Consider the following 121,896-nt stretch of genomic DNA (forward strand, 5'->3'; position numbering starts at 1 on the left):
ATAAATATTTTTGTTTGTTTAAAACGAATGCGTGCCCAATTACATTAATTAATTTTTATTAGGAAAATAACTTAGTTTATCCTAAAAAGATAATGTGTATGACAACAAATAATAAATTTTAATAAATAAATCTCTATTTTCAAGGCTACGCTACTTACAAAACATTGTCTTATTTCATCCTTACGGTATACAACCTGTCCTTCAAACCATTTAAGGAGTCAACAAAACATGAAAAAAAAACTGAAGAAAAAAAAATGTTATCTTTCTATTCTCCTTTGCTATGGTTGCCTATATGACGGTACTCCAATCATATATGTTGGCATTTCAGTTCATTAATTAATATTCTGTATTTACTTTAGTTGACGTTTAGTTTTGTAATTTAATCTACATGTTAAACTTAAGGCAAACCAAACAACTTAAGCTTATTCTATAAACAACGAGTAATGAAATATCCTATTCGCCAATAATTTAAGATCTGTAGGGACCCTTTAGTGCGGGTATATACGATCCGGTTTCAACGGATGCGGTAGGAACGGATGCGTTTCTATTGCATGGGATTTAGGCAATACACACTGCGTTGAAAACGGACATGCAATAAGAAAAATTCCAAAGTTTAATTGCTTCGAGACTTTTATAGAGAGATAATGTCTTCATTCCTAATAATTATTTGTGGTCTTGACGCAGAAGATCTTTTGCAAGAGTATGTATAACGTCAACATTTAAGGCATCCATATTTTGAAAGTGGTATAGAAAAAATAATCGACAAATTTTATATAAATATTTGGCAGAGTAATAATAAGTTTTTCAATTATTACAGAATGTTTAAAAAATCATTTGACCAATTGTTAACTGTGTTAAAAGATATTTAATATAATAATTTAGGTGAAAATGACTAAAGACGCGCGTTACAACAGGAACGTGTGTCGCGATACATTTAAGTACATGTGTTGGATAGGACCATCCCGTCGTTCGTCGTCCGTTGCTACCGCAGCAAACTGCGTTTCTCTTCCGTCGATGCGGTGCTAACGCATCGTGTATCGCCACCTATTTAAACCTATGTGTTGTCGTACCAATGCGGTACTGCTGCGTTTCTACCGCATCTGTTAAAGAGTTCTCGATGCAATGATGCTAACAACGAGCAAGCTTGAGCCCCAAGAAAAAAAGGGCTTTCAAGTGGCATCGTTCGTCGTTGCTCTGGAGAGAACAACGTCCGAATTATTATATAATGATCGAATTTGTCTTTTTGTCACAGGGACCATAATCTTGTGATTTACGAAAATAGAATTTGGATTTAATATCATTAGTTGTTAATTATTATGTTTTCATCAGAAGTGGGATAATATTCGCGAGTTTATTTGTGATATTATGATATGATAATAAAATATTTAAATGTTTGGATCTCAAGAAGAAAAGAGCATGCTTCCAAGAGATTATTATATAAGAGAGACTTAACTATTTCACGAATCTTTGGCGCTAGCAAAACTTTCTATCGGGGCAAGCTGATGCAGCTTTTTATTCCAAACCATTATGTATTTTGCATTAAACATTTATTTTTCGTATTTATCTGGTTTGAAATAACTAAATCAGTTGGATATTAATTATTATGATTAATAAATAAAATTATTGGAGGTGGGAATAAAGAGGCCTTAAAAATTGTATCAATATTCTGTAATACCTATATAAAAGAAGATAGTTTTTGTATTACGTTTTTGTTTTTAAGAATATAGATTTTGTATTTACATATACAAAATAACACCTAAAATAGAGTATTCATAATTTATAATAATTACAAAATATCCTTCCAAACCTTAAATATTTCAATGAACTGATTATAGATCCATTTTTAGAATCTTTTATAAAAATCAAGCCATATATAAATTATTGCAACCAAGCTCGAGGGATTTTAAAAGTATGTATTTCCTAACAAAAATAAAATCCTTAAATTAAGTTCTTAAAAATTAAGTTCAGATAGAAGATACATTTTATTTTTTAATGTAGCTGAGATGGTTTCAAATAAAATAGCTTAACCTACAAGTTTCTCTGGAGGTGATTGTGATGCAATTCATAATATTTCCTTAAAATTGTTAAGTAAAACACTTGTACACTTTGATCTCATCAGAGATGCGTACTTTGGTAGAAAATGCAAAGTTTTTGACAAGAATTAAAAATGGAAGTATATTGTTTCTTAAAAACGTAGAAAAGTGTATTGACGGTAACATCCAGAAATACCATAACAATTTATTTATGAGTATGCCAAACAGTTGTCAAGTTGTTATTTACAACAGGGGTGGTCATACACTTTATTAACATGAACTTTTTCTTTTCTTTTTTTTTCTTAAATTTTGTTTTACCTCAGTTTTACTTCAGTCGGTCATCTTCGGAGGATCCACTTGTTCAGCAGACTTTTAATTTCGCAGATTCTAGTCTAGCAAAGGAAGCCGCTTCCTCGTTTCCATCATGGCTTAAACGCCCAGGCACCCAATCAAACTAAATTCTACAGCCCACCTGCTTCTCCAGGATCTGTATCCACTCCTGTATAGGCTTGGAGCTCGCCTTTTTGGCTGTCATAGCCCTAATGGCAGCTATGCTATGCGAGAAGATTAATACGCCTATGTTGTGGTGTCAATAGTTTAGGATTTCCTAAAAGTGTAGCCTAAAAGACATTAGCATACTCCCAGAGCCAAATATGCTTTGTTGGTGTATGGGACATCAGCTCTGTTGCTTATTCTGAAGCCATCTCTGTACTAAATGGTCCCTTTATTCAGCAGTGTAGGCCCATTGGAGTGCTGTCACTACTCTACCTATGATGTGGGTTACAAAATTCTTGTAATCCTCGGTCTCAGGTGCCAAGGTATCATACCATCAGAAGGAAAGGACACTTCTGTAGGAAGGAAAGGGTTGCAGGAAAACAATACACAAGGGAGGAGAAGATAAAAATATGGAAAGTGAGGGTTAATAGGGGTGACTGCTTCGGGAGTTCTGTAATGCTGCACCTTCGTAGAGTGGCGTGGGTTCAATAAGAGTTAATTAAAATATAAGCGCCATACGTTTATTCGGGATGGATAAGAAGATCCCGATGATCAACAAAATAGAAAATAAAAGCGCGTCTTACCTGAAAGAAAAATATATCTAACAAGGAAGGGCATACGTCATCCTAAGACTTTCATCATAAAAGTTGGAAATTATTGATATTAAAAATAACATTAATACTGAACCTGAATTTATTTTATTAAATTTAAAACTGAAATAACGTTTTAACACCCTCTCATTATTGAACCTGACAGATACTTAACTATGCCATGCAATTTTTGATTTTTTTTACAACGAAATTTTCAGATTTTTATTTAATCAGGTGTGTGTCGATATGTGTGTCGATATGAAGTAATAATTATTAAATGACTAAAAAAAGCTAGAAATTTACAATTTTGTATTTTAAGTATTGTATGTATAAGTTTTAGGATTTCATAATGAAAATAAATATCGAATGGTGTGAAGTATAATACATTTAATTACTTCCAAAACTCGACCTTAAAGTTCTTTTCGTTTTGCCTTCCTCTTTTTTCTTTCTTTTAAACGCAAATAGATCCTCTTAGTATAAAACCTGAATTAATTTATTTCACCCGTAAAATTTTAATAAAATAAAATTGTCAAGAAGAGTTTGGATCAAATTTTTCACCAATTAAATCCTCCAACGTTTGAACACGCCTAAAAAACATTAAATTGACTGAGTTATAGACGTTCAGATATTTCATAATTTTTACAGCTAAAATAGGCAGCGATTTATTTTAATTTCGAATCAATATCTGAGGCTTCTAAAGTAGAAACTCCTGCCATAGACTCATTGATTAATCGACTTAACGATGTCAAACAACACACGAATTTCAAGTAAATTTTATTGAAATTTCAACAACAGATCGCTTTTGAGTACTCCGTGAGGGTATGAAAACATTTAGAAATTTTGTATGCAGTTGAGATTAAAAAAGTAGAAAGGCATACAATAAAGTATATAAGCAGGAATACTCGAGGAAAAAGTGAAAGAACCCAATAATATGGACATGTATATTAGGTAAACAGGTTGAAATATAAATTTGATAAAATAATGTAATAAAATAACATTTATAAATTCCTGCCCTTGACTTTGACTTGATGCATTTATAAAGAAATAAAAAGTCATTTAACTATTAACTTATAAATACATAAATAAATTATCTTAAGTTAACCACAGCCTCGCTGGTTTATTATTCAATTTTTAAAACTTATAAATATTCAGTTATGATTAAATATTTCATTTAGTATTGATTTTACATGTAATGACAAAATTTAAGCTTTATCACAATAACTATATTGGGTTAACCAAATTTCTACTAATGTTTTAATGTTCATTAGAATCCTGAGGGAAATAAAATGTTTCTTTTACGATTTTTTTGGTATTGTAACGGTCTTAATCGCCACGAATATTGCGTCATTCGGGAATCTTCTCGGTAGCATGATCGATGCAGCGCAGACCGCAGGATATCTCTGACGATACTTAGAAGGTTAGCGATCCTGTATATCATGTAATAAATCATCTAAAGCAAGTTTGTACGTAAATCCCTTTGTCATTCAAATCCCGTACGTCAACTTCCGGCAAATCGACTATCCGCTGCTATGAGGAGTAGGCTAGTTCAGCAGCCTGGTAGAAGACGCAAGCCATTACAACCCGGAACCAATCCATCTACGATAGGAACTTTCGTTAATACCTGACGAAACAGCGATAACTAGGGAAGCATCGCAGAGAGGAGCGGGTGGAAGAGACCTCTGGCCTCACTCAGGTAAGAGACCTTAATAATGCGTTTGAAGAATGCAAACAAAATTTTGAACAAGCTAGGGGAGTTTGTACAGTATATAAGCTCACGCAGGGTCGACGTTTTGATGGTGGTAGAAACCAACCTCTATAACACCGATAAGCTGAGAATCAAAAACTATTCGGTGGAGCGTAATGATAGGTTTCTTAGGAGTGGCGGCGTGGCTATCCTAATTAAGAACGGCATAGAGTACAAAAGACTGCGAAATATATTCTCCTACATTGAACATGTATGCATCACAATAAATAGTGTCTTAATCAGTGGGGGCTACGCGCCGACCCGGAGGTCACTGCACAAGATTTCTGCCCTTTCTTACCAGCTGCATATGGCAGAGCTCTTCTCCTGGGGGGGTCTAAACGCACCACACACAGCATGGAACAACACCACAAACAACACCAGTGGTAAACAACTATACAAATACATACAGAACAAGACTTCTGTTTACACAAGAACCCACCCACTATCCCTTTATAGGTAGAAACACACCCTCTTTTATAGACTGCCTTAACAAAAGACTAAAGAATCTCTCCGAGCTCAGAACAAAGAACGCATTAAATTAACTACATCAACTTCGACTGGCGAAAATGCCGACAAATACTCAACAACGCCACTAATTTTTCTGGACATATTGAGACAAGTTAAAAATCTGACCAAAAATATACAATGCACACGAAATACTTTAGCCACTAAGGTAATATATAAACCCAAGGAGGTGTGGGAGAGTACTACGCAATGAAACGACTCACTATACAGACAAAAGATTGGTTTATTCTATTAAGTGGAGAGAAAAAAACTTATAATTTTACAACAAAACAAATCTTATATCCTCCCTATGAATAACACGTTTTTTAGGTACAAAAAGAGTAGCGCAATTTTGCCAAGTTGAATTGTTGCTACATGACTCTCATTAAAGGAGGAACCAATTAACAATCTGCCTACTATAATTTCCGAAAGAACCACACATTTAACACTAATTTTAAGTGCGCGGTATGTTTGAGCGAAATTCAAATTTGGCACCATAATCAAATTTTAAATTACCCGCGATTATGACGTCACAAACCTATTTTCACTTCCGGTTAGTACTACTCCTCGACATTCAGATGGCGCAACAGTCAATAGCGTTCAGTGTTCTATTCGCTCTTATGGGAGTTTTCTATCTAAGAAGTATTAATCTATGTAGGCGGCCGGTTCAATTCGTAATATTAGCCTGACTTTTAACCTTCCGGAGCTCGCGCTAAGTATTTTGGAAAGGACACTCGCATGCGGACGCAGAGTCCGCAGCCTTCAAATGTGCATATTTCTAAAAATTATTGGCAATAAAAGTTAATTTTTATTTATTTTAAGATTTTATTCATCGAATACATTGATTTTGGCATTTTAACAAAACTTATTGCTACAAAAAAATTAAAATAAACATTTAACAACACATAAAAATTTTCTAGAAATTAAAAATAAAAATGTGTTTCATTCTGAGCAGCATTCATGACAAATAACAAGTGAATGCTCTAAACAAACACATTTGTGGCATTCAACACGAAAAAAACGAGAAGGTCTATTTTTTTTTCTATGGCAGTATGAGCAACGTCCACGTTGTCCTGCTGTTAGGGGCTCAGGTGTAGGTGTTTCCAGTCCGAAAAGTTCTTTTATTCTCAACTGCGTAGCCTTGAGTAACACAGTCACACAGTCAACACCTTCTGTGGATGCCCGTTTACCCTTTTGAATAAAACCAAGCTGATTTCCACTTAAATTTTGATTTATTGTGAGATACGTACAAAAAATGACGCTTATCGTTACGCCCAAATTTTGCCTGTATGAAACTGGCTGGGAAGCGCGGTTGCCGCGTTTAACCCAAAAGAGTTAGATTTTGGTATTTAAAGGTTTACAAGTACAAATTTCATAAAGAGTCCGTGACATACCGCCGGCCCTTGAAAACTAAAGTCTTTCAAGGATTAAATGTCTAATGGTAACAAGCACAACTTCTGCACAACACGTGTAATGTCACCACCAGCAGTTCGAACCGTTACAACCCGTAAAAGTCCGTCTTCTCCTGTATGAGTCTGCGTCACTCGTCCCAAGCGCCAATGTAGGGGAGGAAGGTTGTCATCCATAACCACAACCATGGAACCAATCTTCAGTGTGTTTTCGGGGTCTTCCTGCCATTTAGATCTTTGCTGGAGACCAAGTAAGTAGTCCTTGGACCATTTCTTCCAAAAAATTTGAAACATTTTCTGGAGTTCTTGAAACTGGTTCAGGCGATTGGACGGTAAGTTGGTAAGGTCGTTTTCGGGAATAGATAGTAGAGGACTACCAATCAGAAAATGACCGGGGGTAAGACAGGAATAGTCTAAGGGATCCTCGGACAAGGGAGTGATTGGTGAAGAATTCATTGTAGCCTCTACCTGAGCAAAAAGTGTGGTAAGTCCTTCAAAGGTCAAACTACTTTTTCCGATCACACGGATAACATGATATTTAGCACGCTTAACAGCGGACTCCCAGAGGCCACCATGGTGAGGAGCTCGTGCTGGAATGAAATTCCATTTAATTGAATTTTTTAACAAAAAGTCGGATATATCGGGAGATTGGACAAATTTAGGAATTGATTCAATTATTGATTTTAATGCGTTATTAGCGCCCGTGAAATTCGTTCCGTTGTCACTATGTATTGCCCGACATAAACCTCGGCGTGCCACAAATCTTTTCAGAGCATTAAGAAATGCATCAGTACTAAGATCTCCCACGGCCTCTAAGTGTACAGCCTTAGTTGTGAAGCAAATAAATATGCAGAGATAAGCTTTAATAATTGAACGATTGCGCAGCTTACCATCTTTAATGAAAAATGGGCCTGCAAAGTCTATACCACTTACATAAAATGGACGATACTGAGTAACGCGATCAAAAGGTAAGTTACCCATTTTCTGAATCATTCGTTTGGGGTTCACTCGGAAGCAAGTTATGCAATTTTTTAAAATACTACGAATTGTTCTACGGCCCTGAATAATCCAATATCTTTCCCTTAAAGAAGATAATATGGATAAACTTCCTGCATGTAAATTTTTGTGGTGTTCATTTTCAATAATGAGTTTGGTAAGGGGATGTTTAGGTGCTAGAATTATTTGATGTTTTGATTCATAAGAGAGACTTGCTTTGCATATACGCCCACCAACCCTTAATAATCCATCTGGTCCTATAATAGGACTAAGCGATAATATTTTAGATTTTTTATCGATATGGGTGGAATTCTTAAAACATTTTAATTCTCTTGGAAACATTTCCTCTTGCCCTAATTTTAAAAGTATAGTCATTGAATTCTTAACTTCATCAACCGTCAATGCCTCTATGTTTTTATGACTTTTATCTTTACAGTTTCGATAAAATCTATAACAGTATGCTATTACCCGCTGAAGACGATATAATTTTGAAATTCTATTAAAAATTTTAAATTTATCTTTCTCAATTACAATAAATGTTTTAGCAGATTTAATTTCTGGAATAATTTCAGGAATTTCACGATTATTTGGCCAACACGACGCATCAACATCTCTTAGCCATTCGGGGCCAAACCACCATAAATTACAATTCTTTAAATTAATAACTGTGGTACCGCGAGATATCAGATCCGCAGGATTTTCATTTGTCGGAACGTGTTTCCACTGCGATATTTTAGTTCGATTTTGAATATCAGAAACTCGGTTCGCGACGAAAATTTTAAGACTACTGGGACATAACGATAACCAACCCAAAACAATCATACTATCAGTCCAAAAATACATGTTGTCGATCTTAATTCTTAATGATCTTTGAACCTTTTCGACAAGTTTTGCTGCTAAAACAGCGCTGCAAAGCTCGAGTCTGGGGATTGAGATTGTTTTTAAGGGTGCTACGCGCGATTTACTACATAATAATTGGGTGGAACACTGATTATTTTTATCAATCGACCTTAAATAAATACATGCGCCGTACGCAGATTGTGAGGCGTCACAAAATGAATGCAATTCGATTAACCTCGCATTTGGAATTAAGGCATGTCGATTTATGTTTAGGTCATTTATTGAAGGAAGTTCTTTTACTAATGTTAACCACGTATTACTAATGTCTTTAGAAAGCGGTGAGTCCCAACCGTCCTTATTTTGCCAAATTTGTTGCATTAGGATTTTAGATCTAATAACAATTGGTGCGATTAAGCCCAATGGATCGAAAATACTTGAAATACTTGAAAGTATTGATCTTTTTGTTATTTTGATTTGACGCGTATCGATATTTTTTACACAATAACTCAAAGTATCCGATTTTGACTGCCATACAAGGCCTAAAGTTCGCGTGATTTCACTTTCATGTACATAATATTTATCGTCATAATTGATGTCATTTTCAATGGGTTTCTGTCCCAAGACCATTGGATTATTTGAAACCCATTTACGTAGTTCGAAACCGTATTTTTCTAATATTTGACTAATTTCCGATTTTAATTTGATCGCCCCTGGTACATCGTTTTCTCCCGTTAATAGGTCGTCCACATAAAAATCACTAAGTACCACCTTGCACGATTTCGGAAAAATCTCTTGATTTTCGATCGCGGCTTGCTGAAGAGCCCGGGTAGCGAGAAAAGACGCGGACGCTGTGCCATAAGTCACAGTAGCTAGCTGGAAATGTGAAATTTCATCATTGGGGTTGTCGCGCCAAACTATTCGCTGCAAATCCAATTGCTCTTCCGATACCTTAACCTGGCGATACATCTTCGCGACGTCCGCGGTGATTACAATTGTGTGTTGCCTAAACCTGACTAAAATCGAAAATAATTCATCTTGAATTGTCGGGCCTATCATGAGAATGTTATTTAATGATATACCAGTTGTTGTTGGGCAGGAACCATCGAACACTACGCGCAACTTGGTCGTTGTACTCGATTCATTAACTACTCCATGATGAGGTAAATAAAACAAATTTTTTCCGTTGTTTTCAATATTTATTTTATTTTTGTCTATTCTTTTCATATGACCAAGTTGTTCGTACTCGTTCATGAATTCGCAATAACGTTGCTCAAATTCAGGATATTTTTTAAATTTTCTTTCAATAGAATACAATCGTTTCACTGCCGAATGGAGAGAACTACCTAATTTTTCAGAATTTGGAAAAATTGGCAAAGTCACTATAAAATGGCCATCGGTGTCCCGTTTTAACGTTTTTGTGAATATCGCATCACACTCGCGTTCTGCGTCTGTTAAAAAGGTTTGAATGGGGTATTCCTCAACTTCCCAAAATTTCTGTATTTGCTCTTGAAGAGAGGATTGCATTACCGTAGTAAGATTGGACACGATACTAGGATTTTTTTTATAAAGCGATATAGGTCCCGATAATATCCAACCGAAAGATGTTTGATATAAAATCGGTAATTGTGGACCAAGTTCTTTTTTGACTGTACCTAACACCTGATAGAAAATACTTACACCTAGCAACAAATCTACTGTTTTAGAAACATTAAATGTTTGATCAGCGAGCACAACGTTGTCTGGCAAATTTACAATCGATTTGTTAAATGTCTGTGAAGGTAGTTTATCTGTTATTCGATCTAAAACCAAAAAATCTGCGTCCGTGATATAACTATTATCCAACGATTTAATTTTACTTAAAACATGATGTGAAATATTTTTTGAGGACTCCCCAATACCTGTTATAGGGATATTTGTTTTACAAAATGGAAGTTTTAAGCTTTCAGCTAGTTCCCGTGTTATAAAATTGGACTGCGAGCCACTATCAAGTAGAGCTCTGCAGTGCTGCCAATTTCCATCATTATCTTTAATTAAAATAAGTGCTGTTGATAATAAAACCTCTTCAACATTTTTTGCGCTGTGATTCACCGACAACGTAGACTTTCTGCTTATTTGCCCAGGCTCCCCGGTAGGATTTGTATTTTCGATATTTTGAGGTATTGCGTCCTCATGCAATAACGTGTTGTGACGCTTGTTACATACCTTACAACCCTGGGAAATACAATCGCCGTAAGAATGATTTGAGCGCAAGCAGTTAAAACATAATTTTAATTTTTTAATTTCTTCGATTCGCGACGCAATTGATAAATTTGTGAATTTCTCACAGTGATATATATAATGCTTCCCTTGGCAAAAAATGCATTCTATGTTATATTTTGCATTTTGTGCCGTTTTTTGTTGAACGGTATATACCTGGTGCTTTCGTTTATCGTTATTTAAATCCCGATCACGCAGGAAAGGTTTAATATTAATATCTTTTTTCTCCTTTTTGAATTGAATATCAGATGTTTCAAACAATTTACACCTATCAGAGAGGAAATTTAAAAGATCTTTGAGCTCTTGATTCGATATTTTATTATTAATAACAAATTCTTCCCACTGCGTTACTGTTTTAAAGTCTAACTTACTTGTTAGTAAATGAATTAAGAGTGTTGACCACGAATCAACTGGCTCACCTAACAATTTAAGCGCTCTAAATCGTTTTTGGAAATCATCTACTAGATTTCTAAGGCTATACTTATCTTTTGAGACCGTGGGCAAATCAAAAAGGGCCTTAACATGATTTTTTATAGTTAGTGTTTTGTTTTCATAACGCTCCGTTAGTAGGTTCCACGCAAGATCATAGTTTTGATCCGTTATTTCGATAGACTCCAAGATTTTAGCAGCATCACCCTTGATAGAACTGAGTAAATAGTAAAACTTCCTTACTTTATCAATTGATTCATCATTATGTACAAGGGTTTTATATAAATCTCTAAATTGGCTCCATTTTTCGTATTCGCCATAAAATTTGATAAGCTCGATTGACGGAAAACCCTTGGAATGAGACATTGACGCCGATGCACTTTGATGAGCGATCTGAGGTTGATTCGTCATGCTCTGCGTCTCACTGGCATTTACAGTATTTTTTTTCTCGTAATATTCACGAATTAATTTTATCGCTTTTCCCACGGACGCAAAATATAACTCCTCAAAATCATCACGCTCAGTCAATTGCATCTCATCAGGATCTCTTAGTTCCAAATTGCTTTGAATTTCATTAAATTCTCTCAAGAGTGAGCCCTCTACGCTCTTTAAACGAACTTCTAAGTTTTCGATTTTGTCGATACTAAACTTGTCCAAAAACACGATAAATCTTTTAAGAGAAACTTTAATTTGCTCTCTTTCTATACGTAATTTTTTAATAATTGCATTTTCCATGCATTCCACATTATCCGATTTGCTCTCATCAGGAGCCCCATGTGTCTCGCTATTAGACATGTTTTTCTAATGCTAATCGATATAAATTAACAGTGAATTACGATTTTACGATAGCTTACCACACTATCAGCACAAGCAAAGCAACAATCAAAGAGTTAGGAAGCGGTAAAAAGGAAAAGACTTACAGTTTCGCTGATCGTAAGTTTGTTCAGGCCACGACTATACTAAATAGCGGCCGAACTGCTGCTGCATCTTAACATGGCTGCCTGTTTCCCTCTCGACTGTCGCTGCTGAACCGGCTTTGACGATTTAATTTTCGATTTTTTACCTCCAAAGAGTACGTTTCCATAGGTTATTATAACCATACGGCCGAAGGACCATTAAATGTGGATGCCCGTTTACCCTTTTGAATAAAACCAAGCTGATTTCCACTTAAATTTTGATTTATTGTGAGATACGTACAAAAAATGACGCTTATCGTTACGCCCAAATTTTGCCTGTATGAAACTGGCTGGGAAGCGCGGTTGCCGCGTTTAACCCAAAAGAGTTAGATTTTGGTATTTAAAGGTTTACAAGTACAAATTTCATAAAGAGTCCGTGACACCTTCTTTAGATGAGTTGTAGTCCAATATATCTGGTTTTCCATTAGAAGCATCTATTTTATCGTCAAAATGCATACTTGATAAAAGCAGCACGTTTTTTTTTTCTTTTTTGGTGTATATGATACTAAAGTATAGTTATGACGAAAGGCGAACATGGACGATAAAAGTAGACGACCCAAAGGATTCGAAAATTCAGGTGGCAATTCCCTTTTGTTTTTTCTAACTGTACCTAATAAAGTTAGCTTGAAATCGGACTGAAGGGAATTGAGTAGCTCCATACTGGTAAACCACTTGTCAACTGTAATATTACGACAGGTTCCTTTTATTGATTGGCACAATCTCTGCACCACTGCAGTGGGAGAATTACTCGCTTGGAATAGACCCTCAGGCTGCTTTCCTACGTAAACCTCCATGTTGCAGGTATAGAAAGTCTTGGCGTCTACCATAGCAAATACTTTTAGCCCATATTTATTGGGTTTGCTAGGTACATACTGCCTAAAGTTGCAACGCCCCCGAAATGCTTCTAACTTCTCGTCTATTGTTAACCATTCAAAAGGTGTATAGGCTGAATCAAAGTTACGAACAACTGTATCAAACACTATCAGGATGGCGGCTAGCTTGTCAGTCTGTTTTCGTTCGTCTCTAGTTGCCAAATCATCAAAACGTAAATGATCTAGCAGAAATCGAAATCGACATTGGGACATCGTTAGTCGAAAAAGCCCGACGCCAGTACCATTCTGTGTCCATATTTCCTCAATATTAAGTCGATTAGATTTCAATACCCCAGATAAATAAAGCAATCCAATCAGTGCTTATATTTCTAATATGTCCGTGTCTTTTGCATCTCTTTCACGTTGGTAATTGCCTCTACTCATGGCAATATGTCTGTTTGTATTTTCGACTATCGAATTCAGTACTTCGTCTGTAAAAAAAAGCTTCCAAATGTCAATTTCTCTTTTTAGGTCTTTCGCAGGTCTTTTTACCCCTGGAAGATGCTTTATCAAGTTCTCCGCCCTGGTTTTCACATTTCTTTTCGTCATATGTTTGGCCCACTCAGTTCCATCTTTGACAATAAACACAGAGTAATTTCCTCTAGCGACTTCATCAGTGGCTTCCGTCTCCGAAGTTTCTTGTTCGGTATCACTATCCAAATCTTGCCTTTCTAAATTGTCTTCTTCTCCATCATCTTCTTGGTCCTCAAAATCACTCTTTGGCTCCTCATCATCTTCTTCCAAACATTCTTGCATGAGCTTTTGCAAACGAGCCTCCTCTCGACTCCAGGAGCACGCCATCTATAAAAGTGTACAAATAATAATAATCTATCTTAAATTTTTGTAATAAAAGCTAACACTCACCATTGCACAACAAGTTTAACAAAAAAAACGTATAAAATATTTAAATTGAACGCTCGCGCGCGGACTCACAGTCCGCAGTGGCTATAATTTGGCAATAAACGCACACACCAACGCACAAATGAGCACTGACTGTAGGAGAATCCGGGATAGAAAGATACTTAATATTACAGCGCTGCGGGTTGTCGATTGTCGAAATTAACGACAAAATAAAATAGTTGCGGAGTGAGAGTCCGCGCGCGAGGAAAGTTAAATTGAAATATGTAGTAGTAAATAAATTCACTGTGAGTAAATGTTTTCACTATTCTTAAGTGTTTTCTGTGTAGGTGTATTGTAAATGGTTTGTTGTATAATATTTTACTATTTTTATACATCAATACCTATACGATGATTTGTGAGCACATTTATGGGTTGAATATTCATCAATTAAAAATTTACAAAAGAACACTGAGAATTGAAAGAAATTAATGTTCCGGAAGTATTCCAATAGATAATAATTGATTGAATAAAATTCTTTGAAGATTCCTGGAATGTTTTTAAAATTTGTTAAATCTTTAATATTTCAATGAAATATATTTTAACATTTTATAGCACGATTAAAATACTATTTTAACTAATCTTTTCTCAGCTTAATTACAGAAACTAAGAGAATAACACTTTAAGAAAATATATTTTTTTTTTGATATTAATGAGATAGCGCTCTTATTTTATTTATTTAGAAAAAAACACGACAATTTAGTTTAGGTAAACATATAACTTGACAATGTTTTATCATTCTGTCTATTTGACAATGTTCTATCATTCTGTCAATCACCTCTTCACCTCCATCTAACCTCACTTTGAAATGTCAAATGGGAACCCCATCATGTGACACATCATTGCAGGCAGCATTCACGAACTTATTAATATACCTGGACTGCTAATGCATATGACCACGATACCCAAAAATGACCACTGCATGGTGGCTGCCATTTTTAAAGTGGTTGTGTCCTTTTGATGTTGGTCACTCTGAAAATTTTTAGTGTTGCCAACAAAAAAATATTGAATAACGGTAATGAAGTTGACGACACTGACGTTTGACGTGTGAGTATAGCGGATTGCCTAGTTTTTGGCAATTTGTAAACGACCCTTGAGTATATCGTCTGGAAGAGGCGATGTATCTTTCTCCTTATTTAATACGTGAATAATGTATCACCATCTTTATTTAAAGGTATTTGGTTCAGTTTCTCAAAACCGAATTATTGTGAATTGTCCGTCTGTGTTGTTTATAATAGATTAATATATTGAGTTGTTGACAGAATAATATATTTTTGCTATATAAACCCTTTATAATTACAAACCCTCATAAAATCATCTATATTTTGATTCTTATAGATGGTTGTACCTATTAATGTGGAAACACTGTACATGGAAGGAAAGTAAAACTCGTAATAGTAAAAATAGAAAGAAAATAAGTCATATCATGGAATATCATGAATGGAATATATATCCTAATATCATGATTTTCATGGTATTAGGATAAAACAAATATTTTAAAGTTCATGCATCTATTCCAAGTTGATTGAAACTGTGTCTCATTTTAGGTAAGGATTACTTTTTTTCATACATTTTAACGAAATTCTTAAGGAAGTACAAGAAAAATCACAGATCTAACACAACTCTCTCAAATTCTTACCTCTATATTACTTTCTATTTTTTTTTGTAAACATAACCTCTCAAGAACTTTAATTGTTTTGTTTCCCTACAGTTGGCACAACTAAAATTTGTCAGAGTGACCAACATCGAAAGGACACAATCACGCAAAATGGCGGCCCCCTAGTAGTGGTCAATTACTTTTCATTGAATTGGCAGTCCAGGTATATTTATAAGTTCGTGGCAGCATTAAAATGTCTATTCAACAGCCTTCAATAAAAGAGATTAAATCGGTTGATGTAACAGCGAATAGTGATCAAAAATGTCTGGGAATAATGGATATTTTATCGACCTCAAAAATTTTTATTTGAAATGGCGACTTCCTTAACCTTATTAGTGTAATTTTTTCTCTTTTATCTACTTAAGGTATTTCGGACAATATGAAACTTAGCGAAGAGGTCAAATCTATTAATCCAAGTTAAAGTGACCCACCTGCCACCTGTAACACAAAAAAGTGCCGAGAGTTAAATAATTTAGTTTTTACTGCCTGGGTTTTAAAAATTCTGATTTTTAATTGTTGATATTTCAAAAACTGTTTAAGATTGGTATAGGGAGTTATACATGAAACGTGTTTAAAATTTATCATAAAATCCAAAAATGCATTAATAAATGGGACGTTCTATTTAAAATAATAATGTTGACTGCTGCCGTATTTTTGACCCACCCTGTATATTTTCTAGAAATTTGAAAATATGCAAAAAAGTAAAAGAGAATTGACGTATCCGAGCGTTTTTCAACCAGGTGAATCCTTTATCTGTAAAAAATATTTTTCCAGTCTTGGGCACACTGTATGTATATATACAATATACCCAACATATTGGGTGGAATGCATAAAAAGTAGTATATGCTAATGCTTCAAGTATATACTATATTTCTAAAGTTTATACTACACTAATGAAGCATTTACTACTCTCTGTAGCATATACTACTATGTACGTTATATATAGAAGAAGGTGCTATGCTTTGATTTAACAGAGAAAATGTAGAGTGGCTTGGACATTATTAACTCCAAGATGATAATAAACCGGTGGAAACAAGGGGTGGAACCCCGTCACCGACTCGGAAAATGGAGGTTTTTTTGAGAAGTTTGGGTGTTTCTAGCAAATTAACTTTGTAATTTGAAAAATGTAAACAGCTTTTCTTACAGGAGATCCTGGATTTCAGCAAGGAGTTGGTGTTGATCTAGACGTCAATCAAAGCACTGGTTCCAGAACCTTAGCCACGGTATCTAAAGCAATTTATTCAAAAAGAAACAATTGGATAAAGTTCCCCAACACTAACGAATTGCTTAGAGTTGCTATTAATGAGGGAGCACGTGGTGAGCGAATGCCCAGGGTTATAGGTGTTATTGACTGTACCCATGTAAAGATAACAAAACCATCTATTTACGGTGATGAATACGTGAACAGAAAAGGGGTATGCTCAATAAATGTTCAAGCTACTTGTAATGCCCGAGAAATGTTTACAAGTGTGGATGCATCTTGGCCAGGCTCCGTACACGATAGTCGAATTTGGCGAAACTCCATAGTGCATGGAATTATGTATAATAATGTGCATGAAGCAGCTTTATTAGGTGATGAAGGATATGGTGTTGCCCCGTGATTATTGACCCCATATAAAAATCCAACTACACCAATGCAAGAAAATTATAATTTAATCCATGCAAAGGAACGATGTGTCCTAGAGCGCTGTTTTGGTCAGTTAAAATGGCGTTTTCCAATGCTCCAGTATACTTTTCGCCTAAAAACTGAAAACATTCCGGAACATATTGTGAGTGCATTTGTACTTCACAATATCGCTAAATATCTACAAGATCCATACCATGATTTTGATGGAATTGAGATGGAAGTTCAGCATCCCAATGAACTAATGCCAGAGGGTAATCAAGCACAAATTCGAAATCCAGGTACACAGCGCAGAAATGAAGTTGCTGAGTTTTTATTTCGTAATGATAACTAACATACCTAATAATTTAAGTCATTATTATTATGATAATTATATACTAAAAAGGTAACTTATGAAATGTTTAATAATAAACTAAGTATAAAAAAGTAACAACTAAATAAACTAATTATTTCAATTTTAAGTTTGTGACAAAATATCAAACTATAAAAGAAATAAATGGATACTACACCTCATATGATATTTAAATTATGGGTTCATACGTAGACTTTATATTCCTGTTAATAATCCAACATGTCCCGCCTAATTAAATGGTCAACTAACTGCCCACCAGCTTTGGCAAAATTTACCAATGCAATCGCGGCCCGTTCCTGAGCTTCGGCTGAAGACTCTGAACTCGAGAAGCAGAAATTTGGGCTTCGGCTGCTTCAATTTGTTTTCGTAGACAGGCCTTTTGTAGTTGAATAAGTGTCTCCTCCTTATCAGCTGCTTTACAACCGTTAGGTGTCATGACTTTAACTTATTTGGAGCCAGATTTAAAACTGAGGAAGTCATCTTCACTGTTTTGGAAGGAAACATCAATCTCATTGCTTACACCGGCCTGACATGCACCTGGTACTCTGTATAGAACTAGGTTTTCTCCTACATTCCATAAGTCGTAGAATTTTTTTTGCCATTCCGTTAGTACAATTCTTTTATTTCCAGTTTTTTTCAAGTCAACTATTTTCTTAACTATTGTTTTCATGTTATTAAACTTTTTCAAAATTTGTTTTGTGTCTAGGTTTTTTCCCATTATTTTATTAAAACCAGTTTTTAATTTTTTTAGTGCATCTTCTTTTTCGTTTTTAATTTTTGGTGTCATCTTTTTATCAAATAAAATTTGATACCTTTCAAGTAGAGTAACAAATAATACTTGTTCGTTTTTATCTTGTCCTAGCTCAATCACTAATAGTTAAACCAGTATTATGATCACTGAACTATTAAAAAGTTTGAATCCGAACCGAATTACACGAACACACTTAATACTAATAGACGCACTGATAGAAAAACGAGTTTTGACGAGTGTCTTGTCAATTTTGAGAACTTTGACACGCGCTTACTGCGACACTAGTAGATACTTTTCTCTTAAGTAGTAAAGTCTGCCCAACCAATCTGTAGCTAAGCGGTATCGGTGCGGGGAACGTGGTTGTAGACTAGACCCGCCTCATTTTATTCATGAAATGGCCAGTGACGTGCGAAATTTTATAAACCGATTACACAGATTTGAATGTATTAAATATTAAAAAATATGGTTTGGTTTTAATTTTAAAATAGGTATTTGTAGGTAAGATATTAATTTGGAAATTAAGGTCTTCTAAAATATTTTATTTGTAAATATGTAATAAAAAAATGACAGACAAGATTAGGGAAGTTTGAGATAAAAGTAAAGTAAAGAAAACACAAAATTTGTGATACACCTACTTAGTTTATTCACTTAAAATAAGAGTGCCGTACTCGATGCCTGGATATCGCGAGGGAAAGAGCACGGCAGATATTCCGAATTATGCTGTTTAAACATTGAATTTGCTACATAATATGTATAATTTAAATTATTATTTAAATAAGTATAATCAATTTGTACCTGTTGAAGATATATTGCTAACCACTCCAGTAACAGTCTCACTCTGCCAGCATTTTTTAAACGTTAGGTCATTGTCTATCCAAGTTTCATCTAAATAGACAATATTGCGACCTTCGGCTCGGTGTTTTTTTATTTCTCTTAGGTATGTATACCTTAAAGATGTTATTTTTGGAAAATTTTCTTCTTCTGGCAATTTTTGCAACAGCTTTCTGCTAGTAGGCACAACTTTAAACCCATATAAATTCGATTTATTAGGTGTTTAACTATTTGAAAATGAAAGTTGTCGTCTTGTTCTACCTTCGTCATTCGCGGTCTTTTTTTGCTTGCCGGGACTAGAAAGCATTTTGTTGGGGTCCGTCCGCATTCTTTCTTCATCTTCTTTGTAAATTTTTTTCACCATTGAAATGCTTACGCCAGTATATTGCGCTTTACTGGTAGATTAACGAAGTTATTAGTAGCTTCTTCATTGCAAACCCTAAGAATTTGTACAAGAAGTATATAATCCTGATATTCGATTTTTTTTAGTCGTCGTTCCAATTCATATTACTTATATTTATAGACATTTTATATTCAAAATAACCAACATTAACTTTAAATCTTTTTTGTTTGTAAAGCAATCGAGCTTGGTTTTATTTCATTGAATATGATTTTTATTTATTACAACATTAGGTACATAATTTTTGAAATTTAGTGTCGCATAAATTATGATTCTATTTTAATGTTTTTTTTTTCATAACTGTGCTTAGGCTTTAAAATTCTCTTATTATCATTTTACTTACCTATAAACATTCGCAATCACTTCCCTTGCCTGGCTATGAATAAAGTTATTCATTTTAACGTAAATAACACAAAAACTGTTAAAAATTATGAACTTTAACAACAAAGAAACAAATAACACAAAACAGCAACAACAATAATAGCAAATAAACTAAACTATGCTACACAACTCAAAAGTCATAGATTAGAAATTAAGTAGGTACCTAAAAATACAACAATAAAAACAGTTTAATAGCTCAAAAGTATTAACATACGCCGCCGCCACTGAATCGGCAAGAAATCGATATTATTCGGAAAATTACACAAAACCTGGTAGGATGCGATCCAATAAGATAGAGAAAGACAGAGAACTGCATAAAAATAATAAATTAATGGCCGCGATGTCATCAACCAATCACCTGTCCCCAAACAGCGAGATGCTTCCGCGAAAGCACGACGTTGCCGGCTTTGTAAGTTTTATTAGGAATTTCGGATAAATGTTAGTCAATATTGGATTTTATAATATGCAAAACATTAGCAAATAGAACTAAAAAATATGGTTTAAACTGCATTGCATTATTTATTATCCTTTTTATGATTAAATAACTTAATTTTACCATTATATTTACTTTTTATTCAATACTATTTCATTTTTGCAGTAAGACGTGACAACGCTTCAAAATTTCGCCCGCATTCTTTTCGTAGACACAGATCCAATGGTCAAACTGTAGGTACTTCTGTTGGGTTGTACAGTGTAGTATTTACTTCATAGGCGAAGTAGATACTTTTATGTAAAAGCAAATGCTACAAAGTAAATACTTTTTAGCGAAGCATTAGCACCTACTACTTTTTACGCATTCCACCCATTATGTTTATGAAAAAGCTTCAAAAAATGTTTGTTTTTTATTAAAAATTTTCTGAATTACTTTACTATTATATACTGATATATAAAATTATTATTCCTCTCGCCTTTAATATAAAAGGCGTTTCTAGTTGCAATGTTTTTTTCTTACAAATTTGCACCTCTTAACATATTAAAAAAAACAAATTTTTGAAACCAATCTATCTATACTTTTAAAGGTAGGCTTACAAATGTCCCAGTAATTTAACAAATTTCTCGCACCAAACTCTTAAAATAAACGAAACATCACCAAGGCTTTTAGCGTAATGTATCATGGCTTGAAGTTTGAGAATTATCGAGTGGAAACAGTTAATTTACCAAGTGTCGCGCGTTTGTTTTAAAATTAGAAAAGCGCGACACCGAAAACCAAGAATTTTCAAATATTTTGCATTTCTGTCGACAGGCAAGCTTAAAAAAAATGTACTAAGCTATTCTGGGAGATTTATATAATTAGTGTTTATATCAAAAAACTCCGAATAAATATAATAAGATCAATATTGATTTTAAAAAGTAAATAGTGTTATATTCTAGATGTTATGATACTTTTCAAGAAATTAAAGATGAAAGAGCCATTCGATTTATTTTAGGTCGTAGGATTTGAAAATCCTAATAAAAAAATAATTGAATAAAAACCAAAAGACTTACGCCAGAGATGTTCAACTTTATTTTTTAATAAAGTTAATATATATCTTCAAATATTTTTGAGTTACCTCTGCTTAAAAAGGCACATTTTCGTCTTACATTATTTAGTTTAATACTATAGTTCTAGAAATTTTGTTCAGTTATACAAAACTATGTACAAACATATACCGGACAAAATCTATGTCGAGACAGAACCATTTTAAATTATTATAAAAAAATGATTTCGGATGTAGTTCGAGACATTTATTACGGCCTTGTTGCTTTATATCGAACGCTTAGCCTAGGAACTTCCACAGAAATTTAAAATTTTATAAATTTAGACCTTTTCGCATAGTTTTAGTTTACGACGTGGGCGCACGAGTATACATTTACCACCACAGAACATTGAGAATTTAAAGAAATTGTTCCGGAAATATCCCAATAGATAATAATTGATTGAATAAAATTCTTTGAAGGATAATAATTCAATGATCAAATTTCGTTCTTAAACTTCTACCAAATAGCATTTTTGCCGGTTTTTTCCCTGTAGTGGAGTATTCCTGTGGCAAAACAAAAAAACGATTAAGCACTAAATGAAGATCACAATGTGGATTTTCGTGCCTTGATTTTAAAATAGCCCTCTTTATTTTCTTAACCCTACTTTCAGCTAAACCATTGGTTGCAGGATGATAAGGTACCGCAGTTAAGTGTTTGATACCATTAGACTTTAAACATTTATGAAAGTCTTCTGACATAAATGTAGCTGCATTATCAGCAGTTCAGAAAGCCCAAAATGTGCAAAAAGTTCGCGAAATATTTTAATGGTATTTGAAGTTGTCAAATTATTAACATTAACGAATTCCAGCCATTTAGAAGTAGCATCTTGAATTACAAGAAAATTTTTACTAAAAAGATAAAAAAAATCAGTAGTCTCAAGCATGTAGTCTGGTCCAGACATCCTTTGGCCAATCCCACAATTCTAAAGAAGCTTTCGATAAATTGCTTGCATAAATCGCACATGACTCGCACCTCCTAGTAAGATTTTCAATTTCCATGTCTAATTTAGGCCACCACACATATGAACCTGTAAATTTTTTTGTTTAACTACGCTCATGTATCTTCTGCAATTCTTTTAAAATTTAATTTCGATATTTTTCAGGAATTATTAATCTATAGCCCCATAGCAAAGAACTATGTTCGTTGCTTATTTCATATTTTCCTAAAAAAAATGGTTTAAATTTCCTCTGCTGGACATTTATCAAGCCATCCATTCTTTATATAAAAAAATATTTTTCTCAAAAGACGATCTTTTCCCATTTCTTTTTTTATTTGGTTGAAATTAAAGGGAAATTAGATTCTTGTATAATATTAATATTTGAAACGGAAGAATTTATATTAAAATAGAGAAAATGTTCACTATCGTTTGAATTATTAATAAGTAGTCTTGACAAAAAATCTGCAGTATTATTTTTAGATATCTTATAATTGAATGCTGATTAAATATGTGCCCATCTTTGTAATCGATTTGCCACAAAAACTGCTAATCATAATATTTACTCAAAATATACAACTTTCTACCTTCCTTTTCAATTTGCGAATAGGAAACTTCAGCTTTATTTAACAATCTTCATGCAAATGCAATTAGCTTCTCCGTACCGTCTTCAAAAATATGACTTAGTGTCGCACCTTAAGCATATTGTCTTGCATCCACAGAAAGTTTTTTTTTCTCAGGATCAAAATGTGATTACACTGATGATAACATATTATTGGATTTTTAAAAATTTTATTTACATTTAGTGTCCCAATTTCATTTACTACCTTTTTTTTAACAATTTATATAATGGCCTTAAGACTTCCAAAACATTTTTTAAAAATTAAAAAAAAAATTTAATGCTCCTAAAAAAGATTTTAATTGAATAATGTTTTCAGTTTTTCAACTGGTAGACCCAGAAGTGTTCGGACACCTGAAAATATTACAGCTGTAAGAGAAGCAGTTGAACGATCTCCTAGACGTTCAGCTGTTAAATATGCCTCTGCTTTGCGTATGTCAGATCGTTCTGTGAGAAGAATTTTGCACACCGATCTGAAGTTCCACCCATACAAAATGATGATCGTGCAAGAACTTAGTGAACGGGACTGGGAAAATCGCCGAGAATGGTCCAATGATATTCTTCAAAACGTCCCACAAAATGCGCTTTTAATAGCGAGTGACGAGGCTCATTTCCATTTGTCTGGCTGTGTGAACAAGCAGAATTTTCGCTACTGGGCACCAAAAAATCCGCGGCAGCTCCATGAAAGGCCACTTCACAGCCAACGTGTTACCAATTGGTGTACTCTTGGTTCTTTTGGTGTTTGAGGTCCCTATTTTTTTGAAGAAGAAGGGGTAACGCTTACCGTAACTGCTGATCGATATGTCGACATGCTACGTAATTTTTTGGAACCAAAACTTAGGGAACTTGAACATCCGGATGTGTGGTTTCAACAGGATGGGGCTACAGCTCATACGGCAAGAAGGACAATGGACCTGTTAAGGGAAATGTTTCCTGAAAGTGTACTAAAGTGTACCTGAAAGAAAAGGTTTCTTAACATCATCCCCGAATCATTGACGAATTGAAAGCACCAATACGCCAAGAAATTACAGGAACATCGCCTCAAATTACTGCTCGAGTAATGGAAATATTCAGAAATCAGCTTCAAATGTGTGTTGAAAGAAATGGTCGCCACTTGGACTATGTAATTTTCAAAACTTAATAAAAACAAAATGGCATACCATATAATTTTAGTTAATAAAAATAAAATATAAATAGCATTTACGTTGGCGTTTTAATTAAAAATGAAAATGTGGGAGATCATTTTGCCGGACCCTGTATATGTTTATATACGGCGTATGAGCGGTCGAACTATTCCTCTCATATCAAAGAAAATATGTTATTGTTGTGGCAGCTATGCCAATCAGTTATTAATTTAGATCTGCTTACATTTTATTACATTTGTAGACAATTTAAATTATTAGTTTTAGAATTTAATTTAAATTTTAATCTGAAGATGACACTGTTATCGAAACACGTGTAAACGATGAAATAAAATTGAAAACTAGGAAATTGATAAAACTATTTTAATTAAAAGTGATTTGTGTTGTTTAATAGGAATACGATTAAAACCAAATTTTTAAATTCGATTTTGTTATCATGACGATGACTAAATAAATAGCAGCATAGCATTCCAAAGAAATTTCGAATATTTTCTTAACCCATTAGTGCGTAGAGTCCCTTAAAAGGGACGCCACTGGTTTCAAGCACATGCGCACTTCTAATGTTTTCATAACCTCGTGCATTTGTCTAGACGTTCGATATTTGTTGTAAAATCAGTTCATGTGCAGAAATCGGAGATAGGGTTTTGATTTTGTATTTTTATGTGACCATGGATCCGGAACTTTACTCTACTCGAAATGGAGGGTAAGTTCTAATTTTTTATATCGAAAGGTTTTGAAACCAGCGTAAAGAAATTCAGTAAATATGTTGTGTTTGAGGTTAGAATCATCATACAATTTGGTCTGCAAAACAAAAATGTGTTATTGTTTTCTTAGACATAAATATTTGTTTTGTCCCTTATAAGGGACTCTTTGCAAAATAGACAATCCTCAGTATAATTCGTAATTCGTATTTTTCAGATTATCTTTGCATGAATTGCAGACATTATTTGAAGAAAATGACGGTGAAGTTCAACAAAATCTTGATGTTAACATTGGAATTCCTGATGACCTAGGCGAAGACACAGAAGAAGACAGCGACAGCTCTGATGATGAGCATATCGGAGATGTAAATCGCTTATGCCGTGGAATACTTCAGCAGAATTGTAAACTAAGAGCCAGAAAACAAAATGATTTTGACGAAAAAGATCTAGTTCCTCTAGCCCAACTATTTCTAAAGTCTAAGGGTTTATCTCGTCAAACCTATGAAGCCCCACCTAATGAACAAGATGATTTTGATGAAGAAGATCTAATACCTTTAGCAGATCTGCTTTCTAAACCTGGGCAAGTATAAGTCAAGACAATTTTTCAACCCCTAAACGTAGAAAGCTATACGAATGGAACGCAGATCCCCCCATTTTTTTTATGAATACAAACTGTGTGCCACGAGAGCCATCTCAAGAAGCAAAAGAAGCCCAAAATCCGTTAGATTTTTTAAAACTGTTTTTCGATGAAGATCACACATCGAAAATTGTTAAGGAATCCAATAAATACGGCCAACAAAAAAATAAAGAGCTAAATTTCACAAAAGAAGAGTTATATGTACTACTTGGAGGAATGCTTCTTTCAGGTTATGCAAAATATCCGAACAAGAGGATGTTTTGGAATCCAACAGAAGATATACCAAACATTTTAAAAAATAGCATGCGACTAAATAGATTTGAAGTGTTACTTCGCCACATCCATTTCAACGATAATGCTAATATTGATTGCAGTGACCGGCCTTACAAAATTCGCCCTCTTCTGAATTCACTGAATGAGAATTTCAAAAAACACAAGAGGTTTGGATGAACATCTTTCAATTGATGAAAGCATGATACCCTACTATGGCAAACACTATGCCAAACAGTACATCAAGGGCAAGCCGATAAGATTCGGCTTCAAAAACTGGGCTCTATGCAGTAGTAATGGGTACATAATTTCTTTTGAGATTTACACTGGCAAATCAGATGCAGAAAAAGTTTTTGGTCTTGGTGGAGACGTGGTTATGTCCTTACTACATAAATCGGAAGTGACTTCTAACCAGGGATATAAAATTTTTTTTGATAATTATTTTACAACCCTGAGTTTACTGAACCATCTCTCGGAAAATAAAATTTGTGCAACGACAACAGTAAGAGAGATTCGAACGGAAAAGTGTCCATTTCCTAAAAGTACTTCATGAAAATAAAAACCAAGGGGAAGCCACAGTTTTGTTTCTTGTGATAACGTTACTTTTGTACAATGGAAGGACAACAAGGTTGTGACATTGGGTACCAACTTCGAAAGTAATGACATTGTTACCACATCTAGATGGTGTAAGGAAACTAAAACTAAAAAACAAATTCCACAACTAAAAATTATAGCTGGATACAATAAACACATGGGATGAGTTGATAAAATTAATGAGCTGATTGCTTTGTGTAGGACAAGAATACGACAGCGAAAATGATATTGGCCAATAGTTTCATGCTTATTAGATGCAAGCATCTCAAATGGCTGGGGACTTATGAAAAAGCTAAGACCAAATGATGCAAATTGTGCCTCCTTACTAGAATTTCGGAGGTATATCGCCCTAAGTTTTTTACAGTCCTGTGGTAAAAAACCAAGTAGAGGAAAAACTACGCCTCCAGTTCATAAAGCCTCTAGATTTGATAATATAGGACATTTAATTCGGTACAATGAATCTGATCGAAGGTGCCAAGTATGCAAGAAGAAAAGTAACTTTATATGTGTAAAATATGACTGTGGACTTCATCCAAAAAATTGTTTGGAAAATTACCATATAAACTAAATAATATTAATTTTATGTATTTTATGCATGGAGTCCTTTTTGAGGGAGGGATCATAACACACTAATAAATACTAATATTTGATTTTTGTATTTTTTTTATATCTTATTTAAGTCATTTAACTAATTCATAAAGAAAAACCTCATTTCCTTCATTTGCATAACTATGTGATTTCAATTTTGACCTCAAGTCATTTAAAGTAAGAAATATCCATATATGCTAACTTAAAAAGTACTTTATTATTAACTAATTATATTATTTACTAATTTACCAATAAACCTACCATATCATAACATCCCGGATACTCTTCTTATTTTAATTAAAATATAAAGATAATTCTTAAATTCAAACTAATAATCTTGACCCAGTCCCAGAATGAGAGAATAATCGCCACAAATGGTGTCGGTGGCATGGAAAGTTCAACGACCTCTGCCTCCCGAAACCTTTTTAAATGTACGGCACATCCATAATATATCCCGAGAGGGTAAATAAAGGAAAACAGACAAGTCACCTTAAGCATTACTTAAGATAAATGAAAATTGAAAGAATAGGAACGAAAAACAAGTGTCTAATGTTAAAAAAGCTGACCCCTAATACATAACAATACAGTAATACGTCAAGTACGGGCATCGCGCAACAGTTTTTATGTAATTCGGGGTTCGAAGATAGGAATTGAATTGGGTGTTATTTTGTCAAGGATACAAAATATTATTTAGTTGTGATACATACACAAAATCCTTAAGTTTACTTAAGAAATCTGTGTGTCATCTAAAGGATACAAAATCAATAACCCTATCGTTTATAAATTTCAAACTAACCAAAACTTCTTTAAAGCTCTTGACAAGATTTCCTTTATTTCAAACGCACTCATAGAATGTTTCTATAAATTGTTAAAATTAGCATTTTATATAAAATATCCTGGCTTCTAAATATGACTAAGAAGAAAATATGAAAACAAATTAACAACTCGTTCAGCTCGTTGACCAATAATTAAACGAATTTAAATTAGGTCAAACGTGATTAAATGTGAGTATTTTAACTAATTGTGAGTATTCTAACCATCTGACCTGAAAATTTGAAAATCAGAAAATCATTTCAAAACTTTTTTAGGACTTTTCTAGGAAATTTTTAGTAATATGCCATGACTCAAATCTGCAAAACCAAAAAGCGTTGTTAAGTTAATTGTATATAAAGAATACTGGCATAATACAAAATTATTGTTTTGGATTGGAATTGCATATTCGTGGAAAACTTTTGAAACAATCCTATTAATTACGAATTTATATGCGCTTTGTACATCCTGTGGCTGAAAATAGATCATAAATATATATATTTCACATTTATTAAACATTGAAATTGTTTCTGAGTTGCCACAATTCATTTTCAAGAATATTCATATTATTAAAAATTAAAAAATATTCAGAAAGTGGTACATTTTTACTACAAATTTAGTGGTACATCACAAAATCCTCGATGCATTAAAATTAGATATGAAATACCCGGTGGGTACATTTTATAGGAATACTAAATTAAAGAAAAATCCTCTGAGTTTATTTTTTAAGATTTTCTTTTCTTAAAAAAATAACTTTTCTTACAGCGAATAGCTAGCTTAGTTTTCTTCCAACCAATTGACTTTTCACTATGCACAAAAGAATTTTCAGATATTCACATTTCATTACAAATATTCATTTTTTATCAAATACTTCGGTTATGAAATAAATTATACCACATTTCCAAATTGTGACTCTGTGGTCTGTGTTAATAAAAAACTTATCTTTAATACTCATATAGATAACATCCTAAGATCTTCTTTAAGGACCCCTAGGCCTTCATTATAATTATTTTCTAATACTTCAAGCAGGACAGTTTTGTTTAACTCCCTATTATAATTACGCCTTATGCAGTGTATATTCACAGGCTCGAGTCAGTTCAACGAAAATTCTACAAATATATTAGTTTTAGGTTGGATGGTATATACCCTGACAGGAGCTTTAGTCAGCAGTTACGGCTTTCAAGATTTTATGTACTTTCTTCAGCAATCTGCTGTTTGTCGGAGTTTGGTTTTTTTTTAAGTATGCAACAATAAAATTGATGCTTCAGGTCTCTTAGCAGCTTTGAATGTTGGTGTTTTCTACATTCACACAAGCAAATGCAGTGTGTTCATCTATTTCCTAATATTAGTTTTATATTACACCAGTTAGTGAGTTTCATATTGTTACACAAAATTAAGGATAGCACGGAGAGTTAAATAACAAAAGAATAGGTTTATCGGGATACTCCGTAAGACGGAAAGCAGAACAAGTAAGGGTGATATCTATCTTCACGTGTTTCCACTTTTTGGCTTCTTTAGGGCAGGGTAACTAGAGAACCAAAGGAAGAAATCAGGGAAAAAAAAGGAGTTAATAGAGCTAATTATACAAATAGGTTGTTTGCTCCTCTTTATTATCCCTTATGTTCTTTTCCTTTACTTTTTCCTTTGGTTGCTCTGCCCTGAAGCGAAAAAGCAGAAAAACATATCCGCAGGTAGCATCTTTACTTGTTCTCCTTCCATCTTACGCAGATTCCCGATAAACCTTTTGCTTTTTAACTATCCTTGCTATCTTTAATTTTTTTAAACTATATCGACTTGGGTTAAGGTTGTACCATACAAGTAGCTTATGCCTCCTTAATGTAGATGCTTTATTTTTACTTCAACACCGGAGTTAATAGAGGTGATTGCACAAATTGGTTGTTTGCTCCTGCTCATGATCGCTTATGTTTTTTTCCTTTACTTTTCCCTTTGGTTCTCTGGTTGCCTTGCCCTGAAGAAATCAAAAAGCAGAAACACGTATGGGCAGGTACCATCTTTACCTGTTCTGCTTCCCCTTTTACGGAGTATCCCGATAAACCTATTCTTTTGATATTGTTATTTCTTACATTACTGAATTTATTATATTATCTGTCGATATTTCAAGAGGTGTCTTATTATTAGAATTTATTTCTTTGTTGAAAAATAAAACCTTGAATTTAAGTTAATAGTATTTAGCATGCATAGCAGTTGAATGTGGAGAAGCCTGTTGTTGTTGAGTCTTAATATTTTCCATCGAGAAATATGACACTTCCACTACGAATTTCGTTATGGACCACAATATCCTCGAATGTTGTTCTTAACTAGAAATGCATGTTACTAAAATGCATATGATCAGATCCCAGCCTAGGGACATCAATGAAATCTTTTGATATAAAGACATGACTTTCCATAAAACCCAAAACATATTTTCGAATATTCATAATTTCTCGTCAAAGTCATGTGTACCACATAATCCTTATTGTTCTGATTTAAAAATTGATGTTTCTCAAATACTTAGGATTATTCCATAGTAATGTACTTTCTCAGGTTACTCAAGTCATTCCATTAAGTACTGTATCATTAATATTTATATTTCATTTAAACATATTCATATTTTGTAACACCTATGTATGTCACCGAATATTCTTGCATAGAACTAGAATTACAAGGCAAATACGTAACAAATATGATATATGCCGGGTATATCTTGTGTCAGTCCTTAGTCAATATTTTAAAATAGAGCACACTTTTTTTAAAGATTAATAGTGAATGAATAGTGAAAATATCAATATGCATTTGCCCCACAGTTTTCATCGGACTATTTTTCATGATGAACGACGGTTATGCCTGTTCACTTCTTACAATATATGATTTTAATTTTGGTTTAAGGTCTTGTTACATTAAGTCTACAGTAAGGTTTCAAATCGGTATCTTATTACACAAATACATCATCAGAATTGTAAAATCTATTTTATAATGTCTTTTAGCGTTTACCCCTGTATTATCACCCTTAAACCGGCGACGACGACGGCGGCGACGGTTTATTGATTTCCCTCTCTGCCCCTACAGCTCGTGGTGGCGGCGGCAGCACCACACTCGGAAAAGTGCATAGAATCTCCTCGTCCAATCGGTCCGTGGTCGTCTCACCGTTCAGAAACAGTCGCGGATCAACTGTTGGTCTAATCGGGAAAACTGTCGTAAACGATCGCTATAGTAACGCGGCGTTTCATGCGGCATTTCCGTGCCCGCTTTCCGTGTTGCCGGTATCTTAATTTTTTTTAATTAGTGAAATGATACCCGTCAGCGGTTGCGATGATAGGTTTGGTGTTTGTTTGTTGGATGGTTATATAAATGTAATACTTTAGATCGGTTGTTAGATGACTAAAGAGAAATAGAAGTCTCTAATTAAAAAAAAGAGAATTTTTTTTGCTGATGATTATTTTAGACATGCTAGGTGATTGAATACAGTGGGAAATTGTAAATAGTATATAAATCTAGAATTATGTAGTTATATTGCAGTTGACTAATTATTGCAAGTGACAAGTTCATTTATTCATTACCGTCACCCTTTTTGTCGAAAACGTATGTAATTAAGTATGTATCTTGACGATAAGCTTATTATACTATTCTATAAACGTGCATATGTGCCATATTGGCTGCATCCTTTTTTCGATTGCAATCTTTTTTTGATTTTTATTCGAAACCTTAATATTCCTAAAGAGTGAAAATTTTCTTCAGTGATTTGATTAATAGAAGATCTTGGCATTTATAAATTAGATGTGTCACCGTTAATTTTCTCACTAAACATAATTTTTCACTATGTTTTGTTCGTAATCGTCAATTCATTTTGGAAAAGAAGTATCTTCATCAGTGACGCCACATAAGCTTGTAAACAGGAGAGGCTTGTTATAAATATTTAAATTATAAAAAGTACGATAAAAATGTACGATCCCCGACTTTGGCGACTATTAGGTATAAAAGGCTAAAGAATTTAAATATTTATTAAGCAGCCAGATGATTCTGTCTTCAGAAATTTTAGTTTAATTTTTAATTTATCTGTTACGACACATTTATAATTGAATAAATATTCGCAATACACACATTAGAAAAAAAACCTACAAAAGAATGATGCACAAAATTCAAAAATTATATAAATCAAAAGGATACTGTAGGCATTTGTGATAAATATTGCTCTTTTAGCATCTAAGCATAATTTTTATCCTATTCTTAAAAAAATCCAATTTTCCAGATTTTCAACTCATTTCTTATTTTTTCCACGCATTAAAAAAAAAACAGATAAATATTCTTCTATTTTTACATCTTTAGACATATAGATATTATAGATATAGTTTACTGACTTTCAGAGTAGATTCGTTAATCCGATTCTACTCAAAGCATTTAACTCTAAATATTTTTTTATCTCATTCAGGTATTTAATATAATTTTTTTATTTTTGTTTTCGAGGTGATAATGATTTTTCTACTGTTTTTTAAATATTATTTATAGAAATTTTATGAGAAGGCTTTGAACACCTTTGCAATCTCTTAGCTGCCACTGGTTTGAATCAAGTTTTCATAAATTTAAATTGTTATACGTCACTTCATAATGCAGATTGATATTACGTTGCAATATTAATTAGAGATATGAGCGAAGGATAAGAAATTACCTTATATAAGCCCTTTTATGAAGAAAGTTATCGAAGCCTGAGAATTGTAGCTTGATGAATTTCAATATGCATATACAAAATTGACTTTGTGCCATATTGACTGCATGTCTTACTTATTAATTTGCTTTAACATATTTGCACTTCTTTGCTATTCATTTTGGATAATACCAAACCTTTTTAATCTCTGTGTAATATGTATCTTATTGATACACTTATTATACTACTATATAGTATTTAGATTATTATTTGATAAATGCCCGTGTCGTCACAGAATTAATTGATTATCTTGTGTTAAATAGTTTTAAGGTAAAAAGTTCTTATACATAATGGTCTAAATACTTGGTTTTTGAAGATTCAGGGTACAAAGATTTATTTTTATTTTTGGTTTCTCTGCGTAATTTTCGAAATATTGTCGATTTCTGAACGGAAATTGGTATAGTTCAATTCAGAGATCTATTAGAATCTTTGATGTGCCGCGAATAGTCCGTATGCCGGTGTTGCTTGTATTGTCACCCGACATGCATGTTTAAATCGCAAAATTTTATGTGGAAAGAGTCATAAAGTAATATTCTAAGCGATATTTAATCATTCCATTAAATAAATAAATGTTTTAAGCTTTTTTTTAAGAATTTATACATTTGATTCGTAAAATTTGACTACATGCGCCCACGTACTATTTTGTTAGACGTCTGACCTCAGTCACAGCCTTTCAAGCGTGAAAAGTTGCGCAGGTCCGACCTTAAAATTTATTTGTATTTCAAACTTTATTATTCGGGATTTTTGGGTTTAGTTTTAATAAGTTAGAAATTCAGGATAGCTGATAGAAAGATAATATTTAATTTAAATATAAGATTTAAGTACGTAAAATGAGCTTAACCAAAAATTTTAATTTATTAAGTTTAGTTTTTAGCGCCATCAGTGGGATGTTTATAACAAGTGATGAGAGAATAGGTGGTACAAATTACTTACGCCCATTTATTCTGTGGATTAAGGCATTAAATATTTACTTTTTGACACAAAAGGGTAAAATGTTTTGGTGTGTCTTCAAATTTTATATATTTCCTTTTTTACTTGGTGGTGGTTATTAATGGGGATTTTGGCTGCCATATTCAATGTCCTTTATTATTTTTTTTAATTAATACATATTATGATATATTATTATAATAATATGCTCATAAAAACCCCCATCTCTATATTTAGTACCAACTTCTTTTGATAAAAAGTAATTATGTTGTCAGAAAAGTGGAAGTATATTTTTTAAAATAAACTTTTACATTAAAAATCATCTAGCTGTCTATATCTTATGCGTGTAAAAGACAAGTTTTACTTATAAAAAAAAACATACATTACATCCTGAATGCAATATTTATTAATTTGTTTGCCTCATATTTAGTTATTGTGCATATTAGTAGAGATTAGATGAAAATTAACAAAAATAAATGCTTATACTAAAAACTAAAAATCTTAAACAAAACACTACATTTTAAGTATACTGGATCCTTAAACTACAGTGAGGATACTAAATACTTTTATAAATTTAACCACTCTTTTGAATCTGGCCCAAAAAGTTAAAACAATTTTCTATTCTGTTTTTTTGCCTTTGTTCTTTAGCAGTTTCTTTCATTAAGGAAGGAAACAGTTTCTCTGTTGCCGCTATGGATTCCAACTTCATCTCGCACATCAGTATATGGATACTAAAGCATTACAGTATATATACTTTATTGTGTAGCTGAAGGACAAACAGGGGCAGTAAGCTGAAAAAAACAAAATTTTAAACTTGTTTAATTTATAAAAATAGGGTTTGTCTTACTATGGCAAAAAAGGGACTTTTTTCCAGAGAATGGAGGAAGAAGCAGTCTTTATTGTGCCGCTGAAGGACAACAGGGGCAGTCAGCTATAAAAAACAAAATTTTAGACTTGTTTTCTTAATAAAGACATTGTTTTTCTTACCATAGCAAAAAAGGGTTTTTCCCAATCATAAATGTATCATACCATGTTTTGGCTAAATAATATATGGATCTTTCTTCCTCACAAATTTTTTAAATTTTCTTCAAATATTCTATACACCACCTGACAATTCCATTACAGCAGCTCTTTTGTTAACCATCTTAAGCTTAAATCCAAGTTTTATCAGATATCTCCGCAAGGTTGAGACTGAGAAATGTTTGTCCCTTGCCGATAAGGTGTCCTTAACCATCTCTATGGTCAGAACCTCATTGTTTTTGTATTTAGAATACACACCTTTCCTTAGCAATTTGGCAATATCCATGTCAAGTCCCTTTGATTGTCCTGCATCTTTCCTTTTTAGTATGTCTTTAATCCCTTTTTTTACAGGCATATTGTACTACGAGCCCTAACAACTATATGTTGGAACAAGCAGTTATTTTGAAATAAAATGCCCATTTCGCGAAAATATTTTATATAATTTTTTAATCATAAATATGAAATGAACAAGCTTTTTTATAATGTTTAATATTGCTTTTATAATTTATTTATATATTTTAAGTTATTTAGTATTTAATTACTTGGTAAATAATTGAAAAATGCTGACAACTAAATATTGGAACAAGTGAGTTTTAAAAAAGGAAAATACAAATTAGTAAGGCGTAACGTCCAATTAATAATTAACCAATTAATGGATGAATTTAATAAGTTATTTATCTGTAAAGGAGTGTGATACGACTATAGTTGTTACATGACCTTCTATTTCTCTTTTTATGTATTGGTATAATAACTCCTTCTTTCCAGTTATCTGGATCGTTTCCTACTACCATATTTTTTGTATCATCTGATGTATGAGGTATCTGTTTCTGTCGACCCTTATTTAGGCATTCCGGATGGATGCCATCTCATTCTGCTGCTTTATTATTTTTTAGCTTTTTAATAGCTTGACCTGGGCTGGGATTCTAAAATTTTTACTCATATAACTGATTACTCGATATAACTGATTCTAAATAAAATTCAGTCGTGAGTGTCTTGCAGATTGCCTATTTTTTAACGATTTCGACGACACGCTTGGGTATATCGTATACACTATCAGACGATATAGCTTCTTCCTTTTTTAATACGTGCATAATATGACAGCATCCTTTTTTAAATGTATTTGTTTCATTTATTATTTACCAATAGTCATACCACGTTTTCATGAGATATCAAGAAGCTTTCTTAAACACAACAACAGGCAGAGGAAGTAGAGTTATCATTGAATGGGCAGTTTTAGTATGTCAAGATTTTATGCCACAGATTATTACCAAAGAAGCATTGGACAAGATTTTAAATTTGAAATTAACGAAACTACTGCAAGTCTTTGAATCCATAAAATTACTGAAATTATTGACAATCACCTTGCTGACCGATTAATTTTTCAAATATAAGAGATGAGAGAAATTAATAAATTAACATTTATAGAGAGATCCAATTTCCCTGGTGTTATAGGTCCCATTGATTGCACCCATGTTGCCATATTAAAACCAAAATTGGATGAACACAACAAGTTTTTGTGATTTTCAATGAATTGAATTATTATTTTCCAATGGATAGTGGTGGTTTTAAACGAAATTTTTTTATTTTAAAGAAATAATATAGTTATAGGCATATATTTAAATAAAAAACACGAAGGCGAAAAAAAGTAACAAAATAAATGAAAATTCTTAGTGTTTACTGTTTATTAATAGAAAAGACAATTGACGTTTCCATCTGTCAAATATTAGGGAAAAAACAAATATATACCAAGAAACTCAAATTAAATCGAATAAAACGAGTTTAGCTGACGATTGAAATTTAGAATCACCCTTGTCGTCACGACTGAGTCGCGATCGAATTCTTTAGCTTGAATAACAGCCTGAACTCTATAAGGCATTGTACCAACTAGACCTTCACAAAATTCAGGGGTGAAACTATCCCATATTTCCTGTAGTTTAGCACGTAGTTGAGGCAAAGTACGCTGCGGACTATTTCTTAGGCGTTGCTTCATTTTGTGCCAAAGTGTTTCAATTGGATTGAGATCCGGGCTGCTAGAGGGGTGTGACAAAACTTTCATATTATGTTCCCCCATCCATTTTTTGGTAGATTTAGCAGTATGACATGAGGCACCGTCCTGTTGAAAGATAAAATTTCCAGATGGATATAAATTTGCTGCACTTGATAAACGCGAATGTTCGAGAATTTCTTGATATTTTTCTGCATTTATTATGCCATCAATAAAGTGTAACGTTCCCAACTCTTTAGCTGACATACAACCCCACACCATGATGGCCTGTGGAAACTTTACAGTCCTTTTAAGACAATCCTTATGGAATGCTTCTGTTTTGTCCCGAATCACACGCGCTTTCGATGATCTCCGACACAGACATCAAATTTGCTTTCGTCGCTATAAATAACTTTGCTTCAATTTTCTTTGGTCCACGAGAGTTTTGATTTGGCCCATATGTAACGATTCCTTTTTTGAGTCTCCGTTAACAATGGTTTTTCCTTGGCCTAGGCGAAAAAATGAGAAAAATGAAAATAATATAGCACAGAACAGCCTATTAAACATACCTTATAAAAACTAAGACCGCTCTTGTGGATATATTTGCGGCAGCATTCTCTGGAAACATTTATCCCACTTTCACTATTCCACCTTGCAGTTACTTCTCGTAAAGTATTTCTTCTTCCCGACTTACACATTTTAATCAAGTTCCTTACATTTCTTTGAGAAACAACTTTTGGACGTCCTGAACTTTTGCCGCGAACACCAATACTGGCAGTTTCACCATATTTTTTAATTATATTAAATATAGTAGTTGATGCAACATTTAATTCACGCATTGTTTTCACTTTACGGTACTGCCGGATAATAATTTCTCGCACTTTGAGATCAGTAGGTTTTCCACGAGCCATTATTGTATTTTACTCGTAATAAAAATGACAGTAATTGATTATTAATGGTCAAGTGAGGCATCAAAATTTTTATTGTTGACAACGCACTACTTACTTTTGTTTATTCAAAGCCATCTTCGCGTCAAGCTAATAAAACTGGAAGAATTTGAGCAAAAGCAACCCATCTTCCAACATTTAGTTGTCAACATTTTTTGATTATCAAACAATTAAATAAATATTAATTAACATCAAAATTTTATTAAACCTTAAAAATAATTCTCTAAAACATAAAAAATGTTATTAATTTATTATTTTTAAATAAAAAAAAGAAATTAAAAGAATTACGGTAAACTGGAATTTTATTCGTAAAATGACTACTTGTTCCAATATATAGTTCTCGTATAGGGAACCCCTATTAAATACGCTGTTTTTTGCAAAGCACTAGAATCATTTGTGAACTGAGGATCATTCCTTAGATTGTTAGAGACATTTAGATAAATTTGTTTGGCGTCTGTACTTAAACAATTATGTTTTAAAACTGCTTGATTTTCCCCTGTAGCTTCTACTTGCCTTGCTTCTTTTTGCTTCCTCAACACTAGAAAATGAACTATCAGAACTATGTAAGTCTAAATCATCACAAATGTTATTGTCTTTCTTGTGCACCTACGATCTCCATAAGCCCGCACAAACACTTTCCTCTTCATTTCTCAAAATCAGTGGGATAGAGAGATACACAATCACTTGCACAGCCTAAAGTAGGAATTGCCAGAACGCAGGTGTTCTATCTTTGTTTAATAGACTGGCTAAAAAGAGGTGACAAGTCTGTGAGTGCTGGAAGTGTTTAAAATATTTTGTAAGATGCTTGGATTTTAGTCTGCGGTCAATTTTTTTATATTATTTTCTTGTGATATTATTTTCTTTCTAAAAATGGAGATTTTCGAAAGAAAAGTAAAAAATAGTTTAAAACATGGGGTTTTACGTATATTTAAAATGATTTCATAGAAAAACAATATAAAATTTTGCCATTTAAACATGTATAGCATGCGACAATAAATATGACATAGGTGCACGGACTAGTAAGTGCGGCATCTGCGACACATCAAAGATTCTAATAGATCTCTGAACTGGACTTTACCTAGGGTTTTTTAACATGAAAAATAAGAATTTGTCCTCAATTTAGCTCTTACTACTTACTTCTTGTAGAGGGCGCTATCTACGTGTCAAAAGGTACAATTTTTTGCATGAATTCCTTAAAAATTTGTATGCGAATAATGTAATCTATTATGTGTGACCAGGAGCAACGGTTTTCGATATATTTGAGTTTAAAATAGTCGATCTATGTGATTTCAAGAAGTCAAAGAATATTAATAAGAAAAAAAGATCAAGTGGCTGCTCAAGGCGTTTTGTTTATGTTGTCATGCAAATATTTAAAGACAAGAAAATTTTTACGTACACCAATGCTGAGTGTGCTAATATGTCTTTTACATACTTACAAAGTTTTTAGGAATTGACGTTCGCTAGGAGGAAAATTTGAGAAAACTAGTCACCTATCGTGGAGCTGGAACGATAAGAACGCCAGAAGAGTAAGTCCTTAAGATAATAGAAGACCATCCGGAAACGAGTACCAGGACAGTAACGTTTGGGTTAAATATTTCTTATTTTCTGCTATAGAAAATCTAAGTTGATAATTTGTTATATCCCTAATATGTTCAAAAAATTCCGGCGCTGCTGTCTCGTAACTTTCTTTTACACATAAATTTCTGCCGTTGTTTTCTCCAATGTCTTATTCAAAATCCTTTGTTTGAAAATCCACTTTGTTCTAGTCTGTTTACCGACGACGCAAATTTCTCACGCAACTCTAAATGTAGTTTTCATAACAATTATATGTAGTCAAATAAAAACTCATTTGCAATACAGCAATCACATTTTCAAGAACAGTTTTCTGTTAACGTGCGAGCACTCGAGCAGGTTCATTTTCCGTTCGGGAAGATTTAATGAAGAGATATATCGGCGTTTTCTTGAAGAGGATTTACCTATTTACTGGAAAATGTGTCTCTTAGACTACGAAATGAGATGTAGCTTATGTATCACGGTAGCACGGCACATTTTAGCATCCAAGCGTGAGAGTTTTTGAATCCAAATTTCAATAGTCATAAGATAGACAGGAGAGGGTCTTAATCATCGCCAAACCTAAATAATTTGGATTATTTTTTTTAGGGACATCTAAAAACCTTAGTTTACCAAACAGCTATTTATAATGAGAAAGAACTGAGGCATCGAATAATAATAAACTCTTATAGAAGGATTTAAAATACTGTAGGAATTTTCCAAAAGTACGCGAATCAATTAGAAAAAGATGCCTTGATGCATGGATGCGTGCATACAGACAGAAGGCGGACATTTCCAACATTTATTGTGATTTTGATCTGCTTTTTTCACCCCGTTTTTACTCTATTGTTGTGTTTATCTGTTCAATTTTATTTAAAAATATTTCGATTAAAAAAAGTTATTTTACAGATTTGTTTCACGTTTTTAAAACACATGCACCGATTATTTTTAATTCAAAAATTTGGAAAACGGTTGCTCCTAGCAACATCTAATAAAGTACCCTTTCCGTGTAAAAATAGTTAGGGAATTAATTTCCTTAATCTAAGATATAATAGAAGGTTGTACAAAAGTCATGAGTCTTTAAAAGTTATAAAAGATACCTATGTAGATAGCGTCCTGTACAAGTAAGAGCTAAATTAAGTAAAAATTAAGCTAAAAAACGAAAATTCCAATTTTTGGATTCCAATTTTCGAACTTTTTACTTTAAAAAAACTTAAAAAACCAGCCTGTGAAATATTATACCCTTGTTAAATAGCACCTTGCATAGAAGCGCATTTCTGGAATATAAACATGATCCCTTATACACTGTGTACCAAAATTAACGCATAATCTTAGAAATTGCATTTTTTTTTCGAATGTTTTTTTTGTCAACCAATATTAAATAAAGGTCATTCAAATTGTTTTGGGGTTTTGGCAACTGTCGCAGTCATCTCCCCATGATATTCCACATATGCTGTATTGGATTCATATCCTGGCTTCTGGGTGGCCAATCCATGGTAGCGTCTTAGACGTCTTCAAGGTACTCATGTGGCACAAGCTACGTGTGGTCTCGCATTATGGTGCATAACCTGCAAATTATCTCCAACATAGGGGGCGAGTGGAACCACCTGATCTTCTGAAATGTCTTTAATGTACCTAATGTGCAGTAAGACGTCCTCTATCTACAAGTACTAATTCTGTGCAACCCACCATATTAATCCCGCCCCAAGCCATTACTGACCCTCTCCCATAACCAGCGGTTGCCACTATATTGAATTACGCATATCGTTCTCCTGATCTTTGGTACATTCTATGTATATCGTCAGAAAAAAACAGAGTATCTATTTATCGCTAAACATAGTCTGTGCCCAATCTTCATTCTCCCAACCAGCGTGTTCACGACCGACTTTTAGTGTTCGTCTAGGCTCTAGCAGGCCTTATATTTGTCTTCGCTAGTTTTCTCCTGATTGTGTTTTGACTTATTCTAAAATTGTAATACTCCAGAAACTCATTTTGTAAACAAGTGCTATAGTCGAATTACCAAACAGATGGAGTAAATAATGCGCGCGAAATATAGGCCCGCCCATCGATGCAACCTTGGCAGATTTAGACGAGGAGAATTATGCCTACTTATTTTAAATTATTTGACCGTACAGCTTTGCTTTGTAAGCAGCTTTTTTTTGAAAAAAATGAAATTTAGCATATTTTTATTTTTTAAAAATCAAGCCTTGGTACGAGCATTTTTAAAATTTTGTGAGTAGGTAAAGTAGTATTTCTAGGCATGATGTAAAAAAAGTTTATAAGAAAAGGTTGTTTAGAATGCAAAATTATGCCCGAATACCGAATTTCATAACCATAGGCCTACTTTGATTTTTACAAATTTCAATCTCTAATAATTAAATATGAATAAAAAAATTCATTGGTACACAAAACGTAAAAATCAAAGTAGGTCTATGGTTATGAAATGCGGTATTTGGGCATAATTTTGCATTCTAAACAACCATTTCTTATAAACTTTTTTTATATCTTGCCTAGAATTACTACTTTACCCCCCACTTTACCTACTTATAAAATTTAAAAAATGTTCGAATCAAGGCAAGCTTGACTTTTAAAAAATAATAATATGCTAAATTTTATTTTTTAATCAAGCAGGGCTGGATGCCAAACGGTCAAATTTAAACCACGACATTTTTTGTCATTTTCACGTATAAATTCGCTCATCCTGGGACACACTGTATATTAAAAATATTTATTACCTGCTGCTTCTGCTGTAAACTGGACTTTTTGCACTTTGTTGTATGCTAGATGCTCGTTCCTTAATTTGAGAGACCCAACTTGATTACGGTATTTTTTGTAAATCCAAAAATATAGGGGTAACATTATATGTTTATTTAAATGACTCGTTCCGTGAATAAAAAGGTATATTTACAAATTCTGATAGCTCTAAAAATAAACAAAAAGCATCTTATAATATGTTTATATTACCTATTCAAGTTAAAATAACTTTTGTGCAAAAAATAAATTTCTTTAAGTTAGTACAACCTAGCCATGAAAATGATTTTCAAATATTAACATAAAGAATTTCTCTATTCTAGTTTTATTTTTTTTTATAATATACCAATCTATATTTTAAATATTTTCACCTTCATCCATTGCGAAGCCACGAAAATATTACAAAATTATCTTGAACGCACAATCGTTTTGTTGTCGAGATTTCAATTTAAAAAAAATTGTTTGTAAAACCTAAATAAATGTAAATCCGCTAAAAACGTTACTTGGATTCCAAATTAGTTCTGGAAATCTGCTTGGCAATTCGGAATGTAGTCCAAACACTCCGAGCTAGTTCAGGATGTCTCCCGCGAAAAAGGCTATTCGTGTCAAGGCCATAACATAAAATAACATTATATTTTTTTTAACCTTTTTTACGCGAAAACGGTGCGTCGGAGCGCAAAAATTCAAGAATCTTAAAATATAAATTAAAAAAATATCTATTTTTCTTAAAAACTTTTTTTTGCTGCAAGTGCGTCCCTGGAGAAGTCAAATCACCTATGACAATTCCTTAAAAAGTAGCCTCACTATTTATTATTTAAAACCTTCAGATTTCTTTAAAATTGCCAAAAACGTTTTTAATATAGAGGAAAAAATTCGACTAAAAAAAAAAAATTAACATGCTGTATTTTGGAAATAATGCCTTTTTGACCAGTTGAACGAGGACATCCTGTATGTCACTCAATAAGAACCGAGTTAACGAGTCTCCTTTCTTTGAATTGTTTATTTATGAACATAGTCATCTTCAAAAATGATAAATATCCTGTAACATTTCGGTACTTTTTCTATAGATATACTTTCAAAATAAACCTTAAGCGTCAATCATCGGTAGTTCATTAGAACAAATCTTCTTTCCAGTCAGAATTTAGTCACTGTGAGCCAGATCAGGAGAGTATGTTGGGTGGACAAGTAATTGGAAGCGCAATTCACTTGCCTTGACAATCAAACAAACATTGGTTGGTAAAACATTTTATTAATGTTTACCAACGAATGTATTTTATACTTTTCAAGGATTTCTTTATTTTGTAAGTTTGCAGTAAGGTCATTGCTTTGTGTATATCTAGGTGAGAAAAACTGAATTTCCCAATTGTTGAAAAATTCGAGATTAAGTATTAGTTTTAACAAGTGTATATGACTGACTTTAACAAAATCAAATGTTTCTAATTTTTTTAAACTTTTCTTTTTACTTTTTTTTTTCACATTATTACTAAAAACTAAAGTTTTTCAGTCTATTAAGCTTTTCACTTGTTCTTGTTTTGTGAGGGTGGAGAAAGTAAAGAAATAGTATGTTTATATTTCTACGAGATTAAAAAATGCTCAGATATATTATTCGATGTAATTAATATTATTTAAAATATATGCAATAGTTATTTACTTTCCGGTATAATTTCACATGCAAACTTTGCCCAGCGCAATTTATCAATTTCGAAAAAAAAAATTGAATATATATCTAATGTTACAATATAAAGTCACAATATATTATGGTATATACTTGTTTATATTAGGCAAATAAACCCTAATAGCATCTTAGATCTTGCTTTAACTTTTAGGATATAGGGCTTATAGGAAAACAGAATAAATATGTATAATTGATATTATCTTTCAAAATTAATAAACCATAAATGCAATTATATTAAAGTTATTATCTGAACATTATATATAGAGGTATTTTAACATGAGATATTCTGCATAATTTTCTTCTGTTATTTGATACGTTGAAAATTTCATGTGGAATGGAAAATCACCTATATAGCCACAAAGGACATTTTTTCCACGAATCGCTTTCCATATCCATCAGCTTGACATGCTAAAATTCTGGTTTATTTGAAGTCAATATTTCATTCAAGCTTTTCAAATGGTTTTTGTTAATACCTTAAAATATAAATAAAAAATATGGATTCTATTTAAAGATTAAATTAATTAGTATATATAATTATATTATGAATATTAAATATTTTATTTGATTAAAAATTATTTAAGTTTTAAATATATTTATTAGAGCTTATCTTCATAATACAAAAATGGAGAATGGATATTCTGTTGAATATTAAATGGATATTTTTACTACTTTAAGAAAGCTAACTATGATATTTATTTGATATTAAATATTCAGTTCTGTATATAAAAGCACAAATCCTACATTCAGATCTTAATTTTTTACTTCCTGTAGGCGATTACTATATTCGTTCTTCGTTATAACAGTAATAAAAATGTATGAAGGAAAAAAACCTAATTTATTATACATCCAGCGGTCAGTTTTCAATTCAAAATTCTCGTGTAAAAAACAGAGGCCATTAACATTAGACCTGAACCATTCTAAAACCATTTTATACGGCGCGTAATGCATGACTGATCTTCATTATTCATTCCTAAAAAAAGTAATGATCGTCGCTTAATTTATAGAATAGATCTTTTTTTAATATAGTAAAAACTAAAAATATCCAACAATCAAGTATCAAGCCTAAAAGAAATTAGGAGAATAAGGATTAAGGACTTACTAAATAAAATAATCAAATTATGCCTCCAAAACTTTTCGGCAGTGATATGAATCAGGGAGTGAGGGCTGTGCTATTAACATCAAAAGCTTTAGGAATAGAAGTTGTAGTTAAGGATTTTAACATTTATTGCAAAGAAAACATCGATGAAGAATTGTCACAGGTAAGACATGATTGTGTTATAAAAGTTAAAGTCGCTACTTCAGGTGCGAAATATACACGTTATTTCAAGGCAAAAGTTAAAGAACGTTCATTTAAAGATGGTGCTAGTAAGGTGATTTTTACAGTGATTTTTTTTAGCCACAATATACGTAGGATCGCACTGGAGGGACAAAAGGTGCTCCACTCACAACAAACCTAAAGTGATTTTTTGCTCATCTTTCTTGAATTAACCGTCACAAGATCATGAAGTTTCATAAACGGCATAAGAATTACATTAGACATAATTTTCCAAAAAAAAATTAATTTTAAATTGTCAGTGGCGTAAACTATACAGGGATAAGTACATACATGTGCTTATATCTTGCTACTTTAAGCTTCTTGTTTAAAAATTTGATACGGAAAGGCTTAATTCAGAGAAAGCAATAATTTGACCTTTAAAAGGGTATTCTTTCAAAAAGTTGCTCAAACTTTCGTTTTCGAGCAAAGGGCGTTTGAAGAAAACCTGTCATGAAGTTCTAATTATTGATCAGAAAATATAAATTGGCCATGGAAACTTTTAAAACCGCTGTGTTATTTCATCAAAATGTATTTACTCTAAATTGTAAAGTTACTTTATTAAAATATTTAATTTACACTTGCTTTATTTTACAAATCTGTTTCGTGAAAAAAAATACAGGACGCTAAATGGCCTCAGATGCTGATGCGCCTTTACAAAGCGGCTTGAGCGCGCACATCAAAGAAATTTTTTAAAGTGGGTGCCACCTGCGTCATATCCTTACCCGCTCGTCTTCTATAAAAAATCATAAGGGACCTTCTTACTTTTTTAAATACCTAGTATGTTGCGAATCTGATTGAAGATCTTTCATATTGTTAACGGGCGTGGTATAAACAACCTATTTTAAATGACCCCACAAATAAAAGTCCAAAGGCTTAAAGTATGGAGATCTAGCAGTGTACCGAATCTCCTAAATCTATCCATCGCCGGTAATAGATTTTATTCAAAAATTGCTTAAAATCAATTGCACTATCGTGTATTATCCACACTAGCTGCCTCGTCAATCGTGGAACATTTTGATAAGTTGGATGTTAACATGGATAAGTTCATTTCTAACAAATGTCTGTATGCTTCTCTTGTCAATCTCTGAGGTAAAAAAAAATAAACCGATTGTAAAATATTATCCCTCTAATTATAAACACCTTAATTATCACTCCCTAAACTTGGAGAGAAAAATATTGCTGATGCCTCAATTGAATATTGAGGCATAATCCGCAGGAGCACACCTTTGGTAAAATAGGGATAAAATTAATATTATATCATACCTTTAAAATTCGCCGAATTTTAATGTGATTAGTTTTATTCGCTAAAGCAATTTGTCTTATGTCTCATTCTAAGACTAGCGTCTTTTTCAACACGCTGAAATACCTTTCCTTTTTAATCCTTTAAATCATCCTCATCATCCACGGTTGATGCACACGCTTTTTTGAATTAAAACATCCTTTTGTACACAATCGAGAATAAATTTCTCTGCTCTCTCGGTAGATATCTGTTGGAAAAATGATTAGCATAAAGGCGTCTTGCTTCGGCGCGATTGCAGCTTACGAGCCATTTTTTGAGTAGGATTTGAGTAATTCATGTTTATAAAGTATTTAAATTTTATGTATTAATACGTAATTAAAGTATCGATATAATTCACTCATAACTCATAACTCGCGTGACACTGTCAAATAATAAATCCCGCTTATACATTTAAATTCAGTTTCGATAGCAACACTTATTTTTTCTGATCAATTTTTGAAATTCCATAGGCATGACAATATTTTTTCGAACGCTCAAAAACTGTAAGTTTAAGCGACTTTTTAAAAAAGTTTATTTTTTAGAAAAAGCATGTGGTTCGAATTAGGCTCTTCCACGCACAATTTTTCAACCACAAAAAAGTTGTAGCAAAAAAAAATTAGCAGTTGTGCTCCTCTACACTCTACGCCACTGACAATTTTAAAATTGTTGTTTAACAGGATTATGTCTAATGCTATTATTTTGCAGTTTGTCAAATTTTTTACGAATTTGTGACGTTAGTTCAAGAATTATGAGCAAAAAAGTCAATTAAATGCTTTATTTAAATGATCGGCTCTTTTTTAGGAGGCGGTTTAGGAAAAATTTAAATATAAATTAAAAAAAAGTGTATGTTAATACCCTGAAGTAGTAGCCTGGAGTTTTATAAGATCCTATATAAATAAGACCCTATATATATATAATAAAATTATTTTATATTATTAATCATCAATTCGATGTTATTGGTCGCTTCTTCAGCACCTGTCAGAATGACAGAATGTTATTTGTACACTTTGATGCGTGCATTGATCCTTTGCGTATAGAAATTGCATTAATTAATTAACGGCCGCATAAAAAATTATCCTAATGAATTAAGAAACGTCCCAAACAAAGTACAATAATTAGTATATGACATCAAGAAAAATAAATTTAAGTAAGACTATTTGTCATTTCAGGGTTTCAGTAAGTAGCTTGATATATTGGATATTTGGATAGTTTATCATCTAAATATTATAAATAATAATAATAATAATAAAATGTCTTTATTCAGCAAATGTTACAATAATGCCTATTTGCTTATAAAGGCGAAGATTAGCTACAAGCTACTCTTAAACTCTTAACCTTCATTAAAAAAAACTAAATTAATTAATTAAATAAATAATAATTGCAACTATACTTATATAATGTAGTTCACTACAAGTACAACAACTAACTTCCATACCACCAGACCCTCAATAAGCAATAAACAAGATACTTCATCCCATTGATTCTTCCAAAAATAATTTTTTTTTAATTTAAAATTGCTTTTAAATTTATACAAACTGTCATTAAACATAGGATTTTAACTATTATAAAAAACAACAATGTTGTACGTAAAAGAACGTGTAAACAGAGCAGTTGAATGGTGTGGCATAGTAAGGGTATTATGTCTAATATGTCGACCATGTACTCGATTTCTAGGTAAAAGTTTTTCACACATATATTAGGGGCTTCGGGTATTGTATAAACGGTATAGAAATATAGACAATAAAAACTTAAATAAATACAGAATTTTGAGCCATTGTAATTTATAAATACCTTGAGAGGCATGATCAAACCTTTCTAAATTAAAAATAAATCGGCAACAGGTGTTGTGAAAACGTTTTAACGGTACTGCGCCTGTTGATCTAAACAGGGAAAATAAACTATCGAAGATTATTGGATAATGGATAAAAAAAAACCTTCAATAAGTTTTTTCTAGTCTTATTATTTAAAATTAATTTGTTAGCATGAAGCATATGCATTCTCAAATAACACCTTTTTAGCAGAATACTGATATAAAAATTAAATAAATAAATAAATAAATCTGGCCTTTATTTGAAAAACTATACAAGTTTATGGCGAAGTCTAGCAACACTGCTATTCTACTTAACCACAAAAATTGAGAAGAATAGAAACAATCTTATAAAAAACTTATTATTAGATAAAACACGCACATTCAAAAAAAAACAGCAAAATACAGGTACCCTTACACTAGCTAACCTAATAACATTTTAAAACACATTTCACCATTGTAAAAAAGAAAAAATAATAATCATCACAATTTTTAAATTTTTATTTTCATTGTTTCCCTTTTTTTTCTCCTTCCTTTTTCTTTTTCACTTTTATCCTTATTTTGATGGCAACAGAAACATAATTATCGAATCATATTATCCAAATAATGTCAACAGTCAGTTAAAGCTTTGATAAATTAAAGAAAAAAAAACTTTTATTTTAGCCAAGTTGTTCAGCAAATAAAATTTCTCTAAGTTTATATTTAAATTTTAAAATGTTGAAAGACTTCATGTTTTCAGGTAATAAGTTAAGCAAAGTAATTGAATTATACGCAAACGATTTTCTAAAAACGGAAGTACGGAATTGGGAATTGTGTATTTATGTTTGCGCCTAATGTTAATATTGTGAACCGCAGACCTAGTAAGAAAAAGACAATCTAACTGAGTACTATTTATTGATAAATTCATGGTCTTATGTAAAAAACTACCCAAATGAAGTCTCCAACGATTTTCCATTCTGAGCCATTTAAGCTGGTTAACCTTATGTGATATATGATCACGTCTACTCAAGCCAAATATCAGTCTGCAACAGGCATTTTGCATGACTTGTATCTTATTTTTTTCAAGATAAGTAAGACATGGAAAGTAAATAAAATCACAATAGTTGAATCTTGATAGTACTAGTGATTCAGACAGCATTTTTGCAAGATTTTTATTGAGATATTTACGATTTGCGTAAAGCAGTTTTAAGTTGTAAAATGCTTTTTTTCTCATTTCTGCAACGTGATGTTCAAATCTTAGCTGAGAGTCCATTATCAAGCCCAAGTTACGAGTCACCTCAACAAAGTTAAGTGGCACTTGATTAATAGAAATATTAATATTATTCTTTAGAAATACTGATTTTTTTTTATTTGCAAATAACATTACGTTAGATTTAGAAGAGTTTAATGTTTGATTATGCTCAGTTGACAAATGCTGAATAATGTCTAATTCTTGATTTACTAAGTCATTAACAATTCTATATTCATCAGGTTTGAATGAAATGTTCAGTTTTGTGTCATCAGCATAGGTAACCTTTTTACAATGTTTTAAGGAAGCGAGTAAGTCAGACGTATAAATTATAAATGACAGTGGGCCCAAAATAGATCCTTGTGGGACTCCAGTTAAAATATCAATCCTATCGGAAAAGTTGCCTTTATAAAATATGCTCTGGGTTCTTTCTGATAGATAAGACTTTACTAATTGTAATGCTGACGATTCGAAACCATAATATTTAAGTTTAGCAATAAGTAGCTGATGATTTATTGTATCAAATGCCTTCGAATAGTCTAACAAAGTAAGCAGAGTTGCAAATCCCTTATCATAAGCCTCGAAGATATCATTAGTTACTTTTGCCAAAGCAGTTGAGGTGCTGAAACCTTGTCGGAACCCACATTGGCTAACTGGTATAATTTCGTTGTTATTGCAGAATTTTAGGATTTGCTGGTATAGAACCTTTTCAAATATTTTTGATAAGGCAGGTAAAATACTTATTATACGTAAGTCGAAAAAGTTTTTTGGATTGTTAGACTTAGGTAAAGGTATGCCCTTTGCATTTTTCCAAATAGGAGGAAAATATTTCTTTTCAAAACAGCAATTAATAATATGCACTATACAGATTTCAATGTGAGGGATACAATATTTAAGCATAAGCAGAGAAATGTAGTCAGAGCCGACAGAATTTTTTTTTAAATTAAGTAGTATTTCGTGGACTTCTCGTTTTGTACACATCGTAAAAGAAAAATTAAGTAAATCATTCTTAAATTTATTGGAACTATAAAAATTTATTCCACTTTGACAGTCATTACTTGAGTTTTGAAAAATCTGGGCAAAATAGTTATTAATAAGGTTAGGATCCGATAAATTTTGCGGTAAGTCTTGGCTATTTTTATTACTGACATGAATATTGAGGTTACTTAATGCATTCCAAGTTCTTCGTGGGTTGTTTTGTGCCGATATAAAATTTAGATATTGTTGTTTTTCCCTCCTAATGGCCGTCAAGTTGCGTAATTGCTTATATGCTTGCCAGTCTACATTGTTTTTCGACAACTTATATGTTTGTAGTGCTTTATCCCTATCTCGCATAAGCATTTTAATATTTGCTGTTAACCAATCTGCTTTGGGCTTTGTGATCTTTCTAGTTTTTGTTGGTGCATGTTTATCAAATAATTGAAGAATAAATGAGTTTAAGGTATTAATTTTTGCATCAATATCTTTCGTGCGTATAATTGAAAACCAGTCCAAAGAAAGTAGGTCATATGTTCTCTGAACCGCAAAGAACTGTCTGAAGTCAATCCAAGAACCTTCATATTATCAGAAAAAGGGATTGTTGTGTTATTCAGTTGAATTTTAACGGATGAAACAATATTTTTACGAGCATTTTTATTTGAAAATCATTTTAGTGAGTATCATTTTAGTTTTGGCTGGATTAGTAACTAAGTTATGCTCCTTTGAGTTGAATTAAGTTCAGCATTTAAATTATATTCAACTAAATTATCGTTGGGATCGAAGTAGTGGAGAACCTGCGTATCGTCGGCATACTGGTGAATTTCTGATAAATTTAAAACCTTTGGTAGGTCTGACGTGTAAACAAGGAATCAAAGAGGATCAAAGGATAGATCCTTGAGGTACCCCTGATACTATATGTTTTGACTCAGAACAGTTGGCATGTATGCGTACTCTTTGTCTACGATTTCACAGATATGTTTTAAAAAAATTTAAAACTATGTCGTTTCACCCATAATACTTCAGTTTGGCAATAAGTAAGTCGTGGTCTATTACATCAAAAGCCTTTGAGTAATCAAGAGACACCATAAGAAACAGAAAGTTTCTTGTCAAGCACTTGAATTATATTATCAGTAATATTCAAGGGTGCACTATTTCTGCTATGTCCAGTCCTAAATCCCGACTGCTGAGGAGGAAGTATATTGTTGGATATTAGCTAAGTAGCAAACTGTATATAGACCACTCTTTCTAGGACTTTAGAAATTACACTCAATAAACTGACTGGACGTAAATCTTGTGGACTCTTAGGATTGGAAACTTTAGGAATAGAAATGATAGTCGTCTCCCTCCATGCTTTAGGGAAATAACCTGTTAACAAACAACTATTTATTATTTTAGTAATAGGGTTAATAATTAAGGTAAGCACATTTTTACCATTGAAAGAGTAATATTGTCCGGTTCTGCAGCATTAGATTTAATGGCGTTAATTATATTTTTCCCTGAATATTGATCAACAAGGGAAAAGTCAAAACTAATATTATTAAACTTGTTATGCAAATAAAAATTTATTAAATAATCATGAAATACATGGTGTACGGTTTCTTAAAGTTTGCGGAAAATGTTTTCATTACTGCTAGCGCTATATCACCGTTTGCAGCAAAATTTCAAGCTGTGGTTGAAGAGATGGGGTCAGATTTTCAACAGTGCCAAAAAAATTAAATCGGTAAGCCAATAGTGATCAAAAATATCTGGAAATAATGGATATTTTTTCGGCCTTAATTTTTTGTATTTCCAGTGCCTTCTAACTCTGATAAATCATTTTAAAGGGCATATAATCTACCATCCAAGGGTGTATAATATAAGCTTATAGACTTATAAACAAAAAGAGTATGAAAGGGTGTTTAAAAAATAAACAATTTAATCAGTTTACAGAATTTATAAGTGTTCAAAATGTGCTGCCTTATTCGCGAGACAATAATAAAGTCTGTTTTGAAATTTCTCAACATCTCTTCATTTGTGAGTAAATCGATCCTTTAAATCATTAATATATTTGCAGGTGGAGTTTTATAAACTTTGATTTTTAAATACCCCCCAGAGGAAAAAATCTAGTAATGTTAAGTCTGGCGACCGTGCGGGTCATTTAATTGCACCTCGCCTGCCAATCCACATCCCTGGAAACTGTTTATTAAACCACTCTCGAACGGTCAAAGCATAGCGTAGTGCGGCAGAGCTCCATCTTATTAAAAAAACAAATTATTTTCGTTTAGTACCGCAACACCATTTTCATCTTGGATTTCCATAGATTGGACGATTGAAGAATCTATTGTATTTTTGAGGAGGTCTAAATAGATTTATCCAGTGAAATTTTTATCCAAAAAAAAACTGTCCCAATGATTACGTTTAATTTCTGCCCATACAATAATTTTTCAGGATACTGAGTATGATGCTCTCCAAGATTAAGAAGTAGAGATTCTTTACTTAATGAGGGTCCTCTGCAATTCACTGGCACATTAGTTCGCGAAATTTAATTCTCCTATCCAAATCGTCTTCTCCATTTATTGAAGAATTTGAATTTTGTAGGGAATTTTTTTTTCAAAATTTCAAAATAGTATTAGATATTTTTTACGAAAAATAGATGCATATTTAAAAAAAATATATTTGGACTCAATAAACTAAAGGTAAATTGCTTCAATTTTTTTGGCGAAAGTAATGCCAAATGTTTACCATTTAAAATAATGTGTGACACTATGAGGCAACCATTTGACCTACCAAAGTTTAAGTTGATGAAATGTCTTTTATTATCACACATTTTTGCTTATTATTCGCTTATACATCAACTGATTTTGTACTTTAAAATGATATATCCCACTATAGGATAGTCATCTGACATACCAAAGTATAAAGTCAATAAAATATTTATTATTCCCAGATATTTCACTATTCGCTGGTACGTTAACTGATTTAATTTTTTTTGCTGTTGTATTTTTAACGAGTAAAATGGTCTGTACATCATATTAATAGAAAAATTTAAAACGGTATACAGAGTGTTTAACTAAGCGTTGATTGCGGCTATATCTCGGCAATTGGCAATCTGACATCATTGTAATTTTTCTTTACACTATAAAAGCCGCCAAGAGGAAATGCTGGAAAATATTTTTAAGTTCGAAATTTGGCCACTAGGGGGACATAATTAAAAGGTTAATAATTCAATTTTCATTTTCTTCGGATTTTGTCAGCTTAAGGTATATTTTTTTAAAATAATTCGAAACCTTGGAATATTTTCCATTATTCTGGTTACAGGCTTACTGGCGTATCGATCTTCATAAAGGACGAAAAGGTAGTAAACGTGTAATAATTGTGGAAATGGCTATAACTTTTAAAAGACTTATCCGATTTTGTACAACTTGGTTTCAAAGTACTTTAAAAATTTAAGTACTTTATCTAGAAAATATTTTATCTAGTAGTACGCTATAGTTTTAGTAAAATTGGTAGAAGGCGTCATCAAAATTAAAAACTCTTTGATTTTCCAGAATCGAAAAGTAGATTAAATTTACAAGAAAAAACCTCGAAATCCCAGTCGGCTATCTTTTTTACTATTCGAGTTATTACCGAAACAAGAATATCTTACGCTTAATGGGGCTTTGTCGGTGCGGTTCTTTTGTTTATTTGGCACCTTCCTGCGCAGTTTACCTAAGTATAAGACTAATTTAAATTATGTAAAAATAACAGCATTTCTAATAATTTTGTTATTATTTTAAAAATTAATTTAATTTAAACATAGTAATCCTAAAAAAAAATGTTTTTTAAAAGAGCAACGAATTATAACCAAAGAACAAAAACAAAAACTTTAACTAAAAATAAACTTTAAATGTTTCCTTTATTTTTTCCTTTATTTCCTTTCTTTAAAGTATCCAGCCCTTTGTAATGGACAATTATCAATTTCTGTTCTATAAAAAATCGCCTATAGTTTGAGAGAGTTACTAGAGCTTTAATAAGCTCTATCATATCTTCTTTTGTTTCGTTTTCGTCTGAATAAGTGATAATCTAACACAGTTAGATCGGGAGGTCTAGGTAGCGATGGAAACAGACCATCATGTCGATACCACATATTTATCCTTAGGTCAATGGGAACATTTTTTAACAGTATTGGCAAAGTATTTTGTAATTATTTAAATGTCCATCAATAATCAATAACAAATAGCTTAATAATCTTTTTTCCAATACTTAGCATCATACATTTACACTCCACTTGTTTTGATTATCTGCTTTCCGCATTCAGTTGGTTTTCCCGGGGCCAATATTGCATGTTATGCAAATTAACCTTACCACAACTAAAAAACTGGTTTCATCAATTCAAAAAATTTAAAAGAGGAACTGAAGATTTTTATTGCATATTTCTCTTAGCCAATAACAACGGCGGACTCTTTTAAATTACGAAACCGTTTTACCACTAACCAATACTCTTTATTTTACTGTCGACACGTGTTTCGCTAACGATGTTAGCATCTTCAGGAGAAAACTAGAACCCACTTATGACTCATTATTTAAAACAATGAAAATATCCAGCGAACATGTCATAAGTCGCGCCACTGGTGTAAGTCATTTTAACAATAAAAACACACTCGCTAATACAACAAAATACAACCTATAATGCAACAAAAATAGAACAAATGTGAATTAAAATAATGAATTTATCTTAGAATAATACACAACTAATTGAAACTGTCAATTGTAGAAAATAAATCATTTGCATATTGATTTGTTTATATTGTATTGTTACGGAAACCTGCCCATGATTTTCCATGGCTATTTACCCCACATAATTAAAATTAGATTAGGATCATGATGTTTGAGAATTCTTAGAATATTTGTTAGTTTTACATAATTTGGATTAGTCTGACGCCTAATTAAACTAAGCGGAGGGAGGTGCTGAATAAACAAAAAAGCTCAATATCCATGTTATGCCTCAAAAATTCTTATTTCGGTAAAAAAAGCCTACTCCGGTTTTCAAAATTTTTCTAGTGAATTTAGTCTACTTTTCAATTCTGCTATATAAAATTATATCCTGCTATTTAATTTTTTTGTGGAAAAATCAAAGTAACAGTTTTTAACTCAAATCGAATTATTCTTTTAAAAGTTTTAAGCATTTAAACAATTACATTTTTACTACCCTCCTCTTCTTTATGAAGGTCGGTACGCCATCGAGCCCTTGAACAAAAAGAGGAAAAATATTCTCATCTCATTTTTTAACATAAACAAAGGTTTATAATTATATTTGAAAAAACGTACCTTAGGCTGACATTTTTCGGAGTAAATTAGAATTGAATTAATAAACTTTTTTTACGCTCCCTTGGTGGACAGATTATAACGTTAAAAATAATTTCCAGCATTTTCTTTTTGACCACTTTTATAATGTAATTGTTTGACATGACAAGCATATTTAGCAAAAGTTCTATAGAGTAGGAACGGCAATTCTTTTTCATATTATACCATCTATCCTAACGGGCTCTTTATCGTTTTGCCTTCCTAAATGACTTTTAATTCTTCTTACATTTCGATTCACTGATTTAGGATTGTTTTTAAAATTTTCTATGATGTCAAAGAGCTGCTTCCATTCTTTAGGTTTTTCAAGGAACATCGTTAAGTACGTTAGGCCCTTTCAGGTTTTTTCACATAATCTTAGTAATTCATCTGGTAGAACCTAAGATATTCAATTTAACAATTAAACTTTTAATTTCCTAAGGCTTCAACTTTTAACCTAAGGCTTTCCGTTTGTTTTATAATGGATTTCATATTAAATTTTCTGAAGAACCACTGCAGATTACGTTCTTAGATAGATTGACATGATCTCGTCAGATATGAATGCTTATAAGTGCTGAAACTTAAAGTTTTTGTTTATGTTGTCTCTATGGCAGTAAAATGCTCCATCTCAGAGTTGTAAGACAAAGAATTTAAACCAACTTGTAGCTTTATTAGCTCAAACAAAATCCTAAAACTAGCTTACTCCATTTCTCTTTACCATTATACTCTGGTTGCTTTTCTTTAGTATTCCAGGTTTGCAATATTATTAAACATAAGCATTTTCACTTCACGACTGAAACAGTTGATTTAGCTTTATTTTTTTCTGATTCATTTATATTTCTTCCAAATTAATCTGGCAGCTTTATGTTAGCTAAATTTATTTAATCATTATCAGAGCAGTTTTCCTATGATAAAGATAACACCTCAGATTCTCAGAGTTCTAATATGGGACTAATAAGGATGCAAATATATGCTTCCAGAAAACTTATAAAACCCAATATAGACACTAAGATTAACTGACAAAGAGCAAAGAAACAGACTATTTTACTACTTACTTGAGGTGAGGGTTAATATGGTAAAGTCTTACTGAAAGTGCGAACATATTCCGTAAAAAAGTAGAAATTGGACCTTACAAATTAGTAACTTATAGAAGGCATTCTGTGCTTTGTGAATTTTTTTTTATAAATGATTTAATTTTCTACTGGATAATACACCTGCTATAAATTATTCCCTAGGATCAACAAAAAAACCATAAAAGTTGCTGGTACACAAGCCGACGTAAGGTAAGCATGACCCCATCAAAAAACCCTTCTCGTGTTAATACGTCCCATATCACCACATACAAGTTTTATGTGCTCTAAAGCCTGAACTCGTGATAAAAGCTTTTGAAAAAGTAATTTTCTTTTTCGTTGAATCGTTAAGATAAGACATGACCGAGGAAGCGAAAGAAAATTCAATTTTCCTTTAACGACGTGTACCGAGAATCAGGTTATTAAAACTGGAATATTAAGAAAAAAATAAGAATTTTCTTATTTGACCTCTTGAAGTCTTCTTTTGAAGGCGGACATTTTTTAGATAAGTAAAAAATTACTCTAAGATGATTCTCTCAACGCGTCTGCGTCCACATAGTAATTGGGTATCACGCACCTTATATTATAGCACGCTCATGTACCACAATTATTATTATTTTATTTATATTCGTCCGCATAGACCTTGCGGTTCTATTTGGATTTATTCGTATGATATTGACTATTTTAATTATTATTTAGTTTAGAATTATTTAATTTAAATCTGGAATAGAAATTGCGCAGAATAGTTTTGCGCTCTTGCCGGAATATTCGTAATTTTAGAACAAAAGCGAATTTTCGGTCAAAATTGTGATTGTATCTATAATTTCTAACAATCTCTAGTTGACACACATCAACGCATCACGATAAACAAACTTCAAGTTGTAGTTTGTAGCTTCAAGTTTGACTTTTGTTTATTTTAAAAATAATATCCTTATTATAGTCATTTTTAACATACTGGCATGATCGAATTGCTCTTTTCTTTCTAACCACTGATCTCACCCATTATATAAAACTAAGAACAAAATGCTAATGTCTCAACACTTTTTTAAACGGATCTTTTATAGTAGTACTGGAACCCCTAGAAGAACTTTTAGTGCCGTTCTGAGAGGATTTAGTAATAAAGTGACTTCTTCCCAGTTAAAATATGTCAGGATAATTTCTAAACATATGTGTATCCTCCACCTTTTAGATTCTTTTAATAAACCTAATCCACCTTCTATTAAGTCATGTCCATGATACTATTAAGTATTTATTTAATTGAATGTTAAGCTTAGTGATCTTAATACTGAGATTTGACAATTATTATTCTTTTTTTTTTAATTCTCAACTCTTTAACACGTATCTTAGCTTCTGGTTTTCAATATAGCCTCTTAGTAGGTAAATAAGCCTTTTCCCTTGTTGTAAAGGAAAATGTTGAGTATTGTGCATTTAATTGCATCTCTGTTACTTTTTTTGCTAATCTCGTGCCTTAGGTCTACTAAATTAATATTTTTTTAATGAAAACCTAAATTTTAACAAATTAAAAAAAAAACAAATTTCATTTCATTTCATTTTAAAGCGCGATAGTTAAGTAAATATTTGGACTCACATCGTTCATAAGATATGGAGCAAAAGGCATCATTTCTTAGTAACAACCTATAATTGTCTTTTTTTTGCTGCCTTTAACATATTTTGCCCCAACAATGTCCTAAAACTCGTTTCCTTTTTAACAATCAACTTTTTTTGGAATTTCTATATTCAAACATAATTCCTTGCATGCTTGATTTTTTATTTTCCCTTCTATCTGTTCTCTGGTCAATAACACTCCAGTTCAGTAATCTAAATGAAGTAAAAGTTTCTTAATCTTAACATATGAGCTTTTTAGAAAGTTTTCTATATCTCTACAGATATAGATCGGATTTGAACGAGAAATGATACCATTAACTTATGGAAAATATCAAAACATCTGCGAAAGCTAGCAGAGCTGCACACAGGCCATGCATCCTGCAGGAAACACCTACACGGACTCGAGAAAGTAGATACAACGTTATGTAGAGGTTGTGGGGAAGAGGAAGAAACCACTCTTTACATTTTATGCTTCTGCGAAACATTCAACCAGACCAGGGTGAAAAGTCTGAGCAAAGCGAAACCCTCACCAGAGAGGATAAGAACTTCACCACTGGGCAAAATACTGCACTTCCTCGAAGCAAGAGAACTGAACATGTAGGAGTAAATCTAGCATAAGAGGACTGCAACAGAGCAGATCACAGTGCAGGGAACCAACTGGTACCACCCAGCGGGAAAGTTTTAGTAGGTAACCGGTCACGGAGTCAACAAATACCATGGGCAAATACCAAAGAAAATGTAATATCTGTTTATTGCCCGGAAAGATACGTAATACTTATAGAACTTTCTATGTACCGAATACTTCTAGAATATTTTCAAGAAATTATCTAATAGATCTAATAAGAGGCTTGAGATTTTTATAGTACATTTTCTTTTAGCAATAGTTTGACTTATTCCCAAAAGCATAAAAGGTATAAAATCAGAGAGCGAAGTAAGGTGCAATTAGTAGTTCTGTTCTTTTTTTAGAAGTTTGTACTTGTTTTGAGTACCATCTTCCTTGCACGAACTACCAATATTCCGCTATGAACTTTTATTAACATTTTTTTGTTTTAATAATAAATATTTCAACATTAAGACAGCTGGTCTAGGATCAAATGTAACCTACACAATTAATCTCACCTATTCACATTTAAATTAAAGTTTTGGGATAAACTTGCTAAACTACTAACTTGCTCTAAACGATTAACTAGTAAATTTTATACTTAGGTGGAATATTATTCAAGGCTGAGTAAATATTTGAGAATATCAAGGGTGTGCCTAGCAGATTTTGTATTAGACGTCTTTCAATTAAAGTTTGTTTCAAGGCTCCTTGATAGTTACTTATATTATAGGGTGTAGCTTACTTACTAACATATATAACAAATATTTTGGCTGTATTATATTTCAATTAAGTAAGATTTAGTATTTATACCAGCCGTTCCATAAGTAACGTATGTCGTAAGCAATTTTATTTTGTGAAATGATATCCCTATATGTTATGACAAATTTCAGTTTTATGAATACTTGTAGGTATATGTCATAGGTATAATCAAGTATGGCGACGTAAACTTTATATTGCAAGTAACTTCTTGAAGAAGAGTTCAGCATTGTCAGATCCAGTCGAGTATTATTGCCCCTTTTATTCCTAGCGAGGTATTCATATCTATTGCATAATGAAGTCAACTAACTGGAATAATTAGTATCCAGTCGTTTGGCAGATCTTGATGTGGATAGAAAGCTAGAATAAAATCCAACTGAAGGATTTTATAAGGAACAATAAAGTTTCAAAATTAAGGATAAAATAATTGATATAATAATAACTATGTTTATCAAGCTAAAAATTATTGTTATCAAAATCTGCAATCACAGAGGGCGAGATATCAATGCTGATTTATCTAACCATCTACAATGAAAAAAAATAATCAGAATTATTGGTGATAATAAAAAACTACGACTGCAACGATCTTAAAAAAAAGTTAATGAAAAAGAAACAAATTAAAAGTCGAAAGAACTCTAATTTAATATAGCATATTAAAGGTTTTCGCTACAGTATAAATAATAAATGAAATTTAAAATTTAGAAATAGTCCTATGTTTGAGAATGACAAAGTTAGCACAGTTGCGTGTATTTCTATCATGTGTTGATATGTGCAAAACAATTAAATGTGAGTAAGTGTAAGTGCTTAGAACCTTGAATGCCTAGAATAAGCCTAGCTGCAAACCACAGGCGAGGTTATTTGAGTTCACCATCTCAGACAATGATGTCAAATCGACTTTCCAATTTTTCATTCAATATATTATTTTCTTAATGTGTCGTATTGTATAACAAATAAAAAATGTATTCTTTAAAAGTTTTGTTGATTTTCTGACTAATAATATATACTTTTGACTTTTAAAACATTTTGAAGTTTCTGTAAGCTCGAATTTTCTGTAAAAGTAATGACCAATAAAGTATATTACAATATAGCGGGTTGGGAAGGACGGGAAGACTTTTTTCCACAAATGAAAATGTCAATCTTTTTATCAAGAGTTATGCATTTCGATGAGTTCACTTATCATCATCAGGCTCTTACAGTACATAGCTGTAATATTTACATTTATTAATTAACAAATATTAATATTAGCCGTTTGTTATATTCGACATACTTTTCAATTAGATTTTTAAATTACTAACACATGGTCATTGTTAGTCCCTTCTTAAGCCAGTCATATAATGTTACAAAATATAATCTTTTAGTTATTTATAGAGTTAATTATTTATAAATGAGAAAAACATGCAATATTTAGTGTATAATAATTATTGCTACAAAAAAATATGCATATTTTTATCATCTATGATAAAAATAATTAAGACGCATCAGATTTCTCACTAGAATGAGAAATATTGACATAATAAAAAATGTTTATTTAAAACAAGGTGCTGGCCATTTGGGTGGGGTACGAAAAAGTGGAGATATCTTTAGAGGAAAATGACTAAAATAAACTTGGGTATAATCCACATACTGATGAAGAATATAATTATCTAAATAAAATGATATTTTTCTAAATGGTTATAAAAATCGCATGTGTACAGCGCAAATTAAAAACATCAATGACGCAAATTAGGAACATCCCAGTCTACACTTAAATAATTAGACACCTTATTTGAGCCAATACAGATCTGATAATGAATAGAGTTTTCTATTTGACTATAAAGCTTCTATTGCGACCAGCTTAAATTTAATAGTAATAAATCAAAGTCCAAGTCACAGGTCTAAAATATATTAAAATACAAAGTCAAAGAATTACATGTATTTCGCCTGTAATCAGCATCATCAGTTCTTCTGTACGGAAGAAACAGAAGAGACAGATAAGTAAGTTACAAACTAATAACTAACTGCATACCTTATGGTTTCACTAATAAGAAGAAAAACAGATGAAATTAAAATATACAGAAATAATGGAATTGTCATCAAAACCAAAATATTGAAATAAAAAAATATCGAAAGAATAAATAGCCCCATCCAAAATATTACAAATAAGAAGAAATAGAAAGAATTAATGTAATCTAACAGCATCAAGATTATTAGACATTCATCTATATAGATGATATAGATATATACATAGCAGTGATAGTGCTATGTCCAGTTCGAAATTCTCAACATTCTCCTTAAACTGAATAAATAAATACTCTTTTAGTATTTCACCTGAATATAAATGATTGTGACATATTGAGCGATTATCAAAATTATTTTTTTTAAGAACACAACCAGCGACATATGGTGTGGCATAGTTATCCTTTGGAAAAAAAAACAACCTCATTAGAAATTATAAATCAATATTAGTAGAAGGTCGTTAAAGTTATTAAGAAAATTAGAATACTTTTTTAAAAACCTACCGAAGACACCAATTGATTTACATAAACCATCTTCAGAATTAAGTCTTGTTGAAATTGGAGAACTAGAATGATTAATACTTAAAGTTTTGAAAGCTGCAACAAACTGTAAATGGCTGTGACTAAGTTGTTGAGCTGCAACACGAACTTTCATTGCTAAAAAAGTATCATTGAAGTTAAAATGATTTTCCTTTAATTTATTAAGGCACTTATATGTTCTTTTAAAGTTGCCATATTAAAAAGTTTGCTTAATACATTCCTTAGTGACAAACTTTCCTCTATCAAATTCAAATTTGTTTTTAACATGACCATTTATAGTATTTTTTAGTAAATGTGGTACATCAAATATGGACATATTGCACTGTGCATTTAAAATAAATTTATATGGAGTAGGTTTTACGTAAGTATACTCCATAATCAAATCTCTTAGAGTTGCTCTATTGGGGCCAGCTTGATTATAAATTGTTGCACAAACCTTTAGATCCAATTGACTTTAGATCTTTAATACAGTTAAAATCAATATTTTTAGAGCCTCATTTTTGATTGTATGCTTAAAACGTCATAAAAACATGAGCATAATTTGCTTGCTTAGAGCTTTTATCAAGTGTTTCTAAATCTTTGAATTCATAAATTCTCTGTCTGGACTTTTCATAAAAAGGTACATAACGATATCTCATCGAACAATAGAGCACCAACGATCTAGTTCATGGATTCAACGTGTAATTTCAGGGGTTTTATACCTGACTACAGTCAAAAGGAGTACGTGAAAGAATTTCTTGGAGGATCCTTAGAGAAGTTAGTTGGAAAAAATATCTTAAGTATTTGTAAAGACGTGGACTTTTGTTGGGTGCACATGGATTTAAGGTGTTGTTGTGAAGTTTGATTTTATTTAAGACTAAAAAATAACAATACAAAAAGATCCCAAGCAACACACAATAGTTAAATAAACGTTAATTTTTGGTTTACACCAGGTGTATATTTTTGATTGAACTTCAATGATAAATATCGGATAAAATGTCCGCATGATAAACGTTGAGGAATTTAATACTATGTTTATGTTTTTCACGTACATAAACAATTATTGTTTCATAAAAGTTAAACGTTTAAGTATGGTATACTTAAACAAATATACGGATAACTTTAATTTTCAGGTGTGTTTTATGCATCAGGGCACATTTTATTAATTTTAATTGAAAGTAATATTTACCAGTAGCATCCGTAAGGGATTTATCGGAGATATTTAAAAAAAATACACGTATGCGTATATTTTTTTATAGCGCAAATCCAGGCATTTGCCAAAGATTTAAAAAATCCTTGTTTAGGTTGGAGCAAATTTGTATTCTTGAGTTTTTTTTTTATTTGAGGCACAATCTTTGCCTAAATTAATGAAGACCATTTTTGATCAAATTGATAATATTTACTCAACAATTATTTTTCTTAAGTTTAGTATTTTAAAAATTAATTAAATTAAGTATTATCCTTAATCTAAGCTTGTTTTTGTTTTTGTAATTTTGTTGTTAGCCTACTAACAAGATTTCAAAAAAGTTTTAATAATATGTGAAATACATAACTATAATAGGCTGATTTATAGAAATGAGCATTTCCAAAGAAAGAGTCTTATTTATTTACGCAAAAACAGCGCAACAAATAAAAAAACTGAAGAATACAAATTTTGATTCAAGTATAATTATCCTGTTTCATACACGTTAATGTATTTCTTGCTATTTTCTAGATTTCTGTGTGTAATATGCCATTATTACACTCTAAGATATATACGTGTATAAAAAGTATATCGTATGCTAAACAGTGATATCGAGGTCATTTAATCAAATATTTGAGATGCAGTAATAAAGTTTAAAAACTAGATATGTAAATCTCGTGTAATTTTTTTTGAAATGCCGTTTTTTGTCTTTTCTATACAAAATGATGAAAGTTATGATACACGTTTGATACGTTCACAATTTGATAAATATACTTTGATTATATACGGGTGGTAAATACACCAAAACCAAAAATGTACTAAAAAATGGCTGAATGAACCTATATTTAACGATAATAATATACGGTGTGTTGCTTGGGTTGGGTTGGGTATAATAATATATAATAATTATTTGTTATGATTGCAGAGACTTGGTTAACATCTGAATATTCAGATGCTGAAATTGGAGTACCAAACTATGATTTATATAGATATGATCGTCAAATGGGTACAAATACTATCATGGCTCGTGGAGGTGGTGTATTGATTGCGGCTAAAAAGAGTTTATGTACACATAGAATTGGTATCCCACTTGTTGATGTGGATATTTATCAGATCTATTTAACTTTTACAATTGACAATCAAAGCTTTGTTGTTGGTTGCATTTATATACCATCTCCATCTCCACTTCAAGCCTATTTAAGCCATTGTGAACATGTATATAGTAGATATTCAAGTAGTTTGTTTGTCTTGGCAGATGATTACAATTTACCACATGCTAGATGGGAGAATGATGAACTTGGTTTGGTGGTTTTCTGGAGAATGACAGAGAGTCTGTGCTTTCTCTGGCCAACTGCTTTAGCTTCTATAACTTTTTTCAGGTAAATGGGGTTTTAAATACCAACGGGGTTGCTTTGGATCTTGTATTTAGTAGCTCAGATTTAATTAGTGTCGAACGTACAATAGACAAGATTTTTGAGAATAGCTTGTTTTTGTAACTACAGCAATTAGTTTTGACCTTTGTTGTGCAGAAAATTCTGATAATATGATATATGAGGAATATTTTTATGATTTTGGTAAGGAAGATTATATCGCAATTAACGATTGTCTTGCTGGGATAGACTGGAATCAATTGTTTTTGGGAGAGACATTTATTGATGTCATAGTTTCAATTTTCTATAATGTGATGGAAAGGTTTATTCCTCTCAAGGGGTACAAAAGTTCTTCTTTTCCATGTTGGTTTTCTTCAGAGCTTCGCAGTTTGATCATAAGAAAGAAACAAATTCACAAAAAGTTTAAAATTAGCGGTCAACAGCAAGAATATGATGAATTTGTATTTTTGAGATATCAATGTGAGTACTTAAGAGAGTTGTGCTATCAACAATATATTACTAAAGTGGAAATGAATCTCGCTAGCAATCCGAGGTACTTCTGATCATATATTCGAAATAAAAGAACTGGTTTTAGCCTTCCCTCCAGAATGACATACAATAACAGGATTAGTATGAATATCTCGGGTACTGCGGATATGTTTGCAGAATACTTTTCATCCGTCTATTCGGATGAGCAGGTCAATGACATACCATCTTTTGATTTTGATAAATCAATTTGTCTGAGCAATTTAACTCTGTCAACGCAGGATGTTTATGAGGTTATTACTTAAAGATTTACTCTAAGAATAAGCTCTGCGCTGGACCAGATGGGATTCCGGCATTCTTCCTAAAGAAATGTGTTTGTGTTCTTACGAAACCAATACTATTCTCCCATATCCCACTCTGTGGAAGAGAAGTTTTCTAAAACTCATTTTTTAATCTGGTAGTAGAAATGAAATTTCCAATTATCGGGCTGTGTGTAACCAATCTGAGTTGCCAAAGCTGCTTGACTGCCTGGTCTATCATAGGATTGCCTGGAGTTTTAAATCTTTATTTAATCCTGAGCAATTTGGATTTATAAAAGGCAGATTACTGATGTTAATTTGGTGCTGTATGTCAACTACCTCTACCGCTGCTTGGAGAAGGGACTTCAGGTTGACTCAATATATACAGATTTTTCCAAGGCTTTTGATAGGGTTAACCATGGGGTACTCTTGCAGAAGCTTAGGGCTTTAGGTATTGTGGGGCCTCTTCTTCAGTGGATCTCGGGATTCATCAGAGGTAGAACCCAGATTGTTAATCTTGGAGGTACATGTTCCTCTGAAATTTTGGTGCCCTCTGGGGTGCCACAGGGCCCTCACTCAGGCCCTGTTTTGTTTTGCCTCTTTTTGATTGATTTAGTTTGGAAACTTGAAAATTGTCGTGTGCCAATGTTTGTTGATGATGTGAAGCTATTTAGGCCTATCACATCCCTTTCCGATGATGTGCTTCTGAAAAAAAACCTTAATTTGTTCTTTGATTGGTGTCACTTGAATATAATGTCCCTTAATATCAATAAGTGCCATAAGATTACTTTTTCGAAGCAAAGAAACCCTTTTATAAAATAAATAATGTAGCAATTGGTGTCAAAACAGAGGTTTCTGACTTAGGAATATTTATTGACTCCAGGTTGTCTGTCAGGAAGTCACATCAATCAGGTGACTGGTCGGGCAATGAAAATGCTGGGTTTTATCCAACGGTCTACAACTGATTTGTCTTTGTTTACTTTTAGATTACTTTGTTGCTCTCTTGTTAGGCCCATCTTGGAGTATGGCTCAATTGTGTGGTTCCCGTGATATAACTGCTACATTGAGCAGATTGAAAAAACTGAAAATAATTTTTTAAGGGTGGCTGCTTTTAGATGTGGTTACAGGAGATAGGAGTATTACTATCAGTGGTTAAGGGATAACCTGAACTTACCCACATTAGAGTCACGAAGAACATTACTCGACTTATGTTTTATGCATAAGATTTTAAATGCTACTATAGGCTGTCCCGAGGTATTGTCTCTTTTTAAACTTAGGGTGCCTTCCAGATTGAATAGACAATCAGAAATATGTTCAGTCCTATTCCACGATACCAATTATGGTATTAATGAGCCAATTACACGAATGGCTCGAAGTGCTAATGGTCTGTCAGGGCAGATAAGCTTTTTTGACTTTAGGATTACATCTTTTAAGGGGCAGTTAAAGAATTTTATTTCATAGGGGCTTTAATTAATTAACTCATCTATTGTAAATCTCTCTCTTTTGTAAATGGATTCCGTAAATAAATAAATAAATAATACACATAATAATAATACCAAAAACCTGGAAACGTTGCAAATCAATTAAAACATTATCCTTGATATTAAAAGAAAATTTTTAGGAAAAAAGTAGTTAATAACAAACCCATTCCACGCTTGCGGCATACATAGAAAGACAAACTCAAATGATATGACACATGAGGTTCCATCAGTCAATTTTGCCAAGCAAGATGGCCGACATACGATTCCGATCTACACCGTATAAGCTTCATACATGGGCCCGAACCATATAAACTTACATACTTGCCTTAAGCGATATAATTCTTAACATGTGCCAATATAACTAATTATTAATACCAAAATTCTTATTGGCACAAGATGCATTCGTATGATTTATATGATAATACATTTTTTACTTGCAAAGTTATATGGTCTTAGGACCAACTTTAGAAAGGAATAATTTTCGACCGTTTCACAGTTTAAAAGAAAAAGCTTGCTAAAGAAAAACTTAAGTTCACTTAAGAGATATAACGTAAATAAAAAAATCATACTTGTCAAACGTAAAGCAATGTCATCTATTACTAGCTGAATCGAGCGACGGGAAATTTAAATTTATAGTGAGTTGGCCATACGAAAACTTATACGGTTGGCAAATAAATTACAATACACGTGACGTGCGTCGAAGTTTATTTGTCTATATAAAGAGCGCACACAATCTACTCCACCTTCTCCATATTTTAGTATACCCGATTAAATTAAGTTAGATTAGATTCAACTATGAATTAATTATGTTTGTCCTCGAGGATATGCGTGGTCATTCGTAATCCTACTTAGTATAATCTGGAACGAAAATGCCAAACCTTGTTTATTTCATCTTCTTGAATGAGAATTCGAAGGAATAATCTACAAAACACGATAATAATCTAATTACTTTATTCGTATTTTTAGAAGATCTACATGAGGGTAGACGTTAATTTTGAGATATTCCTGAAACCTACCAGATGCAGATATTTTTAAAACTCGACTATATTTGGATTTATTAGTCAATCCCAAATATTAAAAAAAAAATGTTCTTTTGAAACGTAATTTTGTTCTTCCGCAATGGATGCACATTACCCTTAATATTAATTTTTTATTATATGCTCACTTTGTGTGTTTTCATAACAGCGGGTTAAAAATAAGCTTGAAACAACCAACGATGTATTTAATTTAAATTTCCTTCATCGCTCTTTAACATAAAAATAAAAAATAGTGATTTTCTAAAAGTTCTTAGTGTTTAAGTTAATATAATGTTCTAATGTTATACAATTCTAAAATTAAGATGCTATAAAAGAAAAGTAACATAATTAATCAGAGTTAACTTTTAAAAAATAATCAAAAGAAACTTTAATAATAATTTATGCAAAATTTTTAAATTACGAATTCTGTCTAAAAATTAACATTAAGTTTTGCCACCTTTGGCTCCTAGAGTTACCCTACAACGTCTTTATAATATAAGCTCCTTAAAAAGTTTAATATTATATATACTAGTCATAAATTTAATAAAGTATTGCACTTTGCAAAAAAAAGAAATGAAAATAAACACCGTTAAGAGTTTTTTTTATATCATAGTTATCAATATTCGCTGTCAATTGCTAATTTCAATTATGAATACCAAAGATAAGTGTCAATAGTGCCAATCTCACTTGTTAACAATTATAAAAATTTTATTTAAAATTTTAAATTTACCTCCCAACATTAAATAACTTTTGACATTAAAATTTCTTATTTTAACAATTTCCAAGTTGTTTTTAAATATCTTGTGCAATATCCCGTGTTTTAATCCTCTTGAAAAAGTATCTAAAGATTTTTCAATAAGAGCAAAATTTCAAATAGTAAAATTACATTACTTTAAAATGTAGCATCAATACATATTTTAATAATACTGCATCCTAAAATGTTTTTTCAGGACCTTTAAAATGCCAAACCTAGTTCCCTCAGGTCAAATTTAAATTTCAATTTACAAAGCCCGCGATCAAATCGCGATTTTTCCTAGTTTAATTTATCGTCAAGTTCCTAAATAAAATTTTCCATTAGCTGTTTTAGCTCGCCGCTATTTTTGATTGAAAAAAGAACACAAGAATCATCAAACCAAGCTAACGCTTTTACTGAACTTCTCTGCACTATTGATTGAGTTTACTTTTCCACTTTTTAATCTTATAGGAGTGTTTGGAATTTCGTTTACTAAAAATATTAAATATGTCATATAATCAAGTAATTATCCGGCTGAATGATTGGAAAAGCCTATAAATAACCGTTTAATTAAAAAATCATAAAAATCTTTTTATATAGAGAAAGTTCTTTAACTCGTGGATTTTTAAATGGAAAACTGGAAGCTGAGAACATACGACTTCAGAACTTCGTAATTTGGCATTTCTCATTTCCAGATTTGCACACAAGTCGCCGCTGTGTTTTCCGTATTGCAGTCTACACAAAACTTTTAATGGTTTGTGCTATACATTTAAATTATTTTTGTAGTTTTGTTATTTTTAAAGAATTAAATTAGTTTTAATATAAGATCTGTTATGCAGCGTGCTGGTTACCATTAACCGAAAGGCGAATGACTGTTCTTTATTATGTAATAATCTCATCATTTGGTCACTGAATCCAGTGATCTATCACAAATTCAACTTTAACCAAGAATATTTCCACTAAGCAGAAATATCTATCATTCTTTCGTACGTTGCACGTTGGGACAAGGTATATGGGTCTCGTGCCCAAAACTCGAAATTTTAATCCTGTATATTAAGAATAATGTTGTTTATATTTTTAATTTACACACTTTTTATATTTATTCTTATCACTAAAAATATTTTTACATGTTATTGTCTGGCAATAATCGGCTATCGAATCTGAGCGTTTTAAGTAAAGCGAAAGTAGTTTTGTCTATACCTAGGTAATATTAAAATTTTTGCATTTATTCCCTTTTTTTTCTTTATCTTAAAATTCCGCAACTCGCTTTTTGATTTGACTATACCACAATATTCTATAGACCTTTGACTTTATCAATGTGGATCCAAAAATAAAAACGAGTTGCGCAATTTAAAGAAATTTTAAATTTTATTTTAGTTTTATTTTTTTTTTAATTTTTTTGTTATACATAGATATGCCTTGCCAAATTCAAATTTAGAGGCAAACTTTATTAGAAGTTTTTGAAAAAAGCAAGTATAAAGCATTTCATAGCAAATTTAGAAAGGTGGTGAACTTTGTTGCTGCCAAAACTTCCTGTCTAATTAACCACTTAAGAACGGTACTAAAAAACCCAAAAAACTCAGCTGCAAATCAAATGGCTAAAGAATAATAGGCACACAGAGCGGATAATACTAAATGAAAGTGCGTGGCTCGAAAGATTTTGTGAAGTTTTCACCTCCAAAAGGTGGAAGGTCATTGTTGTCATTTGATTTGTGCTCGGATAAATCAAAGCGTCGTAAAACTGCTCGATTAAGAGCAGAAAGGGATGCATATGTTTTGAGTTATGCTACGCAAATGAAATTAAGAGCTACTGAAAGGTCAAATGAGGCTGCAGTAATAAAAAAAAAGTTTCTGAAAACCCGGGTTACGCAGAAGACTGCCTAAATATAAATTATACGGCTAAAACAACAAAAAATTTACCGAGAGAGGCTGTGTCATTAATTATTGAGGCTCAACTCTCTAAAAAACAGTACGAGTTAGTTAAAAGTTATGCACCAGAAATTTTTCCATTATTTAAACTGGTACAGGAAGAAATACGCTCTTGGTATCCAAAATACATTCAGGTCACTGAATCGGAAGCCGCAGTACCGGAATAATCTCTTTTGGATCATATAGCAACCAGATTAATTCAAACGCAAAAGGAGGTTTGGGAAACAAGGTGACAAGTTATGATAAAATAACTTTGTATTTAAAATTGGGATTTGATGGGAGCTCCGTCACACACCGTACAAACAAAAATTTATTTCTGAAACATCGGATGATAAATATATGTTTTTAAAGGTGTTTAGTTCCTTTGCGGCTTACTCTTGAACAAGAAAATAAACAAATTACTTTATGGCAGAATGCGAAACCCTCATCACCACCACGTTTTTGGCAGACCCATAAGTCTTCAGTATCAAAAGGAAACTAAAGAGTTGGTTAAGGCTAAGAAAGAAGAGATAGATGCCCAGATTGAGAATTTGGTACCCACAGAAATTTCATTGGATGGCAAATTATATTTGGTAGAACATAAGCCAATATTTACGATGGTTGATGGAAAATTGTGTAATTTACTTTCAGACACGAATCCTTCAATCATATGCTACTTGTGTGATGCCACTTCAATACAATTTAATGATTTGCAAAAAATTAAAAAAAAACTCGTCAATCTCGAAATTTGTATCATTTGGAATATCTGTTTTACATGCATGTATTTGAATTTTTGAATGTCTGTTGCATTTATCATATAAATATGTCCACATACATAAATATAATACATGACATAGACATACAAAATTATGCACCTAGATAACCGAATATTTGCATGTGCTCCTAACTGTTTTTATGAAAAACAAAAAATTAATAAAATATACCCTACTTATAATATACCTTATACTTATAATAACCATTACAAAAATAAAGAGCCACAATAAGAAAACATACAAATGAATACACATTATCCTACCCCCAACTCTAACTCACTTTCACAAAAATCTAACCTAGATGAAGAGTTCTTTAAGTTTTGTTCTATTTTCGAAAATTAAGTTTTTACATCATTTTTTAAATGTTTTGAACCTATAACTTTTTGAACTCTTGATGTTGTATGGAATAAAATTAAAAATTTTTGGTGCAAGATAGTTTAAAGATCTCTTGCTCAAATTTGTGTTAATTTTTTGAGTAACTAAGTGTTTCTTTACGCAATTTCTGGTATTATAAGAATGTATTATATAGTTATTTTTTTAATAAAGCAGCATACCTCTAATACATAGATTAATCGAACATCAAAAATGTCGCTGGAGTATAACAGATTTGTTGAGTAGAGCTTATTTTTTTCAAACACAACTTTTAAAATATAGTTCTGCACTACGTTTAAGGAATTTAAAGAGTTTTAATACATACCTTCCCATACAACAATACCATATCTGATAAGTGACTCCACCAAAGATTTATATACGGATATTAATATAATGCAATCTAATGTGTTTTAGATATGCTGAGTGATAGCTTAAATGTGTCTAACCATATTTTTATTTTACGAATGCCCATTATTGTGCTTCTCCTGACTTTATCCCAAGTGTTATCTGAAAAAATGACTGCTGTGTCGTCGGCATAAGATATTACAAATCCGTTCACAATTTTTAGATCTGTTAGTGAATTAATATACAAAATGAAGTGTATATTAATTCATTTTTGAGGAATCCCAATCTTGACTTTCAGGGGATCACTCAAAATATTTTCTATTTTTAAAAATCTTGTTATCTACTTGTTAAATAGTTTCTCAATAAATTTAAGACCGTGCCCCTCATGCCGGAACTGGATAATATATCAAGAAGCCGGTCATGGGGCACGATATCAAAGGCTTTTGCCAGATCTAAGAATACTCCAATACACTTTTTATTATAGTCGAGTGAATTTGTAATTTATTTAGTAAGCTGGCAGAGGGGGTCTGTGATACTAGATCCACTAAAAAAACCATATTGGTGTTTGGATATTAAGTTTTTTTCTTAAAATATATTAATAATCTGTCTTTAAGGTACTTTTAAAAGATTTTTAAAAAATTATTGGTTATTGAAACATTTTTAAATTACCCGTTTCTTCTTGGAGAGTAAGCCAGGATACCAAGATAGCAGTAAAAGAGAATAAAAAACGAATACAACAGGAATTTAAAACTCGCTTATCTTTAATAATAGACAAACAAAAACCCGGGTTTGGGAACAGTAATGATGGAAACGTTGCTCGTTTTTTGCTCGAAATTTCTGCGAATATAACCCATCTCAACCAAGAGTTAATAAAAAGAATTTATATAATATTACAAACTCTCTCAAGTGGGCTAAAAATCAATGTAGACTAATTTCAAGAGTTTTGTTTAAATACTGCAAAGCTTTACGTTAATCTGTATTCCTGGATGCCAATGACTCAAACATTGCTTAAAATTCTGGTTCATGGTCCCCAAATAGTGTGTGAAGGAAGCTCTTTTGCCTATTAAGATGCTAAGCGAAGAGGCCCAAGAGACCCGTAACAAAGATCTTAAATCGTACAGAGAAGACTACAGAGGAAAAGTTCAAGAACCGATATTTTTACTGATATTTCCATTCGACTTTTTTATCATCAAACTTTCTAATAAGTCTCCTACGAATATTACCCTCTACCCTAAAAAAAATCGACTCAGAAGTGATTGAAATGCTGGAGAAACCAGTTATAGTTATAATTATAGAAATAAATTATTGTTTTGAGTACGGGACCTATATATCTTGCCCCACGGTGCGTTGGGATGAACTTGTCCTAATGACATTCAACATACATATTAATCTAGAAGTTTAGAATAGTATTTTTACTCTTATGCTTGTCTTTACTTAGTCGCAGATTTGCCTAACCAACTTTGAATTTGCTAAATGGCACAAGCAGGGACGGATCTAAAAGCATATTATTTGGGGGAGAGTCCATTTGAAAACTCTAAGATCAACACGAAAGACCATTTTGTTTGGCGGAGAACAATTTTTCGTGCACGGTAAATAAAAAGATAGAAAGAATAGATAGAAATTCTTGCTACTATTTGAGCCCGATGACCTTAATAATTATAATTCAGAATGGGCGCAATAGTGCTCATTTTGTTCCTTAAACTGTCAAACTATTCTCTATATCGTGTTCTTTTGCAGTTTATTTAAAAGTATAGTGATTTTTTGTAACAGTATAATGATTTTGAGTAAAAGTATTGTAATTTTTTAACAAAATTGAATTGTAATGTTTTAACAACCTAGTTCATTACAATATGTCTAGAACAAGATGACGTCAAAAGGAGAATTAAAAACAAAAGCAGTTGAAGTTTGAAACATTCATCTGGATAAACCTGTCGTCAAGCAATAATCAATGAAAATATATTGTTGATAAAATCACTTTTAGGCAGCATTTACAAAATAATATCTAATCTTCTCGTTACTAGAATATCACGGTAAATATTGAGCAACTCTAATAATTGGGTCGTTCCTCTCCAGTTTTCTTACGCAGATACGTCTTCAATTTCTGAAAACTAAAAATCATCGTTTATTTGAAACTAATGTAGAAGTGTTTGTAAAAATCGAAGGCTTTGAAGAAATGTTTTTGCTCCTTGTAGAGGCCGAGGAAGTTTTATTTGACACGTTTCCAATCTTAAAATGGGATTTTATTTCTTTAGTAGTTTTAGTAAATTTTGTCTATACTTCTTTGAAAATAGAGATGGTCGTTTCCAATTAAACTTCATCAATTTCACGTGCACATTTTACTAAGGAAAACATTTTGTATTTTGGAAAGCAGATTTCGTTGCTTCAAGAATTTCGATTCAAACTCTTTAGAGTACTTGTCCAAGAATAGAATGTAGACCGATCGCTTATAATATGTTCTGACTTTTCTAACGTTATGCTTGTCGAGAAACAGTTAGGACGGTATAAATCGATTCAGCAACGTACGGCGCTGATTCGAAAATTTTTCGAAATGCTTTGTCATTGTCATCATTCGCATATTCAATGCATTTACCTAAAATTGGTTTGAGCACTGTCAATGAAATTATATGCTTTCGTTCGAATTGAAGCAAACTCTCCTTGAAAGACTGGTTTAAAAATTATTTGGGAGGCAGATATTTCGGAAGAGGTTCCCCATCTGGAGCACAAGGACTTTAATATCCAAAGGTTAGCGTCATAGCTTAATTAGTTAATTTCACCTACATAATTACTTTCTTTATTGGTACATACCATCATGTTCCAGAGCAACTGTGTGGAACTTTGTGGAATTTTGTGTATATACTAATATAACCTTAGGCAGTTTTAGAATAATTATATAGTTCGGATGTTTGGATAGTTCGGATAGCCTTTAACTATAGCAAGTCAATAGTCAAATTAAATAAACTACTAAAAAAATTATCGAGAAACCTAAAACTATAACAAATTAAAACAATAAGTCTATTATTCACAAGCAAGAAGATATATGAGCTCAAAATGTAATCAACGGTCGAACTATCTATGAAAACAAGAAGGTTGGAAGGAGAGAAAGAGCAGATTTAAAAAAACCTGAACTGGTGAGAGGTTAAACTATAAAAGACGGATAAATTATTAAAGGTCTAAATCAATTCGTATATCCGGAATTTATTTCAAAATCAAATTTTTTATCTTTTTGATTGCCTACAGCGAATACCGTTAAAAATGTTAGGTATTGTAAACTCAGTCAGGCAAGAAAGTTGTTAATCATCATAATGTTTAAAAGAAGTGCCTTTTTTATAGCACAGAATATTACAATAGACTTACTTGGATTCAAATACTCTTTAGAAATATTGTATATAGTATTTAGATCTTCACTAACATTACAAAACTGTGAGCCAAAAGAGGTGCCACAGGCTCAATCTTATACTACTCCATACCATATTCGATAATATTTCTGTTATGTCGTTCCTGCTTAGTCACCTCCTACTAGTCGCTAATTTAAAATTTTATGTGTTACTTCTTTTCTAGTAGAATTTTGTTAAGTTTTTCTTTTATTCTGGTAAAGAATTGGAAAGTCACCTGGACTTAACAATAGTCCACGTGATCGATTTTAACGTTTAGCGACATAATTTAAATATGTATTTAATTTTTTAGATGAAAGAGATAAAGAAGGAATATTGACTCTGAAAAATTAAAAGTAAAAATCGTGATAGTAAGCAGTTGCCATTAGCCATCATTGCATGAAAAAAACTAAACGAAATTGAGAAAAAATTAGATATTTCAATGTTATAAAAATTATTTCATGCTTGAAAGGTTCAACTTGCCAGAACCTTCTTTATTCAGAGTTACAATCTAGTGTTTAAATCTGGAATTATGCAGACAAAGGAAGGGCAACTAGTAAGTCATTTTTCCGACCAGATTTATTAAAGAAATAAATATAATTGAAATAAAATAATTGTTGTGCATTCGGAGTTTTATAATGGGAATATGAAATAATCCGTTAAAAATTATTAGGCACGAGAATGATATTCGATAAATAATCTAAATGATTTAGATTTTTTGAAAAGGGATTGGGTAAAGATAATAAAGGGTGAATACTCGTACTTATTTTCTTCATAATTTATTTTTTTTAATTAAACCGCGTTTCCACCCAAACCATTGAGGTAAATTATGAATTAGTTGCTGTATATCTATCAACGAGGGGTAAACTGATGAACGTATAGCCTTATGTACAATAAAGTAGAAAAGGCGATTTTCTTATGATTTTTTGAAGTGCAATCTTGATACCTACGTTTTACTTAGCTTACCGCTGCTACCACTACTCTATCTCAAAGGTTTAAGCTTAATAAAAATATGTTAAAACTCGTTATATTAAAAAACTCTCAAAAGACTTGCTAATGAAAAATTATAATTCTGCTATTGCAAAACCACTTATTTTCACAATTTATCTTAAATGGCAAGTAGAAAAGTTCCACCAATAGATAGGTCTCTTGTCATTTGCAGTATATTCTTAATAGCTAGTGCGTATAAGTAATATTCAATTCCTAAAGCTACACAATTTACTTGCAATATTACGGCCGTCTAGTCAACGTAAACTAATGAATCCAATATAGAGAAAAACTTTTAAATGACTTACTCTCCTTCTTCATCTCATTTTTAATTTTTTCATTTTTATAGAGTATAAAATTACAAGGTATACTTGAGGGTTTAAATATCCAACACTTTAATGCTAATGCTCAATGAGGTGTATTAAACAAGTTAAAAGTTCCTTTTTGCATTTTTTGCGTCATGAAAATTCATGTAAGCGCTGAAAACTAGGAGCAGATGACTATAAAAGAAAACTGCTCTGCCGGCTGTTTATTAATGACCCCCGTCGCTTTAAAGATATTACAAAATGAAAAATTTTATTGTACTGCTTTATTAATGTCATGAATAATTAAAACGCGGCTTTATTTCGACATTTATTTTTTATAATTTTGTTTAAGAGTTTTTATTTACGTAATCCCCCTGGATCATCAAATGAAAAGTTCTGCTATTTTTAATTAAAATAAATTACTATTTGTCTTTTTTTCTTAATTATAATTAGGAATTAGAAACGAAAACAAAGTTTGTAATTAGTAATCGGATTCAAATACTTTAACAGAGGGCTCAAGCCTACATAATAAAAATGTTTAATATACAAGATGTTCTGCGTTCTCTCTATACCAGCTAGTACCCAACAGCTCTATACTGTAAAGCCAATTATCTTTTGGTGTCTAAAGCATTTCCCAATGAAAAGATATTGCACAAGTAAGTCTGACAAATATAGTTGTGTCATGAGCAAAGGGTGTGAAACAGTTTTATTATACCTCTAGGTTCAATTCAGTGACTAGAGACCTATAGAAGAATATTAAAAAAATTAATAACCCAATATCCTAAATCAGACTAACATCTCCAGAGATGCCAATGAATAGAAAAAAGTTTCCTTTGTTTATCTTCAGTATAAAATATGTTCATCGGTGAAAAATGCTGAAGACTCTCTTTGAACGCGAATCCGAAGATGTATCTTAACAACCTTTTATGTTATTCTGACATACAGGAGAATAGGTAGCTCTTAAAATAGGCAACAATATTTATCTGTGCTCCTCATTGGAGTTGGGGGCCAACCGGCAAATTTAGCAATATGATTAATAAGTTAGTTAAACACGCTTCTTAAAAAATTAAACATATAGATTTCCGATTAAGAACAATGAGTGAATTAGTAGCTTAAAATCTCTGATATTGCTTTTTAATCTTCTCTATATCTAAAAATCAGTCTAATAGCTCTATATCCTATAAGGCAAATAGTTTCTTCCTGTAGCTCGTCTCCATGCAAATATGGTTAATGTCAAGCGAGTCTCGAATATAAAAAATTAGAGATCACAGTAGCATAGAGGCAAGAATATAGTCATCGCCACACACAATTTATTTCGGTCACCTAGGAAGTAACCTGCTTCATAATAGAACTTAAGTAACTCAGTTGTCTAGTTAAAGATTCTGATTTTCCTTTATACGGAGCATCATGATAAATTTAAAGCCCCCTGCGCTTTGGTCGTATGGCCATTCTAATACAGCATCGTCATCGTATTGGCATTTTTAGTTCTAGGGGCTATTATTATAATCCAGGATGAGTGTGATTTTCCAACAGATTAGAAGTCTATTGGACAGCTGGAGACTATTATGCACATAGGTCTCCTAACGGATCCCTCGTGCCTCACCGAGGGTTATGAGAGCCCAATAGCCTTGAAAAAAACTAATGAGGCTCTCTAATCCGAACGACTTAAAGTCGCTCGGTATACTGTAGGTTGATGTTCCAGTATACCGACTCCTGAAGAGCCTGAGGAGAGCGTTAATGGAAAAAATATATTTAAAATCTTGCATCGAAATCGTATTCTAGATTTTGGTAAAATCTTGATAGGGGATAGATACTTTCTTAGTTATATCATTTAGTTCTCTTCCTTTACCATTACAACTGAAGATGTTTAAGGGGTATGAAATGATTCTTTGCTCCTCGTGTTTTCATTTCTGGTACCATTGAACAAATATCATCTTTTAATCTATTTTGTTGCAGAGTCCTCTTCAGTTTTAATTAAATATTGCACCAGTATCTTTAGGTAATTATTGTACAAAAAAATCTTGATTCCCTGAAAGAAAAAAAGACATGGTCATTTTATATTCTAATCGTTGGTCTATAAAAGGCGCTTGCAAATCGGTAGCTAATCTTTTGTCCGAGTCCGGTATTTTGTCAATGTTCTTTGTTCAGCTTATATTTTATTTGCCATTTTTTTCTTATTGTTTCAGATGTTATGTGCTTTCAAGTTTAATTATTTTACTTGAACAAAGAGTTGCTTCACCAGCAAAACGTTGATAATGTGGATACAGATCTGTTGATATAGACAGGCACATCTTATCAACATTAAATTTGGAATTTCCAATTCACTTTTATGCCGATGATACCCACTTATATTTCTCTTTTCCTTTAAACGAGGATGAGCTAGCTGTAAATCGTATAAATTCTGATTTGTCAAATTTTTTAAACACCCCCAATGATCATGTGCTTAAACTCAATCCCAATAAATCATCTGTTTTATATTTTGGCAACGATAACCATGTTTCCTTCTGTAAGGAAAATTTATACATTTTGCTAAATGATATAGCCTTACCTACCTCTGATTCCTGTAAGTGTCAAGGTCTAGTTATGGATTCTAAACTAAGATTTACAGATCATATTACAACAATCAAAACATCGATTCCAAAACTTATTTACGATTACAAAAACTTTCTACCACCCTGTATTCGTCAAATTTATTTTGTGTGAATATTTAGTACTAAGCCATTCCAAGCATTGTAAGGCGCAATTCACACAGAACAGGCGTGTGGCGGTGGCGTGGGGCTGGCATGGAGCTGGAATGGAGCGGACGTGGCGCGCACAATTCACATAGAAAGGGATTAAATGTGATTATTGTCATTTATTTGTTACGTACATAACTGTGTAGGAAAGTTACAATGCTTTCGAATGATGAAGATGATCAAGATATGTTGAACCTTGTAAATTTAGCTAATATTCAAAGGCAAAGGAGTTACTGAATACATTCCTTGTGGTTAGATAAAGAAAAAACTGGTGGTTCGTTTAATTTTATGCGGGAGCTCAATATGTACCCTGAATGTTTTCAAAGTTTCTATCGAATGTCTGTTCAATGTTTTTATAAAATACTAGTAAGGGTTTAGTAAGGGTTAATATTGAGAAGAAACCTACAAATTGAAGAGAACTTGTCAGTTCAGAGGAAAGCTTGTTAATAACGCTGAGGTAAGTTGAAGCAAATATATTTAAGTGAATCTATTTCTGTTTAATCTAAAACAAAAAAATAACGATAATGTTCCCTAATATTAATTATTGTATTGTATAAATTTACTCAAATGAAATTCATCCGTGTTCCTGTGCGGTATTGAATCTAGATTTCTATTTACCGAATCTTCAATTCAGGATTGAAAACTATCCATTCGGATAGTAGGGGGTTCAGGAATGTTTGAGGATAGTATTTGCTCGGCTAAATTCAAAATTTATTTTTTGAAACGACGCTTCTGAACAGAATTCATGGACTTAAAAACGCCAGGTCTGGGTCAGGAGGATAGATTGTGGCATTCGTTTTCGTGCTGTTTTGGATCTCCTGCAATTGTTGCTTTTTTTCAAAGTACTGGTAAGCTTGCTAGTTGTGCTCATTAATAGCAGTTGAGGCTGCTGACTTCTTTTTTTTCTAAAATCATCTTCTTTTTGTAATAGTGTTTTAGGTGCTCTCATTGCTATCGGTTGATTATCGATAGACGTACTGGAAGATGGTACAGGTGACCGAGAGGAACGACTGGATAGAATGTTACAAGGTGAGAGTACATCACTATTGGAGGTGTCTTTAAACTCATTAGATTGTGACCCCGTTTCAGCTACGTGGTGGCTCGATGATGCGTCGGCAGACTCTTGATCCACGTTGCTCTTACAAGACTTCAAGAAAGGATCTAAAAAGGAGAGATGTGGGGCCAAATAACATTCTTTGACTCGTTTTGTTCCTTGCCCTGATTTTATTTTTAATTTGGCTTTATATTTTGAGTAGCTTCCTCGTATGTTTTTCCAGCGGTCTTTACACTCGTTTACTGAAACAAAAGTATAATTTCTAATGTAAATACGAGTTTAAACATCTTTTGTTAATAAACACATACATACTTACCATTTTCGCTGAATTTATTTGATATTTTTCCCATGCTTGATCTTGTGCAGTTCTATTGCAGTAATCTGACCTTTTATGGTCGTATGGAACTTCATACTGTTGCACGTCTTCACAGAACTCGTATTAAATAAATAATCATCCCGCATTTTACCAAATAGACAAAAAGAAGCAATATAAACCGCTGTTTGGCATATGGCATTTACCACTAGTGTAGGCCACGTCGAAGTGACGTGGCGGTGGCGTGACTTATCACGCCTGTGCCATGCCATTTCTATCTGTATTGCCCTATAAGCGAACATGCAAGTGACCCATGCGTCTACCACGCCAGACTCACGCCACCCCCATACGCCCGTTCTGTATGAATTGCGCCTAATAGTGTATACCACTCATGCCTTAATAGTTTTGATCAATACAGAGTACAAAAAGTGCACAATTCATGTATCAAACTTATCTATGACCTAAATATAAAAGCTATAATTACACCGTATCTTCGAACATCTAATTGGCTAAATATGAATATTCGGCACAAACTTTGTTTGTATTGTTTTAATTTTAAAATTAAAAAACATAAAACGCCATGTTATCTTTATCAAAAATTATGATTTAAAAAGAATATTCTTATATATAGCTTAAATTATATTACAACAAAGAGATACTCTGAGAGTATCCAAACATCGCAAAGAACTCTTTAAAAAATCATTCTCCTATGATTTGCCCAAATTATTTAATACCTTAAGTAATAACTAGGTACATTTATATGTCTACTCCGGTTTTTAAAAAATCGCAATAAGTAGTATTGTCATTCTAGATTTATCTATAAATATAAATATATTATAGTAACTTGTTTTCCCCCTCTAGCCCCCCGGCATCAAGATATCTGAATTTTTTCTTCTTTCATTCCAATTTTTTATTTTCATTAGACCTTAACGGGCTCTAGTATCTGATAAGCGGAACATGTACCTGCCTGCTCATGGTTTTGAAAACATTTTCTTCCTACTTCTGTATGGATGTATTAATATATTATATTACATAGTGTATATGTGTATACAGGGTGATTGATGGTTGATGATACCTTAGACGTTTACGGAGAACGGTATTTTTTTTTGAAAATTTGGCATCCTGGATTTTAGCTAGCGATCTAAAGATTAAAAATATTTTTAGCGATGCAGCGTTGCCGCTTATACCAAAAAGTTACTTTGTCATTTTAAATAGAATACCCTGTATATTATTTTATTTTCTGACCCGCTATCCCTTTATGATTGTTTTTGTATAAGGTATTCCTATACCTATTCTTAGTGGTCTTCAAAAAATTAATTATTTTCTTTACTTTTGACCAAAACATAGCTCCAAATAAATTTTTATTACTACGGCACTGGAATGCACAGAAAATTGAAATTATGAGTGTAATTTACGGAAGTATTATACATTAGTCTTTACTATAAAAATTTGTTCTACATTATACAGGGTTAGTCAAAATTAGTGATTTTACCGCTAGATACAAAAATTGTGAAAAATGCATTTTTTTAAAGAGAACACTCTGTATATTATAACATATTGTAAAAGGAAATTAAAATACATTTATAACGAGGACCATGTTCCTATATCTAAGTAGTTCGGTTTCTGAACTAACAGCAATTTTCTGTAAAAATCGTAATATTTTCACATATTTGCCTTACGCGGCCATAAAAGGTCATGACCAAACAATATAGTTACATTTAGTTGATCAATAATAGTTATACACGTGTTTCATTAAAATAGTTACCTAAAAATTAATTGAAATGGAAAGAAAATCGAATGAGGTTTTGATGAATCTATTTATTATTCATAGACAATGTGACAAAATTGTAGCAAGAACATGCCGAAAGTTCAACGAAATATACCCTAATTTACAAAAAATGGATAAAAGAAAATTTGTGCGAATACAAAATAACTTTATACAATTTCTTTCATAACTTAAGAATGATTTAATTAGTTATCCTAAGATTATAAGTAATTTACAATAAAATTTCAAAATGATTGCCATTGACTTCTAAGCACTTCAAAATCCTGCTTATACAGCATGTGTTGACGCTGCTTGTATTTCAGAAGGATCTTGTTGACCAATGCAATTGATAAGTCGTTGACGTAGTCATGTTTTCTGTTTACCGGTGTCTTGTATACCATTTGCTTCAAATTACCCCAAAAGTAAAAAACAAGTGGTGTAAGATCAAGTGATCTCGCAGGCCAATCCCATGGTCCCAAACGCCTAAACCAGCGGTCATCGAATTTCGCAAAAAACTCACGTGTTACCTCCTCAGTGCAATAAGCGGGTGCCCAATTGGAACCAGCAAGTGCGATAATCTTCCAGCGTTAAATTTTCCAGAAAATCTTCTACTACTGAGCGCAAAATCTAAAGGTATTCATGGGAGTTTAATGACCCATCGTAAATGAAAAAAGCTATTTGATTGTCTTTTAGCAAGCAAAAAACATTAAAACTAAATTTTTCTTGAAATCCCATCTCTTTCGGAGAAGTTTGTGTCTCACAGAAGTGTCTCACAAGATCGAACGCGACGTTGGTAATCATCAAGTTTCAGCTGATGTACTTTTAAAAATGTAAAGAGATGTATATTATTGTCGTCCAGAATTTTTTGCACAGAATAATAAGTTAAGCCTAAACCATGCACTCCGGATGGAACCTTGTGGATATGCGTGAAAGGCTAAAATATTCACGATATTGTCCTCATCAGACGTTACAGGCTTGGATAAACTCGTATCATTTTTAAGTTCTGAATCAAATTGTATATATTTCGTTGAACTTTCTGCATGTTCTTGCTACAATTTTGTGGCATTGCCCATGAATTATAAATAGATTTATCAAAACTTCATTTGAATAACTATTTCTTTCTATTTTAATGGATTTTAGGTCACTATTTAAAAAGAAGACCCAAGCGTATTTACCATTAATAAACTTTTACTTCAATTTTTACAGAAAATTGCTTTTATTTTAGAAACTGAACTACTTAGATATATAGGAACATGATACCTCGTTAGAATAGAACATGGTGTTCTATTCTAAAAAAACACACATATCACATTTGTATCTAGCGGTAAAATCACTAATTTTGAGCAACCCTGTATAACGTAGAACAATTTTTTTTAGTAAAAACTTATATACAGTACTTCTGTAAATTACGTTTATAATTTCAATTTACTGCGCGTTCCAGTGCCGTAGCAATAAAAATAAAGAAAATAATTAATTTCTCGAAAACCACTGAAGATAGGTATAGTAATAACTTATACAAAAACAATCATAAAGTGATAGCGGATCGGAAAATAAAATATACAGGATATTCCTTTTAAAATAACAAAGTTGCTGCTATTTTTTTGTATAAGCGGCAACGCTGTGTCGTTAAAAATATTTTAAATCGTTAGACCACCAGCTAAAATCCATGATACCAAATTTTCAAAAAAATTCGATTTTCCGTTCTCCGTAAACGTCTAAGGTACCATCAACCATCAATCACCCTGTATAGTTATCCAGTGGATGAAGCGGTTAAAAGCAATTTTTATCAAGTAAACAATTTTTGTATTTAGGTAAGGGGCTAAGACAGTATTCAGTACTCTTGTGTGAAAGTAACTAAATAGCTGCAATTCTATACAGCCCATTGTACAACCAAGAAAATACTATGATAAGTTATATAAATATTCTAATTAATTTGTTTGGTGAAACAACAAATAAAAATAAATAAAAACAAATTTGCCTTGAAAAGAATTCGACGCAAAAAGGGTTTGTTCTCGATTTACCTCAGATAAAAGCACATCAGGAAACTTACATGTATCGTACATTCTTATTTGTTAGTTGTTTATACAGTTTAAAAGGTCAGAGTTCAAAGCTCTTTTATATAAAATCTCCAGGAAGCCTTCCTTCTCAGGCATCGCTCCGTCATAACATATCGATTAAAAACGAGCCTGGACTGTTGGTAATTAGAAAACTTGCAATACCTTTTCATCTAACGCGACCCAATCATCAGTTTACGGATCATTTTATATTTTAATGGCATTTGAAATAACAAGCAAATAAAACAATGCATTATATCTGGCTAGTTTATTTTTATTAACTTTGGTCAGCCACATAGTTGTAAGTGTGATTCATCGACGAATTCGCTGTTTTGTCATCGAAACGCCTGTGTTTGTCGCATAATAAATCGATTTTTTTACGCGTAGGCCTGCAGTGCTATAATTGATGTCCTCTGTTTAATTACATTTACTTGTTAATATGGCATTGTTAAATTTATAATTGTTAGAAATACATGAGTTCTATTAATATATATATTTAGATTTTAGAGTACGTAGTGTTTATTATATTATATTAAAAAAAAGATATTCGTGGAGTGTATAGTGAAACGAGTGAAATGGATACTGTGACCTATATTGGGCTATAATTTTGAAGATCGTTAAAGACTGAGATAAACAAGATTCAAATTGAAATATATGAAATAAAAGCTTTACAATTTTCAGTTTCTAGATAGTGCCGAAAAGCAGAATAGTGCACTTACTTATAAATACCTGTATGCGCACATAAGCAAAATTTTAATAATTCTTCGAAAGTTAAATTAAACCTAATAAAGTTTAGATTTTAACTACAAATAGGGGCAATTTATTCATGAAAAAAGTTAATTTTACAAAATTTCTTGATAATTCTCATTTCCAGATATGAGATGCTAGTAAATTATACAACTTTGGAGCATGATAAAAATTGGTTTTTAGTTTAAAAACTGTAGGCACAATTGGTATTTCCAAATATCTATTTACATTTAGTCTAGACGTTGATGCTCTACAAAACTTTTAAACTTATTAGAATTATAAGTAAATACACAGACGAATAAGCAGTATAAAAGAAGAATATCAAAAATTTTCTTAAAATAAATGAAGTCGCTTATCTTTTATTTTGTATAAAAATAGCTTTCAATCTAATTTTATGCAAAGTTTAGGGTAGATAATATATTTTGATAAGCCTACTCCAAATGGTCATACCTTACCTTAATAATGACTACAAATTAGCTTCATAAACTGTTACTAATAGTGATTAAACTTCGAATTTGATTTGATTGAGTTTTCCGAATATTTGTTTATAGTCTAAAAACATGTTCAGCCCATTTTAGGTGTTTGTCGATGCAGATGCCTAGTAATTTTATATTTTTATGTAGACTTCGTGTAGTCGATTATTTAAAGCTTTTACGTATATGCCATTACAGGGTGGAGGATTTACAGCAGTTTACGTTCTATCCAGGTCGTGATAAATATTGTTAAAAATTAAATGCGGTTCACAGGTAAAAACATCATTCAGACAAGACAGTACAGGACTCCTTTTTGTGTATAGATAAACAATCTCCATCTTCTCTAATAAGTCAAGCTTCTTTCCCTTGGCGCACTCATGAAGGATTTTTACATTTTCCGGGATGGAAGGAAAGTGTTTTGAAGACAATAAATGGCTTGCAAAAGCGGATTTAAACTCGGTGTTTTCGGTATCTTTGTGTTTGTTAAATTCTCTTAAATGTTCCTGTACTCTCGTTATGATTTTACTTCCAGACTGACCAATGTAAACGGCATTATCGTATCTCAACATTGTAATTCGTGTCTATGCATTGTTGTTTTTTTATACAACGGGTTGCTTTTTACTTTTAGATCTGATGATGCCTTAGGACGAAAGACGTGTAATAGATTAAAAAAAATTAACATAATCTGAGACCATTGACTTTGTGTCCCTCCAATCTTTGAATTTTTAGATTCAGAAACATTCCACTCCCAATACTGGCTTCTTTCCAAAACTTTATCAGGAAAAACATAAACCAGGATCTCCTCTATCCACAGTCCCAACTACGAATGACCCCTTGAACCATAATTCCAGTTGAATCCTATACCTCCTGCCCTTGATCGCCATGAACAAATCGAAAGAACAGCCCACCACAGATCTAATCAACTCCTTAAAATCCACTAAATCCTTAGGCATTTACCAAATTTCCAATACAATTATCAAGAACATCTCCAATATAATCCTCGATCCTACTAATCTACAATGCTTTCCTAAAACTTTGCTACTTTCCCTTTCACTGAAAATATCCTCGGTAATTGTCATTCCCAAACCCTATAAAAACCTAACATGTCACCAAAACCGATGACCTATAAGTCTATTACCCACCCTAAGCAGAATCTACGAAGAAATCGTCCTTTTAAGCACAGAATCCTATTCAAACTCCCATTTTATATAATTCTCAGCGAGCCACGCAGCTGTGGAAGAGGCCTGGATTAACGATTTTTTCTTTAATTTTTCTCATAATTTAGCCAAAATTGTTTAATTATACCTCAAAAACCGAAAATCAAGAAAATTGCAGCGGGAGTTTCCCAAGGGAAAAAGGATCCTATTCTCTATAACATTAACCAGACTGTTATTGTTAAAACTCAACTCACGCAATTAGCCCTATACGACAATGACACCCTGCTCTATGCAACTTCTAAAGGCTTAAACTCAACCATACAATGGTCGAACCAATGGAGAATCAAAATCAAACCGAGGCGATTTTGTTTACCTGGAGGCTCAATGTTGGGACTAAAGAATTTGAGACCAGAATTATCTAATTCCAAAATTTTTGTCCCCCTTTAGTCCCCCTCAAACTCCACATAAAATATCTAGGCTTTCACCTAAACAAAAAATTACTCCTTTAAAACCCATATTTCAAAACCATATCCCTCTGTAATAAAACTTTCGCTGAAATGTATGCACTCTTAAACAAGTAAAGCCCCTTTATCCCTAAAAAAACGCTAATTTATATCCCACATAATCAGACCCAAGCTCCGGTATCCTGCCTCATTTGTATATTGCCTGCCTCAAAAAACGCCTGCCAAAACTTTTCAAAATAAAGTACTTTATTGCTTAATAAATACTTAAAGTATTTATTACTAAGGCTCCATGGTTTATGGGGCCACCGACCTACAGATAGACCTAAAACTGGATCCTGTAAAAGAACACAGGATTAAATTATATACCAGACAGCATACCAGACTTTTTAACAAGACCCGGAGCAGACAGCGGATAACTTATGCTTCACTATTTTTAAAAACTTACGCTTCATTTCTTTTGCGCCAATTTCTTTAGTAATGAATTCTTATTAATAAGTAAAAGTTTAATCTTCCCACAATAAATTTATTTAAGTACTCACTATTTTTACCCAAAAATTAAAAGTGTCCTAAGTTCTGTTAACCTTAAACTTAAAAACAGAGAATTATATTTTTTGTTTCACAATAATATTTAAGGGGGACCTTAATTCTTATTGTTGTCATATTTTCTAACCAACTTGAGCTATCTAATTTTTTTCTTAATGGAAATAAAGAACATAGTCTCTACTAATAACACAATAATATATTTTAAACTAAAACACATATTCTTTAAGATTTTCATCAGCCTTGATTTTTGCCCACTGCACGGCGCACCAAGGGTAGAGTAGCCATGACATTGAGGCACACTGGCTACTAACCAAGAAATACAAATTAAAACTTATATTTAGGAAATATTACATTATATTGTAACCACTAAAGTCAATACTGAACTTATAAGTTGTACACAATCTGGAAGTACAACCATAATTTAAAGAGGCTGATAAAATCGCAACAATATCAAACACTGGTACTGTTGCCTCGTCTTTCACTTGAGGAAAAACAAACTTATTGCTTTTCTTTCTTAAGAAATTTACTCTATATTCATGGTTTTCAATAACTTCGACTTGACCCACATTCAACATAATTGTCTTTTTTTTGTTGCAAACTATACTAACACAAAGCACTTTTTTTCACCAGTTCCACAATGTCTTCATCTGATTGCAAAATCTCTCTGTTGGAAGTATTGCTATTCACTAAATCTGATAGTTCTTCCTCACTTTCGCTACTAGATGGCATCAATTTCAATATATTATTTTTAACTTTTATAGTATTATCTTTCTTATTTTGTTTCTGTTTCAAACTCCCTTTTCGGCATTTTCCACGTGTTCCTGTTCTATTCTGTCCATTACGGGTATGCTTGTCAATATCTCTTTGCTTCTTATGCTTCTTTTTCTTCTGTCCAGTTTTTCGCTATTCAATGTCATTTATAGCCGACTAGGAGAAACTAGATCATTTCGGCCAAAAATGCCTGTTTTGAGTCGCCCAAAAAATATTTCCCAAGAACAGGAAGAATAAATTTTAGTCCGCGTAGCAGAAAATCCCGGGTTAAGTACTAGGCGAATAGCGGCAGGTATGAGTGTAAGCAAATCATAAAGTAATTCAGAAAGAAGACCTCTATCCATACCACTTTATACCAGTTCAGTGTTTGATCCCACCAGATTTGCCAGCCAGAATGCAGTGTTGTCGTCAGTTTAAAAATATGCGAAACGCAAATCCAATGCTTATTAGCAGAGTGTTATTCACAGACGAGGCTACATTTACTAGACGCGGCGTATTTAACTTTAGAAATGCTCATATATGGGATACTGAAAAGCCCCATTCAGTCGTCATTTCCAGCCTAAATTTAAAGTTAAAATTTGGTGTGGTATTGAACTTGGAGGTCTTTAAGAAGATACCATTAAATGTTAGACGCCACTAAAAAGCACCCGATTCCCGTCACCATTCGGCTATCTCCGACTGTCCAATTCGGATATTTAAATATTATGTGAATGGCGGGATTGGCGGGCAACTAACAAAAGAGCAATGTTTGCTGCTAGAAGTTAGAAGCAGCGGTTTCTGGCAATAAGAATTAATGTAAATAATAATTAATGGAAAAATTTAATTAAAATAAAAAATTGCCTTTCTGGAATAATAATAATTATTGATTCTTTAGATAAATTAAATATAAATAAATAAAGGATGCAAACAAGAAAATTGAATTATTAATTTTGTACATAATACCCTAATGTAAGTATCAAAAAAATGCAGTTTGGTTGATCGATCCAATGGAATGGAAATTATTTTTTTTTTGAATAAATATTTTTAAAAATTTCTTTGGGCGGACATGGATTTATTTGATTTTGGATATTATTTAAAATTAGAAAGAAAGAAAGAAAATATGCTATATTACGTAAGACAACAAAATCTTGTGTACAAGCATCCTAAAAACTAAAAAATTCCAAATTTACTTTAAATTTCAAATTTCAAACAAACATAACATCTAAAACACTTTACCATAACATTTACACACATTACCAAAATTAATCATAACAAAACAGATTGAGAAAAAAAAAAGCATCTTTTTGATAAATTTCATTAAAAAATAAGTAAAGCTGTCAATAAAACAGAATTTAGAAGAAGTAAATTAAATTATTTAACAGGAAACAAAACTAAAACACTAAAATGATGTCAGAGCACAGGTTAAAAGGTATCATTGAAAAAATCGTCAAGGCTATAATATGCCCTGGATAATAAAAGTGATTTTAATTCCTTTTTGAATCTCTTAACTTCTAAAATTTGTCTGATACATAGAGGAACATGGTTGTAAATTTTTTTGCTAAGGTATATAAGTGAGTTCTTGGTGAGGGAGGATGTAGGGATTGGTAAGGGAAAATCGTTAACCTGGCGAGTCATATGACCAGTGTTAGAGGGAGATTTAGGACATTTATGAATAAGAGTAGCTGTTTCTAAGATAAAAAGAGTTAGGATTTTTTGAGATATAAAGAGAGGTTTACAAGAATCTCTTAACCCAGCGGAATATAGGTATCTAACTGCCTTTTTTTGAATCACAAAAATTATGTTTAATAATCCCTTGTTGCTTAAACCCCAAAAAGGCAAGCCATAACGAAGGTGGGACTCAATAAGAGAAAAGTACACTGAACGTGCAACTACCCCTCCCAGCTCATGCCCCGCCATTCTTACTGCAAAGCATCCAGAGGATAATTTTGATGCAAGATTTAGGATATGATCTTCGAAGCGAAGGCGACCATCAATGGTAATACCAAGGAACTTACAGCTTTCTTTGTTTTGCAAGGGGGAGTTTTCACTAAACATAAGGCCCTGAACGTCACACTTAAATCCCATAATAAAGGTTTTGCCCACATTAAATACAAGCCTGTTTGCAGCACACCACTCCGATAAAATCTTAAGATCCTTAAAAACCTGGGCTCTAACATTATCAGAATCTCTATGATTCCATAAAATGGTGGTATCATCAGCAAACTGAACCACTTTGCCCTGCAGTTTTAATGAACCCAAATCATTTACATAGAGCAAAAATAATAGTGGTCCTAACACTGAACCCTGAGGTACTCCAGTTTTAAGGGATCTGGAATCGGATAAACATCCAGATACTGTAACTCTTTGGGTACGATTAGACAGATAGGATTCCAGCCATTGCAATGCCACACCTCTAAAGCCATAATTATTGAGCTTAGACAGCAGTATTCCATGATCTACACAATCAAATGCCTTGGATAAATCGCAAAACACTGCCGCCGCGGACTCTCCAGAATTTAAGGACACATAGACACTCTCCAAAAAGCCGAAAACAGCGTCATGAGTCCCTTTTTCCGTTTGAAATCCAAACTGATTTGCAGATAAAATGCAATTATGTTGCAAAAAAGATAAAATTCTGATTTTTGCAAGTTTTTCAACTATCTTGGAGAGGGTAGATAATATAGAAATTGGACGGAAATTACAAGGCTCACTCACATCTCCACCCTTATAAAGAGGGATAACCACTGCCTCCTTCAAACATGCTGGAAAGATGCCATTATGAAAGGAATTGTTTATGGCAGAAGCTAAGGCATTCAATGCTGAGTCAGGCAAAAGGAGTAGTAATTTTGATGATATTCCATCAGCTCCAGCTGATTTATGGTTTTTTAAGCTTTTAATTGCATCTCTAACATCAGTAAGGCTAACAGGATAAAAGAAAAAAGAATTTTGAACTGACACTTGTTGAATATAATGCAAAGGATCAATATTAGTATTCACATCCTTGAGCAATAAATGAGGAATATTACAGTAATAATCATTTAAACTATTTGGTCTTACTTCTGGTTCTGAAACTTTCTTGTGAGAATGCCTGAAGTCATTTATAATTGACCAACATTCTCTCTGCCTATTTGAGGACATATTCTAGCGGTCACTATAATATTTAACCTTAGCTGCTTTTATCGTCTTTCTATATAGACTACGATATTTCTGATGATAAAGAATAATGTTTGCATTAGTTGTAAACTTGCACAGCTTAGCCAAAAAACGGAGGTTTTTAGCTGAAGTTCTGAGGCCTGCTGTGACCCATGGTTTTCTATTTTTCATTTTAAGCCTCTTTTTAGGAAAACACTGATTGATCTTGTCACATAGCACATGAAATAACAAAGTAAACGAGTCAGGAGCCATTTCAACTGCATTCCAATTAACCAAAGCTGCAGTAGAAGAAAAAGCATTAAAATTTGCTCTGCTGAAAATTCTTCCTATATAATGAGATGAAGGAAATACAGTGTTGCATGGAATCCTAGCAAGAATGGCTTCATGGTCAGAAATACCAGATGAGAGTACTCTACATGACACATCATTATTACTATAGTTTATTTTTGAGAAAGTGTTATTCGAAAAATTTATTTTTCTACTACCTTATAAGAAAATTTTTAATTTTATTTCCCTGCATAACTGAATTTTTTTATTTGACTATATCTTGCTTATTATTTTTTATGAAATTAATTTTTTACATTAAATTGTGCTTATTAATAAGAATGAAAGTAGAAAATGAAGTACTGTAGGAGCAGTGTCATTTCCTCACTGTGGTGCTGGATCAAACTTAACACCCACTTAAGGAAATTATGCACGTTGCTCCCTTTTGTTATACAAATAACTATTATTTTTTAAAGTTCTCTATATGTGGACATATCAATAGGAAAAGACCAACTTAAACAACAGGGTATTGTATATTTAGAAAAAATAAATAAATGGAAAACATAATTTATAAAATATTGTAGTATTGTACTTTAATTTTAATCTTAAATATATAAATGTTATTAATATTTTTGAAATAATTACCTATTTTTTTAAATAACTTTTATACCTAGGTAGAGAGGTAATTTTGGTAAGTGAAAACACAATGGATTTAATTAGTTATACTGTTATATAAATGTATCATATGTTAACAAGTTTTATTTTATAAATGCTGCAAAGACATGTATATGACTGATTTGAAAAGAAACTTAATTATTTTATGCTAAAATACTAATTTACAATTCACAGTTGCGATTAATACTCATAAGAAGAAACTGCAAGAAACTTATGAGACAGGTAATGTTTTTTCAAATATTTGCCTAAAACTTACATAAAAAATTATAATACACATATATAGTAAACCTATAAAAATATACCTACTATTATATAAAAAAAATACTGATAAATAGAAAAAAATATACAATTAATTATTTTTATTTACTGCTCCTTCTTCTTCTTTGATGGAAAATAAACTTGTTTGTCCATTTTTCGTTTACTTGTATTTGTCTTATTTATCTGGTCCATGATTGATGTCAGTTGTCTCATGCACCTAGACATTTACAGGTATATGTTAATACATCTTATATAATTTTATAAAAAGATAACTTACTTATCATAAGTTTCATCATTTAAAGATTTTAAAAAGTTTGATACACTTTCAATTTCAATTTCTCTTGTTGATTGCTTGTTCAATCGTTGTACTGCTACTTGTTGATTTGCAGTCGTCTTCTCATTAACAAATGTTTCAATTTCTAGACTATGGCTAGCTTCAATATTATTGAAAGAACATTCCCCAAGGAGTTCACCTAAAACAGAATCTCTTCCCTTCCTTTGCTCACACACCATAATGAACAATTGAAATTGCTACAAATTACCTCTAAAATCGCTGCGATTGCAACAATATACTTTTTCAATCTTGTCTTCAGTTGTCCTTGTGTGAACAAGTGCATAGTTTGTGCTTATTTTATGCTCTCTTAACCATTCCTCAAATCTTTCTTCGCTGGAAAAATGGAAAGTTGAGGACTCTATTTTGATATCATGACTTAACCTGAGCTTCAAGTCTTTGATAAGTCTCACAAGAATACTTTGCATAAGGGACAAGAAATGTGTGACTTTGGGTTATCTGGGAGCTGCTGCTTATGAATAACCTTAATATGTTTGTTCTTAGCTGAAATGGAAGAAGACATTTTACTGCATAAGTGGACATATTTTTGTTAATAGTTTGGTCCTGATTCTGATGGTTTTGAGTAGGGCCGTCCATCTTTACAGCTAAAATCGCTGAATTAATACAACTTTTCAGGTATTATTTTAAAACACTATAAGCAACAATATGGTCAATATTTCACAAAGAAACAAGTTCAGTATAATCGCAATAAATGATCAAATTAGTTGGAGCTTTTTTACGAAAGTAAACAACTAACAAACGCGGGAACATTCGTGTCGTTATTCTTGTCATTCACGTCAAACGACCGAATTTTTCTCCGAAGATACACGATCACCGCCGGGAATCGGGTGCTTTTTAGTGGCGTCTTTAAATGTTAGGCAGAACATATATTTTATGCAAGATGAGGCACCAGCGCATTTCTCTCGACAGGTACGCAATTACGTTGACGAACAATATCCCGAACGTTGGATTGGCCGTGGAGGACCTTTGCTTTGGCTTGCGCGTAGTCCCCTTAAACCCCATGGACTTCTGTATTTGGAAATATTTTAAATCAATTGTTTATGATAGTCCTATACATAATCTAAATGATCTAAATGTAAAAATTGTAAATTCTGTAAATATGTAAAAAGAATAATGAGGATCTTCTTTTTAATTGTTAAACGTATTTCAAAATGCATTGAAGTTAATGGAGGGTATTTTAAACAGTTGTTATATTAGCGTTATTTGTATGTTTCTTTTTTTATTTCTGTTTTCAGTATTTTTTTTGAAAATAAAATATAAAAAAGAAATAAATATCATTTACTTTGGTTATGGTATAAGAATTAACAAAAAGTCGTAATATTTTTTTTTATTTAAAAACTATTCTAATTTTACATAAATATCAATAATCGTAGGTTTTATTTTGATTTTATTTAGAATTGCATTGCTAAAATTCTAGTAAATTTAAGTCATTTACGAAAAAAACGATAAATTAAATAATACTTTGACACCCTGTATTTCAATTACTATTAAAGTATGAATAAGGCAAGTTGACCTTAAACACGTTTTTTTGACGTAAGGAACCTACTGTTACGTTCTATGTCCCATTATTTTCGGGACACCTTGTATAAGCAAATTGATAGGTAACGTAACATATAAGCCCAAGGAATAAAAGTTATTCAAAATTGACCACTGTACTCGGGTGGCCATTGTGACCTGGTCTCCCCTATTCTTCATTCTGGTTTGAACCATCCCCGATGCCCTTAGGTGGATGCCAAAATATTTTAATCAAAACTATTTTAACCAAATACATACACAGAAGCACACCTTTCTCAAACCCCATACTCTTTCATTCCCAACCCATCCGAGGACCTAGTAAGACGTACAACACCATAATAAGTATTTCTTAAGATCCTTAACCACCGTATTACCTGAGAACGTTATACCAAGTATCCAAAAGCATGTTTTTCTAATATTAATAAAACCTCAGAAGCCATACGCGTCCGCAGAAATATTCGTTTTAATGTCCAAACATATGATTTATGATCATTACGTACTTGTACCTTCACAAAACGTCTCAGGGAATAACATTTATCGCTCACACTCACAATTTATTATTACAGATAGATCTGATCTATTCAGTTGAAAGTGCTTAAAGGCCTTTTCCTTTTTATGTGTTATTTATTAGCTCTCGAGAATAATAACTGGAAAATCTCTGTTTGCACTTCTGCTCAGATGAAACACACGAAACAAAAGTTTAATTCAATGTGACATACAGAGCACTACGCGCATTGTTAGCATTAGAAAAAAAATACACTGTAATTCTATGCATTCAAAGTATAAAATGACTGAGAAAAAAAATGAAAAAATGTCTTAAAGAGGTATCAGATTTATCGGAAAAAAAATTACAATAAAGAAAGTCAATCGTCTACCAGTTTGCCTTAGACGTTGGTCAATGCGTTTAAATTTCTTTTGATTTGGAATAGTGCGATTAGGTAATCTTTCTTTATACAACCTTTTTGCTTCCAATGCATTGCAAGGCCATACATAAGATGATCTGGATACTGAATAAACGTGAATTTCAAATTTCGAATTAATTCAAATTAAATTCACCAAAAAATCCAAAAATCAATAAATTATTTTCAAAATAAAGGATCAATGTATTAACAGCGTAAAAGGTAGCAAGTTTTAAAAAAAAGATATTTGTTTATTCTGTAGTACAGAAACGTTTGCAAAAATGGTGTCTTTAGAAAAACAAAAAATACCCTAAATAAAAAGATGCAAAAACATTTTCGTTTACATTCTTTTTCAGGTTAATTTTTTAAGAATCGTACTGCATTTTTAAAACATTTACCTTTTCATATTAAACAACTTAAAATGAAACGTTTCTGTTGTTTGAATAATTGTGGCATCGTTGTAAAAAATAACATATGGTTCTTTTTAAAAAAAAAGGTCATCATTTTAACGATAATGAACAAGAGGCTCTTTTATTTAGTTTAAGGTTTAAGCTACTAGTATCTATATTGATGATTTCAGTCTTTATCATACAGGATGTTAAAAAGTTAAGCATTATAACGGACAACCTAGTCCGCCCCTGGGAAAATAAACAAGGTAAATATGTTTTAAGGACTCCCTTTTTAGAGGTCTTTAGTAGCGTTGATCACGTAAATTTTTTATTAAATTGTACCAAGTACTTCAAAAGTTATATGAGAAAAACCGATTTCTAGCAGCGTCTTTTTCGAAGTCCCATATTATTTTTTTATTTTCTACCTGAATCCGAGACATTTCCCACATTTTTAGGGATACCTTATACATATATGATGTTGCATTTGTACTGCGATATGTCTCAGAAACATTCCGGGAATATACGCAATGAAATATCATTACATTATTGGTACATTTCACGTACATTCCTAACTCCCGAGAGCATTTTGTGGGTTGCCTCGCCGCGCCCTAGCCATTTTTGCACTTTCATCGATTTATCTTGGCAAATTAAAATACTAATAGAGGTTATTAAGTAATTAGGATTCAATCTGTGATAACATTCTGACAGTTAATGGCCTTACAGTGAAGCACTGATAAAAAAATATGATATGCTTAAAAAAAGTAATTATATGCAGTAAATGACATAAATTAAAGTATATTTGCCTACCTTTTCAATAAAAGGTTTTTTAGTCAAAATAATTGAAATAGTTGAATAAATGTTTTGAAGTTTTTAAATATATAAAATGAAATTACAGTATTAGACTAAAGTACACTCATAATAGAGAGAGATAATTCACAAAATTACAAAATCTGATTTACCAAATTAGCCAATGTCAGAAATTTTTTGTTTTATTTCTGTCGCAAAACAATTTTAACTTGGGCGCGAGAAATTTTATGCTAACTGCATTAAGTATTTAGCTTTTGAAAATTCAATTTTTCCATTACCAATATACGTTTGCATGTAGTGTGATGTATTTTACGTAATAGGATTTGATCAAAAATTTAAATACATTTTTCGTCAAAAGTTTTTAACAGAACAAAAAGATTTTTTCTTAAATTTAATATAACGTAAGTTATTGTGGTCGGCGATACCTTAAGCCTGTTGGCAGTATTCGCCTTCGCATACTGGAACTCCAAAAGCATCAATTATATCTTTTTGGAGTACCAATGTTAGGTTTCTTCTAAGGGTTAAGTAAATATAACGGTTATGTTGTTGATTAGGTTACACGCCTTTTGCGACTTCTCGATCTATAGTGAAGAGAAGAGAATTATTCTGGAGGTAATGATTCCTAATGCGAGATACATCACTTTGCGAAACCTGAACTATCTTAGCCACGAACCTTTGAGAGAGGCTTTTTTAAGTAGGGCTTCAATTCTTGCAATGTTGATCTTATTTATGACTTATCGAGGAATCTTTTCACGTGAATTTGTTAAAATAAATTAGTCTTGACCTTGATAATCAAGCTAAAATTGAACAAAAATAATTAATAACGTTTTTGCCGGGCAACCAATATGCAACGATTACAAAATATAACCATTGATAAATAATCTCACAAAAAAACTGCAGACGCTTAAGAATTGCTTCGTATAAAAACAAGGTGATGATATTTTTTAAATGATATGATGATATTCCTTATATATTATAGTTAAATATTCTTAAGCTGCACGTATTTTTTTCTTTTCTATTTATGACTTTGCTTTGTCATTGTGTATGTGATTTGGTTTGCATTAAAAGTATTTTATTATATTGATTTTTATTAGATATTTTGATTGTTATTTTATTGCTTCTTTTTTAGCATTTGTTATGCAATGGTCAGAAATTTGAAACAATAAAAAAATGTATAAAAACTAAATATAAAATTGTATTTTATTTACGATTCAAACTTTAATTTGTTATTGATTCATTTCTTGTACGCCCTATTTAGTTAAAAAATCTATATATTGTTTCACTATCACTGTATTTTATTCGAATATTGCATTTTGCATTATGTCATTCTGTCACATTTACTTGCTTTGTCAACAAGGCTTGTTATGTTTTTTGCTTTGATTTCAATAATTAATTATTCTAAAAAAAAAGTGTTTTTAAAGGAAATAAATATTGTAACGGAATTCAGGAACACACTTTTAAACCAACTCCATGATTATCTTTATGATTCTGAATGGACAAATAACAGTACGGATGTGAATATTTTGTCAAATATTTTTGTTGATAGTATCACAAATATATTAAATTCTATGTGCCCAAATAAAACCATTGTTCTAAAACAGAAATATTTGCAAAAAGATTGGATTACGTTTGATATCCGTGAGAAAATGAATGTAAGAGAAAAGTTATATGTTAGGGCTGTTGTAGAAAAAGATGATGGAGTATGGATGGAATACAAAAGAGTACGAAACTTATTTGTTAATCAAATTAAAAATGAAAAAGATAAATATTTTAGAAAAGTTATTGATGAAAATAAAAAAAATCCGCGTGAAATGTGGAAAAACCTCAAAAAGTTACTTCCTGGAAAAAATATTTTATTACCAAACGAAATTAAATTTGATGACCAAATGATTTCAAATGAATTACAAATTGCATCAAAATTGAATAAATATTTTATAAATAGTATTATTGATATTATCAATAGTATTCCAAATTTATTTATAAATTATTTATTTCCAAAATTTATTTCCAAATTTATTATATTTATTTTCTCTCTTATGACACCTTTATCAATCCCCCTAATATTCAATATCCGGAGTTCTCAAATTTTAAAGAAATAACCCTAACTGAATTAAAGATAATTTTGAAAAACATGAAGAATGTTCGGAGGCGGCGAAAATGGAATTTCAAAAAAGGTTTTGTGTAAAGTATGTAGTGTGGCTGGAAATCGACTTTTAAATATAGTAAATACATTACTCTCAAACGGAGTATTTCCAGAGGCTTGGAAAGTATCAACAATAATCCCTGTACCAAAAGTACTAAATACTATTTCCCACAATGAGTTTAGACCAATAAATACCGTGGAGGTTTATGAGAAAGTGTTATAAATTGCTGTGAAAGAACACTACAAGAATACTGTGATTCTAACGATATTTTCGTGATAAATCAATCAGGTTTTCGTGAGCATCACTCATGTGAATCTGCTGTAATTAATATATGCGATAACTTCTTGAAAGAATTGGATAAGGGCAACTTTGTTCTGGCTGTGTTTCTCGATTTTAAGAGAGCATTCGAGACTGTAAATAGAGCTAATCTGTTAAAAAAATTGGAAAAGTTGGGTATTAAACATAAAGTTTTAATGTGGTTTAAATCTTACTTACAAAACAGGTCGCAAAAAGTCAAAAAAGTCGCAAAAAGTTTAAAAACAGTGTGTCAGAATTACTAATAAACGAATATGGAGTACCTCAGGGAACTGTTTTATCTCCCCTGTTATTTCTGTTATATATTAATGATATCGTCAATGTTATAAGTGGTTGTAAAATAGAGCTTTTTGCTGATGACACTATGATTTATTTAATCGAGAGGGATCTAAATGAAATGCAAATAATTCTTAATAATGATTTATCTAATTTATTTAAATGGCTTTGCAGTAATAGTCTTTGTTTAAATACATCAAAATCGAAATTTTGTTTATTTGGGAAAAAGAGCAAATTAATGCACATCAATGTGAAAGATATTAACATTGTGGTAAATAATGAAAAGATAGAATATGAGAGTCAAATTAAATACTTGGGAGTAATATTTGATTGTAAGTTACATTTTTATGCACACGCTGATTACATAACTAAAAAATTTTCCAAAAAAATTGGTTTCATTGCAAGAGTAGGAAAACAATACTATAAACTGTAATGCTAACTTGTAGAAAAATATTGTCTATTTTTCATTAGATCATACCTATGTTTGGTTAAGTTATTTTTAGCAGGCCTTTATAAAAATGAATATGAAAAGAGTTACATTTGTATATTATAACGATTAATTTACGGCATTTTTTTAAAATATTTATTGATAAGCAAAAAAATAAATATTATATTGATAAATAAAAACTTTTTAAATAAAAAAGTTTTTAGTGAAATCATTGCTGTAAGTACAAATATTATATAAAATATAACAACATTCCGATATCTCCATATAGGCGTTCCACTGTGCGTCGTTTAATTGTTTCCAAGGGTTTTTAAAATATTAATAAAACTGTAAGTTTTTACTCTAAAAAAATGTTATTGGTAGCACACTATAGGTAATAACAAAGCATTTTAAGATATTCATATCAATATCTGGCATGTGATGACCGTTTTCATTGACGCACTGTTGAAGTCGTTCACGAAAATTTGTCTCCACTCTTTCCAATAGATCTCTATTGATTATGCTGACTTCGCGACGAATCGCTTCCTTTAATTCATATAACGTACGTGGCTTGGTCTCGTAAACACGCGACTTAAGGTATCCCCACAAGAAAAAATCGCAAATAGATAAGTCAGGAGACCGGGGAGGCCATAAAATGTCGCCAAACCGGGAAACGAGATGGTTAGGAAACAAATGGCGAAAAACAGCTATAGATGCTCTGGCGGTATGTGCCGTGGCCCCATCTTGCTGAAACCACAAAACTTGGATATCCACGCCTCTTCTTTCTAAGTAAGGAATGAAAAAGTTGTTAACCATATGAATTTAACGATCGGATGTTACAGTAACGGTAACCCCATTTTCTTCAACAAAATATGGTCCAATGATGCCAAATTTTGTCACCACGCACCAAACTGTTACCTTAGGGCTGTGGAGTGGTTTTTCATGCATTTCACGCGGATTCTCGCCAGCCCAGTAACGACAATTTTGTCTGTTGACGGCGCCATTAAGGTGGAAAACGGGCTTCATCACTCATAACTAAAGAAAGGTCTCAATTTGTTCATAAAGTTGAAGCATTTGTTGAGCAAACGCCAACCGTTGTGGATAATCTCTTACATTTAATTCCTGCACAACCGCTATTTTGTACGGATGAAAATGTAATTCGCCATGTAAAATCCGTCTTACAGTCCGATTTCTGATTTGAAGTGTCTGATTTCTGTTTGCTGAATGACGACGAGTAGAGCTAGTGGGCTCTGCAGCACCGCTTATCTAACCATTTTAACGTTCTTTTGAGTACGCACAGTACGCTGGCGGCCAGGTGGTTTTTTTTTTTTTCATTATCGAGCCCACTGTTCAAAGATTATGAACCCAACGTAAGATCGTGTCTCGAGCGGGGACAGAGTCATTTCGATCAACATTGAATCTTCGACGAAATTCACGTTGAACTGCAGGCACCGACCCACGCCACTTCTAACAAAACAATGGTAAGCGAATACGCGTTGTTCTAACGTCCACGGCTAGATAGTTGCGACTGAAAGTGAAATGACGGAAATTTTTGAGTCAAGAAACGGATTGTAACATGGTGTACGCTCCTCCCTTTTCCAATGGCCGCATACTATCCAACCTAAAAACACTTAGTTCCTATGCCCCACCCTGTCCTTTCGCCATTCCAGAGAAGCATGGTCAGTCAAGGATGAATCGTTGACCATACAAATATTTATGGAAATGTGCAAGAGCTTCTGCTGGAAATAGCTCTCGTTTAGTGACACAATGGTTTCTTCTAGTTTTGATAGCGTTTTACTGAAATAAGATATCACTTGCTCGCCATCTTCATATTTTTATGATAGGACGGCTCCAAGTCCAACATTGCTTGCATCCGTATCCAAAATAAAGGTTTGTTTAGGAATCGGATACGTTAAAATTAGAGATGTGCACAGTGCTTTTTAACCCTTAAATTGCTTCCTCACAGTGTGCTGACCAACTAAATACCATTTTGTTCTCCGTGAGCCTATGTAGAGGTTTTGCAAGGTTAGCGAAATTTCTTACAATCTGTAATAGGTACAAAGTCCCAGAAAGGTTCTTAACTGGTGTTGGTCAATGGGTCATGATCAATTTTCGATTGCTTCTACTTTATCTGGATCACTCTTGACCCATTTTTCTGATATTACATGGCCAAGGTATCAAACTTCTTTTTCAAATAAGCAACATTTTTTAGGACTTAGTTTTAGGTTGGCCTCTCAGAGCTTAACAAATGCCTTTTGAATATTCTTTAAATGATGTTCAAATGTTTTTGAAGAAATTTAGGAACGCATTTATTGGCAACATCAAGAACTATAACATGACTCGCGTTGGCTGTCGTTTAATTGTTTCCAAAATAAAAACTGACTAAACAATAATTAAAACTAAGTAGAATGTCACAACGCTTCCCTTTTAAAAACTCATAGAACAATTCAGAAATGTTTAGAATTTGATTTTGAGAATTTCAATTGAATTTTGTTTTTGCCGAAAGAGGCTAATAACTTTAAGAGAATACTGACAGTCAAAGCAAACAAGTATACTACTAAGTTTACAATAATACAACCTAAATAAGCTAAATTGGGGCCCTCAAATAAGATGACCTACTTAAAAACTAGAGACTATAGGTAGATGAAAATAGTAAACTTAACGTAAGTAGAACCCTAAATAAACCCTATTAATTAACTTTAACTACAAAATACGAATAAAATAGTAAAAAAACTAGGAGAATTATTAACGTATTTACATTTTTATAATGCTTAAATATATTCATTTTCCTATCTTAGCAGTAATTAGTTAATATGTCGATAAAAAGTTAAATATGTAAAAAATTAAAAAAACTTTAATAACAGAATATCCAAAATAAATTTGCCATATCTGTATATTGCTGATTTATAGATAAAAATTACAATTGAATTATCTGTTAATCCAAATAGGTTCTTTTTAAATATATTAACACTTATTAGGCTTACCGCACGTTTACATGTTTATGAAAACGAAAATCTACATTTATAATAAAAAAATATATAATTTCGTAGCTATAAGGGAAAGCTGTTTCGCTTTTATGTCACAAAAATACGTTGAAATATTATATTCAATTCGCTACCTGTAAAATATATTTCTTTTCAATATTACAAAACTGCGTGACGGCTAAATATTAAACTGCAAGTACTTATATAGTCTAATAAAATAAAAGAAAAATTTAGAATAAATGAAATTTAGGTATACTTCAAAATATTAATTTTTAAAATAGTTAGACAGTATACCTTTATTTCCATCTAAGGCAGTTAACTTAATATTGCCCTCTCAAATTAATTAACGAAGTTTTAAGAAAGAGTTCTTCCCTTTCTTAGCGTTTGAGGTACGTTTATTAGAGATTCCGAACAACAAAAATTCTGCGATGACTCGAAGTATAAAATTGTATTTTAATAAAAAGTCTCATAAATATATAAGGCAGTAGGTTTAAAATTTTAAAGTAGAAATTATTTTTTTCTCTGTAGTTCCTATTTTTTTTAAATATTAAATTTTAATCATTTGTTATGTTTAGTTAGTTTTTTAGAATACGTATTATCTGTAAAGTCTAACTTTCGATTAACTTTATTTTAAACTTAGCACGGCGTTTCGGTTGGAAAGTGTCTCCAACCGTTATGAATTACGTAAACTAACAACTATACTAAAGATGTGTGAGGTCCGGTTATGTATGAAGCGCATTAGATCTTATAGTGCCCTGAGAGTAGGGGTCTCTAGATATTGGGACTATCAACACTGGGCTGGGTGAAGATTCCTTGGTTATGGGTGAAGTAAGTTTCTTCCAGGAATTTTCTTTTCTTGCAATCATCTCTTTGGCACAAAATCTTTGCGTTTGTCCAATGTATGTTGTGGCCATTGGACCAAGTTCTCCTAGTTCTGATCTTTCCTGTTTGGGTCCACTTTCGATGTTCTTTTGACTTGACTTCCAGTGATCGCTTTGTGTCGCTTATCTTAGACTCTCTACATTCACAAGGAATTTGGTAAAGAATACTTAGTCGTGGTGTCCAATACATTCTGGCTTGGGCTTTTATACTAAATACTAAGACAACCACACAAGGTATGGTTGTCTTGGTTTTCGAACTGAATGCAGTTTTGATGTTAAATTTTCTGACAACTCTTCTGATTTTCTCCGAAGTTCCTTTGACGTATGGAATCACTAAAAAATCTGTAAGATACCTACTCCAGGTGGTGTGGCTCTTTCCTTGTTATCTCTGCTGCATTCCTAATAATTATCCTTATTAGTTTGCTTGAATACTCGTTGTGTTTTAAGTCTTTCGTGATATTCTCTATTTCCCTGATGACGTTAAGAGATTTTCCGATCCTGTCTACCACTTTCAAAAACATACAGGTACTATGTTTTTGAAAGTAGTAAATTAGATCTCTGAATTCGTTTTTCAACCAATTTGTTTTCATAAATCTGTAGTAGTTTGTCATTGCGTTTAACGGCCCGTTTTCACGCTCATGCAATTTGCGCCAATTGACTTGTGCATGCCCAATTCGCGCAAGTAAACTGTTGCACGAAAACCAAAATCGTTCATTTGCACAAGCCAAAAAGCTTGACTTGAGTGAATCTAGCTCGATCAGATATTTTGCATGTGGTTGGCGCAAATGCATGAGCGTATAAGCGACACTCCAACTTTTTAAACAGTTTTCGATCGCGCACATGCACTTGGACGCCGTTTTCTTGTTTTGACAGGTTTCCGCCGGGTTTAAATTTTCGGTATTGTTTTTGCTCTGTGTTTTCGCTGGGGTTTTCGGATATTTTGGGTAAATTTTTGATGTCAACTAAAGAGAGAGAGTTTATGGGGGAGTTTATTGAGCTTTATAAATCGTTTCCATGTCTTTGGAAAATAAAATCAAAAGAATACAGTGATAGAAATGCAAAATCACAGGCATATGAAATTCTTGTTGAAAAAATGCAAACGGTTGATAGAAAGGCAACCAGGGATACGGTAGTTAAGAAAATGAATTCAATGAGAACCACATATAGAAAAGAACTAAAAAAGGTTCTTGAATCTGAGAGGTCCGGTGCCGGAACAGAAGAAATATATGTTCCACATTTATGGTACTACGAGTTATTGAGCTTCCTACAGGACCAGGAAACTCCAAGAGGCACTTTATCAAATATGGACGAAGAAAATGAAACTCAGGTAAAAACACATTCGTTTATTAACTTTTTTAACTTTTTTTTTTTTAAGATCATTTACAATTTATTGTTAGTTATAGTATACTCGTATAAGTATATAGGGCTGCCGTATTTACCTATATAATATGTACTTATACCTTAGTTAATTTGCGTTATTATTTTGAATATATATCATTTTATGTTGCCACGATAATACTATTAAAATAGTTTTTAAAACTTGTCCTCACATCTTTTGCTTCGGCACTGTGATGGCGACTGTGACTGCCCGCGAGATTTAATAAATTCTCAGGTTGTGTCCGCAGTCCAGGAGTAGTGGTACCAGTTAAAATATCTTCAAAGTCAAATACGTCATTAGGTGTATATGAGTTAGCCGAATTTCTCCTTAAAAAATTGTGAAGAGCACAACATGCCAGAACAACTTTGTCGATATTATCCAGTTTAAAATTAATGGATGTATGGAATATTCTAAAACGGTTAGCCAAAATTCCAAAGGTGTTTTCTATAATGCGTCTAGCTCTAGATAAACGGTAGTTGAATATTCTTTTTTCATTGTTAAGCTCTCTTTGATTATATGGCTTTAAAAAGTCAAGTCTCATTGCAAAAGCTTCGTCTCCTACATAATTTAAAGGAGATTGACCTGGTACAACTAATTCTGAAGCCAGTAAATTTACTTTATTCCCGATTAAACCTTTAATAAATTTAGTATTTTCAATGACTCCTCCATCAGATACTCTGCCGTTTGTTCCTATATCGCAGTATATGAATTCATAGTTAGCATTTGCAATGCCCATCAAAACAATACTAAAAGTTTTTTTATAATTAAAGTAATATGAGCCACTTCCAGGGGTCGCTGTAATTTATACGTGCTTTCCGTCTACAGCACCTAAACAATGTGGAAATATCCATTTCTCTTAAAAGTCCAACGCAATATTCTTCCAATCGGCTGTAGTTTTAGGAAACTACAAAAAAGAGCATAATATTATTTATAATGTCGCGTGCTTCTAACTATAGCGTAATAAAACAAGTTACAAGCTAGTATAATAATTATTATAATATACATATATGTAATCTGTACTTTTCTTGGTTTTAGGTTTCTAAAATACATGAAACTAATGAAACTCAACAGGACTTTATTGATGATCATCTATCCGAACCACACACGCCCATGCCAGTATCTGAATATTCTGAACCAAGTACACCTCGTCCAGCGCAACCAAAAATATGATGACGTTTTGGATACCATTCAGAAACGTTTTGCAGTGCCTTCAAATATTGATGATAAGTTCAATCATATTGGATTGGCATGGGCATCAAAATTAAAAGAACTTTCTCATGAGCAACGCATTCACGCTGAGAAATTAATTAATGATGTTTTTTATGAGGCTCAGTTAGAAACTCTAAATCGCCACTGTGCCATAAATAGACAACTGCAACAACAATCACAGGTGTCAAGACAATATTTTCACCAAATGCAACCTGCATATCAGCCACCTTCACCAGTGACATGGCATCATCAGCAACAAATTCCACAACCAGTGTCTCATTAGAATCAAACGCCTTATCAACTAGATTATCATGAAAATCAAATTTCTCCACACCCACAAACAGGATCTAATTGTCAGCAACCTAAAGCTCCAAGAAATTCTGAATTACCTCCTCCTGAACAAGACGAAGACAGTGAATCGCAAACTGCTGCACAATTTTTAGCGAATTTTACTAATTCTAGCGTACAGTAGATATAATAATAATATGTTAATAATAAGTTTTACATACCTTTAAATATTCTTGTTTTAATACTATGTAAATGGCATCGCACGTCTCAGGAGTTATCTTGCTGAGGGCGGATTTAGAAATACACGTAGAAAACTTGAGATCGTCATAGGTTCTACCAGTTGCCAAAAACCTTAAAGTTGCCGTTAATCTTTCATGTGGCGTGATTTTCATAACACGCGATTTCATGCGACAACTTTTCATAACAGTATCAGTTTTTTGTATTATTGGTGTAACTAAATGTAATAAATTTCGATAAGTCGTCTCATCCATGCGCAGGTAATTACGAAAATCGTCTGGCTGATTAACTAATTCTCGAATTAAATTAATATGAGAGTAAGTTGCTCTCTTTTCAATCCAAGATTTATTTGGTCTCCGCTTTTTTGGCTCTCTCAACTTCTGTATTATTAAAACGGCAGCTACTGCAAGTACTTCGTCTTCCCGATTCAAAGCTTTACTTTATTTTTATGTTTCTATGCTCACAAACTCACGCCCTAATCACTGGTCACTACACATCAGAATACAACTGGTAACTACTTGTGCAATTTAAAATGAATGAAAATGAATACACCAAAGTTTTATTTGCGCAAATTTGCATGTGCAAATCTAGTTTGCGCAAGTAGCATGAACGTGAAAACGGACCATAAGGCTAAGCAAAAAGTTGGGATCCCCTTTCCACAAGAGTGTTTTAATAACTTAAAAGGATTTTGGATTTGATAATATATTCTCCAATTTATTTTATTGAGTGATTAATACGATATTGTGTGACCAAATGTAAAAGCTAGTAACAAAAAAAAATATTTTTTTTTTACTTTTTTTAAGTTATAAAATATTCAGTTCCACTAACAAAAACATAAAAATAGGAATGTTTTGGAAGTGTTTGCAAAAAGACTTTTTTTTGTTAAAAATTTTTCGGCCCCAATTGAGAGATCCATAAATGTTAGAATATTTCATAAAATATGTCTTTAAACCCAAAATTCGAATCAGTAACATGTAAGAGCACTACTACTAGTTGGCTTTATGGCAGGTTTATGTTTTATATAAATGGGTATCACATATTGATACATACACGGAAAATGGGTATACATACACACGGGAGCTTCTTAAGTTCTAAATGTACATTTTAATGAAACATTCATTCTACTATCGGTATACCAAAAGGGCATTATGTGAAAAATGAAGTCATCTGAATACAGACCTTAAGGGTAAATGTTTTTTAGCTTATCCAGATTTCATCATATGAATTTTAAAGGTATATACAGGGTGTTTCAGAACTATGGGATCAAACTTCTAGGGGTTGTTCAGTGCAACAGTAGAATCCATTTGAGTATAGGAACCCATGTCGGGAAAAGTGTCACTACGTGACACATTTGTGCCACTATGTGCCACTATGGCCCTAAGACGCGTTTAAATTTATAAAAAATATTAATTACCTAAATAGGATCTGATGCACTTATTTTTATCTTTTGTATATGATACCATCACAACAATTGTTCAAAATGTCTTCCTCCAACCTCAATACACCGATTTAAATGCCGCACATGATTTCGGCGGACTACACTAAAAAATTGATCCTCGTTTTGAATGATTTCAAATGCTGCTGTTATTCGTCCAATTAAGTCTAGCTCTGATTCTACTGCAGTTTTACATGTCCCCACAAGAAAAAATCGAGCGACGTTAAATCGGGTGACCTAGGAGGCCAAGAAACTGCTCCACCTCTGGCAATCCAACGGTGCCCAAACCGCTGAGTCAAATACTCGCGTACTTGTACAGCAAAGTGAGCCGGTGCTCCATCATGCTGAAACCACATTTGCTATCTAACGTTTAGTGGAACATTTTCAAGGAGTTCTGGGAGAACTTCCTCCAAGAATGCAGATAAATAGGTCCTGTTAACGGTTCCGGTAGAAGGTATGGTCCAATTAAATAATCATCAACAATGCCTGCCCATACGTTGACTGACCAACGATTCTGATGTTTTCTTGGAAAAATTGCATAAGGATTTTCTTCGTCCCAAACATGGCTATTCCTACTATTAAAAATACCGTCTCTTGTGAAGAGGCTTCATCGGTCCACAAAACATATCGTAAAAAATTTGGTTGTGCAATGATGTGATCCAGAAGCCATCGACAAAACTGAACTCTAGGATGATAATCGGCTGCAGTCATACCTTGAACTTTCTGGAAGTGGTAAGGATGGAGTTGTTGCTCGTGTAGTACCCGCCAGACAGAAGCGTTACTCGTATTCATATTTCTTAGCGAAGTCACGTGTGCTATTTAATGGTTCATCGGCAACTCGCTGAAGCACCTCTTCTTCAAATTCGACCGTTCTTACGGTTCGAGCAACACCAGTATCATGCACCTTGGTCTTAAACATGCCTGTCTTAATATTTTTTTATAAATTTTAACGCGTCTTAGGGCCGTAGTGACGCATTTCCGGATATGGGTTCCTATAATCAAATGGATTCTTTTGTTGCACTGAACAACCCCCAGAAGTTTGATCCCATAGTTCTGAAACACCCTGTATATGCCTGAGTTAATTAAACTTTTTTTTAAATTTTTGTCTACGTGAGTAAACTTAAATTAGTTGTTATCCTTAAGCAATAAGAATTTAATCATCACATTCTCTGTTCTTATGTATTCACTCTGTATTATAATGCCAATCAGTAGATGTGCAAAATAGAAACTTCCCCTTTCCTAAACATTCTAAATTAATAATTTTTCTGGCACATCATACCAAGTATTAAATTACTGCAAAATCTTCTAGTTTTCAATAAGTTGTAAATGAATTCAATTAAAGTACTTTTTTAATTAGTAGATATTTAAAAAGTATCCAAACACAGTCATATATCAATGCAGAATAAGTACTTATGTCTATTTAGAACTTTACTTTGAACAACCTGTATACTCGCATTAAAGGCGAAATTCATTATCTTGCCCTTGGTTCATATAAAAAAAAACAAATACAATAAGTTGAGCACTAATGATTAGAAAAATGTACAAAATAATATGTGGGCGCCCGTCGAGAATAGATAAAATAGAGGCAAGAAAGTCTGTTCAAATGGGATTTATACTGTCTGGCTGTAATTTGTTTGGGAGAAATAAAGCATTTGTGCTTTTAATAAACTACACTGTAGTTTTTAGTAAATAATTTACAGAATTTCTAAATAATCGCTTCTCGTAGAAATTCTGGATTAACTCTAATTAATGTTTCATATGACTATAAAAATAATGAAAAATTTTTACAAAAACTTTAAATTAAGTACCACGGTCAATGGTTAAATAAGTAATAAATAATTAATTACAATAACCCTATAATGTCTATAGGATTACCATACATGTAGATTAAGCAATAAGCTTATTAAGACCAACAAACTTCATACAGCAGTTATGTATGAAGGAATTCAGAAATCCAATTATTGAGTTATGTGAATTCCAATTATCCAGTTGTAGTGGTAATTTAATTAGTAGGTTCGTGTTTTGGAATCTATCTGAACTACAGAATATATGATATTTAAGAAAACGTTGGTTTGGAAATTTGAACAAAACTTTTGTTACACAATACCCCAAGAAACGCAGTATTAATTAATTAAATCCATCATTAAAATTAACGTAGATCATTTATTTTTGTTAGTAAACAAATGAGTTTACTTATATTATAATAAAACCATTTTTCCTACTTAAAACGGTCTTTGGGGATAAAGCTTCACTGCATCGCAAGTTATTTCTTTTTCGTTTCCATTAAAATATTTTTAAGTAAAAACTACTAAGCATCAACATGCATAATCAACTAAATGCAAAATAATAAAAAAGTGTTATTTGTTTCTAGATAAATCCAGACTGTACGATTCCGACCCTGGTAGATGAAGATTTTATCAGTTGGGACACTCACGCAATCTTAAGCCATTTAGTGGCAAAATACGGAACGGATGACAGCCTATATCCGAAAGATTCAGAAATGAAAAATAAAGTGGATCAGATGTTGTTTATGGAATCGGATACCCTTTGTCCTCGAGTGGACGGTGTTATTGTAAGAATTAATCATTAACTAGAATGTAGTGTTTTTTTTTATTTGTAAGTATATTATTAGGGCTGTGAGAGGGAATATGAACTCTATAAATGAGTGAAAAAATTATTTTCTTTGTCTGCATCTTTTCTGTCTAAAAAAATGTGTTTCAAGGTGGAAGTTTTACGCATCGCTTATTTATTTTTTATCACATTATTTTTCAAAATTAATTTTTTTTCCGTCAGTATCGTTAGAAAAAAATGTAATCTGCTTGACAGATATCCATTCATATTTACCTTTTTTTTTGATAACTGAGTTTTTTCCGTAATCTGATTTGATTCCGTGCCCAAAATCCTTTGCGGTTTGCGGGACCGTCATATAAATAAAACCTCTTTCTTGCCGTGAGTCAGTTTTATGACTTTATTCTTGTCTTTAATTTTTGTATTTTAGTTAATTAATTGAGATTTTATATTTATTTTCTATGTATGCAATTAAGTTTTGTAATTTAATCAATATATCTATAAAATTGGCTCTAGCTCCGTACAGTGTATCCAAGATAAGGATTTCTATCATGGGAATCTTGGAAAATAAAAGAGATACGAAGATGGTTAAATTAGAGAAAATTTGCGCATTTTTAAGCCTAACAATATGCCGTTTATAAAGTTTTAAAATTCGGAGTAGTTCCGGAGATATGCATGAAAAACCGAAATTTACCGATTTCGTTTTTATTTTTTTGACGTTATTTAAAGAGATATGGAAAAACAAAAAATACTTTCTCACGGCTACTTGTTCAGCTCTACAAAACTGCGTTGAGAGATTTTTCGTACGACGTTTTATTTCGGAGAAGCCATCATCAACTTTATTTATTTATATGGCGCGTAAACAAGTATACCCTATCTAAAATGGCATATTTCATTACGAATACAACGATGTTTGACCCAATATGATTCTGCAATATTTAAATTGCAAAAAAGTGTTTTTGTGAATTTCCTAACGATTCGGTGTCGTAGGCGGTGTAATAATGGCACTAAGTATGGAGTAGTAGTCTATTATTACTCTCGTTTCAAAAATATTAAATTAAAATCAGATTATTGACGATTTAAAAACTTTATTCATAGGTATATCATGTGTTAGTTAAACAAATTAGTTAAGAATTAATTACTAGAAACCGAAAAAAACTAATTTAGATTATAGATAATGTTGAAACAAATTACCATTATTCTCCAAACACAGAACGCCATCTGACTATCGAATTTAAAACACTTTTTAACCTATCAGGTGTAATGCTCTTGAACGCTTCAAAAACTATTCTTCTCAGCTGAAAATCGAGCGGAATTATGTCCCGCAAACAAGGGGGCCACGGAAATGTTGAAGATGGTACATACCTATTCATTTTCCCCAAAAATCTATTCGACAATATACTCGCACACGACTAGGGCATTGTGCGCTATAGCACCATCCCACTGAAACCAACAGTTTCTAACCTTTGCAAGCGGTAAGTTAACCAAGGATTCTTCCAAATCACTTTCCAATCACTTGCGATAATGCTCCGGAAAAAAGGAATTTAAAAAAGGGGCCTATTCAATCTGTTCCAAAAACCAGACCCACATATTAAGACCAAAACGGTACTGATGTGTTTACTGAAGCTTGATCTCGTCCGATCGATAATCCTGTAGGAAAATATTTCATTTTCCTGGTGTACCATTCATTAAATATTCTTCGCCTTTCCTCGTTACTTGGTCTAAGGCTTTGACAGATTATAAATTTGAACAGATAGAATTTCAAATTTTTTTTCTTGGAACTATTTTTTCAAAATGAAATGGGCTGTAGATTTTGGTATATCAATGGTATTGGCATTTTTCCTAACAGATATTTCCGGATTTTCAGTTACAGCTAATAGTGCATTACTTTCTTTTTCTTCAATGCAGAGCTTATTATTTCATACTAGTTTCTTGAATGCACCATACTGCTTAAGATTCGCCAATCGTCCCATTTTTGTACTGAGTTGTTTTCTCTTTAGATAGTTATTTAAATACATACGACGAGCTTCAACGGCGTTGTTGTATTATAGAATATAACATTCCAACAAAACAATTTTAACATCCCAATAAAATTATTTCGAAATTTTTTCAGAGCTATGGTTTCACCGGCTACTACACCGAAATATTAATAATTAATTTAATAAAAATCCATTTTTTCCCAATTTAAATATTGCAGAATCAAATTGTGTCATACATCGTTGTGTTCGTAACAAAATATGCTATTCAATACAAGGTATCCTTATCTTGGACACACTGTATAGGGTAATTATTAATAAAATAATGGCAAAATTTTGAAGTATTTCATTATAATTCATTACTCTTCGGCACTGCCAGTAGTCTCTATAGGTGCAAGTTTTTATTCCATACAGTTATGTATTTTGTATTGCAAAACTTATATTTTTTTGGTGTATTTTGTTTGAAATAAATAAACCAGTCAATTTTCTAACATGACCGAAATATGCCTATTTCATTAATTTTTCGAAATTTATGCAATATATTTTCAGGTAATGTTATATGGCCTTTACCCCATCTACAAAAGAATGATCTTGTTATCATATAGTTTTTGAAAGTGGTAGACAATGGTAATGTAGAAACAGGTAGTCGGACTGACATTGTCTTTGTTTTCGTACAACACGGCCTTTCGGTCGGTAAGTATCTCCGACCGTTATCAAGTGTAAACTAAAGCAATTTCCTATTCTGCAGGCGTATATATGATTGATATGATCAATGAGGCGTGAATTCTGATAATGCGTGAAGAGAGCGTCTGCTAGAAGCGGTCTCCATATGTTGGAAACATCCACACTGGGTTGGCTGAAGACGCCCTGGTTTTGCGTTATGTAGGCAGCTTCCAGAAATTTCCTTTTTCGCCAGTGTGATTTCTTCCTTAGGATTTTTGTTTCAGACCTGTGAATGTTATGGCCGTTTATCCAAGCATGTTCAGCAATGCCTGATCTGGCTATTTCTCCAGTGGTCGTCCATTTGCGATGTTTCTTGGTCCTAACTGCCAAAGGTCTTTTAGTTTCGCCAACATATCAGTCCCCATAAGCAGTTTTTGGTGTCTGCTGTAGATCTGGTTTTGTTTTGTAAACAGAACTTCTTATTGTATTGCCAGATCTAAAGGCGGTTTTTAGATTAAACTTCTTAGCAATTCGTCGGATTTTCTCGGGTGTACCTTTTATACAAGGTGTCTACTATAAAAACCGCCAAACTTTAAAAGGTGATTAAAGAAGTCATTTGCAACAAAAAACTCGTATAACATTTTTTCGAAAAGTTGTTAGTCCTTCTGGTATTTAACATTTTTTTTTAATAAAATTTCTTTGTTTTTTTTCATGTAAACAAGAATATCTCCGTTACTCTTACCACCACATAAAATTTAGATATACCATCTGAAAGAGAATTAAATTTGCTATAAGATGGGTATATTTAAGTTTTTGAGTTTAAATTTATATTTCAATTTTTTATACTGAGTGTTATGAGAAGTTAAATGTAATATTTGGGAAATGTATAAAATTAGTGGTATCTTCTTCGTTGTCGTTTTACTAAAATTTGGTAAATAGAGACATGTTTTTTTTTTCAGCAAAAACTACTGCATTTAATATTTGAATATTCTTTAACTTTCAAATGAAATACTTACTCTTATGATAGCTATTTGTTTTCACAGCAATATCATGGGCAAAAGAAAGAAAACCACAAAAATTGAAAATTTTCAAATTTTATATTCCTTGATTGACCAAAATTAAAAAATCAAAATTTCATTAAACAAACCTAAAATTATAACAGTTGTTCAAAATGTCTTCCCTTTTGTTCAATACATTTGATGCATCTTCTTCTGACACTATCAACAACTCGTTCAAGTTCAACGCGTTTTTGTAGCATTTCATTGCAACACACACTAATTCAATTAATTAGTTCGTCTCGAGTATTAATGTTAATACTATAAACATTAGATTTTAATGTGCCCCAGACATAAAAGTCAAAGGGCGTAAGGTCAGAGCTTCTGGGCGGCCATCTTACCGGATCGAATCTTTCGATCCATTTCTCCCCAAAGCATTGATTCAAGGAATTTAGCACAATTCTGCCATTATGGGCTGGGCATCCGTCCATTTGAAACCAAAGCTCCTGTCTAGCGGCTAAGGGGATTTCTTCCAGAAAGTCAACAAGGTCATTATTTAATAAATTTGAAAACTCATTGGAATTGAGCCGATCAGGAAGTATTATAGGCCCGAAAAGGCGACCTCTCATTAATCCTATCCATATGTTGACCCTTATCTCATGCTGAAACAACAGTCGCATGAGGGTTTTTTGTATGCCATATATGGTTATTTCTTAAATTCATTATTCCCGCTCTTGTAAATGTTGCTTCATCTGTCTAAAATATTTGATCTGTTCCCCACTCTTGCAACTTATTCACGTACTACCTACAGAATTGAAGCCTCACCTTACCATCCACTGGCAATAAATTTTAGACTTTTTTCAAATGAAACGGATGCAAATTATTTTTTTTAAGAACTCTATGTACAGTGGAATGGTGAATCCTTAATACAGCACCAAAACCGGCGAGTACTTCTAGATCTATCTTCTGTAACAGCTCTCATAATCGCAGGTTCTTGTCTCCAGCATTGACCATTTTGACCACTTTCTCTAATCCGCAAACCTCGAAAGGAACCAGTTTCCCCACAACGTCTGAACACTTTTGCAAATGTACTTCTATGGGATTGCCGTCTATTAGGAAAACGAAGCGCATACTCCCTTGCTGCCTTCCGCGAGTTTCCATTTGCGACACCGTAAATAAATAAGAGGTCCCGATATTCAATGTTTGTAAAACTAGGCATTATTTTTTTAAGCACGTTTAAATCAAATTACTTATTTAACTACTTTAAGTCGAAGTGAAAACCTAATGACAGTTCTTGCCAAATTGTAAATATCTATGATTTTGTTTTAAAATTAAGTAAAGGTTTATGAATTTCCTTCTTTTGCGGATTCACTGCCATTTACAAAAGAAGGAAAACCTGCCTTTTTTCTTAAAGAATGAATATCGCGATATGTTATTTGTTTACGGCTTCTCTAATGGAATTTTGTGGAGTTGATGTGTTAGGGAAGATAGATCTACAAGTACTCACCGCATTGGTGCTCAAAAGATCAAGAGATATAAAATTTGAAAATTTTCAATTTTTGTGGTTTTCTTTCTTTTATATTGCTGTGAAAACAAATAGCTATCACAAAAGTAAGTATATCATTGGAAAGCATATTAAATGCAGTAGTTTTGCTAAAAAAAACATGTCCCTATTTACCAAATTTTAGAAAAACATACCACTAATTTTGCACATTTCCCAAATGGTACATTTAACTTCTGATAACCGCCGGTATAAAAAATTACTTAAAAACTTAAATATACCCATCTTATAGCAAATTTAATTCTCTTTCAGATGGTATATCTAAATTTTATGTGGTGGTAAAAATAACGAAGATATTCTTGTTTATATGAAAAAAAAACAAAGAAATTTGATAAAATCAAAAAATGTTAAATACCAGAAGAACTAACAACTTTTCGAAAAAATGTTATGCGACTTTTTTGTTGCAAATGACTTATATAAAGTTTGGCGGTTTTTATAGCAGACACCCTGTATAGGGGATTGCGAGAAGCCCAGTTGATTCATCCTCTTGCTTGGTTCTGGTTTCCTTCGCCACCGACCTCTGGATAGTTTTTTGGATAACCATTCTGCTGCAGATCTTTAGTAAGTGCTACTTCCGCCTTAAAGTCTGCGTATGACAGATAGTTTACACTTGATAACGGTCGGAGATACTTACCGACCGAAACGTCGTGTTGTACGAAAACAAAGATAATGTCAGTCCGATTTTCTGTTTCTATTGTTATCATATACTTAAAATTGATTTATGTTTGCTGGGTACTCATTAACTAATATAACACTATTTTGTTTCAGCAGGCCATCGTAGTGGAAAATGAAAAGGAAATACCTACAGAAAAAATTAGCTCCTTAACTGAATCCTATAAAATACTGGACAGCATATTAGAAAATAAAAACTTCTTGACAGGTGACAATCTGACGGTGGCAGATCTCTGTTGCGTGGCAACAGTCAGTACTGCGACTGTAATTACTCCCATATCGACTGAAAAGTATCCAAATTTGTCTCATTGGTACCGCACCTGCAAAAATCTGGACTACTACGAGGAGACGAACGGGGTCGGTCTAAATAAGTTGGATGCCTTGGTGGAACTGAAATTAGGCAGGCCGAGGACTAAGGATTTCTGCGCATAGCACTTCTTGTGAATACTTTTGTGATATTTTGTACAATTTTTACTCTTAGGCTATTCTTAATTGTACTCTATTTATTAATTTGTTTGTTACGTTGTTACGTATTTATTGATGCAAGTTTGACTCTCAATATGACTATTATTATTATTAATAAACGCACAATTCTGTCAACAACAACTTTGTTTAACTAACTTATATATATATTATAACTTATTAATAAAATATGTAAAAATAAATGAACAAATGCCATCAAATTTAAAGAAATCTGGCAAAATATAATATTTTTCACGGTATCTGGGCAAATGAGTATACATCCAAAATTGAGAAAATTGTGTTTTTCTCAGAAAAGAGATTAATCATTTAAACTAACTAATTTAGGTATATGTTATAATATTAAATCTATATGTTACATGAAATCGTATTGAAATTTTATGTAGAATTCGAAAATCTAAATTACGATTAAAAAAAAACCCTACTATTAAAAAGAAACTCTTGTAGGGGGAGTATGGGAAATATCGACCACTTAAGAAAAAATAATTTCTATTAATAATATATTAGGTATTGTGTCCTAATTTTTTCAAAAAAATATTAGTTTTGGGAATAGGAAAATAATGCATAAGTAGCAAAACATGTTTTAAAAAAGTTTAAGTTTCATTGAAAAAAATAGTGTTACCATATCTGGTCGATATTAACCATATGCGTTGGGTAATATCGACCACCTGGCCGGGTAATATCGACCGTGCAATATAAAACGAGAAATACAGTATACACGCCTTTGTTTGCTTATAACGTTTAATAGGTATAAAATAAATTCTGGAAAACAAATTACCTTATAAACTAAATAAACTTAAATATAATATACTCAAATAAACACTGAAAAATTACCACTTTAGGGTTGGCAAAAATAACACCTATGTGATTTCCACCCCGGCACAATCAGCGTGCGAAGATTTTCCACAAGGACAGGTCACCCACCATTCCTTATCTTTTCCAAATTCCGTACATATGATGCATGGTTCAGTCGCTTCTTCCAGTTTTTGTATTCTTTTTTTCTTCGTTCTAATTACCAATGCTTATTTTTTTTTTGTTCCTTCTAGCTTTTACTTCTTACTTTCTGGCCTTTACTTCCAATTCTTCTTTGTTGGGAGTTGAAGTAAAAAATTGAGAGTGCGCTTTCTTTCGGTTATTTTCTACCGATCTTAAAAAGTGTGGCCTTGGTTGAATATCTTCAAATGAGATAGTTGTACCAATGGTCCTGTCTGGTTCATTATCGGTGTCCTCATCGGTGAAAGAGATTAGACTTGCTTTCGAATAGCTGAAATCACTATCACTTTTATTTTGCTGTGGCTTCTTGAACTGACACAATCCAGATGGCCCTGGTTGAGGTTCGTTCATATCAGTAGTTGATGGGCATATGTTTTTTTTTCTTTGTCGATATTGTTATGTTTTTTGCCTAATGTTTTGTTTTTTACTTTTTCTTGTGTTTCGTTTCCTTCCTCTTCTTCAATGACAACAAATTCTTCTTCATTTATTACCTCTCGATTCATTGGGAATATTCCTGTAGTCTCAAATCCTTTTACACCTTTTTCTATTGTAGCTGTTTTATTGTATGCTTTTTTAAATAATTCAGCAATATCTGTCTGATCAATTTTTTGATAATTTCGAGCCTTTAAGAAATAATCACACTCACGATTATACGCGGTTTTTAAGGGCCCAAAAAAGCAAACATCTAATGGCTGCAACCTGTGTGATGTGTGAGGAGGTAGGGTTACTATGTCTATTCTATTTTCTCTACAAAAATTGTAGACATTTAATGTGCAATGGCTGGAATGGTTGTCGATAATAAGTAAGACACTATCATTAATTGAGCACTTAGTGTGTGCAGCAAAATGTTGAAGCCATTCCAAAAAGATTGATCCACCCATTTTTAGAATTTTTGTAAATTGCATTTACTGGGCCATTTTTCGTAAGCTCATACTTCATTCTTGCTCTGCCAAATATAAACATAGGGGGAATATAGTCGTAGCACTCGTAATGGCGCCAACTTGACGTTGTCCTTTGACAGCTAGAATTTTGGGGGGAATATGAACAGGAGTTATTCCGGTTTCATCTGCATTTTAAATGCGGTCAGCTCTGAATTTATGAAAAGCATAACGTTTGTGACATAATGTTTTGTATAAGATTTTTAGTTTTTAGTATAAGCATTTATTTTAGTTAATTTTCATCTAATCTCTTCTAATATGCACAATAACTAAATATGAGACAAACAAATTAATAAATATTACATTCATAATATTACATCATTAGTAAATATAAATTCAGAGCTTGAGAGAGATTCGTAAAAAATAAATCAACTTCTTTCTTGTTAAATCCCTTGACTCAATTTAGCGATGTACTTTCAGGTCTTCTGAGGGAGATCTGAGGATGACGCTTCAAGAAACCATAATACCAATCATTGCCACATACTCCTTTTTTCTTTTTTTCTTATTGAAGTTATTAGGTATATTATTAGATTGTGCAAATTGAAAGGCAATTTTCTTGACTTGAAACCTAGACAACCCATAAAACATTTTAGACATTTTAATTATATAGTTTGCTAGGTTTTCCTCTTTAACAGCACTTAATACTGTTTGCCTTCCAAGGCGCATTTTACATTATCAACTTTTCCCCTAAGACGGTCTTGTAGAGTTCCATAGGGCACATTAATAGGTTCTCAGGGCCTTCTTTATGCCTAAAGTATTATTTTGAACGGCATCAATGGCTGACGTCATGTCTTCAATATTCCAGGAAGCTCGATTAGTTTTCCTATGGTATTTAAAAGGCATGTTGAAACAAATCTATTAAGAGAAAAAAACTTTGTTAAAAATCGGGTAACCAACCAACGTCGGGTAAAACCGATCAGTATGGTCGATTTTACCCGATATTATAGTCTGATTACATTAACCTAACCTACAAAAAATCAAAAAGATTTACATGGAAAAATTTATAAAATCTATACTTCAAAAGGTGTCATCTAAAATATAGTATCAAAAAAATGCCCTATTTTACAATAATTTTAACATATTTACCTATTTTGTGGGACAAAAATAATACATAACACGCTGGAAAAACAACTTTAGCCCTAGAACGGTAGCGTACGTAAAATTTACGTGCGCATTCATATCTTTCTTCTGTGTAGCGCCTACCTCTTGATCGATATTTTTCACCTCTCACCAGTGCTTGCGTGAATATCATACATCATACCTGGCGAAGTATTTAGTCGCCAGTTAATGTTTGTGCACAGCAGGTGTATTATATACAGCATAGTATATGCTGTTTTAGGAAACGCAATACGTAAAATTTACATGTCGATACTATTACGCGAATATTATTAGCCGACATTTTTACGTGTCGCTACCAATAACGGGTAAAATGTCTAAACGGGGTTTAACTGATAAAGAACTAGAAAATCTTCTTTACGAAAGTAGTGATAGTGAAGTTGAGGATGAAATTAAACGCGATAGGTCCGATGACGGTACCGAGTCAATAGATGATGCTAGTGACACAGAATGATTACCAATAGAAGAAGTAGAGTATAATCTTACACGTGGCATTCTAAACCACTAAAAAATGATAACGGTAAGACAGCATCAAAAAACATAGTATACGTTAAACCCGGCCCATCACCTGAATTACGGAGTATTCTCGATCCTTTGCGAGCTTTTCAAACATTTATTTCCGACAATATTCTTAATCAAATAGTAGAATTTACTAATCAGCAAATCAATTTAGGGAAGCAGAAATACAGTGCTAATGATGCAACTTTTTCCGAAACCAATTTGGAGGAAGTAAAGGCACTAATCGGTTTATATATTCTTGCTGCAAATTTTAAAGAAATCACCTTAGTTCAACTACCATGTTTGACACATCTTTTTGTGGTTCAAGATATCGTGCTACAATGAGATGATCGACTGATCGACGCATCTCCCTACATCGGAAAGTCTACCCAAACTAATGGTCTTCCATTAGCGGAATATTTTGTTGAAACCTTGACAAAATCCATCCATGGATCAAACAGAAATGTGACGATGGATAACTGGTTTACCAGTATGCCTCTTGCCGAAAAGTTGCAAAAAGATCAATACAAACTGACTGTAGGGGGCACTTTGAGGAAAAATAGGCGGGAAGTTCCAGCAGAACTTATAGAAAATACCAAAGACAGGAAAGTACTCACGTCAATGTTTGGATATTCTGAAAAAGCAACAATAGTCTCGTATAAGTCTAAAAGCAATAAACATGTTTTACGGCTATCAACTATGCACGAAACAGGAGCTATCAATTCAACAACGGGTAAACCAGAAATAATTCACACATACAACTCAACAAAAGGAGGTGTAGACACCTTTGATAAGATGTGTAAAAATATGAATTGCAATCGCAAGATCAAAAGATGGCCTATGTGTATTTTTTATAATATCTTAAACATGGCCGGTATAAATTCATTTGTTATTTATAACCACAATGTTATAGTACATGGTGGTAAACCAGTGCAAAGGAATCAGTACATGAAGGATTTGCATATGGAATTAACACGGCCCTGGCAACAGTCTCGTTTGATGCAAAACCCACGTTTTAGTCGAGGTCTACGGTCT

At 32.3% G+C, this 121,896-nt stretch overlaps 3 protein-coding genes and 1 long non-coding RNA gene across 19 annotated transcripts in view; 3 read left to right on the plus strand and 1 right to left on the minus strand.

Moving 5' to 3' along the window:
* The window catches only part of LOC126742002 (glutathione S-transferase 1-1-like), a 4,217-nt gene extending 4,119 nt beyond the window's left edge, over positions 1 to 98 (plus strand). The window contains exon 3 of the mRNA XM_050448532.1: positions 1 to 98. This exon is cut by the window's left edge and continues 602 nt beyond it. The gene's annotated coding sequence lies outside the window, so the exon portion shown is untranslated.
* A 30,844-nt stretch (positions 99 to 30,942) lies between these two features.
* Positions 30,943 to 117,442, plus strand: LOC126734247 (glutathione S-transferase 1-like). 16 transcript variants are annotated; one of them, XM_050437803.1, is made up of 4 exons: positions 30,943 to 31,180; positions 44,389 to 44,643; positions 110,773 to 110,973; positions 116,933 to 117,442. In XM_050437803.1, exons 2-4 carry the CDS (start codon positions 44,503 to 44,505, stop codon positions 117,266 to 117,268), a joined length of 678 nt encoding a protein of 225 aa, XP_050293760.1. In that variant the 5' UTR covers positions 30,943 to 31,180; positions 44,389 to 44,502; the 3' UTR covers positions 117,269 to 117,442. The 16 variants fall into 16 exon arrangements, with proteins under 16 accessions (XP_050293760.1, XP_050293767.1, XP_050293744.1 ...); XM_050437810.1 differs by having other exon boundaries at positions 44,394 to 44,643; XM_050437787.1 differs by having other exon boundaries at positions 44,411 to 44,643.
* Positions 92,667 to 93,996, minus strand: LOC126734332 (uncharacterized). The gene is made up of 3 exons (XM_050437909.1): positions 93,411 to 93,996; positions 93,146 to 93,341; positions 92,667 to 93,085 (listed from the first exon to the last, which is right to left on the minus strand). Exons 1-3 carry the CDS (start codon positions 93,625 to 93,627, stop codon positions 92,974 to 92,976), a joined length of 525 nt encoding a protein of 174 aa, XP_050293866.1. The 5' UTR covers positions 93,628 to 93,996; the 3' UTR covers positions 92,667 to 92,973.
* Positions 104,483 to 106,957, plus strand: LOC126734339 (uncharacterized). The gene is made up of 2 exons (XR_007660028.1): positions 104,483 to 105,181; positions 106,268 to 106,957. It is a non-coding gene; the product is annotated as an uncharacterized LOC126734339 (long non-coding RNA).
* Positions 117,443 to 121,896: the final 4,454 nt, after the last annotated feature.

This window comes from Anthonomus grandis, chromosome 1 (assembly GCF_022605725.1).
Source record: "Anthonomus grandis grandis chromosome 1, icAntGran1.3, whole genome shotgun sequence".
Lineage (NCBI taxonomy): Eukaryota > Metazoa > Arthropoda > Insecta > Coleoptera > Curculionidae > Anthonomus > Anthonomus grandis.

Excerpts from the sequence above, each read along its gene's own strand:
- LOC126734247 (XM_050437803.1), top strand. The coding sequence starts at position 44,503 with ATGCCTCCAAAACTTTTCGGCAGTGATATGAATCAGGGAGTGAGGGCT. Across the intron at positions 44,644-110,772 it reads TCGATGAAGAATTGTCACAG|ATAAATCCAGACTGTACGAT; the intron begins GTAAGACATGAT and ends ATTTGTTTCTAG. Across the intron at positions 110,974-116,932 it reads CTCGAGTGGACGGTGTTATT|CAGGCCATCGTAGTGGAAAA; the intron begins GTAAGAATTAAT and ends ATTTTGTTTCAG.
- LOC126734332 (XM_050437909.1), bottom strand. The coding sequence starts at position 93,627 with ATGCAAAGTATTCTTGTGAGACTTATCAAAGACTTGAAGCTCAGGTTA. Across the intron at positions 93,342-93,410 it reads CAATCGCAGCGATTTTAGAG|GTGAACTCCTTGGGGAATGT; the intron begins GTAATTTGTAGC and ends ATTCTGTTTTAG. Across the intron at positions 93,086-93,145 it reads AATGATGAAACTTATGATAA|GTGCATGAGACAACTGACAT; the intron begins GTAAGTTATCTT and ends GTAAATGTCTAG.